The 109672-nt window shown below is 42.6% G+C and overlaps 7 protein-coding genes across 7 annotated transcripts; 6 read left to right on the top strand and 1 right to left on the bottom strand.

Moving 5' to 3' along the window:
* Window positions 1-17118: 17118 nt before the first annotated feature.
* Window positions 17119-21731, top strand: LOC139549805 (extracellular calcium-sensing receptor-like). Its single transcript, XM_071360555.1, has 7 exons — window positions 17119-17336; window positions 17692-17986; window positions 18493-18782; window positions 19023-19318; window positions 19503-19723; window positions 19971-20316; window positions 20584-21731. The coding sequence occupies exons 1-7, from the start codon at window positions 17119-17121 to the stop codon at window positions 21498-21500; spliced, it is 2583 nt and encodes an 860-aa protein (XP_071216656.1). The 3' UTR covers window positions 21501-21731.
* Window positions 21732-28328: 6597 nt separating this feature from the next.
* LOC139549803 (extracellular calcium-sensing receptor-like) lies at window positions 28329-33581 on the top strand. Its single transcript, XM_071360554.1, has 7 exons — window positions 28329-28612; window positions 29062-29356; window positions 29894-30183; window positions 30433-30713; window positions 31183-31391; window positions 31753-32098; window positions 32366-33581. The coding sequence occupies exons 1-7, from the start codon at window positions 28329-28331 to the stop codon at window positions 33280-33282; spliced, it is 2622 nt and encodes an 873-aa protein (XP_071216655.1). The 3' UTR covers window positions 33283-33581.
* A 20627-nt stretch (window positions 33582-54208) lies between these two features.
* Window positions 54209-59013, top strand: LOC139549802 (extracellular calcium-sensing receptor-like). The gene is made up of 7 exons (XM_071360553.1): window positions 54209-54420; window positions 54770-55064; window positions 55571-55860; window positions 56106-56401; window positions 57012-57232; window positions 57482-57827; window positions 58097-59013. The coding sequence occupies exons 1-7, from the start codon at window positions 54209-54211 to the stop codon at window positions 59011-59013; spliced, it is 2577 nt and encodes an 858-aa protein (XP_071216654.1).
* Window positions 59014-63751: 4738 nt separating this feature from the next.
* Window positions 63752-71584, top strand: LOC139549482 (extracellular calcium-sensing receptor-like). The gene is made up of 8 exons (XM_071360035.1): window positions 63752-63832; window positions 65173-65276; window positions 65796-66090; window positions 66672-66961; window positions 67192-67487; window positions 67874-68082; window positions 68450-68795; window positions 69063-71584. Exons 1-8 carry the CDS (start codon window positions 63752-63754, stop codon window positions 69977-69979), a joined length of 2538 nt encoding a protein of 845 aa, XP_071216136.1. The 3' UTR covers window positions 69980-71584.
* A 2242-nt stretch (window positions 71585-73826) lies between these two features.
* On the top strand, window positions 73827-80099 carry LOC139549481 (extracellular calcium-sensing receptor-like). Its single transcript, XM_071360034.1, has 7 exons — window positions 73827-74110; window positions 74647-74941; window positions 75387-75676; window positions 75917-76212; window positions 76561-76781; window positions 77098-77443; window positions 77710-80099. Exons 1-7 carry the CDS (start codon window positions 73827-73829, stop codon window positions 78624-78626), a joined length of 2649 nt encoding a protein of 882 aa, XP_071216135.1. The 3' UTR covers window positions 78627-80099.
* Window positions 80100-83898: 3799 nt separating this feature from the next.
* LOC139549478 (extracellular calcium-sensing receptor-like) lies at window positions 83899-91349 on the top strand. The gene is made up of 7 exons (XM_071360032.1): window positions 83899-84218; window positions 84572-84866; window positions 85346-85635; window positions 85858-86138; window positions 86488-86696; window positions 89527-89872; window positions 90138-91349. Exons 1-7 carry the CDS (start codon window positions 83899-83901, stop codon window positions 91052-91054), a joined length of 2658 nt encoding a protein of 885 aa, XP_071216133.1. The 3' UTR covers window positions 91055-91349.
* A 1683-nt stretch (window positions 91350-93032) lies between these two features.
* olfcu1 (olfactory receptor C family, u1) lies at window positions 93033-96483 on the bottom strand. Its single transcript, XM_071360033.1, has 8 exons — window positions 96193-96483; window positions 96042-96128; window positions 95480-95746; window positions 94850-95227; window positions 94478-94705; window positions 94151-94274; window positions 93566-94041; window positions 93033-93461 (listed from the first exon to the last, which is right to left on the bottom strand). The coding sequence occupies exons 1-8, from the start codon at window positions 96481-96483 to the stop codon at window positions 93033-93035; spliced, it is 2280 nt and encodes a 759-aa protein (XP_071216134.1).
* Between the last annotated feature and the right edge of the window lie 13189 nt (window positions 96484-109672).

Below are 109672 nucleotides of genomic sequence, written 5' to 3'. Positions count from 1 at the left end.
CAGTCAATTTTGCATTCCTGCAGTTTTTTTGAGCATGTCAAATTCGTGATGGTAAATGCCCATTGAAACATATTGCAAATGGACAGCCGTGCGCCTGGTGATTGGAACGGGTTACCAGGATAACATTTTCAAAATGGTTTTAAATACATTTATGGGTGTGCAAGGGGTCCACGGTTGGGTAGGGAGCACCCCCCATCCGTGCCCATCCAATAGGGTGTGCCCCTAGTCATTTTGGAAATTTTTCAAAAACTGTAAAAAAACGACAGAGTCCCACTTCTCTCATGTCACCATCGAGCGATGGAGAGGAACCACTAGCACTGCCCGGCCATCCCGAGTTCATCAGGCCAGTCAATTTTGCATTTCTGCAGTATTTTTGAGCATGTCAAATTCGTGATGGTAAATGCCCATTGAAACATATTGCAAATGCACAGTACATTTGCATTATGATTCAACAGTGAAAAACGTCACCAAATGGAAATGATGTAATCAACACAACGAGCGATGGAGAGGAACCACTATCACTGTCCGGCCATCCTGAGTTCATCAGGCCAGGATGAGCGATTATCTGAAGATGGTGCTGGCTAAAGCTAAAACTGGTGAGTGTAGAGAGTATAGAGATATTTTTATCCACGTCGGCACCAACAATGTTAGGATTAAACAGTCAGAGGTCACCAAGCGCAACATAGCTTCAGCATGTAAATCAGCTAGAAAGATGTGTCGGCATCAAGTAATTGTCTCTGGCCCCCTCCCAGTTAGGGGGAGTGATGAGCTCTACAGCAGAGTCTCACAACTCAATCGCTGGTTGAAAACTGTTTTCTGCCCATCCCAAAAGATAGAATTTGTAGATAATTGGCCCTCTCTCTGGGACTCACCCACAAACAGGACCAAGCCCGGCCTGCTGAGGAGTGACGGACTCCATCCTAGCTGGAGGGGTGCTCTCATCTTATCTACCAACATAGACAGGGCTCTAACTCCTCTAGCTCCACAATGAAATAGGGTGCAGGCCAGGCAGCAGGCTGTTAGCCAGCATGCCAGCTTAGTGGAGTCTGCCACTAGCATAGTCAGTGTAGTCAGCTCAGCTATCCCCATTGAGACTGTGTCTGTGCCTCGACCTAGGTTGGGCAAAACTCAACATGGCGGTGTTCGCCTTAGCAATCTCACTAGGATAAAGACCTCCTTCATTCCTGCCATTTTTGAAAGAGATCGTGATACCTCACATCTCAAAATAGGGCTACTTAATGTTAGATCCCTCACTTCAAAGGCAGTTATAGTCAATGAACTAATCACTGATCATAATCTTGATGTGATTGGCCTGACTGAAACATGGCTTAAGCCTGAGGAATTTACTTTGTTAAATGAGTCCTCCCCTCCTGGTTACATTAGTGACCATATCCCCCGTGCATCCCGCAAAGGCGGAGGTGTTGCTCACATTTACGATAGCAAATTTCAATTCATAACCCACATAGTCTTCAGGTTGAATTTAGGGGAGCAGGCAATGTATTCCTATGGGGAGAGATGTCATTGTAATCTGTGAGATGAAAAAAAACTGTTTTTACTTACTTCTTGACGCTAGGGGTCAGATTATTATTTATTTTTTTAAATAACGTTCCCAAGGTAAACAGACTATTTCTCAGATCCAGATCGTAGAATATGCATATAATTTACAGATTAGGATAGAAAACACTCCAAAGTTTCCAAAGTATTGTCTGTGAGTATAACAAAACTGATTCTACAGGCGAAAACCTGGGAAAATATAACCCGGAAGTGATATATATATATTTTTTTATCTGTGTTTCCTGGCCAGTCTATGCAGCCGACTCAATCACTTTGTATAGCTACAGCGTTCCTCACTGAGTTCCCTGAATTCCTATCGGACCTTGTAGTCATAGCAGATAATATTCTAATTTTTGGTGATTTTAATATTCACATGGAAAAGTCCAAAGACCCACTCAAAAAGGCTTTCGGAGCCATCATCGACTCAGTGGGTTTTGTCCAACATGTCTCTGGACCTACTCACTGCCACAGTCATACTCTGGACCTAGGTTTGTCCCATGGAATAAATGTTGTAGATCTTAATGTTTTTCCTCATAATCCTGGACTATAGGACCACCATTTTACTACGTTTGCAATCGCAACAAATAATCTGCTCAGACCCCAACCAAGGAGCATCAAAAGTCATGCTATAAATTCTCAGACAACACAAAGATTCCTTGATGCCCTTCCAGACTCCTTCTGCCTACCCAAGGACGTCAGAGGACAAAAATAAGTTAACCACCTAACTGAGGAACTCAATTTAACCTTGCGCAATACCCTAGATGCAGTTGCACCCCTAAAAACGAAAAACATTTGTCATAAGAAACTAGCTCCCTGGTATACAGAAAATACCCGAGCTCTGAAGCAAGCTTCCAGAAAATTGGAACGGAAATGGCGCCACGCCAAACTGGAAGTCTTCCGACTAGCTTGGAAAGACAGTACCGTGCAGTATCGAAGAGCCCTTACTGCTGCTCGATCATCTTATTTTTCCAACTTATTTGAGGAAAATAAGAACATTCCAAAATGTATTTTTGATACTGTCGCAAAGCTAACTAAAAAACAGCATTCCTCAAGTGAGGATGGCTTTCACTTCAGCAGTAATAAATTCATGAACTTCTTTGAGGAAAAGATCATGATCATTAGAAAGCAAATTACGGACTCCTCTTTAAATCTGCGTATTCCTCCAAAGCTCAGCTGTCCTGAGTCTGCACAACTCTGCCAGGACCTAGGATCAAGAGAGACACTTCAAATCAAATCAAATCAAATGTTATTTGTCACATACACATGGTTAGCAGATGTTAATGCGAGTGTAGCGAAATGCTTGTGCTTCTAGTTCCGACAATGCAGTAATAACCAACAACTAATCTAACCTAACAATTCCACAACTACTACCTTATACACACAAGTGTAAAGGGATAAAGAATATGTACATAAAGATATATGAATGAGTGATGGTACAGAACGGCATAGGCAAGATGCAGTAGATAGTATAGTGTACAGTCTATACATATGAGATGAGTAATGTAGGGTATGTAAAAATAAAGTGGCATAGTTTAAAGTGGCTAGTGATACATGTATTACATAAAGATGGCAAGATGCAGTGGATGATATACAGTACAGTATATACATATATGAGATGAGTAATGTAGGGTATGTAAACATTATATTAAGTGGCATTGTTTAAAGTGGCTAGTGATACATTTTTACATAATTTCCATCAATCCCATTATTAAAGTGGCTGGAGTTGAGTCAGTATGTTGGCAGCGGCCACTAAATGTTAGTGGTGGCTGTTTAAAACTTCTTCAGGCTGCAAGCCCGACACCGGTACACTTATGACAACATCCAGCTCAAGTGCAGGGCGCGAAATTCAAAATGTATTTTTTAGAAATATTTAACTTTCACACATTAACAAGTCCAATACAGCATTTGAAAGATAAACATCTTGTGAATCCAGCCAACATGTCCGATTTTTAAAATGTTTTACAGCGAAAACACCACGTATATTTATGTTAGCTCACCACCAAATACAAAAAAGGACAGACATTTTTCACAGCACAGGTAGCATGCACAAAGCCAACCTAACTAACCAAGATCCAACCAAACTAACCTAGAAACAACTTCATCAGATGACAGTCCTATAACATGTTACACAATAAATCTATGTTTTGTTCGAAAAATGTGCATATTTGAGCTATAAATCAGTTTTACATTACTACTACCATCATAGCTACAGTCAGAAATAGCACGGGAGTAGCCAGAGTAAATACAGACACCAACGTCAACTACCTAATTACACATCATAAAACATTTCAGAAAAATATATGGTGGATAGCAAATGAAAGACAAAGATCTTGTGAATATAGCCAATATTTCAGATTTTTAAAATGTTTTACAGCGAAAACACCACGTATATTTATGTTAGCTCACCACCAAATACAAAAGACAGACAGACATTTTTCACAGCACCGGTAGCATGCAGGTAGCATGCACAAAGCCAACCTAACTAACCTAGAACCAACCTAACTAACCTAGAAACAACTCCCTCAGATGACAGTCCTAAAACATGTTATACAATAAATCTATGTTTTGTTCGAAAAATTTGCATATTTGAGCTATAAATCAGTTTTACATTACTGCTACCATCATAGCAACCATCATAGCTACAGTCAGAAATAGCACGGGAGTAGCCAGAGTAAATACAGACACCAACGTCAACTACCTAATTACTCATCATAAAACATTTCAGAGAAATATATGGTGGATAGCAAATGAAAGACAAAGATCTTGTGAATACAGCCAATATTTCCGATTTTTGAAGTGTTTTACAGCGAAAACACAATATATCGTTATATTAGCTTACTACAATAGCTAACACACAGCAGCATTGATTCAAGACAAACGGTAGCGATAGCACAGTTCAACAGATATATGAAATAGCATCCCAAATTGGGTCCTTATCTTTGTTGATCTTCCATCAGAATGTTGTACAATGGGTCCTTTGTTCAGAACCGTCTTTGTTTGGATCCAGAACGAACTATTTCCCTAATGAATTAGCAAGCACACTGGCCGTGCGGCGCTAACCTCTCCTTCTTGAACAAATTCCTCCAACGCATCACGTCTAAAGTCCCGAATAAATTTCAATAATATAATTAAACTATATTGAAAAAACATACTTTAGGATGATATTGTGACATGTATCAAATAAAATCGAAGCCGGAGATCATATTCACCTATAACGACGGTTTTCCAGGAGGCGATTCCAGGTCCAACTTCGCGTCTTCCAAAAAAAAATAATGGCGGACCTCTCACTCCAAGAGGTTGTATTCAATCCCAGAACGAGATAATCAAGTCATTTCTGCTCTCACTTCCGCATGACACCCAGGGGAAGGTGTATGACGTGTTTCTACAGTCATAAGTGACATGCCCTTTTATAGACAAGCTCTTGAAGAGAGACCTCGCTTTTGGAAATCTCACTTCCGGATAGGAAATGGGCTGTAAAAAGAGTTCTGTTTCACTTAGAGAAATAATTCAAACGGTTTTAGAAACTAGAGAGTGTTTTCTATCCAATAGTAATAATAATATGCATATTGTACGAGCAAGAATTGAGTACGAGGCCGTTTAAATTGGATACGATTTTCCCCCAAAGTGAAAACAGCACCCCCTGTCCTTAAGAAGTTAAACACACCAGCCAGCTGGTCTGCGCATGCTCTGAGGACGGGGCTGGGAATGCCGTCTGGGCCTGCAGCCTTGTGAGGGTTAACACGTTTAAATGTTTTACTCACCTCGGCTGCAGTGAAGGAGAGCCCGCAGGTTTTGGTAGCGGGCCGTGTCAGTGGCACTGTATTGTCCTCAAAGCGAGCAAAAAAGTTATTTAGTCTGTCTGGGAGCAAGACATCCTGGTCCGCGACGGGCCTGGTTTTCTTTTTGTAACCCGTGATTGACTGTAGACCCTGCCACATACCTCTTGTGTCTGAGCTGTTGAATTGCGACTCTACTTTGTCTCTATACTGGGACATAGCTTGTTTGATTGCCTTGCGGAGGGAATAGCTACACTGTTTGTATTCGGTCATGTTTCCGGTCACCTTGCCCTGGTTAAAAGCAGTGGTTCGCGCTTTCAGTTTCACGCGAATGCTGCCATCAATCCACGGTTTCTGGTTTGGGAATGTTTTAATCGTTGCTGTGGGTACGACATCGTCAATGCACTTTCTAATGAACTCGCTCACCGAATCAGCATATTCGTCAATGTTGTTGTTGGACGCAATGCGGAACATATCCCAATCCACGTGATCGGAGCAGTCTTGAAGCGTGGAATCAGATTGGTCGGACCAGCGTTGAACAGACCTGAGCGCGGGAGCTTGCTGTTTTAGTTTCTGTTTGTAGGCTGGAAGCAACAAAATGGAGTCGTGGTCAGCTTTTCTGAAAGGAGGGCGGGGGAGGGCCTTATATGCGTCGCGGAAGTTAGTATAACAATGATCCAAGGTTTTACCAGCCCTGGTAGCACAATCGATATGCTGATAGAATTTAGGGAGTTTTGTTTTCAGATTAGCCTTGTTAATATCCCCAGCTACGATGCATGCAGCCTCAGGGTGTATGGTTTCCAGTTTACAAAGAGTCAGATAAAGTTCGTTCAGGGCCATCGATGTGTCTGCTTGGGGGGGAATATATACGGCTGTGATTATAATCGAAGAGAATTCCCTAGGTAGATAATGCGGTCGACATTTGATTGTGAGGAATTCTAAATCTGGTGAACAGAATGACTTGAGTTCCTGTATGTTGTTATGATCACACCACGTCTCGTTGATCATAAGGCATACACCCCCGCCCCTCTTCTTACCAGAAAGATGTTTGTTTCTGTCGGCGCCATGCGTGAAGAAACCAGCTGGCTGCACCGACTCCGTTAGCGTCTCTCGAGTGAGCCATGTTTCCGTGAAGCAAAGAACGTTACAATCCCTGATGTCTCTCTGGAATGTTACCCGTGCTCGGATTTCATCAACCTTATTGTCAAGAGACTGGACATTGGCGAGTAGTATGCTAGGGAGTGGAGCACGATGTGCCCGTCTCCGAAGCCTGACCAGGAGACCGCCTCGTTTGCCCCTTTTTCGCGTCGTTGTTTAGGGTCACCGGCTGGGATCAGATCCATTGTATTGGGTGGAAGGCAAAACACCAGATCCGCTTCGGGAGAGTCATATTCCTGGTTGTAACGATGGTGAGTTGACGTTGCTCTTATATTCAGTAGTTCATCCCGACTGTATGTAATGAAACCTAAGATTACCTGGGGTACCAATGTAAGGAATAACACATAAAACAACAAAATACTGCATAGTTTCCTAGGAACGCGAAGCGAGGCGGCCATCTCGGTCGGCGCCGGAAGTAACAATCTTAACTTCTTATGGCTGAAGGGGCAGTATTGAGTAGCTTGGATGAAAGGTGCCCATTGTAAACGGCCAGCTCCTCAGTCTGAGTTGCTAATATATGCATATTATTATTAGTATTGGATAGAAAACACTCTAAAGTTTCTAAAACTGTTTGAATTAACTTCTCACGAGTAACCATGCCGGATCCGGGAGCACCCTCATCAGTAAAAAAGCTGACTAGCATAGCCTAGCATAGCGCCACAAGTAAATACTAGCATCTAAATATCATGAAATCACAAGTCCAAGACACCAGATGAAAGATACACATCTTGTGAATCCAGCCATCATTTCCGATTTTTAAAATGTTTTACAGGGAAAACACAATATGTATTTCTATTAGCTAACCACGATAGCAAAAGACCCAACCGGATATTTCCACCATTTTTTTTACTGTATAGGTAGCTATCACAAATTCGACCAAATAAAGATATAAATAGTCACTAACCAAGAAACAACTTCATCAGATGACAGTCTGATAACATATTTATTGTATAGCATATGTTTGTTCGAAAAATGTGCATATTTCAGGTATAAATCATAGTTTTACATTGCAGTCACCATCACAAAATCTCACCAAAGCAGCTAGAATAACTACAGAGACCAACGTGAATTACCTAAATACTCATCATAAAACATTTATGAAAAATACACAGTGTACAGCAAATGAAAGACAAACATCTTGTGAATCCAGCCAATATTTCAGATTTTTTAAGTGTTTTACAGCGAAAACACAATATAGCATTATATTAGCTTACTACAATAGCCTACCACACAGCCGCATTCAATCAAGGAGCGTTAGCAATAGCGAATAAACCAGCAAAATATATTAATTTTTTCACTAACCTTCTCAAACTTCATCAGATGACAGTGCTATAACAACATATTACACAATACATATATGGTTTGTTCGAAAATTTGCATATTTAGTGGTACAATTCGTGGTTGAACAATGTGAATACTAGCCAAACTGCCCAAAATAATCCGGACATATTTCTGACACTCACATCATCTAATCAAATAACTAATCATATACTTTACTAAAAAATACAGGTTGGACAGCAAATGAAAGATACACTAGTTCTTAATGCAACCGCTGTGTTAGATTTTTTTAAATAACCTTATTACGACATACAGCTTACGTTACAGCTAAACAGCGCCCGAAATCTGGGCAGAATATAGTCTAAACATTTTTCGACAGAAATACGAAATAATATCATAAATGGTTCCTACTATTTGATGAGCTTCCATCAGAATATTGTACAAGTTGTCCTTTGTCCAGAATAATCGTTGTTTGGTTGTAGAATGCCCTCTTCGTCTGTAGAATTAGCAGCCAAACCTAGCCATGTGGCGCAGCAGTGTCCAACGCACCATAACGCAAGACAAAGAAATTCCAGAAAATCGCAATCAACTGATATAAACTGCTATAAGTCGGTTTAATATAACTAGTTTATGATGTTTTTAACACATATATCGAATAAAATCAGAGCCAGATATATCTAAGGCCTATAACGACAGCTTTTCAGAAAGCAATCCTGAGGTCTGTCTCGCACCAAGACGAACGGTGAAAAGACTACACCCACGGTTCCAAGAGCTTTTGTTCGGCCTCAGATCTAACTAGACACCCCATTCCAATTCTCACTGCCTACTGACATCTAGGGGAAGGCGTGTGCAGTGCATGTAGACCCATAGATTCCATGCAAATTTATAAACTGACCCTGGAACAGAGCCCTCGATTTCAGATTTCTCACTTCCTGACAGGAAGTTTGCTGCAAAATGAGTTCTGTTTTAATCACAGATATAATTCAAACGGTTTTAGAAACTAGAGAGTGTTTTCTATCCAATAGTAATAATAATATGCATATTGTACGAGCAAGAATTTAGTACGAGGCAGTTTAATTTGGGAACGACATTTTACAAAGTGAAAACAGCGCCCCCATATTGACAAAAGGTTAAGTCTGTGAGATTAACAGAACTCATATGGCAGGCAAAAACCTGAGAAGTTCCACTTCCTGTTTGAATTTTTTCTGGGGTGCCATATTTTCAACCAAGCTCTTATTCAAAATACAGAGAGATATGGATGGGTTTTCACTTCCTACGGCTTCCACTAGATGTCAGCAGTCAACAGAACTAAGTCTGATGACTCTAATGTGAAGGGGGGTCGAAGGAGACAGAATTTAGTATGAGGTGCCATGAGGTGACCATGCATTCAACACGTGCGTTCACGTGAGAGGCAGCTCTGTTCCATCTCTCATTTGAAGTCGATTTAATTCTCCAGTTGGAACGTTATTCAAGATGTATGTTAAAACTTCTTGTCAATATGGGGCGCTGTTTCCACTTTGGAAAAAATCGTGCCCAAATTAAACTGCCTCATACTCTATTCTAGATCGTACAATATGCATATTATTATTACTATTGGATAGAAAACACTCTCAAGTTTCTAAAACTGTTTGAATTATATCTGTGAGTAAAACAGATCTAATTTTGCAGCAAACTTCCAGACAGGAAGTGAAAAATCTGAAACGATGCTCTGTTCCAGGGCCTGCCTATTGAATTGCCTTATATTTATGGATATGCATGCACTGCATACACCTTCCACTAGATGTCAACAGGCAGTGGAAGGTGGAATGGGGTGTCTAGCTTGATCTGAGGTCTAACAAGAGCTCTTGGAATGACGTGTCCAGAATTTCCTTTCTCTACCTAGGCGCGGGAAGCACCTCCATATTGTCTTATGATAAGCGTTCGGTATACACGGCTAATATCTCCGGCTTTGTTTTTATTTGATACATATTAGAAAAACATCATAAAGTAGGTTTTTTCAACCGAGTTTCATCAGTTTATTCAACGTTTAATGGGACTTTTGGAGTTTTCCGTTCTCTGCGTCGAGAGAATTTGGGAACGTCATCAACATTGGCTAGCCTTGTGGAGCGAATTCGACAGGAGAGAAGGACATTCTAAAACCAAACAACGATTTATTCTGGACCTAGGACTCCTTGTACAAGATTCTGATGGAAGCTCAGCAAAAGTAAGAACAATTTATGATGTTATTTCGTATTTCTGTGTAAAATGTTGAGTCCTATTATCCGCCGTTTTGGCGGGCGCTGTCTCGCTATAAGGTAAGCTGTTTGTTATGGTAAAGTTATTTTTAAAAATCTAACACGGCGGTTGCATTAACTTCTTGCGACTACAGGGGGTGCTGTTTTCTCATTAGCATAATTGCATTACAGATTAAACGGCTTCCTACTAAATTCTTGCTCATACAATATGCATATTATTACTATTATTGGATAGAAAACACTCTCCAGTTTCTATAGGCGTTGGAATTTTGTCTCTGAGTGGAACAGAACTAATTCTACATCAATTTCCCTGACATGGAGTCAGATTTCACACATTTTGGCCCCTGATCTGGAGTCAGTTTAAAGGCCACTGTTATTGCTATGAGGATACGGACACTGCTTACGTCTTCCGCTGGATGTCAGTACGTGATGACGATTTGAATGGAGTCGATTGCGCATTCAGAGGCTGCATAAAGGAGCAAATACCGGAAGCAGCATCCCTTTGCTGCCTGCGTCTTGCGCACGGAGGACGTCGGACTCGCCTCCTTCCAAGCGTTTGTTTAGCCAGTAATATTTCTCTGGTCATGTTTTTACTCGTTAGAGGTGTTAAAAACATCATAAGGTAGTTAATTTAAACCGTTTTATAGCAATTTATATCCGTTTAGTGCGATTTTGACCCATTTATTTCTGAGGCACTTTGAACAGCTGGGAACGTTTACAGTTCATGCCGAACGCAGTGTGCATTTCCACATGGCAAGAGGACAGCTTTCGACCAAAAGACGATTAGACCCAAGAAAGGATTCTTTGCCCAAGATTCTGATGGAAGAACAGCTCACAGTAAGAACAATTTATGATGATAAATCGTGTTTCTGTCGATAAATGTTAAACGTTTATGTCGCCATCTTGTTTGCTATAGCTTCGCTTGGCGCAACCTGTATTGAAAAGTAAGGATAATTTTTGAAATGTAAATCAGCGATTGCATTAAGAACTAATTTGTCTTTTGATTCCTGTCAACCCTGTATTTTTTAGTCAAGTATATGATTAGCTTTCAATTAAACTAGATCACTCTGAAAGATGACGTCAGACATTTTGAGGCTTGATTTCCTAGTATTTTCATTGTGTAACCACGGTTTTGTATGGCTAAATATGCACATTTTCGAACAAACTGTATATGTATGTTGTAAAATTATGTTACAGGAGTGTCATCGGAAGAATTCTGAGAAGGTTAGTGAAAAAATTAATATATTTTGGCGGTGATTACGTTATAGCTCTCTTTGGCTTGAATCGATGCTCTGGTAACGTTTTCACATGTGGTATGCTAACTTATCGATTTATTGTGTTTTCGCTGTAAAACGCTTAGAAAATCTGAAATATTGTCTGGAATCACAAGATCTGGGTCTTTCCATTGCTATGCTTTGTCTATTCTTATGAAATGTTTTATTAAGAGTAAATTGGTCATACACGTTGCTCTCTATAGTAATTCTAGTCGTCTTGTGATGGTCGGTGCAATTGTAAACTGTGATTTCTACCTGAAATATGCACTTTTTTCTAACAAAACCTATCCTATACCATAAATATGTTATCAGACTGTCATCTGATGAGTTTTTTTATTGGTTATTGGCTATCAATATCTTAGTTTAGCCGAATTGGTGATAGCTACTGGTGGAGAGAAAAAATGGTGGACAAAGAAATTGTGTATTTTGCTAACGTGTTTAGCTAATAGATTTACATATTTTGTCTTCCCTGTAAAACATTTAAAAAATCTGAAATGGTGGCTTTATTCACAAGATCTGTATCTTTCATCTGGTGTCTTGGACTTGTGATTTAATGATATTTAGATGCTACTATCTACTTGTGAAGCTATGCTAGCTATGCTAATCAGTGTGTGGGGGGGTGGGGGGTGATCCCGGACCCGGGGTAGAGGCTCGTTAGAGGTTAAGTGTTTTAGTACTATATCTCTTGACACAATGATGAAAATAATCATGGCCTCTAAACCTTCAAGCTGCATACTGGACCCTATTCCAACTAAACTACTTAAAGAGCTGCTTCGTGTGCTTGGCCCTCCTATGTTGAACATAATAAACGGCTCTCTATCCACCGGATGTGTACCAAACTCACTAAAAGTGGTAGTAATAAAGCCTCTCTTGAAAAAGCCAAACCTTGACCCAGAAAATATAAAAAACTATCGGCCTATATCGAATCTTCCATTCCTCTCAAAAAAAATTGAAAAAGCTGTTGCGCAGCAACTCACTACCTTCCTGAAGACAAACAATGTATACGAAATGCTTCAGTCTGGTTTTAGACCCCATCATAGCACTGAGACTGCACTTGTGACGGTGGTAAATGACCTTTTAATGGCGTCAGACCGAGGCTCTGCATCTGTCCTCGTGCTCCTAGACCTTAGTGCTGCCTTTGATACCATCGATCACCACATTCTTTTGGAGAGATTGGAAACCCAAATTGGTCTACACGGACAAGTTCTGGCCTGGTTTAGATCTTATCTGTCGGAAAGATATCAGTTTGTCTCTGTGAATGGTGTGTCCTCTGACAAATCAACTGTACATTTTGGTGTTCCTCAAGGTTCTGTTTTAGGACCACTATTGTTTTCACTATATATTTTTACCTCTTGGGGATGTCATTCGAAAACATAATGTTAACTTTCACTGCTATGCGGATGACACACAGCTGTACATTTCAGTGAAACATGGTGAAGCTCCAAAATTGCCCTCGCTAGAAGCCTGTGTTTCAGACATAAGTAAGTGGATGGCTGAAAACTTTCTACTTTTAAACTCGGACAAAACAGAGATGCTTGTTCTAGGTCCCAATAAACAAAGAGATCTTCTGTTGAATCTGACAATTAATCTTGATGGTTGTAAAGTCGTCTCAAATAAAACTGTGAAGGACCTCGGCGTTACTCTGGACCCTGATCTCTCTTTTGACGAACATATCAAGACTGTTTCAAGGACAGCTTTTTTCCATCTACGTAACATTGCAAAAATCAGATATTTTCTGTCCAAAAATTATGCAGAGAAATTGGTCCATGCTTTTGTTACTTCTAGGTTGGACTACTGCAATGCTCTACTTTCCGGCTACCCGGATAAAGCACTAAATAAACTTCAGTTAGTGATAAATACGGCTGCTAGAATCCTGACTAGAACCCAAAAATTTGATCATATTACTCAAGTGCTAGCCTCCCTACACTGGCTTTTTGTTAAGGCAAGGGCTGATTTCAAGGTTTTACTGTTAACCTACAAAGCGTTACATGGGCTTGCTCCTACCTATCTTTCCGAGTTGGTCCTGCCGTACATACCTACACGTACGCTACGGTCACAAGACGCAGGCCTCCGAAATGTCCCTAGAATTTTTAAGCAAACAGCTGGAGGCAGGGCTTTCTCCTATAGATCTCCATTTTTATGGAATGGTCTGCCTACCCATGTGAGAGACGCAGACTCGGTCTCAACTTTTAAGTCTTTACTGAAGACTCATCTCTTCAGTGGGTCATATGATTGAGTGTAGTCTGGCCCAGGAGTGTGAAGGTGAACGGAAAGGCTCTGGAGCAACGAACCGCCCTTGCTGTCTCTGCCTGACCGGTTCCCCTCTCTCCACTGCGATTCTTTGACTCTAACTCTATTACAGGGGCTGAGTCACTGGCTTACTGGTGCGCTTTCATGCCGTTCCTAGGAGGGGTGAGTTGAGTCACTGACGTGATCTTCCTGTCTGGGTTGGCGCCCCCCCTTGGGTTGTGCCGTGGCGGAGATCTTTGTGGGCTATACTCGGCCTTGTCTCAGGATGGTAAGTTGGTGGTTGAAGTTTTCCCTCTAGTGGTTTGGGGGCTGTGCTTTGGCAAAGTGGGTGGGGTTATATCCTTCCTGTTTGGCCCTGTCCGGGGGTATCATTGGATGGGTCCACAGTGTCTCCTGACACCTCCTGTCTCAGCCTCCAGTATTTATGCTGCAGTAGTTTATGTGTCGGGGGGCTAGGGTCAGTTTGTTATATCTGGAGTACTTCTCCTGTCTTATCCGGTGTCCTGTGTGAATTTAAGTATGCTCTCTCTAATTCTCTCTTTCTCCCTTTCTTTCTCTCTCTCGGAGGACCTAAGCCCTAGGACCATGCCTCAGGACGACCTGGCATGATGACTCCTTGCTGTCCCCAGTCCACCTGGCCGTACTGCTGCTCCAGTTTCAACTGTTCTGCCTGCGGCTATGGAACCCTGACCTGTTCACTGGATGTGCTACCTGTCCCAGACCTGCTGTTTTCAACTCTCTAGAGACGGCAGGAGCGGTCGAGATACTCTTAATGATCTGCTATGAAAAGCCAACTGACATTTACTGCTGAGGTGCTGACTTGCTGCACCCTCAACAACTACTGTGATTATTATTATTTGACCATGCTGGTCATTTATGAACATTTGAACATCTTGGCCATGTTTTGTTAGTTTGTTAGGTTTCTTCCTAGGTTTTGGCCTTTCTAGGGAGTTTTTACTAGCCACCGTGCTTCTACACCTGCATTGCTTGCTGTTTGGGGTTTCAGGCTGGGTTTCTGTACAGCACTTTGAGATATCAGCTGATGGGCGAAGGGCTATATAAATACATTTTATTTGTTATGATTTGGGTTCATCGGGCCAGTCATCCTGAGTTCATCGGGCCAGTCACTTTTGCATTCCTGCAGTATTTTTGAGCATGTCAAATTCGTGATGGTAAATGCCCATTAAAACATTTTACATTTACATTTTAGTCATTTAGCAGACGCTCTTATCCAGAGCGACTTACAGTAGAGTGCATACATTTTATTACATTTTTTTTTTTTTTTACATACTGAGACAAGGATCCCTACCCCTACCGGCCAAACCCTCCCTAACCCGGACGACGCTATGCCAATTGTGCGTCGCCCCACGGATCTCCCGGTTGCGGCCGGCTGCGACAGAGCCTGGGCGCGAACCCAGCCCAGCCTGGGCGCGAACCCAGAGACTCTGGTGGCGCAGCTAGCACTGCGATGCAGTGCCCTAGACCACTGCGCCACCCGGGAGGCATAAAACATATTGCAAATGGACAGCCGTGCACCTGGTGATTGGAATGTGTTAGCAGAAGCACATTTTTAAAAGGGTTTTTAATGCCTTTAGGGGGGAGCAAGTGGTCTATGGTTGGGTAGGGAGCACCCCCCACCTGTGCCCATCCAATAGGGGGAGCCCCTTGTCATTTTGGACATTTTTCAAAAAATCGTTATTTTCGACTTTTGACTTCCTATGAAATCATATGGAGAAAACATATGCCTTATGGACAAGTTAAAAAAAAATATATAATAATATGATAATCAAATATGACAAAAGTATGTTCATACAGTTTTTATACATGTGTAATTCACAAAAAATGAAAAATGGTCCAGAAAGCACGTTTTTAAGGGGGTGATACGTTTTTGAAAAAATATTCAAATTTTCGACTTTTGACTTCCTATGAAATCATATTGCAAATGGGCAAGACATATGCCTAATGGACAAGTAAAAAAAAATAATAATATGATAATAAAATATGACAAAAGTATGTTCATACAGTTCTTATACATGTGTAATTGACTAAAAATGTCAAAAGAATTTCGAAAAACGGTCCAGAAAGCACTTTTTAAGAGGGTAATACGTTTTTGATTTTTTTTTCACATTTTCTAAAATTATACTCTTGGGTCTAGACTTGTGTTACGTTTTCAATATGAACATTTACGGTGGAGCGCGCTCCCCATCTATTGGATTTTTGCAGTGTTACACTTGGCATTTGCCATATGGCATTTGCAATGAGTTTTGAATGAAACAACGTCCAATTGAGTGGTATTGTACATTGTGTATATGTTTCGTACGGTGCCAATATGATCCAATTAATGTTTGTCCATTTCAGGGGGGTGTTCCCTTACATACTAAAAATGAACAAAAGATCCTTGTTCTAATTTTGACTAAAACTACACACATCATTAGATTATACATTTATGATTCTAACAAATTTCATACAATTATATGGTTTCAGGGTGGAATATTTTAATCATTAACATTAAGCATATAATTCCCTTATCAGCTACCAAATACTAATTGAGTGTATGTAAACTTCTGACCCACTGGGAACGTGAAGAAAGAAATAAAAGCTGAAATAAATAATTTGCTCTGCTATTTTTCTGACTTTGCACATTCTTAAAATAAAGTGGTGACCCTACTTGACCTAAAACAGGGAATTTTTTGTTGGATTAAATGTCAGGAAATTTGAAAAACTGAGTTTAAATGTATTTGGCTAAGGTGAATGTAAACTTCCGACTTCAACTGGTAGTGGGGCAACGTGCCAAGAGGACTATACTGAAGGGGAAATATTAGAGAGAAAGCGTACGAAGAGGACTAGACTTTGAATAAATACTCTGTAGAACCAGCGTGTCAAGAAGACTAGACAGTAGAGGAAAAATAAGTGCGGCAACATGCCAAGAGGACTAGGCTGTAGGGGAAACACTGTGAATAGTCAGCGTGCCAAGAGGAATAGACTGTAGGTGAAATATAATGAGGCAAAGTGCCAAATGGACTAGACTGTAGGGCAAATGCTGTGTAGAGCCAGCGTGCGTAGAGGACTAGACTGTTGGGTAAATACTGTGTAGAGCCAGCTTGCCAAGAGGACTAGACTGTAGAGAAAATATAAGTGAGGCAAAGTGTCAATTGGACTAGACAGAAGGGGAAATACTGTGTATAGCCAGCGTGCCAAGAGGACTAGACAGCCAGGGAAATATAAGAGAGGCTTATGGTTATTGTGTGTCTAATGTATGTTTATGTCTATCTAAATCATTACAGTCAACGTAGTTCTGATGCTGGTGCATACACTCTCTATAGCTGAAAGAAGCAGGACATGACTGGGTGAGCAGAGCAGCCTCTAACCCCTCCCTCCTTGGCATGGCCAAACCCACAGTGTTGTCTCCAGAGGAATCCCCACAGAGGTACGGTGGGTATTTAAACCAGAGTACAGAGGTATCCTGACCTATATGGGTCTGTGTGGCACTGTATTACGCCATACCTTCTACACATCAGGGGAATGAGGCTCTCTCCGGCTCTTGCTCTGGATCCAAGTCTGGCTGGTAGTCTGGTTCTACTACATCTAGCTGTGATGGCTGGTGGGCTTGCCTTGCTCTCGTCTGCCTCTGCCTCTGCCTCTGCCTCTGGGCTGGAGTCTGTCAGATGCAGGCTCCAAGGCACCCCTCGTCCTCCGGTGTTCTCCCAGGACGGGGACTTTGTCATCGGGGGTGTGTTCTCCATCCACAACTACATGTACACTTTGGAACACAGCTACACCAGCATGCCTGAGCCCCTGCAGTGCACAGGGAGGTCAGTGAGCGCAAGAGGGAGTGGGGGACAGGGACTGTGGCTGTGTGGGGAGACAGATAAATTGTGTTTTAAAGATACAGAGACAGTGTGTTTAAAGACAGATAAACAGTGTTTTAAGTAAAAAGTGTGTTTGTGTCTGAGAGAGTAGGTAAAGCCTACTGTTACAAAGTGTCACATTTTCAAATGCAGAATATACTACAATGTCCTCAATTACCGATATCAAAAGTGTAGGCATGTAGACAGTGTGGAAAATAAGGCTAGATATTAAGATGTTTGCCCTCGTATAACCATGTATTCTATATGCTAGTTTACCATTTAGTCAAGTGGTGTTCACTCACCTATCTTCTATTTACAGTTTGGATTCCCGTGAGTTGCGCTTCTCGCGCGCCATGGTCTTCGCAGTTGAGGAGATAAACAACAGTTCGGACCTTCTACCGGGTGTCACACTTGGTTATCAAGTGCACGACTCGTGCACCTCGGTCCCCATGGCCATGAATGTGGCCTTCCAGCTGGCTAACGGCCTGGACCCAATGTTTGATACCGGAGAACAGTGCTCGGGGTCGCCTACAGTGACAGCTATCGTGGGCGAGTCTGACTCCACGCCTACCATCAGCATGTTGCGCATCATCGGCCCTTTCGGCATTCCTCAGGTAAACTCCTGTGGAAAGAAATCATATATTCTCCTCTCTTTCAGGATGTCCTCTTTTAACTTCCTGTAGTCCAACTGTATTCTCCTCTCTTTCAGGAATATACATTTCTGTGTGAAATTATGTGGAGAAAGGCATTTGAACATAGACTGAGGACTATGAGTCTGGATGCATTTAAACATGATCTGAGGGCTATCTTTCATAGGCTAGGTTGTTATGGGATACCAGGGATTGTTGTCATACCTGTAACTTTTTTTTTTCACAGCAGCAGTTTGTCTTATAAAACTATTTTCAATATGAATAGAATGACCAAGTTAGAAATATGTAGAAATATGTATCCTTTTCAATCTTGCCAAATGAAAAACAATAAATTGGCTTATTATTTTTAATGTCTCCCTAATATCATACCACACAGCTAAAGAAAAAAAGCAGGAAGTAGCCAATAACTGAGACTTGTTTGGCCGACATTATGTTCTTTCTCATGTTTTCGACTGTCTGTTTTTACCTAGGTGAGCCACTTTTCCACCTGTGCGTGTCTGAGTGATAAGAAACAGTATCCAACCTTCTTCAGAACCATCCCCAGTGATCAGTTCCAGGCTGCCGCTCTGGCCCACCTCATCAGGCACTTCGGCTGGACCTGGATTGGGGCGGTCCGTTCCGACTCTGACTACGGTAATAACGGGATGGCGGCTTTCCTACAGGCAGCACAAGAGGAAGGTATCTGTGTGGAGTATTCTGAAGCCTTCTCCCGTACCAACCCACCCAGCAGAGTGCAACGGGTGGCCGACGTGATCCGCAGGTGATCCATGATTACATTTGAACTTTTCATTCACACAAATGCAAGACCATATTTATAAAAAAACTATTGATATTAATTTCTCTCTTTTCCCAAAGCTGATCTGTGAGAACAACATGATTTGCTTATGTTAAACATGTCAAAAGTGTTGATTAATACTAATGTTCATGTTCACTTCACTGAGACATTCCAATGAATGATAAACATGACAAGGATGTGTTATGATATAATCATGTTCCCCAGCTCCACAGCCAGGGTGGTGGTTGCATTCACATCTGTTGTGGAAATGAGGATCCTGCTGGAGGAGATGGACCGCCTGCCCTCTCCTCCCCGCCAGTGGATCGGGAGTGAGTCCTGGGTCACTGACCGAGACATGCTGCGCTTCGGCCTGTGTGCCGGGGCCATCGGCTTTGGCATCCAACGCTCTGTCATCCCCGGCTTCAGGGACTTCCTCCTGGACCTCTCCCCACAGAAGGTGTCCAACTCTCCCCTGCTCACTGAGTTCTGGGAGGGAGCCTTTGGCTGTCGGCTGGTGATAGGTATCTATCTATCGATCTATCGATCTATCTATCTATCTATCTATCTATCTATCTATCTATCTGTCTGTCTGTCTGTCTGTCTGTCTGTTTCTGTCTGTCTGTCTGTCTGTCTGTCTGTCTGTCTGTCTGTCTGTCTGTCTGTCTGTCTGTCTGTCTGTCTGTCTGTCTGTCTGTCTGTCTGTAGGGACCTCTACAGGTGTTGGGGTTGAGGAGAAGGTGTGTGACGGAAGTGAGGATATACAGCAGCTACAGACACCCTTCACAGATACATCCCAGCTGCGTGTCACTAACATGGTGTATAAAGCTGTTTACGCCATAGCACACGCCATCCACAGCATTGTTTGTGAAGAGAGAGAAAACTCCACTGTGAACTGTGACAAAAATCTCAATGTGAAGCCAACAAAGGTGAATGACAAGACGATAGGATAATGTCCTGATAAATATGTTTATTGAGACTACATGTATGAAGGCCTATGAGTTCTCATTATACTTGACAACTTGTTCTGAAGTAACGCATCTGACAAATTTATGAGTTGAATTAATGTTCTGTTTCTCTCTCTCACTCCATCTATCTTTCCTTCTCTCCATCTCTCTTCACCTCTCTCCTTCTCTCTTGTCCCCTCTCTCTCTACCTTGACCTTCCAACCCCCAGGTCCTGGAGAGATTGAGGAGGGTGAACTTCTCTCGTAACGGGTACCAGGTGTCTTTCGATGCCAACGGGGACCCAGTGGCAACCTATGAGCTGGTCAACTGGCAGAGACGGGAGAGTGGGAATATAGATTTTGTGACAGTGGGTCTCTATGATGGGTCCATGCCTCCTGACCAGAGGCTTCACATCGAGAGGGAAATCACCTGGGTAAAGAACAGTACACAAGTACCTGTGTCAGTGTGCAGTGAGAGCTGTCCCCCAGGCACTCGTAAGGCTGTACAGAAAGGAAAGCCTGTATGCTGTTATGACTGTATCCAATGTGCAGAGGGAGAAATAAGTAATAACACAGGTAGGACTATAGGAACAGTTGGCAAAAATGTGTTGTAATTTCTATCACGGTTCACTAAGTAGTGGTTTATTCATATTACCAGCACTACAAAGGTAGTGTCTGTCAATCATGTTCCTGTTCTTATTATCTCATGTAAGCTGCACATTAATTCAACATTCTTTATTGTAAACTGACAAAGTGCAGCATTGTGGGACATGTATTTGTAAATAAATAAAATCTGAATCTATTATTATTAACATTTGATGTCTGTTGTTTTGTCCTGGTCAGATTCTTCAGACTGTCTGATCTGTCCCGAGGAGTACTGGCCCAACGCTGAGAGAGACCGCTGTATCCTTAAGCCTGTGGAGTTCCTGTCCTTCCACGAGGTCCTCGGAATCATCCTGACCGCCTGCTCTGTGGGCGGGGCTTGTCTGGCCATCGCCACGGCAACTGTCTTCTACCGCCACCGAACTTCGGCCATCGTCAGGGCCAACAACTCTGAGCTGAGCTTCCTGCTTCTCTTCTCCTTGACACTGTGTTTTCTGTGTTCTCTTACTTTCATTGGCCGGCCCTCTGAGTGGTCCTGTATGCTGCGCCACACAGCGTTTGGGATCACCTTCGTCCTCTGCATCTCTTGTGTTCTGGGGAAAACAATAGTGGTGTTGATGGCCTTCAGGGCTACACTTCCAGGCAGTAATGTCATGAAATGGTTTGGTCCTCCACAGCAGAGATTGACTGTAGTGTCCTTCACGTTTGTCCAGGCTTTGATATGCACTCTGTGGTTGGTCCTGTCCCCTCCCTTCCCCATTAAAAACCTCACTACCTACAAGGAAAAGATCATTCTAGAGTGTGATGTGGGTTCAGCTATTGGTTTCTGGTCTGTGTTGGGCTATATAGGACTCCTGTCTCTTTTGTGCTTTGTGCTGGCTTTTCTGGCTCGGAAGCTGCCTGATAACTTTAATGAGGCCAAATTCATCACCTTCAGCATGCTCATATTCTGTGCAGTCTGGATCACCTTTATCCCAGCTTATGTCAGCTCTCCTGGGAAGTTCACTGTAGCTGTGGAGATCTTTGCCATCATCACCTCTAGCTTTGGGTTGTTCTTTCTGTTATTTGTTCCTAAATGCTTCATTATTCTGTTCAGGCCGGAGAAGAACACCAAGAAACACCTTATGGAGAAGACATCGAATGATATACGTTATTAAGAAATGATTGAGGGGAAAAAACATTGTAACGTTCAGTTATATGGTTTATCATACAGTTAGGTAGGACTACTCTGACAGAGATGACCAACAATTTAGCAGCTAATCATTCGTAACATTGTAACTAGTAACATGTAACAGGTTCACTTTAGATATTCCAATGTTATGAGAGATTGTTCAAAGCTAGAGTGTTAAAATGTAATTTGACCTGCTAAATGATGTGATTAGCAGTAGCCTACAGAGTGGAACCACTTCCATGTTGTTGGAAAAAAGCTTTATTCTTATATAAATTGATATAACATTGAAGTGCATGTGTTCAATTGCTATTGTAATCCATCATATTATGTATTATAATAATATAATAAACATTTGCACATACAGTTGAAGTCGGAAGGTTACATACACTTAGGTTGGAGTCATTAAAACTCATTTTTCAAATACTCCACACGTTTCTTGTTAACAAATTATAGTTTTGGCAAGTCTGTTAGGACATCTACAAGTCAATTTTCCAACAATTGTTTACAGACAGATTATTTCACTTACAACTCACTGTTTCACACTTCCAGTGGGTGAGACTTTTACATACACTAAGTTCACTGTGCCTATAAATAGTGTCATGACGTTGCCCTCTTTGGATACAGCGAGCACCATCCCCCTACCTCTCTCTCTCTCTCTCCTACACCCAGGCTGCTGTGGTCAGAGAGGTTGTAAATTCCTAGAGGAGATTCTTCCTCATGGCCAGACAGTATAGAGAGAGAGTGAGTTTCATAGAGAGAACCAAGGAATTTCTTCCAGCTCACAGAACTGGAGAACCCGAACAACATTCATGTTCTGGAGAATTTATAAAAGATCGGTGAAGTAACTAGCTACAAACTGGTCCATTTGGTACAATTTTGTGAAACTCATGAGAGACAATACAGCCACATTACCATAACCCTGTTTATATAAGAGTCTCAGTTATGAGGCTTACATCTAATTGTTGTATAAAATGAATGAGTAAAGATGAAACTATTGGTGAAATTATGTAATGTGATTTTAGACTGTTTAACTTCTTTGGGGTAGGGGGCAGTATTTTCACGTCCGGATGAAAAGCATGCCCAGAGTAAACTGCCTGCTACTCAGAACCAGATACTAGGATATGTATATTATTAGTAGATTTGGATAGAAAACACTCTGAAGTTTCTCAAACTGTTTGAAGGATGTCTGTGAGTATAACATAACTCATATGGCAGGCAAAAACCTGAGAAAAAATCCAACCAGGAAGTGGAAAATCTGAGGTTTTTAGTTTTTCAACTCTTTGCTTATCCAAGATACAGTGGAAATGGGGTCATGTTGCACTTCCTAAGGCTTCCACTAGATGTCATCAGTCTTTAGAACCTTGTTTGATGCTTCTACTGTGAAGTGGGGGCGAATGAGAGGGGATTGAGTAAGGTCTGCCATGAGCTGACCATGCGCTGAACATGCGCTTTCATGTGAGAGTTAGCTTGAGTTCCATTGCATTTCTGAAGACAAATGAATTCTCCGGTTGGAACATTATTGAAGATTTATGTTAAAAACATCCTAAAGATTGATTCTATACTTCGTTTGACATGTTTCTACGGACTGTAATATGACTTTTCGTCTGAACTTTTGCCTGGACATGCCCGCGCATCGTAAGTTTAGATTGTGTACTGAAAGCACGAACAACAAGGAGGAATTTGGACATAAATTATGGACATTATCGAACAAAGCAAATATTTATTGTGGAACTGGGATTCCTGGGAGTGCATTCTCATGAAGATCATCAAAGGTAAGTGAATATTTATAATGCTCTTTCTGACTTCTGTTGACTCCAACATGGCGGATATCTCTTTGGGTGGATTTGTCGTCTGAGTGCTGTACTCAGATTATTGCATGGTTTGCTTTTTCCGTAAAGTTCTTTTGAAATCTGACACAGTGGTTGCATTAAGGAGAAGTGTCACAAAAAGCAGAAATATAGATAAAATGAATCACTAACCTTTGACGATCTTCATCAGATGACACTCCCAGGACTCAATGTTACACAATACATGTATGTTTTGTTCGATAAAGTTCATATTTATATCTAAAAACATCCGGAGAAATTGCAGAGAGCCACATCAAATAACAGAAACACTCATCATAAACTTTGATGAGAGATACATGTTTTACATAGAATTAAAGATAAACTTGTTCTTAACCTTTCACGAGTCACAAACCCGGATCCGGGATCCCCCCCATCAAAAAAGCTGACTAGCATTTATTTTATAATAAATCTTCAATAATATTCCAACCGGACAATAGCGTATTCATTACAGAGGAAAAAGAAGAAACGGCGCGCCTGCGTGACCACGCAGTAAACAACTCATTGGCCTCAGCCTAGTCCACTTGTTGAAACAGCTCTTATTCGACCCCCTTCCTCAATAGAAGCCTCAAACAACTTTCTAAAACTGTTGACATCTGCTAGAAGCCTTGGGAAGTGCAATCTGGCCCCATAGACACAGCATATTGGATAGGCAATCACTTAAATTAATCTACAAACCTCAGATATCCCACTTCCTGGTTGGATTTGTCTCAGCTTTTTTGCCTGCCATATGAGTTCTGTTATACTCACAGACATTATTTTAACAGTTTTGGAAACTTTAGAGTATTTTCCATCCAAATCTACTACTTATATGCATATCATAGCTTCTGGCCCTGGGTAACAAGCAGTTTACTCTGGGCACCTTATTCATCCAAGTTACTCAATACTGCCCCACTTTCCCAAAGATGTTAACCAGACCACGTGGTTAAACTCTTAGACTATCGATACCGACAGAATAAGAACAAATCTTTGATACTAATTACTAGTCTGCAGCTAGGAATTCGGTATCATTGAACGCGAAGACCGACAACCGCCGAAACATCTATTCTATAACGACATTGCTGAACCTTACTCTGAACTATCAATTCCAAACACGGCAGAGAGAGAGACAGGGCGGACAAACTCTCCAACAGAAACAAACATTTCAACAGAGATCCCGACGACACACTGAGCGTAAATATATGTATTGATTGAAATTATTCGTTCATGTGCAAAGGATTAGCATTTCAATTGTTATAATTATCAACGTTTATCTCAGTCGACCCCCACTTCCCTTTTGTCCACCAAGCCGCACTACTGGTTTATCTCACTAGGGAAACTCCGCTATCATTTCCTTGTAAGTATCTACTGTTTGTTTATGTATTTCTGTGAGTACTTAGTAAATAAATGATTTTAAGACAATTGATGTATGGATGACTCATACTGAAGACTGGGTTCGTGCAGATAACCAACAATTTACGACGTTTGGAATGAGACTAAAGTGAGGTAAAGAATAATTCATTAATTTGAAGACTAATGGATCAGATATTAAAATATCTGAAAGTTATATTAGGAAAATAATAATCAAATCAAATCAAAATCTAATTAAATGTATTTATATAGCCCTTCTTACATCAGCTGATATCTCAAAGTACTGTACAGAAACCCAGCCTAAAACCCCAAACAGCAAGCAATGCAGGTGTAGAAGTATGGTGGCTAGGAAAAACTCCCTAGAAAGGCCAAAACCTAGGAAGAAACCTAGAGAGGAACCAGGCTATGAGGGGTGGCCAGTCCTCTTCTGGCTGTGCCGGGTGGAGATTTTAACAGAACATGGCCAAGATGTTCAAATGTTCATAAATGACCAGCATGGTCAAATAATAATAATCACAGTAGTTGTTGAGGGTGCAGCAAGTCAGCACCTCAGGATTAAATGTCAGTTGGCTTTTCATAGCCGATCATTAAGAGTATCTCTACCGCTCCTGCGGTCTCTAGAGAGTTGAAAACAGCAGGTCTGGGACAGGTAGCACGTCCAGTGAACAGGTCAGGGTTCCATAGCCGCAGGCAGAACAGTTGAAACTGGAGCAGCAGCACGGCCAGGTGGACTGGGGACAGCAAGGAGTCATCATGCCAGGTAATCCTGAAGCATGGTCCTAGGGCTCAGGTCATCCAAGAGAGAGAAAGAAAGAGAGAAAGGGAGAATTAGAGAGAGCATACTTAAATTCACACAGGACACCGGATAAGACAGGAGAAGTACTCCAGATATAACAAACTGACCCTAGCCCCCCGACACATAAACTACTGCAGCATAAATACTGGAGGCTGAGACAGGAGGGGCCAGGAGACACTGTGGCCCCATCCGATGATACCCCCGGACAGGGCCAAATAGGAAGGATATAACCCCACCCACTTGGCCAAAGCACAGCCCCCACAACACTAGAGCGATATCTTCAACCACCAACTTACCATCCTGAGACAAGGCCGAGCATAGCCCACAAAGATCTCCGCCACGGCACCACCCAAGGGGGGGGGGGGGCAACCCAGACAGGAAGATCACGTATAATAACTTTGTAATCTGATGTTTTCCTTGGTGCACCGACTTCCTAGTTAATTACAGATACATGATTAATTTGTTTAACTGTGTAATTAATTAATTCATTAATTCGAAGACTAATTGATCAGATATTAAAATATCTGAAAGTTATATTAGGAAAATTATAACTTTGTAATCTGAATATTTTCCTTGGTGCCCCGACTTCCTAGTTAATTACAGTTACATGATTGATTTGTTTAATTGTGTAATAATAAGTACCGAGATTTATTTGATAAAAATTAATCTTCAGTATTAATGATGCAAAAGACACGACAATAGCTTGGAAAATTCCAGAAAAATATGTCATGGCTTTAGAAGCTTCTGATAGGCTGATTGACATCATTTGACTCAATTGGAGGTGTACCTATGGATGTATTTCAAGGCCTACCTTCAAACTCAGTGCCTCTTTGCTTGACATAATGGGAAAATCAAATGAAATCGGCCAAGACCTCAGAAAAAAACTTGTAGACCTCCACAAGTCTGGTTCATCCTTGGGAGCTATTTCCAAACACCTGAAGGTATCACATTCATCTGTACAAACAATAGTACGCAAGTATTAACACCATGGGACCACGCAGGCATCATAGCGCTCAGGAAGAAGACACGTTCTGTCTCCTAGAGATTAGCGTGTTTTGGTGCGAAAAGTGCAAATCAATCCCAGAACAACAGCAAAGGACCTTCTGAAGATGCTGGAGGAAACAGATACGAAAGTGTCTGTATCCACAGTAAAACGAGTCCTAGATCGACATAACCTGAAAGGCCGCTCAGCAAGGAAGAAGCCACTGCTCCAAAACCGCCATAAAAATGTCAGACTACGGTTTGCAACTGCACATGGGGACAAAGATCGTGACCATCGTTATGTTTGGAGGAAAAAGGAGGAGGCTTGCAAGCCAAAGAACACCATTCCAACCGTGAAGCACGGGGGTGGCAGCATCATGTTATGGGGTTGCTTTGCTGCAGGAGGGACTGGTGCACTTCACAAAATAGATTGCATCATGAGCGGAGAAAATGATGTGGATATATTGAGGCAACATCTCAAGACCAGTCAGGAAAATAAAGCATGGTCGCAAATGGGTCTTCCAAATGGAAAGTGACACCAAGCATACTTCCAAAGTTGTGGCTAAATTTTCATTAAGGACAACAAAGTCAAGGGATTGGAGTGGCCATCACAAAGCCCTGACCTCAATGCAATAGAAAATTTGTGGGCAGAACTGAAAAAGCGTGTGCGAGCGAGGAGGCCAACAAACCTGACCTATTTACACCAGCTCTGTCAGGAGGAATGGGCCAAAATTCACCCAACTTATTGTGGGAAGCTTGTGGAAGGCTACCCAAAACGTTTGACCCAAGTTAAACAATTTAAAGGCAATGCTAACAAATTTGAATTGAGTGTATGTAAACTTCTTACCCACTGGGAATGTGATGAAAGAAATAAAAGCTGAAATAAATAATTTCCCCTACTATTATTCTGATTTTTCACATTCTTAAAATAAAGTGGTGATCCTAACTGATCTAAGACAGGATATTTTTACTTGGATTAAATGTCAGGAATTTTGAAAAACTGAGTTTAAATGTATTTGGCTAAGGTGAATGTAAACGTCCGACTTCAACTGTGAGGCAACGTGCCAAGAGGACTATACTGTAGGGGAAAAATAAGAGAGGAAGCGTACCAAGAGGACTAGACTTTAGAATAAATATAAGTGAGACAAAGTGCCAAATGGACTAGACTGTAGGGGAAATACTGTGTAGAGCCAGCGTGGTAAAAGGACTGGACTGCATTGGAAATATAAGTGAGGCAAAGTGCCAAATGGCCTAGACTGTTGGGTAAATACTGTGTAGAGCCAGCTTGCCAAGAGGACTAGACTGTAAGGTAAATACTGTGTAGAGCCAGCTTGCCAAGAGGACTAACTGTAGAGGAAATATAAGAGAGGCAGTGTGTCAAATGGACTAGACTGTAGGGGAAATACCGTATAGAGCAGGCTTGCCAAGAGGACTAGGCTGTAGAGGAATTACTGTATAGAGCCAGCATACCAAGAAGACAAGACTGTTGGGTAAATACTGTGCAGAGCCAGCGTGCCAAGAGGACTAGACAGTAAGGGAAATATAAGAGAGGCTCATGGTTATTGTGTGTCTAATGTATGTTTATGTCTATCTAAACCATTACAGTCAAAGTAGTTCTGATGCTGGTGCATACACTCTCTATATCTGAAAGAATCAGGACCTGACTGGGTGAGCAGAGCAGCCTCTAGCCCCTCCCTCCTTGGCATGGCCAAACCCACAGTGTGGCCCCCAGAGGAATCTCCACAGAGGTACGGTGGGTATTTAAGCCAGAGTAGAGAGGTAACCTGACCTATGTGGGTCTGTGTGGCGCTGTATTACGCCATACCTTCTACACATCAGGGGAATGAGGCTCTCTCCGGCTCCTGCTCTGGATCCAAGTCTGGCTGGTAGTCTGGTTCTACTACATCTAGCTGTGGTGGCTGGTGGGCTTGCCTTGCTTGCGTCTGCCTCTGCCTCTGCCTCGGGGCTGGAGTCTGTCAGATGCAGGCTCCAAGGCACCCCTCGTCCTCCGGTGTTCTCCCAGGACGGGGACTTTGTCATCGGGGGTGTTTTCTCCATTCATTACTATATGCACACTGTGGATCACAGCTACACCAGCATGCCTGAGCCCCTGCAGTGCACAGGGAGGTCAGTGAGCGCAAGAGGGAGTGGGGGACAGGGACTGTGGCTGTGTGGGGAGACAGATAAATTGTGTTTTAAAGACAGAGAGACAGTGTGTTTAAAGACAGATGAACAGTGTGTTAATGAGACAAACAGTGTTTTAAGGACAGACAAACAGTGTTTTAAGAAAGACAGGTAAACAGTGTTTTAAAGACAGATAAACAGTTCGTTGAAAGACAGATAAAAAGCGTGTTTGTGTCTGAGAGAGAAGGTAATTGTTACTGTTACTGTTACAAAGGATCACATTTTCAATTCCAGGCTGTCCTACAATGTCCTCAATTCCAGGCAACAAAAGTGTAGGCATATAGACAGTATGGAAAATAATACTAGATATTAGGCTGTTTGCCATGGTAACATTCTATAGGCTAGTTTATGATTCGTCAGGAGGTGCTCACTGACCTATCTCCTATTTACAGCATGGATTCCCGTGAGTTGCGCTTCTCGCGCGCCATGGTCTTCGCAGTTGAGGAGATTAACAACAGTACGGACCTTCTACCGGGTGTCACGCTTGGTTATCAAGTGCATGACTCCTGCAACTCGGTCCCTATGGCCGTGAAAGTGGCCTTCCAGCTGGCTAACGGCCTGGACCCCATGTTTGATACCGGAGAACAGTGCTCGGGGTCGGCTACAGTGACAGCTATCATTGGCGAGTCTGCCTCCACGCCTACCATCAGCATGTTGCGCATCATCGGCCCTTTCGGCATTCCTCAGGTAAACTCCAGTGGAAAGAAATCATTCAGCTTCTTCTAATTTACTGTATTCCTACTGTATATTCTCCTCTCTTTCAGGAATGAGTTCTACTTTTAATTTACTGTATTCCTACTGTATATTCTCCTGTCTTTCAGGAATGAGTTCTACTTTTAATTTACTGTATTCCTACTGTATATTCTACTCTCTTTCAGGAATGAGTAAAACTTTTAATCCATTGTATTCCAACTGTATTCTCCTCCCTTTCAGGAATATACATTTCTGTGTGAAATGATGTGGAGAAAGGCATTTGAACATAGACTGAGGACTATCTTTCATAGGCTAGGTTGTTATGGGAGACCAGGGATTGGTGTCACACTTGTTGTGTATCCTTTTCAATCTGGCCTAATGAAAAACAATGAGTTGGCTTATTATTATTAATGTCTCCCTAACATCAAACTACATAGCTAAATAAAAAAAGCAGGACGTAGCCAATACATTAGAGTTGTTAGACCGACATGATGTACTTTCTCATGTTTTCGACTGTCTTATTTTACCTAGGTGAGCCACTCTTCCACCTGTGCGTGTCTGAGTGATAAGAAACAGTATCCAACCTTCTTCAGAACCATCCCCAGTGATCAGTTCCAGGCTGCCGCTCTGGCCCACCTCATCAGGCACTTCGGCTGGACCTGGATTGGGGCGGTCCGTTCCGACTCTGACTACGGTAATAACGGGATGGCGGCTTTCCTACAGGCAGCACAAGAGGAAGGCATCTGTGTGGAGTATTCTGAAGCCTTCTCCCTTACAAACCCACTCAGCAGAGTGCAACGGGTAGCCGACGTGATCCGCAGGTGATCCGTGACTACTTGTGAACTTTTCATTCATACAAATGCAAGACCATATTTATAAAAAATACTATTGTTGTTCATTTCTCTCTTTTCCCAAAGCTGATCTGTGAGACCAACATGATTTGCATATCTGTCAAAAACATGTCAAAAGTGTTGATTAATACTAATGTTCATGTTCACTTCACTGAGACATTCCAATGAATGACAAACATGACAAGCATATTAAGCATATGATATAATCATGTTCCCCAGTTCCACAGCCCGGGTGGTGGTTGCATTCGTATCCTCTTGGGACATGAGAATCCTGCTTAGCGAGATGGAACGCCTGCCCTCTCCTCCCCGCCAGTGGATCGGGAGTGAGTCCTGGGTCTCTGAACCATATATGCTGCGCTTCGGCCTGTGTGCCGGGACCATTGGATTTGGCATCCAACGCTCTGTCATCCCCGGCCTCAGGGACTTCCTCCTGGACCTCTCCCCACAGAAGGTGTCCAACTCTCCCACGCTCACTGAGTTCTGGGAGGGAGCCTTTGGCTGTAGGCTGGGGATAGGTATCTATTTATCTATCTATCTATCCATCCATCCATTTGTCTGTCTATCTATCTATCCATCCATCCATTTGTCTGTCTATCTATCTATCCATCCATCCATTTGTCTGTCTATCTATCTATCTATCTATCTATTTACAAGTCTGTTTGTCTGTCTGTCTGTCTGTCTCTGTCTGTCTGTCTGTCTGTCTGTCTGTCTGTCTGTCTGTCTGTCTGTCTGTCTGTCTGTCTGTCTGTCTGTCTGTCTGTCTGTCTGTCTGTCTGTCTGTCTGTCTGTCTGTCTGCCTGTCGTTGACGTCGTCGTCGTCGTCGTCGTCGTCCGTCGTCTGTCGTCGTCGTCCTGCTGTCTGCCTTGCCGTGCGGGCCGCCCGTCGTCGTGCTGGCTGTCTGTCTGTCTGTCTGTCTGTCTGTCTGTCTGTCTGTCTGTCTGTCTGTCGGTCTGTAGGGACCTCTACAGGTGTTGGGGTTGAAGAGAAGGTGTGTGACGGCAGTGAGGATATACAGCAGCTACAGACCCCCTACACAGATACATCCCAGCTGCGTGTCACTAACATGGTGTATAAAGCTGTTTACGCCATAGCACACGCCATCCACAGCATCGTTTGTGAAGAGAGAGAAAACTCCACTGTGAACTGTGACAAAAACCTTAATGTGAAGTCAACACAGGTGAATGACAAGTCTGTAGTATAATTTCCTGATAAATATGTTTATTTAGACTACATGTATGAGGGCCTATGGGTTCTCATTATACTTTACAACTTCTTCTGAAGTAACACATCTGATAAATATGAGTTGAATTAATGTTATGTTTCTCTCTCTCCATCTCTCCATCTATCTTCCCCTCTCTCCATTTCTCTCTTTCCATCTTTCTTCCCCTTTCTCCATCTCTTATCTCTCTCTTCACCTCTCTCCATCTATCTCTCCATCTCTCATCCCCTCACTCATCTCTCTACCCTTATCTCCATCTCTCTTCACCTCTCTCCTTCTCTCTTGTCCCCTCTCTCTACCTTGCCCATTCAACCCCCAGGTCCTGGAGAGATTGAGGAGGGTGAACTTCTCTCGTAACGGGTACCAGGTGTCTTTCGATGCCAACGGGGACCCAGTGGCCACCTATGAGCTGGTCAACTGGCAGATACGGGAGAGTGGGAAGATGGAGTTTGTGACAGTGGGGCGCTATGATGCGTCCATGCCTCCTGACCAGAGGCTTAACATCGAGAGGGAAATCACCTGGGTAAAGAACACTACACAAGTACCTGTGTCAGTGTGCAGTGAGAGCTGTCCCCCAGGCACTCGTAAGGCTATACAGAAAGGAAAGCCTGTATGCTGTTATGACTGTATCCAATGTGCAGAGGGAGAAATAAGTGATAACACAGGTAGGACTATAGGAACAGTTGGCAAAAATGTGTTGTAATTTCTATCACGGTTCACTAAGTAGTGGTTTATTCATATTACTAGCACAACAAAGGTAGTGTCTATCAATCATGTTCCTGTTCTTATTATCTCATGTAAGCTGCACATTAATTCAACATTCTTTATTGTAAACTGACAAAGTGCAGCATTGTGGGATATGTATTTGTAAATAAATAAAACCTGAATCTATTATTATTAACATTTGATGTCTGTTGTTTTGTCCTGGTCAGATTCTTCAGACTGTCTGATCTGTCCCAAGGAGTACTGGCCCAACGCTGAGAGAGACCGCTGTATCCTTAAGCCTGTGGAGTTCCTGTCCTTCCACGAGGTCCTCGGAATCATCCTGACCGCCTGCTCTGTGGGCGGGGCTTGTCTGGCCATTGCCACGGCAACCATATTCTACCACCACCGAACGTCGGCCATCGTCAGGGCCAACAACTCTGAGCTGAGCTTCCTGCTTCTCTTCTCCTTGGCTCTGTGTTTTCTGTGTTCTCTTACCTTCATTGGCCGGCCCTCTGAGTGGTCCTGTATGCTGCGTCACACAGCGTTTGGGATCACCTTCGTCCTCTGCATCTCTTGTGTTCTGGGGAAAACAATAGTGGTGTTGATGGCCTTCAGGGCTACGCTTCCAGCCAGTAATATCATGAAATGGTTTGGTCCTCCACAGCAGAGGTTGACTGTAGTGTCCTTCACGTTTGTCCAGGCTTTGATATGCACTCTGTGGTTGGTCCTGTCCCCTCCCTTCCCCATTAAAAACTTCACTACCTACAAGGAAAAGATCATTCTAGAGTGTGATGTGGGTTCAGCTATTGGTTTCTGGGCTGTGTTGGGCTATATAGGACTCCTGTCTCTCTTGTGCTTTGTGCTGGCTTTTCTGGCTCGGAAGCTGCCTGATAACTTCAATGAGGCCAAATTCATCACCTTCAGCATGCTCATATTCTGTGCAGTCTGGATCACCTTTATCCCAGCTTATGTCAGCTCTCCTGGGAAGTTGACTGTAGCTGTGGAGATCTTTGCCATCATCACCTCTAGCTTTGGGTTGTTCTTTCTGTTATTTGTTCCTAAATGCTTCATTATTCTGTTCAGGCCGGAGAAGAACACCAAGAAACACCTTATGGAGAAGACATCCAATGATATACGTTATTAAGAAATGATTGAGGGGAAAAAACATTGTAACGTTCAGTTATATGGTTTTTCATACAGTTAGGTAAGACTACTCTGACAGAGATGACCAACAATTTTAGCAGGTAATCATTGGTAACATTGTAACTAGTAACATGTAACAGGTTCAGTTTAGATATTCCAATGTTATGAGAGATTGTTCAAATCTAGAGTGTTAAAATCTAATTTGACCTGCTAAGTGATGTGATTAGCAGTAGCCTACAGAGTGGAACCACTTCCATGTTGTTGGATAAAAGCTTTATTCTTATATGAATTGATATAACATTGAAGTGCATGTGTTCAATTGATATTGTAATTCATCATATTATGTATTATAATAATATAATAAACATTTTCATACACAGTTGAAGTCGGAAGTTTACATACACTTAGGTTGGAGTCATTAAAACTAGTTTTTCAACCACTCCACACATTTCTTGTTAACAAACTATAGTTTTGGCAAGTCTGTTAGGACATCTACTTTGTGCATGACAAAAGTCATTTTTTCCAACAATTGTTTACAGACAGATTATTTCACTTATAATTCACTGTTTCACAATTCCAGTGGGTGAGACTTTACATACACTAAGTTGACTGTGCCTATAAATAGCTTGGAAAATTCCAGAAATATATATCATGGCTTTAGAAGCTTCTGATAGGCTGATTGACATCATTTGAGTCAGTTGGAGGTGTACCTGTGGATGTATTTCAAGGCCTACCTTCAAACTCAGTGCCTCTTTGCATGACATCATGGTAAAATCAAATTAAATCAGCCAAGACCTCATAAAAAGAATTGTAGACCTCCACAGTCTAGTTCATCCATGGGAGCAATTTCCAAACGCCTGAAGGTACCACGTTCATCTGTACAAACAATAGTACGCAAGTATAAACACCATGGGACCACACAGGCATCATTTCACTCAGGAAGAAGATGCGTTCTGTCTCCTAGAGATTAACGTACTTTGGTGTGCGAAAAGTGCAAATCAATCCCAGAACAACAGCAAAGGACCTTGTGAAGATGCAGGAAGGAAACAGGTACGAAAGTATTTATATCCACAGTAAAATGAGTCCTATATCGACATACCCTGAAAGGCCTCTCAGCAAGGAAGAAGCCACTGCTCCAAAACCGCCATAAAATTGCCAGACTACGGTCTGCAACTGCACATGGGGACAAAGTGAACATCGTTAGGTTTGGAGGAAAAAGGAGGAGGCTTGCAAGTGAAAAGAACACCATCCCAACCGTGCAGCACGGGGGTGGCAGCATCATGTTGAGGGGTTGCTTTGCTGCAGGAGGGACTGGTGCACTTCACAAAATAGAATACATCATGAGGGGAGAAAATTATGTGGATATATTGAGGCAACATCTCAAGAAATCAGTCAGGAAGCTAAAGCTTGGTCGCAAATGTGTCTTCCAAATTGACAGTGACCCCAAGCATACTTCCAAAGTTGTGGCAAAAATGGCCTAAGGACAACAAAGTCAAGTTATTGGAGTGGCCATCACAAAGCCTTGACCTCAATGGAATAGAAATTTTGTGGGCAGAACTGAAAAAGCGCGTGCGAGCGAGGAGGCTGACAAACCTGACTCAGTTACACCAGCTCTGTCAGGAGGAATGGGCCAAAATTCACCCAACTTATTGTGGGAAGATTGTGGAAGGCTACCCAAAACGTTTTACCCAAGGTAAACAATTTAACTTCTTGAGGGCAGGGGGCAGCATTTTCACTTTCGGATAAATAGCATGCCAAAATTCAACTGCCTGCTACTCATCCCCAGAATATAAGATATGCATATTATTAGTAGATTTGGATAGAAAACACTCTGAAGTTTCTAAAACTGTTTGAATCATGTCTCTGAGAATAACAGAACTTATGTAGCAGGCAAAACGCTGAGGACAAACCATTCAGAATTTTTATTTTTTTGATGTCACTGTGTTTTCAATTATATTTCTTAGAGACACCAGATTTCTAATGGACTTGCTTGCAGCTCCTACCGCTTCCACTGGATGTCACCAGTCCTTGGGAATCGGTTGAGGTTATTTCTTTGTGTAATGAAGAAATAGGGCTATCGTAAATGAGGGTCACATGAAGTACATTTTTTGAGAGAGGCACGTTACGAAAAAAGTTGCGTCAGTTTGTTTTCTTTTTGTATTGAACACAGATCATCCCGTCTTCAAATTGATCGATTATTAACATTTAAAAATACCTAACGTTGTATTACAAAAGTAGTTTGAAATGTTTTGGTAAAGTTTACATGTAACTTTTGATATATTTTGTAGTGACGTGACAAAAGTTGGAAGCTGTGTTTTTCTGGATGAAACGATCCAAATAAATTGACATTTTGGATATATATTGACGGAATTAATCGAACAAAAGGACCATTGTGATGTTTATGGGACATATTGGAGTGCCAACAAAAGAATTTCGTCAAAGGTAAGGCATGATTTATATTTTATTTCTGCGTTTTGTGTCGTGCTTGCAGTGTTGAAATATGCTAGTCTCTTTGTTTACTGTTGTGCTATCGTCAGATAATAGCATCTTATGCTTTCGCCGAAAAGCCTTTTTGAAATCTGACATGTTGGCTGGATTCACAACGAGTGTAGCTTTAATTTGGTATCTCACATGTGTGATTTAATGAAAGTTTGATTTTTATATCATTTTATTTGAATATGGCGCTCTGTATTTTCCCTGGCTATTGGCCGGTGGGACGATTGCATCCCACCTGCCCCAGAGAGGTTAAAGGCAATGCTACTGTCATGAGAATTTTCAATCACAATGATAATAACTAACAATCAATAGCTTTGACCAATCCCCGAGGTTTGTTAGACCATGGGTTTAATAATAATTAGGCAAAGACTCAGTTTATGCAAAAGGTTAGTACAGTTTATTCACGAGAACTTTCTAAAGTCAAGAATGAAAAAACAGTCTTTATAACACACACAAACAAGTTCAAATCTTAAGCTACGCCTTGCTCAGACAGTCTGTGTTTTTCCACAACACAAATACATTGTTTCTTTAATCTGAAACATGTTTAATAATTTTCTGCAAGCCTAACAGTTTCTTCCCTCCACGGGTGGAGACAGAATGTCCTGTGAGGAACACAGTAGTACAACTTGTCTGTCGATAGCTCCTCTTATCATTTATTTCACACTTGCACCCTGCTTACATACATGAAGGGAACATTTTGACAGTTGCTGTATGGTTGATGAGTAACTCCATATTGCAAATGTACGGTCCCTTACTAGACGTCCGCGAATGTTTGTAAAACTCGGCGGCGGGCCGTGCACGGGGGCCAGATCTTCCGGGAAGTCATCGAACGAAGTCTCTCGGACATTCGGTTTCGGTTTTTATTTTTATTTTTTTTTCATTTTTCCGCTGTCCCGGTAAGTCCCACCAGAGGGCGAATGGAATCATATTGCATATGTACAAAACATCACCAATCACGACGTGGCCTTTTCTCCTAAACGGAAAAGACTTCGAAGACGAAACTTGGTGAGCATAGGTTTGGCATAATGGGCAGTTGGCCCTGAACAATATGGCGTCCAGGCCTCAACGTCTTTTTGAGTTATGGCCATTTTTCTGGGATTAAAGGTCAAAACAAAATAAGAGTGCTAATTTGACCGCTTCACGTCAAAGTACATGAACCTATGGTGTCAGGAAAAAAAGAAACAGCCTACAATATCTATCGTAATTTAACTTCTTGTCACTACAGGGGGTGCTGTTTCAACTTCGACATTTAGCGTTCCCAAATTAAACTGCCTCGTACTCAATTCTTGCTCGTACAATATGCATATTATTATTACTGTTGGATAGAAAACAATCTCTAGTTTCTAAAACCGTTTGAATTACGTCTGTGGGTGGTACTGAACTCATTCTGCAGCGAGATTCATGACAGGAACTGCGAAGGTCTGAAAACTAGGCTCTGTTCTCAGATCAGTTTAAAGCTCTGTATGTATCCTATGGGTCGGCATGAACTGCACCCGCCTTCCCCTGGATGTCAGTAACCAATGAGAAGTGGAATGGGGTCTCTACGTAGATCTCAGAGCTTATAAAACGCCATGGCATGCAGTGTCCGCTCTTTTCGACTTTCGTCAAGACGCAGAGGAGGACATCAGGATGGCATGCTCAAACGCTCTCGTTTTAGGCATTATATATATCCGTCTGTGATTTAATTCGATATAGGTGTTAGAAACATCATAACGAAGTTATTTTAAACCGAGTTATATCAGTTTATGCGAGTATATTGCTATTTTCGGTATTTCCTTAGTATTGCACTTTGACCATTTGGGCATGTCTGTGCGACATAGCTATTGTTAGCTGCTAATTCCAAAGGTGAAGAGGATGTTTTACAACCGTGCAACGATTATTTTGGACAAAGGACAACTTGCCCAAGATTCTGATGGAAGCTCGTCCAAAAGTAAGAGCTATTTATGATGTTATTCCGTATTTATGTGGAAAAATGTAAAAGTGTTTGGTCGCCATTATTGCGGCACTGGTCTGGCTGTAACATCCTCTTCATCCTCTTCCTCTGGTTGTAAAACATCCTCTTCACCTTTGGAATTAGCAGCTAACAATAGCTATGTCGCACAGACATGCCCAATATACGTTAATTTTAAAAATCTAACACAGCGATTGCATTAAGAACTAATTTATCTTTCATTAGCTGTCCAACTTGTATTTTTTAGTCAAGTTTATGAATAGTTAGATTGCTCTAAGTTTTGGCCACTATTCTCATTGTATAACCACGATTTGTGCCGCTAAATATGCACATTTTCGAACAAACTCTATATGCATTGTGTAATATGATGTTATAGGACTGTCATGTGAAGAATTCTGAGAAGGTTAGTGAAAAAATGTATATCTTTTGGTGACTTATACGTATCGCTATGTTTTCGCTTGAATCAATGCTGTTGTGATGTTTGCTATTGTGGTAAGCTAATATAACGTTATATTGTGTTTTCGCTGTAAAACACTTAGAAAATCTGAAATATTGTCTGGATTCACAAGATCTGTGTCTTTCAATTGCTGTACGCTGTGTATTTTTAAGAAATGTTTTATGATGAGTAATTAGGTAATACACGTTGCTCTCTGTAGTTATTCTAGTCGCTTCGGTGAGAGTTGTGATGGTGGCTGCAATGGTAAACTATGATTTATACCTGAAATATGCACATTTTTCTAACAAAACATATGCTATACAATAAATATGTTATCAGACTGTCATCTGATGAAGTTTTTTCTTGGTTAGTGGCTATTTATATCTTTATTTGGTCGAATTAGTGATGGCTACCTATGCAGAGAAAAATGGTGGACAAAAAAAAGTTGTGTCTTTTGCTATGGTGGTTAGCTAATAGAAATACATATTTTGTCTTCCCTGTAAAACATTTAAAAAATCGGAAATGATGGCTGGATTCACAAGATCTGTATCTTTCATTTGGTGTCTTGGACTTGTGATTTCATGAACATTTTATTATATGATATCCCTGTAGCTTTAGGCTAGGCTATGCTAGTCTGCTTTTTTGATGGGGGGATCCCGGATCCGGGTTTGTGACTCGTTAGAGGTTAAGAGAAATCGTACAATGTACAAAAAAGTTACAGATCCAGTTGCAGCGTGTTCAGACAAATATTTTTTAAGTTGGTTTCGGAGCTCTGCGAGATTTCTGTGATTTTCTGAAATAACACACACTCATTCAACCCTATGTAAATAAGTCAGTTCTTAACATAGGATATGTGTTCACTTTCAGCTTCCTGTGTCAACCAGAAGTACCTTAAAATGGTGTCAAGTGGCGGTTTTGAAGGGTTAAAAAGGTCAGATCTTTTCAAAACTTCATGTGTCATTAGGCAACCCTCATGAACTGTAAATCAGTCATTTCTCCCAACAGATGTAAAAGAAAAGCTCTCTCACACACACACACACACACACACACACACACACACACACACACACACACACACACACACACACACACACACACACACACACACACATACACACACACACACAGAGCAAGGATGGAGTGACACAGTGCGGGGCATAAAGACACACGGAGCCTGCAATGGCGTTACCATAATCTCTAGGCTGTGCCGAGTTCAACGAGATGCCCCGCTTGACCGTAGCTTGCTCTGAGCTTAGCGACCATGAAAAAAGTAGGCCCAAAATGAAGCCTGGCCCTGAATTGCAGATGCTTTTGGGTGACAGTGGGAGAACAGTTAGGGTTAGAAGCACAATTCGACCTCAGGAACATTCCTGAGGTCCTCCCGATCTGTGCAAGCCTAATCTTGACCATGTGGCATTAACCCTTAACAGTGAAAAGAAGGTGTTTACATCAAACAGTTTTCAATTACTTCTCTCCCCATAGGAATACATTGCCTGCTCCCCTAAATTCAACCATGTGTTGATTCTAAGCTTCCTGGAGCAACCGGAAGTGGTTAAAATCACCCTAAAAGTGTTTTTCCATACCCAACCAGCAGTTTGTGAAGAATAGTGCATTCAACCCTGTGTAAAGTAGTCAGTTCTTAACGTAAAGACTTAAAACTCAGGATTCTGTAAAAGCATACCCCAATCAGGATATGTGTTTACTTATAGCTTCCTGTGCCAACCGGAAGTGCCTTAAAATGGTGTCATAGGGGCTGTTTCGAAGGGTTAAAAAGGTCAGATCTTTTCAAAACTTCAAATGTGTGAATAGGCAACCCTCATGAACTGTAAATCAGTCATTTCTCCCAACAGATATCAAAGAAAAGCACAATTCGACCTCAGGAACGTTCCTGGACAGGTGTCTTTTATACTGATAACAAGTTCAAACAGGTGCCATTAATACAGGTAACGAGTGGAGGACAGAGGAGCCTCTTAAAGAAGGCCTGTGAAGTTACAGGTCTGTGAGAGCCAGAAATCTTGCTTGTTTGTAGGTGACCAAATACTTATTTTCCACCATAATTTGCAAATAAATTCATAAAAAATTCTACAATGTGATTTTCAAGATTTCTTTTTCCCATTTTGTCTGTCATAGTTGAAGTGTACCTATGATGAAAATTACAAGCCTCTCTCATATTTTTAAGTGGGAGAACCTGCACAATTGGTGGCTGACTAAATACTTTTTTGCCCCACTGTATATACTGTATATTTTTTTTCCGGTAAAGTTCATATTTATATCCAAAAATCTGAGTTTAGGCAAGGCGCTACTGTCTCACTTGGCCAAAAGCCAGAGAAAATGCAGAGACCCAAATTATAATTAATTACTATGAAAATTGCTATAAAATCAAACTTTCGTTAAATCACACATGAAAGACACCAAATTAAAGCTACACTGGCTGTGAATCCAGCCAACATGTCAGAGTTCAAATAGGCTTTTCAGCGAAAGCATACGATGCTATTATCTGAGCATAGCACCATAGTAAACAAAAGAGAGAAAACATTTCAACCCTGCAGGCGCGACACAAAACGCAGAAATAAAAATATAATTCATGAATTACCTTTGACGAGTTTCTGTTGTTGGCACTCCAATATGTCCCATAAACATCAAAAATTGTCCTTTTGTTCGATTAATTCCGTCGATATATATCCAAAATGTCCATTTATATGGTGCGTTTGATCCAGAAAAACACAGGTTCCAACTTGCTCAAACGTGACGACAAAATATCTCAAAGGTTACCTGTAAACTTTGCCAAAAAATGTCAAACTACTTTTGTAATACAACCCTAGGTATTTTTTTACGTTAACTTCTCTAGGGTAGGGGGCAGCATTCGGAATTTTGGATGAAATGCATGCCCAAATTAAACGGCATGTTTCTTGGGCCCAGAAGATATGATATGCATATAACTGGTAGATTTGGATAGAAAAAAAGTTTCCAAAACTGTTAAAATAGTGTCTGTGAGTTTAACAGAACTGATTTGGCAGGCAAAAACCTGAGAAAAATCCATTCAGGAAGTAGTTTGTTTTTTGGTTTGTAGTTTTCTATTCAATGCCATTACAGTATCCCTTGATTTAGGACTCAACTTGCAGTTTCTATGCCTTCCACTAGATGTCAACAGTCTTTAGAATGTGTTTCAGTCTTGTATTCCGAAAGATGAGGAAGTAAGAGCAGTCTGAATGAGTGGACCCTAAAGTTTCACGGAGCTTTTTCCTGCGCAAGACCGAGAGAGTGCGTTTCTTGTTTACATTTTATATTGACAACGTTATTGTCTGGTTGAAATAGTATTGATTATTTAGGCTAAAAACAACCTGAGGTTTGAATATAAACATAATTTGACATGTTTCTATGAACTTTACGGATACAATTTGGATTTTTTTGTCTTCCTGTTTTGACTGCGTTTCAGCCTGTGGATTACTGAAGAAAACGCGCAAACAAAACTGAGGTTTTTGGGTATAAAGAGACTTTATCGAACAAGAGGAACATTTATTGAGTAAATTAATGTCTGCTGTTAATGTCTGCTGAGTGCAACCATATGAATATCATCAAAGGTAAGGGATTCATTTTATCTCTATTTCTAAATTGTGTAACTGTTCTATCTGGCTGGCTACTGTTTGTAATGATTTGTCTTGTGGGCTATGTTCTCATAATCGTAATGTATGCTTTTGCCGTAAAGCATTTTTTAAATCTGACACCGTGGTTGGATTCACAAGAAGTTAATCTTTAAACCTATGTAAAATATGTTTTGTTTTCTGAATTGTTATAATGAGTATTTCTGTATTTGAATTTGGCGCCCAGCAGTTTCACTGGCTGTTGAAGTGGTGGGACGCTACCGTCTCACGTGCCCAAGAGAGGTTAATAATCGATAAAATTGAAGACGGGTGTGTGTGTTCAATACAGGATTAAAACGAAATGTAGCATGCCTTCTGTTTGATTGAAGCGCATGTCCAGGACACCTGGAGTGACTCAACTTCAAGATGGCCGTATTTCTTCATTACACAAAGGAATAACCTCAACCTATTTCTCAGGACTGTTGACATTCAGTGGAAGCCGTAGAAACTGCAAGCAATTCGCTTACAAATCTGGTTTCCCAATGAAATTTCATTGAAAAGACAGTGACCTCAAAAAACAAAAATTCTGAATGGTTTTTCCTCTGGGTTTCGCCTGATAAATAAGTTATGTTATACTCACAGACATGATTCAAACAGTTTTAGAAACTTCAGAGTGTTTTCTATCCAACTCTACTAATAATATGCATATCTTATCTCCTGGGGATGAGTAGCTGGCAGTTGAATTTGGGTATGCTTTTCATCCAAACGTGAAAATGCTGCCCCCTACCCTAGAGAAGTTAACCTTTCAGCGCACAGATCCTGATTACGGGATCATTTCCCTAAACAACCTCTAGAATTGCAGGGCGCCAAATTCAAAAATATTACAAAAAATATTTATAATCATGCAATCACAAGTGAAATATACCAAAACACAGCTTAGCTTGTTGTTAATCCATCTATCGTGTCAGATTTTGAAAATATGCTTTACAGAGAAAGAAATCCAAGCTTTTGTGAGTGTATCTTTCCAAAACATCAAATGTGTGATTAGGCAACCCTCATGGACTGTAAATCAGTCATTTCTCCCAACAGATGTCAAAGAAAAAACTCTCACACACAAACATAAAGGATGGAGTGTCACAGACACAGACACTCAGAGCCTGCAATGGCATTACCATAATCTCAACGCCGTGCCGAGTTCAACGAGATTCCACGCTTGACCGTAGCTCGCTCGGTCTGAGCGCAGCGACAGTGAAAAGAAGAAGGCCCAAAATGAAGCCTGGCCCTAAATTGCAGGTTCTTTTGGGGGACAGCGGCGGAAACGTTAGGGTTAGAAGGACAATTCAAACACAGGAATGTTCCTGACGTCCTCCCGATCTGTGCAAGCCTAACATTGACCGTGTGGAATTAACCCTAACAGTAAAAACTGGGGTTTTTCATCTCACAGATTACAATGACATCTCTCCCCATAGGAATACATTGCCTTCTCCTCTAAATTCAACCTGAAGCCTATGTAGGTTAGGCTATAGTAGTGGCCTGACAATCCATCAGGCCACTATGAGGTCTACCTGTGTCGATTCTAAGCTTCCTGAAGCAACCGGAAGTGGTTAAAATCACCCTAAAAGTGTTTTGCCATACCCAACCTGCAGTTTGAGAGAAACACTGCATTCTGTGTAAATTAGTCAGTTCTTAACGTAAAGACTTAATAGTCAGGATTCTGTAAAAGCCTACCCTAATGAGGATTTGTGTTTACTTTTAGTTTCCTGTGCCAATCGGAAGTGCCATAATCGGGGTCAAATGGGCTGTTTTGAAGGGTTAAAAAAGTCAGATCTTTCCAAAACTTCAAATGTGTGATTAGGCAACCCTCATGAACTGTAAATCAGTCATTCATCCCATTCATCAGATTTCCAAGAAAAACTCAAACACACACATACCAAGGATGGAGTGACTCAGTGTGGGGCTTAGAGACAGACAGCGCCTGCAATAATTACCTTTGTTCGAACTATCAAAGAACTGTTTGACCTAGAGCTCTGAAACTTTAGAAACCTGCTATAGAGCTCAAGTCGACAGTGCACGGTGAGTTATGTGGCTCTAGAAGGTTCTCAGCCCGAGAAACAGCCTTGTACATTTGCAATAACTTCAATTAATTTTGACCATTACGAAAATGACGACATTTAGAAAAGTCCCAGAGTTACAAGACTAGGTGCATTGAAACCGCCTCGGCCCGTAGAGACAGACCCCAACGTTTTTGTTTGATAGCTCATTCAAGGACCCCGTAGCAATGCCCAGAAAAAGTGGATTTTCAGCACCATTTAACTTCTTTGGGATAGGAGGGGCTATTTTCACTTTGGGATAAAATCGTGCCCAATTTAAACGGCCTCGTACTCTATTCTAGATTGTACAATATGCATATTATTATTACTATTGGATATAAAACACTCTCAAGTTTCTAAAACCGTTTGAATTATATCTGTGAGTAAAACAGAACTCATTTTGCAGCAAACTCCCTGTCAGGAAGTGAAAAATCTAAAATCGAGGCTCTGTTCCAGGGCCTTCCTATTCATTTGCTTGAAATCTATGGATATATATGCACTTCATACGCCTTCCACTAGATGTCAACAGGCAGTGAGAGGTGAAATGGGGTGTATAGCTTGATCTGAGGTCAAACGAGAGCTCTTGGAATGACATGACCCCAAATTTCCTTTGTTCAGCAAGGCGCGGGAAGGGCATCAGCATTGGCTTCTAAAAAGCTTTCGTTATAGACGGCTAATATCTCCGGCTTTGATTTTATTTGATAAATGTGATAATATCATCGTAAAGTATGTTTTTTCAATATAGTTTTATCAGATTATTGAAAGTTTATCGGGAGTTTTGGCTTTTTCCGTTCTCTGCGTTTGGTGACGATGGACAGCTTCGCGCCATTTGGCTAGCTTTGATTGCTAATTCGACAGGATAAGAGGATATTCTAAAACCAAACAACGATTGTTCTGGACAAAGGACCCCTTGTACAAGATTCTGATGGAAGCTCAGCAAAAGTAGGAACCATTTATGATGTTATTTCGTATTTCTGTGGAAAATGTTTAGTATTATTTTCCGCCCTCATTGCAAGCGCTGTCTCGCTATAACGTAAGCTGTATGTCGTACTAAAGTTATTTTTAGAATTCTAACACGGCGATTGCATTAAGAACTAGTGTATCTTTCATTTGCTATCCAACATGTATTTTTTAGTAAAGTTTATGATGAGTTATTTGGTCAGATTAGGAGAGTGTCAGAAATATATCCGGAGATTCTGGGAAAAAGTTGCTACGTTTTCACAATGTATAACCACGGATTTCCGCTCTAAATATGCACATTTTCGAACAAAACATAAGTGTATTGTATAACCTGATGTTATAGGACTGTCATCTGATGAGGTTTGTCAAGGGTAGTGAAAAATTATATATCTTTTGCTGTATTTTTGCGATCGCTACCTTTTGCTGCTGATAAATGGGTTGTGTTTTTGGCTATTGTGGTAAGCTAATATAATGCTATATTGTGTTTTCGCTGTAAAACACTTAAAAAATCGGAAATATTGGCTGGATTCACAAGATGTTTATCTTTCATTTGCTGTACACCATGTATTTTTCATAAATGTTTTATGATGAGTATTTAGGTATTGCACGTTGGTCTCTGTAATTGTTCTAGCTGCTTCGGTTCTATTTGTGATTGTAACTGCAATGTAAAACTATGATTTATACCTGAAATATGCAAATTTTTCGAACAAAACATAGATTTATTGTATAACATGTTATAAGACTGTACTCTGATGAAGTTGTTTCTTGGTTAGTGACTAATTATATCTCTATTTGGGGGTTTTGTGCAAGCTACCTGTGCTGTGAAAGAAATGTCTGTGCTTTTTTGTATTTGGTGGTCAGCTAACATAAATATACGTGGTGTTTTCGCTGTAAAACATTTAAAAAATTGGACATGTTGGCTGGATTCACAAGATGTTCATCTTTCATTTGCTGTATTGGACTTGTTAATGTGTGAAAGTTAAATATTTCAAAAAAATATTTTTTGAAATTCTCGCGCTGCCTTTTCAGTGGAATGTGTGGGGGGGTTCCGCTAGCGGGGCTAGACAGGTTAAGGTCGCTGCTCGGGCTCTAAATGACCTATCGAGCCGAAACTTGGGATTCGAGGTCACCTCAGCTAGGCCTAAACATAATGTCAGAACTGGACCCGCAGCTAGAACGTAACTACGTGATTTATGTTTTTATTATGGTTTGAACAGAAGGCGCTGTGAATTTTGGGCCTGCTCTGAAATATGTGATAGTTGGCTTCTAAATGAGTTGGAAAAAGTGGGTGTGGTGTCAGTTTGTATCAGTTTGGTGTCAGAATGATATCTAATTGACTGATGGACGGTGAGTTGCTGGCTGACTTTTGTCCATTTCCAATATGTTTAAACAGTGAGGTACCATCACCAAAATGACATTCTGAAATCAACACCAACGAGCGATGGAGAGGAACCAGAATCACTACCTGGCCTTCCCGAGTTCATCGGGCCAGTCAATTTTGCATTCCTGCAGTTTTTTTAGCATGTCAAATTCGTGATGGTAAATGCCCATTGAAACATATTGCAAATGGACAGCCGTGCGCCTGGAGTTTGGAATAGTTTATAACATTTTCAAAATGGTTTTAAATACCTTTAGGGGTGTGCAAGGGGTCCACGGTTGGGTAGGGAGCACCCCCCCCCCCATCCGTGCCCATCCAATAGGGTGTGCCCCTAGTCATTTTGGACATTTTTCAAAAACTGTAAAAAAACGACAGAGTCCCACTTCTCTCATGACACCATCGAGCGATGGAGAGGAACCACTAGCACTGCCCGGCCATCCCGAGTTCATCGGGCCAGTCAATTTTGCATTTCTGCAGTATTTTTGAGCATGTCAAATTCGTGATGGTAAATGCCCATTGAAACATATTGCAAATGCACAGTACATTTGCAATATGATTCAACAGTGAAAAACATCACCAAATGGACATGATGTAATCAACACAACGAGCGATGGACAGGAACCACTATCACTGCCCGACCATCCTGAGTTCATCGGGCCAGGATGAGCAATAATCTGAAGATGGTGCTAGCTAAAGCTAAAACTGGCGAGTGTAGAGAGTATAGAGATATTGTTATCCACGTCGGCACCAACGATCTTAGGATGAAACAGTCAGAGGTCACCAAGCGCAACATAGCTTCAGCATGTAAATCAGCTAGAAAGATGTGTTGGCATCGAGTAATTGTCTCTGGCCCCCTCCCAGTTAGGGGGAGTGGTGAGCTCTACAGCAGAGTCTCACAACAGCAGAATCTCACAGTACCAATCCTGGCCTGCTGAGGAGTGATGGACTCCATCCTAGCTGGAGGGGTTCTCTCATCTTATCTACCAACATAGACAGGGCTCTAACTCCTCTAGCTCCACAATGAAATAGGGTGCAGGCCAGGCAGCAGGCTGTTAGCCAGCCTGCCAGCTTAGTGGAGTCTGCCACTAGCATAGTCAGTGTAGTCAGCTCAGCTATCCCCATTGAGACTGTGTCTGTGCCTCGACCTAGGTTGGGCAAAACTCAACATGGCGGTGTTCGCCTTAGCAATCTCACTAGGATAAAGACCTCCTCCATTCCTGCCATTATTGAAAGAGATCGTGATACCTCACATCTCAAAGTAGGGCTAATTAATGTTAGATCCCTCACTTCAAAGGCATTTATAGTCAATGAACTAATCACTGATCATAATCTTGATGTGATTGACTTGACTGAAACATGGCTTAAGCCTGAGGAATTTACTGTGTTAAATGAGGCCTCCCCTCCTGGTTACACTAGTGACCATATCCCCCTACATTCCACTGAAAAGAGAGCGCGGGAATTTCAATTTTTATATTTTTTTATATTTAACTTTCACACATTAACAAGTCCATTACAGCAAATGAAAGATAAACATCTTGTGAATCCAGCCAACATGTCCGATTTTTTAAATGTTTTACAGCAAAAACACCACACATATTTATGTTAGCTCACCACCAAATCCAAAAAAGCACAGACATTTCTTTCACAGCAAAGGTAACTTTCACAAAACCCACAAATAGAGATAAAATTAATCACTAACTTTTGAACATCTTCATCAGATGAGTCATATAACATCATGTTACACAATACATTTATGTTTTGTTCGATAATGTGCATATATATATATAAAAAGAATCTCAGTTTACATTGGCGCGTTACGTGCAGTAATGTTTTGATTCCAAAACATCCGGTGATTTTGCAGAAATACTCATAATAAACATTGATAAAAGATGCAAGTGTTATTCACATAATTAAAGATAAACTTATCCTCTATGCAACCGCTGTGTCAGATTTCAAAATAAACTTTACGGAAAAAGATGAATCTGAGAACGGCGCTCAGAGCACAATCCAGCCAAAGAAATAGTCGCCATTTTGGCGTCAACAAAAGCTACAAAAACACTATAAATATGCACTTACCTTCGAATAACTTCATCAGAAGGCACTCCCAGGATTCCCAGATCAACAATAAATGACTGAAAAGTTCAATAAAGCCCATCATTTAGCCACTTGTTGTTAGCATGGAATCTATTTTCATGGCGCACGAGCAATCCCTCCAGACAAAAACTTAAAAAGTTCCGTTACAGGTCGTAGAAACAGGTCAAATGATGTTTGCAATCCATATTTAGTATGTGTTTTACATTAATCATCAATAAGGATCCAACCGGAGAATTTCATTGTCTGAAGAAAGAGCATTGGAACGAGAGCACTCTCTCTCGTGAGCGCGCCAAAAGAGACTGAAAGTTTCTGATGACCACTCAGTAAAATAGCTCCTATGAGCCCCTCCTTTATAGTAGAATCATATAACTAAAATCTAAAGACGGTGACATCTAGTGGAAGCCCTAGGAAGTGTTTGCTTATCCATAACTAGAAGGGGTTTCATTTGACACTGTTTTGAAAATCGAGTTCTCATTTCCTGTTTTGACCTCTTCCTAGGTTTTTATCTGCCAAATGAGTTCTGCTATACTTACAGAAATAATCCAAACAGTTTTAGAAACTTCAGAGTGTTTTCTATACAATAGTAATAATAATATGCATGTATTACCTTCTGGGACAGAGTAGGAGGAAATTCCGTTTGGGCACGCAATTTGTTCAAAGTCGAAATGCTGCCCCCTATCCCGATGAAGTTAACAGTAAAACCTTGAAATCAGCCCTTGCCTTAACAGGAAGCCAGTGTAGGGAGGCTAGCACTTGAGTAAGATGATCACATTTTTGGGTTCTAGTCAGGATTCTAGCAGCCGTATTTAGCACTAACTGAAGTTAATTTAGTGTTTTATCCGGGTAGCCGGAAGTAGAGCATTGCAGTAGTCCAACCTAGAAGTAACAAAAGCCTGGACCAAATTCTCTGCATCATTTTTGGACAGAAAATATCAGATTTTTGCAATGTTACGTAGATGGAAAAAAGCTGTCCTTGAAACAGTCTTGATATGTTCGTCAAAAGAGAGATCAGGGTCCAGAATAACGCCGAGGTCCTTCAAAGTTTTATTTGAGACGACTTTACAACCATCAAGATTAATTGTCAGATTCAACAGAAGATCTCTTTGTTTATTGGGACCTAGAACAAGCATCTCTGTTTTGTCCGAGTTTAAAAGTAGAACGTTTTCAGCCATCCACTTCCTTATGTCTGACACACAGGCTTCTAGCGAGGGCAATTTTGGAGCTTCACCATGTTTCATTGAAATGTATAGCTGTGTGTCATCCTCATAGCAGTGAAAGTTAACATTATGTTTTCGAATGACATCCCCAAGAGGTAAAAATATATAGTGAAAACAATAGTGGTCCTAAAACAGAACCTAGAGGAACATCAAAATGTACAGTTGATTTGTCAGAGGACAAACCATTCACAGAGACAAACTGATATCTTTCCGACAAATAAGATCTAAACCAGGCCAGAACTTGTCAGTGTAGACCAATTTGGGTTTCCAATCTCTCCAAAAGAATGTGGTGATTGATGGTATCAAAGGCAGCACTAAGGTCTAGGAGCACGAGGACAGATGCAGAGCCTCGGTCTGACACCATTATCTTCTCTAGGATAGGGGGCAGCATTTTCACTTTTGGATAAATAGCGTGTCCAATTTCAACTTCCTTCTACTCATCCCCAGAATAGAATATATGCATATTATTAGTAGATTTGGATAGAAAACACTCTGAAGTTTCTAAAACTGTTTGAATCATGTCTGTAAGTATAACAGAACTTATGTAGCAGGCAAAACCCCGAGGACTAACCATTCTTTTTTCTTTTTTTTTTAGGTCACTGTCTGTTCAATGAGGTTTCTTAGGGGTACTGGATTTCTAATCACCCTGTTTTCAGTTCCTACCGCTTCCACTGGATGTCACCAGTCTTTGGAAGCTGGAAGCTGTTTTTTTCTGGATCAAACGCGCAAAATAAATGGACAATTTGGATATATATGGACGGAATTAATCGAACAAAAGGACCATTTGTGATGTTTATGGTACATATTGGAGTGCCAACAAAATAATCTTGTCAAAGGTAAGACATGATTTATATTTTATTTGTGCGTTTTGTGCCGTGCCTGCAGTGTTGAAATATGCTACACTCTCTTTGTTTACTGTTGTGCTATCATCAGATAGTAGCATCTTATGCTTTCGCCGAAAAGCCTTTTTGAAATCTGACATGGTGGCTGGATTCACAACGAGTTTAGCTTTAATTTGGTATCTTACATGTGTGATTTAATGAAAGTTAGATTTTATATAATTTTTTTGAATTTGGAGCTCAACATTTTCCCTGGCTATTGGCCATGTGGGACGCTACCGTCCCACATATCCCAGAGAGGTTAACCTACAAAGCGTTACATGGGCTTGCTCCTACCTATCTTTCCGAGTTGGTCCTGCCGTACATACCTACACGTACGCTACGGTCACAAGACGCAGGCCTCCTAATTGTCCCTAGAATTTCTAAGCAAACAGTTGGAGGCAGGGCTTTCTCCTATAGATCTCCATTTTTATCAAATGGTCTGCCTACCCATGTGAGAGACGCAGACTCGGTCTCAACTTTTAAGTCTTTACTGAAGACTCATCTCTTCAGTTGGTCATATGATTGAGTGTAGTCTGGCCCAGGAGTGTGAAGGTGAACGGAAAGGCTCTGGAGCAACGAACCGCCCTTGCTGTCTCTGCCTGGCCGGTTCCCCTCTCTCCACTGGGATTCTCTGCCTCTAACCCTATTACAGGGGCTGAGTCACTGGCTTACTGGTGCTCTTTCATGCCGTCCCGAGGAGGGGTGCGTCACTTGAATGGGTTAAGTCACTGACATGATCTTCTTGTCTGGGTTGGCGCCCTCCCTTGGGTTGTGCCGTGGCGGAGATCTTTGTGGGCTATACTCGGCCTTGTCTCAGGATGGTAAGTTGGTGGTTGAAAAAATCCCTCTAGTGGTGTGGGGGCTGTGCTTTGGCAAAGTGGGTGGGGTTATATCCTTCCTGTTTGGCCCTGTCCGGGGGTATCATCGGATGGGGCCACAGTGTCTCCTGACCCCTCCTGTCTCAGCCTCCAGTATTTATGCTGCAGCAGTTTATGTGTCGGGGGGCTAGGGTCAGTTTGTTATATCTGGAGGACTTCTCCTGTCTTATCCGGTGTCCTGTGTGAATTTAATTATGCTCTCTCTCTTTCTCTCTTTCTCCCTTTCTTTCTCTCTCTCGGAGGACCTGAGCCCTAGGACCATGCCTCAGGACGACCTGGCATGATGACTCCTTGCTGTCCCCAGTCCACCTGGCCGTGCTGCTGCTCCAGTTTCAACTGTTCTGCCTGCAGCTATGGAACCCTGACCTGTTCACCGGACGTGCTACCTGTCCCAGACCTGCTGTTTTCAACTCTCTAGAGACCGCAGGAGCGGTAGAGATACTTTTAATGATCGGCTATGTAAAGACAACTGACATTTACTCCTGAGGTGCTGACTTGCTGCACCCTCAACAACTACTGTGATTATTATTATTTGACCATGCTGGTCATTTATGAACATTTGAACATCTTGGCCATGTTCTGTTATAATCTCCACCCGGCACAGCCAGAAGAGGACTGGCCACCCCTCATAGCCTGGTTCCTCTCTAGGTTTCTTCCTAGGTTTTGGCCTTTCTAGGGAGTTTTTCCTAGCCACCGTGCTTCTACACCTGCATTGCTTGCTGTTTGGGGTTTTAGGCTGGGTTTCTGTACAGCACTTTGAGATATCAGCTGATGTACGAAGGGCTATATAAATACATTTGACTTGATTTGATTTGGAGAGGAACCACTATCACTGCCCAGCCATCCTGAGTTCATCGGGCCAGTCACTTTTGCGTTTCTGCAGTATTTTTGAGTATATCAAATTCGTGATGGTAAATGCCCATTAAAACATATTGCAAATGGACAGCTGTGCACCTGGTGATTGGAATGTGTTAGCAGAAGCACATTTTTTAAAGGGTTTTTAATGCCTTTAGGGGGGAGCAAGGGGTCTACGGTTAGGTAGGGAGCACCCCCCCACCCGTGCCCATCCAATAGGGGGAGCCCCTTGTCATTTTGGACGTTTTTTTTTTTTATCGTTATTTTCGACATTTGACTTCCTATGAAATCAAATGGACAAAACATATGCCTTATGGACAAGTAAAAAAATTAATAATAATAATATGATAATCAAATATAACAAAAGTATGTTCGTACAGTTCTTATAAATGTGTAATTGACAAAAAAAATCTAAAGAATTTCAAAAAATGGTCCAGAAAGCACGTTTTTAAGCGAGTGATAAGTATTTATTTCTTTTTCAAATTTTCGACTTTTGACTTCCTATGAAATCATATTGCAAATGGGCAAGACATATGCCTTATGGACAAGTAAAAAAAAAATGATGATGATAATAAATTATGACAAAAGTATGTTCATACAGTTCTTATACATGTGTAATTGACAAAAAAAATGAAAACATTTCGAAAAACGGTCCAGAAAGCACTTTTTTTTTATTTTTTTTGATTATTTTTTTACATTTTCAAAAATGTTACTCTTGGGTCTAGACTTGTGTTACGTTTGCAATATGAAAATTTACGGTGGAGCGCGCTCCCCATCTATTGTATTTTTGCAGTGTTACACTTGGCATTTGCCATATGGCATTTGCAATCAGTTTTGAATGAAACAACGTCCAATTGAGTGGTATTGTACATCATGTATATGTTTCGTACGGTGCCAATATGATCCAATTCAATTTTATCCATTTCAGGGGGGTGTTCCCTTACATACTAAAAAGGAACAAAAGATCCTTGTTCTAATTTTGACTAAAACTACACACATCATTAGATTATACATTTATGATTCTAACAAATTTCATACAATTATATGGTTTCAGGGTGGAATATTTTAATCATTAACATTAAGCATATAATTCCCTTATCAGCTACCAAATACTAATTGAGTGTATGTAAACTTCTGACCCACTGGGAACGTGATGAAAGAATTAAAAGCTGAAATAAATAATTTGCTCTACTATTTTAATGACTTTGCACATTCTTAAAATAAAGTGGTGATCCTAACTGACCTAAAACAGGGAATCTTTTGTTGGATTAAATGTCAGCAAATTTGAAAAACTGAGTTTAAATGTATTTGGCTAAGGTGAATGTAAACTTCCGACTTCAACTGGTAGTGGGGCAACGTGCCAAGAGGACTAGACTTGGAATAAATACTCTGTAGTCAAGAGGACTAGACAGTAGAGGAAAAATAAGTGCGGCAACATGCCAAGAGGACTAGGCTGTAGGGGAAACACTGTGAATAGCCAGCGTGCAAAGAGGAATAGACTGTAGGTGAAATATAATGAGGCAAAGTGCCAAATGGACTAGACTGTAGGGCAAATATTGTGTAGAACCAGCGTGCCTAGAGGACTAGACTGCTGGGTAAATACTGTGTAGAGCCAGCTTGCCAAGAGGACTAGACTGTAGAGGAAATATAAGTGAGTCAAAGTGTCAATTGGACTAGACAGAAGGGGAAATACTGTGTAGAGCCAGCGTGCCAAAAGGACTAGACAGTCAGGGAAATATAAGAGAGGATTATGGTTATCATGTGTCTAATGTATGTTTATGTCTATCTAAATCATTACAGTCAACGTAGTTCTGATGCTGGTGCATACACTCTCTATAGCTGAAAGAAGCAGGACATGACTGGGTGAGCAGAGCAGCCTCTAACCCCTCCCTCCTTGGCATTGCCAATCCCACAGTGTGGCCCCCAGAGGAATCCCCACAGAGGTACGGTGGGTATTTAAACCAGAGTAGAGAGGTAACCTGACCTATGTGGGTCTGTGTGGCACTGTATTACGCCATACCTTCTAGACATCAGGGGAATGAGGCCGTCTCCGGCTCCTGCTCTGGATCCAAGTCTGGCTGGTAGTCTGGTTCTACTACATCTAGCTGTGATGGCTGGTGGGCTTGCCTTGCTCTCATCTGCCTCTGCATCTGCCTCTGGGCTGGAGTCTGTCAGATGCAGGCTCCAAGGCACCCCTCGTCCTCCGGCGTTCTCCCAGGACGGGGACTTTGTCATCGGGGGTGTGTTCTCCATCCACAACTACATGCACACTGTGGATCACAGCTACACCAGCATGCCTGAGCCCCTGCAGTGCACAGGGAGGTCAGTGAGCGCAAGAGGGAACAGGGGACAGGACTGTGACTGTGTGGGGAGACAGATCCATTGTGTTTTAAAGATACAGAGACAGTGTGTTTATAGACAGATAAACAGTGTTTTAAGTAAAACGTGTGTTTGTGTCTGAGAGAGTAGGTACTGTTACAAAGGGTCACATTTTCATGTCCTCAATTCATGTCCTCAATTTTCATGTCCCCGATATCAAAAGTGTAGGCATGTAGACAGTGTGGAAAATAAGGCTAGATATTAAGATGTTTGCCCTCGTATAACCATTTATTCTATATGCTAGTTTACCATTTAGTCAAGTGGTGCTCACTCACCTATCTTCTATTTACAGTTTTGATTCCCGTGAGTTGCGCTTCTCGCGCGCCATGGTCTTCGCAGTTGAGGAGATTAACAACAGTACGGACCTTCTACCGGGTGTCACACTTGGTTATCAAGTGCACGACTCGTGCACCTCGGTCCCCATGGCCATGAATGTGGCCTTCCAGCTGGCTAATGGCCTGGACCCAATGTTTGATACCGGAGAACAGTGCTCGGGGTCGGCTACAGTGACAGCTATCGTGGGCGAGTCTGGCTCCACGCCTACCATCAGCATGTTGCGCATCATTGGCCCTTTCGGTATTCCTCAGGTAAACTCCTGTGGAAAGAAATCATATATTCTCCTCTCTTTCAGGAAATCCTCTTTTAACTTCCTGTAGTCCAACTGTATTCTCCTGTCTTTCAGGAATATACATTTCTGTGTGAAATTATGTGGAGAAAGGCATTTGAACATAGACTGAGGACTATGAGTCTGGATGCATTTAAACATGATCTGAGGGCTATCTTTCATAGGCTAGGTTGTTATGGGATACCAGGGATTGTTGTCATACCTGTAACTTTTTTTTTTCACAGCAGCAGTTTGTCTTATAAAACTATTTTCAATATGAATAGAATGACCAAGTTAGAAATATGTAGAAATATGTATCCTTTTCAATCTGGCCTAATGAAAAACAATAGTTTGGCTTATTATTATTAATGTCTCCCTAATATCATACCACACAGCTAAAGAAAAAAAGCAGGAAGTAGCCGATAACTGAGACTCGTTTGGCCGACATTATGTTCTTTCTCATGTTTTCGACTGTCTGTTTCTACCTAGGTGAGCCACTTTTCCACCTGTGCGTGTCTGAGTGATAAGAAACAGTATCCAACCTTCTTCAGAACCATCCCCAGTGATCAGTTCCAGGCTGCCGCTCTGGCCCACCTCATCAAGCACTTCGGCTGGACCTGGATTGGGGCGGTCCGTTCCGACTCTGACTACGGTAATAACGGGATGGCGGCTTTCCTACAGGCAGCACAAGAGGAAGGCATCTGTGTGGAGTATTCTGAAGCCTTCTCCCGTACCAACGCACCCAGCAGAGTGCAACGGGTGGCCGACGTGATCCGCAGGTGATCCGTGATTACATTTGAACTTTTCATTCACACAAATGCAAGACCATATTTATAAAAAAAACTATTGATATTAATTTCTCTCTTTTCCCAAAGCTGATCTGTGAGACCAACATGATTTGCATATCTTAAACATGTCAAAAGTGTTGATTAATACTAATGTTCATGTTCACTTCACTGAGACATTCCAATGAATGATAAACATGACAAGCATATTAAGCATATGATATAATCATGTTCCCCAGCTCCACAGCCCGGGTGGTGGTTGCATTCACATCTATTGTGGAAATGAGGATCCTGCTGGAGGAGATGGAACGCCTGCCCTCTCCTCCCCGCCAGTGGATCGGGAGTGAGTCCTGGGTCACTGACCCAGATATGCTGCGCTTCGGCCTGTGTGCCGGGGCCATCGGATTTGGGATCCAACGCTCTGTCATCCCCGGCCTCAGGGACTTCCTCCTGGACCTCTCCCCACAGAAGGTGTCCAACTCTCCCCTGCTCACTGAGTTCTGGGAGGGAGCCTTTGGCTGTCGGCTGGGGATAGGTATCTATCTATCTATCTATCTTTCTGTGTGTGTCTGTCTGTGTGTCTGTCTCTCTGTCTATCTATTTATCTATCTTTCTATCTTTCTATCTATTTATATACAGTATGTATCAATCTATTTGTATCTCTTTCTTTCTATCTTTCTATCTTTCTTTCTTTCTTTCTGTCTGTCTGTCTGTCTGTCTGTCTGTCTGTCTGTCTGTCTGTCTGTCTGTCTGTCTGTCTGTCTGTCTGTCTGTCTGTCTGTCTGTCTGTCTGTCTGTCTGTCTGTCTGTCTGTCTGTCTGTCTGTCTGTCTGTCTGTCTGTCTGTCTGTCTGTCTGTCTGTCTGTCTGTCTGTCTGTCTGTCTGTCTCTCTGTCTGTCTGTCTATCTATTTATCTATTTATCTATCTTTCTATCTATTTATAAACAGTATATATCAATCTATTTGTATCTCTATCTTCCTGTCTGTCCGTCCGTCTCCCACTCTCTCTCTCTCTCTCTCTCTCTCTCTCTCTCTCTCTCTCTCTCTCTCTCTCTCTCTCTCTCTCTCTCTCTGTCTGTCTGTCTGTCTGTCTGTCTGTCTGTCTGTCTGTCTGTCTGTCTGTCTGTCTGTCTGTCTGTCTGTAGGGACTACTACAGGTGTTGGGGTTGAAGAGAAGGTGTGTGATGGCAGTGAGGATATACAGCAGCTACAGACCCCCTACACAGATACATCCCAGCTGCGTGTCACTAACATGGTGTATAAAGCTGTTTACGCCATAGCACACGCCATCCACAGCATCGTTTGTGAAGAGAGAGAAAACTCCACTGTGAACTGTGACAAAAATCTCAATGTGAAGCCAACACAGGTGAATGACAAGTCTGTAGGATAATGTCCTGATTGATATGTTTATTGAGACTACATGTATGAAGGCCTTGGAGTTCCCATTATACTTTACAACTTGTTCTGAAGTAACGCATCTGACAAATATATGAGTTGAATTAATGTTCTGTTTCTCTCTCACTCACTCCATCTATCTTTCCTTCTCTCCATCTCTCTTCACCTCTCTCCTTCTCTCTTGTCCCCTCTCTCTCTCCCTTGACCTTCCAACCCCCAGGTCCTGGAGAGATTGAGGAGGGTGAACTTCTCTCGTAACGGGTACCAGGTGTCTTTCGATGCCAACGGGGATCCAGTGGCAACCTATGAGCTGGTCAACTGGCAGAGACGGGAGAGTGGGAAGATGGAGTTTGTGACAGTGGGGCTCTATGATGGGTCCCTGCCTCCTGACCAGAGGCTTGACATCGAGAGGGAAATCACCTGGGTAAAGAACAGTACACAAGTACCTGTGTCAGTGTGCAGTGAGAGCTGTCCCCCAGGCACTCGTAAGGCTATACAGAAAGGAAAGCCTGTATGCTGTTATGACTGTATCCAATGTGCAGAGGGAGAAATAAGTAATAACACAGGTAGGACTATAGCAACAGTTGGCAAAAATGTGTTGTAATTTCTATCACGGTTTACTAAGTAGTGGTTAATTCATATTACCAGCACTACAAAGGTAGTGTCTATCAATTATATTCCTGTTCTTATTATCTCATGTAAGCTGCACATTAATTCAACATTCGTTATTGTAAACTGACAAAGTGCAGCATTGTGGGACATGTATTTGTAAATAAATAAAACCTGAATCTATTATTGCTAACATTCTAACAGTCTGTTGCATTGTCCTGGTCAGATTCTTCAGACTGTCTGATCTGTCCCGAGGAGTACTGGCCCAACGCTGAGAGAGACCGCTGTATCGTTAAGCCTGTGGAGTTCCTGTCCTTCCACGAGGTCCTCGGAATCATCCTGACTGCCTGCTCTGTGGGCGGGGCTTGTCTGGCCATCGCCACGGCAACTATCTTCTACCGCCACAGAACTTCGGCCATCGTCAGGGCCAACAACTCTGAGCTGAGCTTCCTGCTGCTCTTCTCCTTGACACTGTGTTTTCTGTGCTCTCTTACTTTCATTGGCCGGCCCTCTGAGTGGTCCTGTATGCTGCGCCACACAGCGTTTGGGATCACCTTCGTCCTCTGCATCTCTTGTGTTCTGGGGAAAACAATAGTGGTGTTGATGGCCTTCAGGGCTACACTTCCAGGCAGTAATGTCATGAAATGGTTTGGTCCTCCACAGCAGAGATTGACTGTAGTGTCCTTCACGTTTGTCCAGGCTTTGATATGCACTCTGTGGTTGGTCCTGTACCCTCCCTTCCCCATTAAAAACCTCACTACCTACAAGGAAAAGATCATTCTAGAGTGTGATGTGGGTTCAGCTATTGGTTTCTGGGCTGTGTTGGGCTATATAGGACTCCTTTCTCTCTTGTGCTTTGTGCTGGCTTTTCTGGCTCGGAAGCTGCCTGATAACTTCAATGAGGCCAAATTCATCACCTTCAGCATGCTCATATTCTGTGCAGTCTGGATCACCTTTATCCCAGCTTATGTCAGCTCTCCTGGGAAGTTCACTGTAGCTGTGGAGATCTTTGCCATCATCACCTCTAGCTTTGGGTTGTTCTTTCTGTTATTTGTTCCTAAATGCTTCATTATTCTGTTCAGGCCGGAGAAGAACACCAAGAAACACCTTATGGAGAAGACGTCCAATGATATACGTTATTAAGATATGATTAAGGGGGAAAAACATTGTAACGTTCAGTTATATGGTTTATCATACAGTTAGGTAGGACTACTCTGACAGAGATGACCAACAATTTAGCAGGTAATCATTGGTATCATTGTAACTATTAACATGACAAAGGTTCACTTTAGATATTCCAATGTTATGAGAGATTGTTCAAATCTAGAGTGTTAAAATCTAATTTGACCTGCTAAGTGATGTGATTAGCAGTAGCCTACAGAGTGGAACCACTTCCATGTTGTTGGAGAAAAGCTTTATTCTTATATGAATTGATATAACATTGAAGTGCATGTGTTCAATTGATATTGTAATTCATCATAGCACGTATTATAATAATATAATAAACATTTTCATACACAGTTGAAGTCGGAAGTTTACAAACACTTAGGTTGAGTCATTAAAAATAGTTTTTTAACAACTCCACACATTTCTTGTTAACAAATTATAGTTTTGGCAAGTCTGTTAGGACATCTACAAGTCAATTTTCCAACAATTGTTTACAGACAGATTATTTCACTTACAACTCACTGTTTCACACTTCCAGTGGGTGAGACTTTTACATACACTAAGTTCACTGTGCCTATAAATAGTGTCATGACGTTGCCCTCTTTGGATACAGCGAGCACCATCCCCCTACCTCTCTCGCTCTCTCTCCTACACCCAGGCTGCTGTGGTCAGAGAGGTTGTAAATTCCTAGAGGAGATTCTTCCTCATGGCCAGACAGTATAGAGAGAGAGTGAGTTTCATAGAGAGAACTAAGGAATTTCTTCCAGCTCACAGAACTGGAGAACCGAACAACATTCATGTTCTGGAGAATTTATAAAAGATCGGTGAAGTAACTAGCTACAAACTGGTCCATTTGGTACAATTTTGTAAAACTCATGAGAGACAATACAGCCACATTACCATAACCCTGTTTATACAAGAGTCTCAGTTATGAGGCTTACATCTAATTGTTGTATAAAATGAATGAGTAAAGATGAAACTATTGGTGAAATTATGTAATGTGATTTTAGACTGTTTAACTTCTTTGGGGTAGGGGGCAGTATTTTCACGTCCGGATGAAAAGCATGCCCAGAGTAAACTGCCTGCTACTCAGACCCAGATACTAGGATATGCATATTATGTGTAGATTTGGATAGAAAACACTCTGAAGTTTCTCAAACTGTTTGAAGGATGTCTGTGAGTATAACATAACTCAGGCAGGCAAAAACCTGAGAGAAAATCCAACCAGGAAGTGGAAAATCTGAGGTTTTTAGATTATTATCCAAGATTCAGTGGAAATGGGGTCATGTTGCACTTCCTAAGGCTTCCAGTAGATGTCAACAGTCTTTGGAACCTTGTTTGATGCTTCTACTGTGAAGTGGGGGCGAATGAGAGGGGATTGAGTAAGGTCTGCCATGAGCTGATCATGCGCTGAACATGCGCTTTCATGTGAGAGTTAGCTTGAGTTCCATTGCATTTCTGAAGACAAATGAATTCTCCGGTTGGAACATTATTGAAGATTTATGTTAAAAACATCCTAAAGATTGATTATATACTTCGTTTGACATGTTTCTGCGGACTGTAATATGACTTTTCGTCTGAACTTTTGCCTGGACCTGCCCGCGCGTCGTAAATTTAGATTGTGTACTGAAAGCACGAACAACAAGGAGGAATTTGGACATAAATGATGGACATTATCAAACAAAACAAACATTTATTGTGGAACTGGGATTCCTGGGAGTGCATTTTCATGAAGATCATCAAAGGTAAGTGAATATTTATAATGCTCTTTCTGACTTCTGTTGACTCCAACATGGCGGATATCTCTTTGGGTGGATTTGTCATCTGAGCACTGTACTCAGATTATTGCATGGTTTGCTTTTTTCGTAAAGTTATTTTGAAATCTGACACAGCGGTTACATTAAGGAGAAGTGGATCTAAAATTCCATGTATAACACTTGTAACATTTATGATTACTATTTCTGTAAATTGATGTGGCTCTCTGCAAAATCACCGGATGTTTTGGAACTACTGAACATAACGCGCCAATGTAAACTCAGGTTTTCGCCCGCAGAATCAGTTTTGTTATACTCACAGACAATATTTTGATAGTTTTGGAAACTTTGGAGTGTTTTCTATCCTAATCTGTAATCTTATATGCATATTCTACGATCTGGGCCTGAGAAATAGTCCGTTTACGTTGGGAACGTTATAAAAAAATAATAATAATTCTGGCCCCTAGCGTCAAGAAGTTAAAGATACACGTGTTGTAAATCCAGCCACAGTGTCCGATTTCAAAAAGGCTTTAAGACGAAAGCAAACCAAACGATTATGTTAGGTCAGAGCCAAGTCACAGAAAAACACAGCCATTTTCCAACCAAAGAGAGGTGTCACAAAAAGCAGAAATATAGATAAAATGAATCACTAACCTTTGACGATCTTCATCAGATGACACTCCCAGGACTCAATGTTACACAATACATGTATGTTTTGTTCGATAAAGTTCATATTTATATCCAAAAACATCCGGAGAAATTGCAGAGAGCCACATCAAATAACATAAACACTCATCATAAACTTTGATGAAAGATACATGTTTTACATAGAATTAAAGATAAACTTGTTCTTAATGCAACCGCTGTGTCAGATTTCAAAAAAGCTTTATGGCAAAAGCACAAAATTCAATAATCTGAGTACAGCGTTCAGCCACTAAAGCAAGCCATACAGTTACCCGACAAATTGTGGAGTCAACAAAAGTCAGAAATAGCATTATAAATCTTCCCTTACTTTTGCTGATCTTCATCAGAATGCACACCCAGGACTCCAACTTCCACAAGAAATGTTCATTTTGTTCGATTACGTCCATATTTATGTCCACATACCTCTGTTTTGTTTGCGCGTTTAGTTCACTATTCCAAAGGCACAATGCGCGAGAGCAAAATCCAGACGAAAAGTCAAAAGAGTTCCATTACAGTTTGTAGAAACATGTCAAACGATGTTTTCAATCAATATTTAGGGTCTTTTTATAATAAACCTTCAATAATATTCCAACCGGACAATAGCGTATTCATTACAGAGGAAAAAGAAGAAACGGCGCGCCTGCGTGACCGCGGTGTAAACAACTCATTGGCCTCAGCCTAGTCCACTTGTTGAAACAGCTCTTATTCGACCCCCTTCCTCAATAGAAGCCTCAAACAACTTTCTAAAAACTGTTGACATCTGCTAGAAGCCTTGGGAAGTGCAATCTGGCCCCATAGACACAGCATATTGGATAGGCAATCACTTAAATGAATCTACAAACCTCAGATTTCCCACTTCCTGGTTGGATTTGTCTCAGGTTTTCGCCTGCCATATGAGTTCTGTTATACTCACTCATATATCCAAATCTACTAATTATATGCATATCATAGCTTCTGGCCCTGGGTAACAAGCAGTTTACTCTGGGCACCTTATTCATCCAAGTTACTCAATACTGCCCCACTTTCCCAAAGAAGTTAACCAGACCACGTGGTTAAACTCTTAGACTATCGATACCGACAGAATAAGAACAAATCTTTGATACTAATTACTAGTCTGCAGCTAGGAATTCGGTATCATTGAACACAAAAACCGACAACCGCCGAAACATCTATTCTGTAACGACATTGCTGAACGTTACTCTGAACTATCAATTCCAAACATGGCAGAGAGAGAGAGAGGGCGGACAAACTCTCCAACAGAAACAAACTTTTCAACAGAGATCCCGACGACACACTGAGCGTAAATATATGTATTGATTGAAATTATTCCCGAATGAGTGAGCATTCATGTGCAAAGGATTAGCATTTCAATTGTTATAATTATCAACTTGGTAGTGTCTTATCGCAATCGACCCTCGCCTTCCCTTTTGTTCACCAAGCCGCGATACCGGTTTCTCCCACTAGGGAAACTCCGCTATCATTTCCTTGTAACTATCTACTGTTTGTTTATGCATTTCTGTCAATTACTTAGTTAGTAAATAAAGGATTTAATACAATTGATGTATGGATGACTCGTAGTGAAGACTGGGTTCGTGCAGATAACCAACAATTTACGACGTTTGGAATGAGACTAACGTGAGGTAAAGAATAATTCATTAATTTGAAGACTAATTGATCAGATATTAAAATATCTAAAGGTTATGTTAGGAAAATAATAACTTTGTAATCTGAATATTTTCCTTGGTGCACCGACTTCCTAGTTAATTACAGTTACATGATTAATTTGTTTAATTGTGTAATAATAAGTACAGAGAGTTATTTGATAAAAATTAGTCTTCAGTATTAATGATGCCAAAGACACGACAATAGTTTGGAAAATTCCAGAAAAATATGTCATGACTTTAGAAGCTTCTGATAGGCTGATTGACATCATTTGAGTCAATTGGAGGTGTACCTGTGGATGTATTTCAAGGCCTACCTTCAAACTCAGTGCCTCTTTGTTTGACATCATGGGAAAATCAAATGAAATCGGCCATGACCTCAGAAAAAAACTTGTAGACCTCCACAAGTCTGGTTCATCTTTGGGAGCAATTTCCAAACGCCTGAAGGTACCACGTTCATCTGTACAAACAATAGTACGAAAGTAGAAACACCATGGGACCACGCAGGCGTAATACTTCTGAGGAAGAAGACGAGTTCTGTCTCCTAGAGATTAACGTACTTTGGTGTGAAAAGTGCAAATCAATCCCAGAACAACAGCAAAGAACCTTGTGAAGATGCTGGAGGAAACAAGTACGAAAGTATCTGTATCCACGGTAAAAGGAGTCCTATATCGACATAACCTGAAAGGCCGCTCAGCAAGGAAGAAGCCACTGCTCCAAAACCGCCATAACAATGTCAGACTACGGTTTGCAACTGCACATGGGGACAAAGATCGTGACCATCGTTATGTTTGGAGGGAAAAGGAGGAGGCTTGCAAGCCGAAGAACACCATCCCAACCGTGATGCACGGGGGTGGCAGCATCATGTTATGGGGTTGCTTTGCTGCAGGAAGGACTGGTGATTCTAACTGACCTAAAACAGGGAATTTTTTGTTGGATTAAATGTCAGGAATTTTGAAAAACTGAGTTTAAATGTATTTGGCTAAGGTCAATGTAATCTTCCGACTTCAACTGTGAGGCAACTGTGAGGCAACGCGCCAAGAGGACTATACTGTAGGGGAAAAATAAGAGAGGAAGCCTACCAAGAGGACAAGACTTTAGAATAAATAAAGTGCCAAAAGGACTAGACAGTAGGGGAAATACTCTGTAGAGCCAGCGTGCCAAGAGGACTAGGCTGTAGGGGAAATACCGTGAAGAGCCAGCATGCCTAGAGGACTAGACTGTTGGGTAAATACTGTGTAGAGCCAGCTTTCCAAGAGGACTAGACTGTAGAGGAAATATAAGTGAGGTAAAGGGCCAAATGGACTAGACTGTAGGGGAAATACTGTGTACAGCCAGCGTGTCAAGAGGACTGGACTGCATTGGAAACATATGTGAGGCAATGGGCCAAATGGACTACACTGTAGGGGAAATACTGTGTAGAGCCAGGGTGTCAAGAGGACTAGACTGTAGAGGACATGTAAGTGAGGCAAAGTGCCAAATGGACTAGACAGAAGGGGAAATACCGTATAGAGCCAGCGTACCAAGATGACTAGACAGTCAGGGAAATTTAAGAGAGGCTCATGGTTATTGTCTGTCTAATGTATGTTTATGTCTATCTAAACCATTACAGTCAACGTAGTTCTGATGCTGGTGTATATTCTCTCTATAGCTGAAAGAATCAGGACCTGACTGGGTGAGCAGAGCAGCCTCTAGCCCCTCCCTTCCTGGCATGGCCATACCCACAGTGTGGCCCCCAGAGGAATCCCCACAGAGGTACGGTGGGTATTTAAACCAGAGTAGAGAGGTAACCTGACCTATGTGGGTCTGTGTGGCGCTGTATTACGCCATACCTTCTACACATCAGGGGAATGAGGCTCTCTCCGGCTCCTGCTTTGGATTCAAGTCTGGCTGGTAGTCTGGGTCTGCTACATCTAGCTGTGGTGGCTGGTGGGCTTGCCTTGCTCTCGTCTGCCTCTGCCTCTGCCTCTGCCTCTGGGCTGGAGTCTGTCAGATGCAGGCTCCAAGGCACCCCTCGTCCTCCGGCATTCTCTCAGGACGGGGACTTTGTCATCGGGGGTGTGTTCTCCATCCACAACTACATGCACACTGTGGAACACAGCTACACCAGCATGCCTGAGCCTCTGCAGTGCACAGGGAGGTCAGTGAACGCAAGAGGGAGCAGGGGACAGGGACTGTGGCTGTGTGGGGAGACAGATAAATTGTGTTTTAAAAACACGGAGACAGTGTGTTTAAAGAAAGAATAACAGTGTGTTTATTGACAGAGAAACAGTGTGTTTAAAGACAGATAAATAGTGTTTTAGAGACAGATGAACAGTGTGTTAAAGACAGAGAAACAGTGTGTTTAAAGACAGGTAAACAGTGTTTTAAAGACAGATAACCAGTGTTTTGAAGACAGACAAACAGTGTTTTTAAGACAGATAAAAAGTGTGTTTGTATCTGAGTGAGTAGGTAAAGCCTACTGTTACAAAGGGTGACATTTTCAAACAGCAGGCTATCCTACAATGTCCTCAACTACCGATATCAAAAGTGTAGGCATGTAGACAGTGTGGAAAATAAGGCTAGATATTAAAATGTTTGGCCTCGTATAACCATGTATTCTATATGCTAGTTTACCATTTAGTCAAGTGGTGCTCACTCACCTATCTTCTATTTACAGTTTGGATTCCCGTGAGTTGCGCTTCTCACGCGCCATGGTCTTCGCAGTTGAGGAGATTAACAACAGTACGGACCTTCTACCGGGTGTCACACTTGGTTATCAAGTGCATGACTCATGCACCTCGGTCCCTATGGCCGTGAAAGTGGCCTTCCATCTGGCTAACGGCCTGGACCCAATGTTTGATACCGGAGAACAGTGCTCGGGGTCTCCTACAGTGACAGCTATCGTGGGCGAGTCTGGCTCCACGCCTACCATCAGCATGTTGCGCATCATCGGCCCTTTCGGCATTCCTCAGGTAAACTCCTGTGGAAGAAATCTTCAGCTTCTTTTTAATTTACCGTATTCCTACTGTATATTCTCCTCTCTTTCAGGAATGAGTTCTACTTTTAATTTACTGTATTCCTGCTGTATATTCTCCTCTCTTTCAGGAATGATTTCAACTTTTAATTTCCTGTATTTCAACTGTATTCTCCTCTCTTTCTGGAATATACATTTCTGTGTGAAATTATGTGGAGAAAGTTTGGAGAACTTCTATAGGCATTTCAACATAGACTGAGGACTATCTTTCATAGGCTAGGTTGTTATGGGAGACTAGGGATTGTTGTCATACCTTTAACTCGTGTTTTTCACGGCACCAGTTTGTCTTATAAAACTATTTTCAATATGAATAGAACGACCAAGATAGAAATGGGTAGAAATATGTATCCTTTTCAATCTGGCCTAATGAAAAACAATAAATTGGCTTATTATTATTAATGTCTCCCTAACATCATACCACACAGCTAAAGAAAAAAAGCAGGAAGTAGCCAATAACTGAGACTCGTTTGGCCGACATTATGTTCTTTCTCATGTTTTCGACTGTCTGTTTCTACCTAGGTGAGCCACTTTTCCACCTGTGCGTGTCTGAGTGATAAGAAACAGTATCCAACCTTCTTCAGAACCATCCCCAGTGATCAGTTCCAGGCTGCCGCTCTGGCCCACCTCATCAGGCACTTCGGCTGGACCTGGATTGGGGCGGTCCGTTCCGACTCTGACTACGGTAATAACGGGATGGCGGCTTTCCTACAGGCAGCACAAGAGGAAGGCATCTGTGTGGAGTATTCTGAAGCCTTCTCCCGTACCAACCCACTCAGCAGAGTGCAACGGGTGGCCGACGTGATCCGCAGGTGATCCATGATTACATTTGAACTTTTCATTCATACAAATGCAAGTCCATATTTATTTAAAAAACTATTGATATTAATTTCTCTCTTTTCCCAAAGCTGATCTGTGAGACCAACATGATTTGCATATCGTAAGCTTGTCAAAAGTGTTGAATAATACTAATGTTCATTTTCAATTCACTAAGACAAACATGACCAGCATATTAAGCATATAATATAATCATGTTCCCCAGCTCCACAGCCCGGGTGGTGGTTGCATTCGTATCCTCTTGGGACATGAAAATCCTGCTGAGGGAGATGGAACGCTTGCCCTCTCCTCCCCGCCAGTGGATCGGGACTGAGTCCTGGGTCACTGACCCAGATACGCTGCGCTTCGGTCTGTGTGCCGGGGCCATCGGATTTGGCATCCAACGCTCTGTCATCCCCGGCCTCAGGGACTTCCTCCTGGACCTCTCCCCACAGAAGGTGTCCAACTCTCCCCTGCTCACTGAGTTCTGGGAGGGAGCCTTTGGCTGTAGGCTGGAGATAGGTATCTATCTATCTATCTATCTATCTATCTATCTGTCTATCTGTCTGTCCGTCTGTCCGTCTGTCAGTCTGTCCGTCTGTCCTTCTGTCCGTCTGTCCGTCTGTCCGTCTGTCTGTCTGTCTGTCTGTCTGTCTGTCTGTCTGTCTGTCTGTCTGTCTGTCTGTCTGTCTGTCTGTCTGTCTGTCTGTCTGCCTGCCTGCCTGCCTGCCAGCCTGCCTGCCTGCCTGTCTGTCTGTCTGTCTGTCTGTCTGTCTGTCTGTCTGTCTGTCTGTCTGTCTGTCTGTCTGTCTGTCTGTCTGTCTGTCTGTCTGTCTGTCTGTCTGTCTGTCTGTCTGTCTGTCTGTCTGTCTGTCTGTCTGTCTCTCTGTCTGTAGGGACCTCTACAGGTGTTGGGGTTGAAGAGAAGGTGTGTGACGGCAGTGAGGATATACAGCAGCTACAGACCCCCTACACAGATACATCCCAGCTGCGTGTCACTAACATGGTGTATAAAGCTGTTTACGCCATAGCACACGCCATCCACAGCATCGTTTGTGAAGAGAGAGAAAACTCCACTGTGAACTGTGACAAAAATCTCAATGTGAAGCCAACACAGGTGAATGACAAGTCTGTAGGATAATGTCCTGATTGATATGTTTATTGAGACTACATGTATGAAGGCCTTGGAGTTCCCATTATACTTTACAACGTCTTCTGAAGTAACGCATCTGACAAATATATGAGTTGAATTAATGTTCTGTTTCTCTCTCTCCCTCTCTCCATCTATCTTCCCTTCTCTCTATTTCTCTCTTTCCATCTTTCTTCCCCTTTCTCCATCTCTCCTCTCTCTCTTCCCCTCTCTCCATCTATCTCTCCATTTCTCTTCCCCTCACTCATCTCTCTCTTCCCTTATCTCCATCTCTCTACACCTCTCTCCTTCTCTCTTGTCCCCTCTCTCTCTCCCTTGACCTTCCAACCCCCAGGTCCTGGAGAGTTTGAGGACGGTGAACTTCTCTCGTAACGGGTACCAGGTGTCTTTCGATGCCAACGGGGACCCAGTGGCAACCTATGAGCTGGTCAACTGGAAGAGACGGGAGAGTGGGACGATGGAGTTTGTGACAGTGGGGCTCTATGATGGGTCCCTGCCTCCTGACCAGAGGCTTCACATCGAGAGGGAAATCACCTGGGTAAAGAACAGTACACAAGTACCTGTGTCAGTGTGCAGTGAGAGCTGTCCCCCAGGCACTCGTAAGGCTGTACAGAAAGGAAAGCCTGTATGCTGTTATGACTGTATCCAATGTGCAGAGGGAGAAATAAGTAATAACACAGGTAGGACTATAGGAATAGTTGGGAAAAATGTGTAGTAATTTCTATCACGGTTTACTAAGTAGTGGTTTATTCATATTACCAGCACTACAAAGGTAGTGTCTGTCAATCATGTTCCTGTTCTTATTATCTCATGTAAGCTGCACATTAATTCAACATTCTGTATTGTAAACTGACAAAGTGCAGGATTGTGGGACATGTATTTGTAAATAAATAAAATCTGAATCTATTATTATTAACATTTGATGTCTGTTGCATTGTTCTGGTCAGATTCTTCAGACTGTCTGATCTGTCCCGAGGAGTACTGGCCCAACGCTGAGAGAGACCGCTGTATCCTTAAGCCTGTGGAGTTCCTGTCCTTCCACGAGGTCCTCGGAATCATCCTGACCGCCTGCTCTGTGGGCGGGGCTTGTCTGGCCATCGCCACGGCAACTGTCTTCTACCGCCACCGAACTTCGGCCATCGTCAGGGCCAACAACTCTGAGCTGAGCTTCCTGCTGCTCTTCTCCTTAGCTATGTGTTTTCTGTGTTCTCTTACTTTCATTGGCCGGCCCTCTGAGTGGTCCTGTATGCTGCGTCACACAGCGTTTGGGATCACCTTCGTCCTCTGCATCTCTTGTGTTCTGGCGAAAACAATAGTGGTGTTGATGGCCTTCAGGGCTACACTTCCAGCCAGTAATATCATGAAATGGTTTGGTCCTCCACAGCAGAGATTGACTGTAGTGTCATTCACGTTTGTCCAGGCTTTGATATGCACTCTGTGGTTGGTCCTGTCCCCTCCCTTCCCCATTAAAAACCTCACTACCTACAAGGAAAAGATCATTCTAGAGTGTGATGTGGGGTCAGCTATTGGTTTCTGGGCTGTGTTGGGCTATATAGGACTGCTCTCTCTCTTGTGCTTTGTGCTGGCTTTTCTGGCTCGGAAGCTGCCTGATAACTTCAATGAGGCCAAATTCATCACCTTCAGCATGCTCATATTCTGTGCAGTCTGGATCACCTTTATCCCAGCTTATGTCAGCTCTCCTGGGAAGTTCACTGTAGCTGTGGAGATCTTTGCCATCATCACCTCTAGCTTTGGGTTGTTCTTTCTGTTATTTGTTCCTAAATGCTTCATTATTCTGTTCAGGCCGGAGAAGAACACCAAGAAACACCTTATGGAGAAGACATCCAATGATATACGTTATTAAGAAATGATTGAGGGGAAAAAACATTGTAACCTTCAGTTATATGGTTTATCATACAGTTAGGTAGGACTACTCTGACAGAGATTACCAACAATTTAGCAGCTAATCATTGGTAACATTGTAACTAGTAACATGTAACAGGTTCACTTTAGATATTCCAATGTTATGAGAGATTGTTCAAATCTAGAGTGTTAAAATGATATTACTAATGCCCTAGATAATAGAAAGTACTGTTCCGCCTTGTTCATAGATTTATCTAAAGCTTTTGACACTGTAGACCATGCGATACTTTTGGGTAAGCTGTCGTTAACAGGACTGGGATTGGATGCCTGTCGTTGGTTTCATGACTATCTAAAGGATAGAAGTCAGGCTGTTAGAGACGGCATCCAGTCGGAGCCATTGGAGTTGGTTAAAGGCGTCCCACAAGGTTCTATACTTGGTCCATTACTGTTCACTCTCTACATAAACAATATCGTGATGAGATAAGAAAGTGTCAAATTCATTTATATGCTGATGACACTGTCATGTACTCTATCGCTTCAACGGCTGACCAGGCATTATCACTATTGGAGACAGATTTTAAGATATTACAAGTGTATTTTATAGAGCTGAAACTTGTTTTAAATACAAAGAAAACACATTTTATGATTTTAATAGGTTCAAAAAGTTGGTTGAAAATACACTTGCACTTACGAGCTTAGATGGTTCTCAAATTAATCAGGTCTCTGCATATAAATACTTAGGGATATGGTTGGATGATAAACTGTCTTTTAAAAGGCATATTAACAAACTTTGTAAACGGCTAAAAATCAAGCTAGGCTTCCTCTATAGAAACAGGACATGCTTGTCCTCTACAAATAGAAGACAAATTATGCAAACTACTTTTATGTCTGTTATAGATTATGGGGAGATTATTTACATGCATGCTACGGCATCAACACTTAAATTGCTGGATGCTACTTATCATTGCGCACTTAGGTTTATTACGGGTGCTAGCTACAGAACTCTTTACTGTGTTTTATATCAAAATGTGGGTTGGACTTTGCTGTCCGTGAGACGAGAACAACATGCTCTCGTGTTTGTCTATAAATCACTTCTGAATAAACTACCTTCTTATTTATCATCACTCATCAATATTATAATTATAATTCCTTAAACCAGGTCTCAACATGGATTACACTTGAGGCCCATGCGATTTCCACAGAGTTGGGTATGGCTGCCTTTTCCTGTTACGCTCCTTGCCTATGGAATAGCCTGCAGACTAAACTTAAACTTGAGACTCTTGTCCCCCTTGCCCATTTTAAATATTTATTGGAGCATTTACATTTTTGTATTGGTTGTAACTGTTTCTTGAAATGCAAGTTATTGTGCTGTTAGGGGAATAACCTGTGTGTAAATTAAATCTGTTGCTGTATTTTTTGTTTTGTTTGTCTTGTTTAGTTTTTTAATCATTGTACATAAACTGTATGTGTAAACATGTATATGCAAGGCCCAGCTGTAACAGAGAACTTGGTCTCAGTCTGTGTTCCTTGTTGAAATAAAGGTATAACATTTTTTAAAGAAAATCTCATTTGACCTGCTAAATGATGTGATTAGCAGTAGCCTACAGAGTGGAACCACTTCCATGTTGTTGGAGAAAAGCTTTATTCTTATATGAATTGATATAACATTGAAGTGCATGTGTTCAATTGATATTGTAATTAATCATATTATGTATTATAATAATATAATAAACATTTTCATACACAGTTGAAGTCGGAAGTTTACAAACACTTAGGTTGGAGTCATTAAAACTTGTTTTTCAACAACTCCACACATTTCTTGTTAACAAATTATAATCTACTTTGTGCATGACACAAGACATTTTTCCAACAATTGTTTACAGACAGATTATTTCACTTATAATTCACTGTTTCACACATCCAGTGGGTGAGACGTTTACATACACTAAGTGGACTGTGCCTTTAAACAGCTTGGAAAATTCCAGAAAAATATGTCATGGCTTTAGAAGATTCTGATAGGCTGATTGACATAATTTGAGTCAAATGGGGGTGTTCCTGTGGATGTATTTCAAGGCCTACCTTCAAACTCAGTGCCTCATTGCTTGACATCAAAGAACTTGTAGACCTCCACAAGTCTGGTTCATCCTTAGGAGCAATTTCCAAACGCCTGAAGGTATCTCGTTCATCTGTCCCGTGTGGCTCAGTTGGTAGAGCATGGCGCTTGCAACGCCAGGGTTGTGGGTTCATTCCCCACGGGGGGACCAGGATGAATATGTATGAACTTTCCAATTTGTAAGTCGCTCTGGATAAGAGCGTCAGCTAAATGACTTAAATGTAAATGTAAATCTGTACAGTATAAGTATATAAGTTTATATAAGTATAAACACCATGGGAATACGCAGGCATCATACCGCTCAGGAAGAAGACGCATTCTGTCTCCTAGAGATTAACGTACTTTGGTGCGAAAAGTGCAAATCAATCCCAGAACAAAAGCAAAGGACCTTGTGAAGATGCTGGAGGAAACAAGTACGAAAGTGTCTGTATCCACAGTAAAACGAGTCCTATATCGACATAACCTGAAAGGCCGCTCAGCAAGGAAGAAGCCACTGCTCTAAAACCGCCATAAAAATGCCAGACTACGGTTTGCAACTGCACATGGGGACAAAGATCGTGACCATCGTTATGTTTGGAGGAAAAAGGGGGAGGCTTGCAAGCCGAAGAACACCATCCCAACCGTGAAGCATGGGGGTGGCAATATCATGATGTGGGATTGCTTTGCTGCAGGAGGGACTGGTGCACTTCACAAAATAGATCGCATCATGAGGAGAGAAAATTATGTGGATATATTGAAGCAACATCTCAAGACATCAGTCAGGAAGTTAAAGCTTGGGCACAAATGGGTCTTCCAAGTGAACAGTGACTACAAGCATACTTCCAAAGTTGTGGCAAAAATGCCATAAGGACAACAAAGTCATGGTATTCGAGTGGCCATCACAAAGCCCGGACCTCAATGCACTAGAAAATTTGTGGACAGAACTTAAAAAGCGTGTGCGAGCGAGGAGGCCTACTAACCTGACTCAGTTACACCAGCTCTGTCAGGAGGAATGGGCCTAAATTCATCCAACTAATTGTTGGAAAATTGTGGAAGGCTACAAAAAACTTTGACCCAAGTTAAACAATATAAAGGCAATGCTACCAAATATTAATTGCGTGTTTGTAAACTTCTGACACACTGGGAATGTGATGAAATAAATAAAAGCTGAAATAAATAATTTTCTCTACTATTAATCTGACATTGCACATTCTTAAAATAAAGTGATGATCCTAACTGACCTAAGACAGGGACATTTTACTAGGATTAAATGTCTGGAATTTAGAAAAACTGAGTTTAAATGTATTTGGCTAAGGTGAATGTAAACAAGGCAACGTGCCAGGAGGACTAGACTGTAGGGGAAATATAAGAGAGGAAGCGTACCAAGAGGACTGGACTTTTGAATAAATACTGTGTACTGCCAGCGTGCCAAGAGGACTAGACTGTAGGGGACATATAAGAGAGCCAGATGGTTATTGTGTGTCTAATGTATGTTTATGTCTATCTATACCATTACAGTCAACGTAGTTCTGATGCTGGTGCATATTCTCTCTATAGCTGAAAGAATCAGGACCTGACTGGGTGAGCAGAGCAGCCTCTAGCCCCTCCCTCCTTGGCATTGCCAAACCCACAGTGTGGTCCCCAGAGGAATCCCCACAGAGGTATGGTGGGTATTTAAGCCAGAGTAGAGTGGTAACCTGACCTATGTGGGTCTGTATGGCGCTGTATTAGGCCATACCTTCTACACATCAGGGGAATGAGGCTCTCTCCGGCTCCTGCTCTGGATCCAAGTCTGGCTGGTAGTCTGGTTCTACTACATCTAGCTGTCGTGGCTGGTGGGCTTGCCTTGCTCACGTCTGCCTCTACCGCTGCCTCTGGGCTGGAGTCTGTCAGATGCAGGCTCCAAGGCACCCCTCGTCCTCCGGTGTTCTCCCAGGACGGGGACTTTGTCATCGGGGGTGTTTTCTCCATTCATTACTATATGCACACTGTGGATCACAGCTACACCAGCATGCCTGAGCCTCTGCAGTGCACAGGGAGGTCAGTGAACGCAAGAGGGAACAGGGGACAGGACTGTGGCTTTGTGGGTATACAGATCAATTGTGTTTTACAGACAGAGAGACAGTGTGTTTAAAGACAGAGAGACAGTGTGTTTAAAGACATATAAAGAATGTGTTTAAAGACAGATAAAGAATGCGTTTTAAGACAGATTAACAGTGTGTTTAAAGACAGATAAAGAATGCGTTTTAAGACAGATTAACAGTGTTTTAAAGAAAGATAAAGAATGTGTTTTAAGACAGATAAACAGTGTTTTTAAAGAAAGATTAACAGTGTGTTTAAAGACAGATAAAACGTGTGTTTGTGTCTGAGAGAGTAGGTAAAGACTACTGTTACAAAGGATCACATTTTCAATTGCAGGCTATCCTACAATGTCCTCAATTACAGACAACAGAAGTGTAAGCATATAGACTGTATGGAACATAATACTAGATATTAGGCTGTTTGCCATGGTAACATTCTATAGGCTAGTTTATGATTCGTCAGGAGGTGCTCACTGACCTATCTTCTATTTACAGAATGGATTCCCGTGAGTTGCGCTTCTCGCGCGCCATGGTCTTCGCAGTTGAGGAGATAAACAACAGTTCGTACCTTCTACCGGGTGTCAGGCTTGGTTATCAAGTGCACGACTCCTGTGCCTCGGTCCCTATGGCCGTGAAAGTGGCCTTCCAGCTGGCTAATGGCCTGGACCCAAAGTTTGATACCGGAGAACAGTGCTCGGGATCGGCTACAGTGACAGCTATCGTGGGCGAGTCTGGCTCCACGCCTACCATCAGCATGTTGCGCATCACCGGCCCTTTCGGCATTGCTCAGGTAAACTCCTGTGGAAAGAAATCATTCAGCTTATTTAAACTTACTGTATTCCTACTGTATATTCTCCTCTCTTTCAGGAATGAGTTCAACGTTTTACCGTATTCCAACTGTATATTCTCCTCTCTTTCAGGAATGAGTTCAACTTTTAATTTATCGTATTCCAACTGTATTCTCCTCTCTTTCTGTAATATACATTCCTGTGTGAAATTATGTGGAGAAAGGCATTTGAACATCTGTAGGCATTAAAACATGATCTGAGGACTATCTTTCATAGGCTAAGTCATTCTGGCCTAATGAAAAACAATGAGTTGGCTTATTATTATTAATGTCTCCCTAACATCAAACTACATAGCTAAATAAAAAAGCAGGAAGTAGCCAATACATTAGAGTTGTTAGGCCGACATGGTGTTCTTTCTCATGTTTTCGACTGTCTGTTTCTACCTAGGTGAGCCACTCTTCCACCTGTGCGTGTCTGAGTGATAAGAAACAGTATCCAACCTTCTTCAGAACCATCCCCAGTGATCAGTTCCAGGCTGCCGCTCTGGCCCACCTCATCAGGCACTTCGGCTGGACCTGGATTGGGGCGGTCCGTTCCGACTCTGACTACGGTAATAACGGGATGGCGGCTTTCCTACAGGCAGCACAAGAGGAAGGCATCTGTGTGGAGTATTCTGAAGCCTTCTACCGTACCAACCCAATCAGCAGAGTGCAACGGGTAGCCGACGTGATCCGCAGGTGATCCATGATTACATTTGAACTTTTCATTCACACAAATGCAAGACCATATTTGTATAAATTCTGTTGTTATTAATTTCTCTCTTTTCCCAAAGCTGATCTGTGAGACCAACATCATTTGCATATCTTAAGCATTCCAAAAGTGTTGATTAATACTAATGTTCATGTTCAGTTCACTGAGACATTCCAATGAATGACAAACATGACAAGCATGTGTTATGATATAATCATGTTCCCCAGCTCCACAGCCCAGGTGGTGGTTGCATTCGTAGCCTCTGGGGACATGAGAATCTTGCTGGAGGAGATGGACCGCCTGCCCTCTCCTCCCCGCCAGTGGATCGGGAGTGAGTCCTGGGTCACTGACCCAGATATGCTGCGCTTCGGCCTGTGTGCCGGGGCCATCGGATTTGGCATCCAACGCTCTGTCATCCCCGGCCTCAGGGACTTCCTCCTGGACCTCTCCCCACAGAAGGTGTCCAACTCTCCCCTGCTCACTGAGTTCTGGGAGGGAGCCTTTGGCTGTCGGCTGGGGATAGGTATCTATCTAGCTATCTGTCTATATATATATATCTATCTATCTATCTATCTATCCATCCATCTGTCTATCGATCTATCTATTTACATGTCTGTCTGTCTGTCTGTCTGTCTGTCTGTCTGTCTGTCTGTCTGTCTGTCTGTCTATCTGTCTGTCTGTCTGTCTGTCTGTCTGTCTGTCTGTCTGTCTGTCTGTCTGTCTGTCTGTCTGTCTGTCTGTCTGTCTGTCTGTCTGTCTGTCTGTCTGTCTGTCTGTCTGTCTGTCTGTCTGTCTGTCTGTCTGTCTGTCTGTCTGTCTGTCTGTCTGTCTGTCTGTCTGTCTGTCTGTCTGTCTGTCTGTCTGTCTGTAGGGACCTCTACAGGTGTTGGGGTTGAAGAGAAGGTGTGTGATGACAGTGAGGATATACAGCATCTACAGGCCCCCTACACAGATACATCCCAGCTGCGTGTCACTAACATGGTGTATAAAGCTGTTTACGCCATAGCACACGCCATCCACAGCATTGTTTGCGAAGAGAGAGAAAACTCCAGTGTGAAATGTGACAAAAACCTCAATGTGAAGCCAACACAGGTGAATGACAAGTCTGTAGTATAATTTCCTGATAAATATGTTTATTTAGACTACATGTACTTTACAACTTCTTCTGAAGTAACACATCTGATAAATATGAGTTGAATTCATGTTCTATTTCTCTACATCCCTCTCTACATCTCTCTTCCCTTCTCTCCATTTCTCTCTTTCCATCTTTCCTCCCCTTTCTCAATCTCTCATCTCTCTCCTCCCCTCACTCATCTCTCTCTTCCCTTATCTCCATCTCTCTTCACCTCTCTCCTTCTCTCTCGTCCCCTCTCTCTCTCTCTCTCTCCCTTGCCCTTCCAACCCCCAGGTCCTGGAGAGATTGAGGACGATGAACTTCTCTCGTAACGGGTACCAGGTGTCTTTCGATGCCAACGGGGACCCAGTGGCCACCTATGAGCTGGTCAACTGGCAGATACGGGAGAGTGGGAAGATGGAGTTTGTGACAGTGGGGCGCTATGATGCATCCATGCCTCCTGACCAGAGGTTTCACATGGAGAGGGAAATCACCTGGGTAAAGAACAGTACACAAGTACCTGTGTCAGTGTGCAGTGACAGCTGTCCCCCAGGCACTCGTAAGGCTGTACAGAAAGGAAAGCCTGTATGCTGTTATGACTGTATCCAATGTGCAGAGGGAGAAATAAGTAATAACACAGGTAGGACTATTGGAACAGTTGGCAAAAATGTGTAGTAATTTCTATCACGGTTTACTAAGTAGTGGTTTATTCATATTACCAGCACTACAAAGGTAGTGTCTGTCAATCATGTTCCTGTTCATATTATCTCATATAAGCTGCACATTAATTCAACATTTGTTATTGTAAACTGACAAAGTGCAGCATTGTGGGACATGTATTTGTAAATAAATAAAACCTGAATCTATTATTAGCAACATTTGTTGTCTGTTGTTTTGTCCTGTCAGATTCTTCAGACTGTCTGATCTGTCCCAAGGAGTACTGGCCCAATGCTGAGAGAGACCGCTGTATCCTTAAGCCTGTGGAGTTCCTGTCCTTCCACGAGGTCCTGGGAATCATCCTGACCGCCTGCTCTGTGGGCGGTGCTTGTCTGGCCATCGCCACGGCAACTGTCTTCTACCGCCACCGAACTTCGGCCATCGTCAGGGCCAACAACTCTGAGCTGAGCTTCCTGCTGCTCTTCTCCTTGGCTCTGTGTTTTCTGTGTTCTCTTACTTTCATTGGCCGGCCCTCTGAGTGGTCCTGTATGCTGCGTCACACAGCGTTTGGGATCACCTTCGTCCTCTGCATCTCTTGTGTTCTGGGGAAAACAATAGTGGTGTTGATGGCCTTCAGGGCTACACTTCCAGCCAGTAATGTCATGAAATGGTTTGGTCCTCCACAGCAGAGATTGACTGTAGTGTCCTTCACGTTTGTCCAGGCTTTGATATGCACTCTATGGTTGGTCCTGTCCCCTCCCTTCCCCATTAAAAACCTCACTACCTACAAGGAAAAGATCATTCTAGAGTGTGATGTGGGGTCAGCTATTGGTTTCTGGGCTGTGTTGGGCTATATAGGACTCCTTTCTCTCTTGTGCTTTGTGCTGGCTTTTCTGGCTCGGAAGCTGCCTGATAACTTCAATGAGGCCAAATTCATCACCTTCAGCATGCTCATATTCTGTGCAGTCTGGATCACCTTTATCCCAGCTTATGTCAGCTCTCCTGGGAAGTTCACTGTAGCTGTGGAGATCTTTGCCATCATCACGTCTAGCTTTGGGTTGTTCTTTCTGTTATTTGTTCCTAAATGCTTCATTATTCTGTTCAGGCCGGAGAAGAACACCAAGAAACACCTTATGGAGAAGACATCCAATGATATACGTTATTAAGAAATGATTGAGGGGAAAAAACATTGTAACCTTCAGTTATATGGTTTATCATACAGTTAGGTAGGACTACTCTGACAGAGATTACCAACAATTTAGCAGCTAATCATTGGTAACATTGTAACTAGTAACATGTAACAGGTTCACTTTAGATATTCCAATGTTATGAGAGATTGTTCAAATCTAGAGTGTTAAAATTATATTACTAATGCCCTAGATAATAGAAAGTACTGTGCCGCCTTGTTCATAGATTTATCTAAAGCTTTTGACACTGTAGACCATGCGATACTTTTGGGTAAGCTGTCGTTAACAGGACTGGGATTGGATGCATGTCGTTGGTTTCATGACTATCTAAAGGATTGAAGTCAGGCTGTTAGAGTCGACGGCATCCAGTCGGAGCCATTGGAGTTGGTTAAAGGCGTCCCACAAGGTTCTGTACTTGGTCCATTACTGTTCACTCTCTACATAAACAATATCGTGATGAGATAAGAAAGTGTCAAATTCATTTATATGCTGATGACACTGTCATGTACTCTATCGCTTCAACGGCTGACCAGGCATTATCACTATTGGAGACAGATTTTAAGATATTACAAGTGTATTTTATAGAGCTGAAACTTGTTTTAAATACAAAGAAAACACATTTTATGATTTTAATAGGTTCAAAAAGTTGGTTGAAAATACACTTGCACTTACGAGCTTAGATGGTTCTCAAATTAATCAGGTCTCTGCATATAAATACTTAGGGATATGGTTGGATGATAAACTGTCTTTTAAAATGCATATTGATGAACTTTGTAAACGGCTAAAAATCAAGCTAGGCTTCCTCTATAGAAACAGGACATGCTTGTCCTCTACAAATAGAAGACAAATTATGCAAACTACTTTTATGTCTGTTATAGATTATGGGGAGATTATTTACATGCATGCTACGGCATCAACACTTAAATTGCTGGATGCTACTTATCATTGCGCACTTAGGTTTATTACGGGTGCTAGCTACAGAACTCTTTACTGTGTTTTATATCAAAATGTGGGTTGGACTTCGCTGTCCGTGAGACGAGAACAACATGCTCTCGTGTTTGTCTATAAAGCACTTCTGAATAAACTACCTTCTTATTTATCATCACTCATCAATATTATAATTATAATTCCTTAAACCAGGTCTCAAGCATGGATTACACTTGAGGCCCCTGCGATTTCCACAGAGTTGGGTATGGCTGCCTTTTCCTGTTACGCTAAACTTAAACTTGAGACTCTTGTCCCCCTTGCCCATTTTAAATATTTATTGGAGCGTTTACATTTTTGTATTGGTTGTAACTGTTTCTGGTAATGCAAGTTCTTGTGCTGTTAGGGGAATAACCTGTGTGTAAATTAAATCCGTTGCTGTATTTTTTGTTTTGTTTGTCTTGTTTAGTTTTTTAATCATTGTACATAAACTGTATGTGTAAACATGTATACGCAGGGCCCAGCTGTAACAAAGACCTTGGTCTCAGTCTGTGTTCCTTGTTGAAATAAAGGTATAAAAGATGTAAAAGAAAATCTCATTTGACCTACAGAGTGCAACCACTTCCATGTTGTTGGAGAAAAGCTTTATTCTTATATGAATTGATATAACATTGAAGTGCATGTGTTCAATTGATATTGTAATTCATCATATTATGTATTATAATAATATAATAAACATTTTCATACACAGTTGAAGTCGGAAGTTTACAAACACTTAGGTTGGAGTCATTAAAACTAGTTTTTCAACAACTCCACACATTTCTTGTTAACAAATTATAGTTTTGGCAAGTCTGTTAGGACATCTACTTTGTGCGTGACGCAAGTCATTTTTCCAACAATTGTTTACAGACAGATTATTTCACTTTTAACCTTTCTCGCCCCCACATTCCACTGAAAAGGCAGGGCGCGAAATTCAAAAAATATTTTTGGGAAATATTTAACTTTCACACATTAACAAGTCCAATACAGCAAATGAAAGATAAACATCTTGTGAATCCAGCCAACATGTCCGATTTTTTAAATGTTTTACAGCGAAAACACCACGTATATTTATGTTAGCTCACCACCAAATACAAAAAAGCACAGACATTTCTTTCACAGCACAGGTAGCTTGCACAAAACCCCCAAATAGAGATAGAATTAGTCACTAACCAAGAAACAACTTCATCAGATGACAGTCTTATAACATGTTATACTTTTGTTCGAAGAATTTGCATATTTCAGGTATAAATCATAGTTTTACATTGCAGCTACAATCACAAATATCACCAAAGCAGCTAGAACAATTACAGAGAGCAACGTGAAATACCTAAATACTCATCATAAAACATTTATGAAAAATACATGGTGTACAGCAAATGAAAGATAAACATCTTGTGAATCCAGCCAATATTTCAGATTTTTTAAGTGTTTTACAGCGAAAACACAATATTATTATTATTATTCACTAACCTTGACAAACTTCATCAGATGACAGTCCTATAACATCATGTTACACAATACATATATGTTTTGTACAAAAATGTGCATATTTAGCGGTACAAATCGTGGTTTTACAATGTGAATACGTAGCCAAACTGCACAAAATTGTCAGGAGATATTTTGGACAGTCACCTAATCTAATCAAATAACTCATCATAAACTTTACTAAAAAATACATGTTGTACAGCAAATGAAAGATACACTAGTTCTTAATGCAACCGCTGTGTTAGATTTTTTTAAATAACTTTAGTACGACATACAGCTTACGTTATAGCGAGACAGCGCCCGCAATGAGGGCGGAAAATAGGAATAAACATTTTCCACAGAAATACGAAATAACGTCATAAATGGTTCCTACTTTTGCTGAGCTTCCATCAGAATCTTGTACAAGGAGTCCTTTGTCCAGAATAATTGTTGTTTGGTTTTAGAATGTCCTCTTCTCCTGTCGAATTAGCAACCAAAGCTAGCCAAGTGGCGCGAAGTTGTCCATCTTCACCAAACGCAGAGAACGGAAAACGCCAAAACTCCCGATAAACGTTCAATAATCTGATAAAACTATATTGAAAAAACATACTTTACAATGATATTATCACATGTATCAAATAAAATCAAAGCCGGAGATATTAGCCGTCTATACCGAAAGCTTTTCAGAAGGCAATCCAGGGTTCCTTCCCGCGCCTTGCTGGACAAAGGAAATTGGGGTCACGTCATTCCAAGAGCTCTCGTTTGACCTCAGATCAAGCTAGACACCCCATTCCACCTCCCACTGCCTGTTGACATCAAGTGGAAGGTGTATGAAGTGCATGTATATCCATAGATTTCAAGCAAATGAATAGGAAGGCCCTGGAACAGAGCCTCGATTTCAGATTTTTCACTTCCTGACAGGAAGTTTGCTGCAAAATGAGTTCTGTTTTACTCACAGATATAATTCAAAACAGTTTTAGAATCTTGAGAGTGTTTTCTATCCAATAGTAATAATAATATGCATATTGTACGATCTAGAATAGAGTACGAGGCCGTTTAAATTGGGCACGATTTTTTCCCAAAGTGAAAATAGCGCCCCCTACACACTAACAGGTTAATGCATTGTTTCACACTTCCAGTGGGTGAGACGTTTACATACACTAAGTTGACTGTGCCTTTAAATAGCTTGGAAAATTCCAGAAAAATGTGTCATGGCTTTAGAAGCTTCTGATGGGCTGATTGACATAATTTGAGTCAAATGGCGGTGTACCTGTGGATGTATTTCAAGGCCTACCTTCAAACTCAGTGCCTCTTTGCTTTACATCATGGGAAAATCCAATGAAATCAACCAAGACCTCAGAAAAAAAATTGTAGACCTCCACAAGTCTGGTTTATCCTTGGGAGCAATTTCCAAACGCGTGAAGGTACCATGTTCATCTGTACAAACAATAGTACGCAAGTATAAACACCATGGGACCACGCAGCCGTCATACCGCTCAGGAAGAAGACGCGTTCTGTCTCATGGAGACGTAACGTACTTTGGTGTGAAAAGTGCAAATCAATCCCAGAACAACAGCAAAGGACCTTGTGAAGATGCTGGAGGAAACAGGTACGAAAGTATCTGTATCCACAGTAAAACGAGTACTATATCAACATAACTTGAAAAGCCGCTCAGCAAGGAAGAAGCCACTGCTCCAAAACCGCCATAAAAATGCCAGACTACGGTTTGCAACTACACATGGGGACAAAGATCGTGAGCACCGTTATGTTTGGAGGAAAAAGGAGAATGCTTGCAAGCAGAAGAACACCATCCCAACCCATGAAGCACGGGGGTGGCAGCATCATGTTGTGGGGGTGCTTTGCTGCAGGAGGGACTGGTGCACTTCACAAAATAGATGGCATCATGAGGAGAGAAAATGATGTGGATATATTGAAGCAACATCTCATGACATCAGTCAGGAAGTTAAAGCTTGGTCGCAAGTGGGTCTTCCAAATGGACAGTGACACCAAGCATACTTCCAAAGTTGTGGCAATATTGGCCTAAGGACAATGAAGTCAAGGTATTGGAGTGGCTATCTCAAAGCCCTGATATAAATGCAATTGAAAATTTGTGAGCAGAACTGAAAAAGTGTGTGCGAGCGAGGCCTACAAAACCTGACTCAGTTACATCAGCTCTGTCAGCAGGAATGGACCAAAATTCACCCAACTAATTGTGGGAAGCTTGTGGAAGACTACCCAATACGTTTGACGCAAGTTAAACAATTTAAAGACAATGCTACCAAATACTAATTGAGTGTATGTAAACGTCTAACCCACTGGGAATGTGATGAAAGAAATAAAAGCTAAAATAAATAATTTTTCACATTTTTCACATTTTAAAATAAAGTGGTGATCCTAACTGACCTAAGACAGGGAACTTTTACTTTGATTAAATGTCAGGGATTTTTTTAAACTGAGTTTAAATGTATTTGGCAAAGGTGAATGTTAACTTCCGACTTCAACTGTGAGTCAACGTGCCAAGAGGACTAGACAGTAAGGGAATTACTGTTATTGTATGTCTAATGTATGTTTATGTCTATCTAAACCATTACAGTCAACGTAGTTCTGATACTGGTGCATACACTCTCTATAGCTGAAAGAATCAGGACCTGACTGGGTGAGCAGAGCAACCTCTAACCCCTCCCTCCTTGACATGGCCAAACCCACCCAGAGGAATCCCCACAGAGGTACGGTGGGTATTTAAGCCAGAGTAGAGAGGTAACCTGACGTATGTGGGTCTGTGTGGCACTGTATTACGCCATACCTTCTACACATCAGGGGAATGAGGCTCTCTCCGGCTCCTGCTCTGGATCCAAGTCTGGCTGGTAGTCTGGTTCTACTACATCTAGCTGTCGTGGTTGGTGGGCTTGTCTTGCTCTCATCTGCCTCTGCCTCTGCCTCTGCCTCTGCCTCTGCCTCTGCCTCTGCCTCTGCCTCTGGGCTGGAGTCTGTCAGATGCAGGCTCCAAGGCACCCCTCCTCCTCCGGTGTTCTCCCAGGACGGGGACTTTGTCATCGGGGGTGTTTTCTCCATTCATTACTATATGAACACGTTGGATCACAGCTACACCAGCATGCCTGAGCCTCTGCAGTGCACAGGGAGGTCAGTGAACGCAAGAGGGAGCAGGGGACAGGACTGTGGCTGTGTGGGGAGACAGATACATTGTGTTTTAAAGACAGAGAGACAGTGTATTTAAAGACAGATAAACAGTGTTTTTAAAGACAGATAAAACATGTGTTTGTGTCTGAGAGAGTAGGTAAAGACTACTGTTACAAAGGATCACATTTTCAATTGCAGGCTATCCTATAATGTCCTCAATTACAGACAACAAAAGTGTAGGCATATAGACTATATGGAAAATAATACTAGATATTAGGCTGTTTGCCATGGTAACATTCTATAGGCTAGTTTATGATTCGTCAGGAGGTGCTCACTGACCCATTTTCTATTTACAGAATGGATTCCCGTGAGTTGCGCTTCTCGCGCGCCATGGTCTTCGCAGTTGAGGAGATAAACAATAGTTCGGACCTTCTACCGAGTGTCACGCTTGGTTATCAAGTGCACGACTCCTGCTCCTCGGTCCCTATGGCCGTGAAAGTGGCCTTCCAGCTGGCTAACGGCCTGGACCCAATGTTTGATACCGGAGAACAGTGCTCTGGGTCGGCTACAGTGACAGCTATCGTTGGTGAGTCTGCCTCCACGCCTACCATCAGCATGTTGCGCATCATCGGCCCTTTCGGCATTCCTCAGGTAAACTCCTGTGGAAGAAATCATTCAGCTTCTTTTAAACTTCCTGTATCCCTGCTGTATATTCTCCTCTCTTTCAGGAATCAGTTCTACTTTTAATTTACTGTATTCCTACTGTATATTCTCCTCTCTTTCAGGAATGAGTTAAACTTTTAATTTACCGTATTCCAACTGTATTCTCCTCTCTTTCAGGAATATACATTTCTGTGTGAAGTTATGTGGAGAAAGGCATTTGAACAAAGACTGATGGCTATCTGTCATAGGCTAGGTTGTTATGGGAGACCAGGGATTGGTGTCACACTTTTGTGTATCCTTTTCAATCTGGCCTAATGAAAAACAATAATTTGGCTTATTATTATTAATGTCTCCCTAACATCATACCACACAGCTAAAGAAAAAAAGCAGGAAGTAGCCAATAACTGAGACTCGTTTGGCCGTTATTATGTTCTTTCTCATATTTTCGACTGTCTGTTTCTACCTAGGTGAGCCACTTTTCCACCTGTGCGTGTCTGAGTGATAAGAAACAGTATCCAACCTTCTTCAGAACCATCCCCAGTGATCAGTTCCAGGCTGCCGCTCTGGCCCACCTCATCAGGCACTTCGGCTGGACCTGGATTGGGGCGGTCCGTTCCGACTCTGACTACGGTAATAACGGGATGGCGGCTTTCCTACAGGCAGCACAAGAGGAAGGCATCTGTGTGGAATATTCTGAAGCCTTCTCCCGTACCAACCCACCCAGCAGAGTGCAACGGGTGGCCGACGTGATCCGCAGGTGATCCGTGATTACTTGTGAACTTTTCATTCATGCAAATGCAAATGTTATTAATTTCGCTCTTTTCCCAAAGCTGATCTGTGAGACCAACATGATTTGCATATCTTAAGCATGTCAAAAGTGTTGATTAATACCAGTGTTCATGTTCACTTCACTGAGACATTCCAATGAACGACAAACATGACCAGCATATTAAGCATATGATATAATCATGTTCCCCAGCTCCACAGCCCGGGTGGTGGTTGCATTCGTATCCTCTGGGGACATGAGAAGCCTGCTGGAGGAGATGGACCGCCTGCCCTCTCCGCCCCGCCAGTGGATCGGGAGCGAGACCTGGGTCACTGACCCAGATATGCTGCGCTTCAGCCTGTGTGCCGGGGCCATCGGATTTGGCATCCAACGCTCTGTCATCCCCGGCTTCAGGGACTTCCTCCTGGACCTCTCCCCACAGAAGGTGTCCAACTCTCCCCTGCTCACTGAGTTCTGGGAGGGAGCCTTTGGCTGTAGGCTGGGGATAGGTATCTATTTATCAATCGATCTATCAACTATATATCTATCCATCCATCATCCATCCATCCATCTGTCTATCCATCCATGCATCTGTCTGTCGATCTATCTATTTACATGTCTGTCTGTCTGTCTGAAATGAAATAACACATATGCTGTCTGTCTGTCTGTCTGTCTGTCTGTCTGTCTGTCTGTCTGTCTGTCTGTCTGTCTGTCTGTCTGTCTGTCTGTCTGTCTGTCTGTCTGTCTGTCTGTCTGTCTGTCTGTCTGTCTGTCTGTCTGTCTGTCTGTCTGTCTGTCTGTCTGTCTGTCTGTATGTCTGTCTGTCTGTAGGGACCTCTACAGGTGTTGGGGTTGAAGAGAAGGTGTGTGACGGCAGTGAGGATATACAGCAGCTACAGACCCCCTACACAGATACATCCCAGCTGCGTGTCACTAACATGGTGTATAAAGCTGTTTACGCCATAGCACACGCCATCCACAGCATCGTTTGTGAAGAGAGAGAAAACTCCAGTGTGAACTGTGACAAAAACCTCAATGTGAAGCCAACACAGGTGAATGACAAGTCTGTAGTATAATTTTCTGATAAATATGTTTATTTAGACTACATGTATGAAGGCCTACGATTTCTCATTATACTTTACAACTTTTTCTGAAGTAACACATCTGATAAATATGAGTTGAATTAATGTTCTATTTCACTCTCTCCCTCTCTCCATCTCTCTTCCCTTCTCTCCATTCCTCTCTTTCAATCTTTCTTCCCCTTTCTCCATCTCTCCTCTCTCTCTTAACTTCTCTGCGCTACGGATCCCTTTTACGGGATCACTTTCCTAAACAACCGCTAGAATTGCAGGGCGCCAAATGCATAAATATTACAAAAAATATTCATAATCATGCAATCACAAGTGAAATATACCAAAACACAGTTTACCTTGTTGTTAATCCACCTATCGTGTCAGATTTTGAAAATATATTTTACAGCAAAAGAAATCCAAGCTTTTGTGAGTGTAGCTTTCAATGCTACAACAGCTAGCCTCAAATTAGCATGGTCACTAAAGTCAGAAAAGCAGTAAAGTTAATCGCTTACCTTAGATAATCTTCAGATGTTTCCACTCACGAGACTCCCAGTTACACAATAAATGTTATTTTTGTTCGATAAATATTAGTTTTATCACAAAAAAACGCCATTTGGGTTGCGCGTTATGTTGAGGAAACTACAGCCTCGTTCCGGTCCTGAAAGAAAGATGAAAATTTCCATAGGTATCAGATTAAAAAATATTACAAAAAATATTTATAATCATGCAATCACAAGTGAAATATACCAAAACACAGCTTAGCTTGTTGTTAATCCACCTATCGTGTCAGATTTTGAAAAATTATTTTACAGCGAAAGAAATCCAAGCTTTTGTGAGTGTAGCTTTCAATGCTACAACAGCTAGCCTTATATTAGCTTGGTTAGCTTGGTCAAGAAAGTCAGAAAAGCAATAAAACTAATCGCTTAACATTGATAATCTTTGGATGTTTCCACTCACGAGACTCCCAGTTACACAACAAATGTTATTTTTGTTCGATAAATATTACTTTTATTACAAAAAAATGCAATTTGGGTTGCGCATTATGTTGAGAAAACAAAAGCCGTGTTCCGTTCGACAAATTCCAAAAAGTATCCGTAATGGTCGTAGAAACATGTCAAATGTTTTTTATAATCAATCCTCAGGTTGTTTGTAACCTCTCCGGGGTAGGTGGGACGCAATCGTCCCACCTGGCCAATAGCCAGGGAAAATACAGAGCGCCATATTCAAATAAAATGATATAAAAATCAAACTTTCATTAAATCACACATGTAAGATACCAAATTAAAGCTACACTCGTTGTGAATCCAGCCAACATGTCAGATTTCAAAAAGGCTTTTCGGCAAAAGCATAAGATGCTATTATCTGATGATAGCACAACAGTAAACAAAGAGAGTAGCATATTTCAACACTGCAGGCAAGACACAAAATGCAGAAATAAAAATATAATTCATGCCTTACGTCCCATAAATATAATTCATGCCAATATGTCCCATAAACATCACAAATGGTCCTTTTGTTCGGTTAATTCCGTCGATATATATCCGAAATGTCAATTTATTTGGCGCGTTTCATCCAGAAAAACACAGCTTTCAACTTGCGCAACGTGACTACAAAATATATCAAAAGTTACATGTAAACTTTACCAAAACATTTCAAACTACTTTTGTAATACAACATTAGGTATTTAAACGTTAATAATCGATCAATTTGAAGACGGGATGATCTGTGTTCAATACAAAAAGAAAACAAACTGACGCAACTTTTTGGGTAATGTGCCTCTCTCAAACAATTTACTTCAAGTGACCCGCATTTACGATGGCCGTACTTCTTCATTACACATAGGAATAACCTCAACCAATTTCCAAGGACTGGTGACATCCAGTGGAAGCAGTAGGAACTGCAAACAAGTCCCTTAGAAATCTGGTGTCCCAATGAATGTTCATTGAAAAGACAGTGACCTCAAAACAATAAATATTCTGAATGGTTTGTCCTCGGGGTTTTGCCTGCTATATAGGTTCTGTAATGCTCACAGACATGATTCAAACAGTTTTAGAAACTTCAGAGTGTTTTCTATCCACATCTACTAATAATATGCATATCTTATATTCTGGGGATGAGTAGAAGGAAGTTGAAATTGGGCACGCTATTTATCCAAAAGTGAAAATAATGCCCCCTACCCCGAAGAAGTTAATTAACAAACATAATCGATAATATTTCAAACGGACCATAACCTATTCTTTAAGAGAGAGACGGAAAATGGGGAGCCCCTCTGTCGCGCGCAGGAAATATTTAGAGGACACTTGACTACTTTTGAAAAATGTCGCTCATTTTTTCAAATTAAAAGCCTGAAACTATGTCTAACGCCTGGTCACAGCCTGAGGAAGCCATTGGGAAATTAATCTGGTTGATACCCCTTTAAATGGAGGTTAGACGGGCCAGGAAAAACAGATTTCTTTAAAAAAATATCACTTCCGGGTTACATTTTCTCAGGTTTTCCCTTGCAGAATAAGTATTGTTATACTCACAGACAATATTTTGACAGTTTTGGAAACTTTGGAGTGTTTTCTATCCCAATCCGTAAAGTATATGCATATTCTACGATCTGGGCCAGAGAAACTTTCCGTTTACGTTGGGCACGTTATTTAAAAGATATATATAATTCTGACGCCTAGCGCTATTAACCTCTCTCCATATATCTTTCCATCTCTCTTCCCCTCTCATCTCTCTCTTCCCTTATCTCCATTTCTCTTCACCTCTCTCCTTCTCTCTCGTCCCCTCTCTCTCTCTCCCTTGCCCTTCCAACCCCCAGGTCCTGGAGAGATTGAGGAGGGTGAACTTCTCTCGTAACGGGTACCAGGTGTCTTTCGATGCCAACGGGGACCCAGTGGCCACCTATGAGCTGGTCAACTGGCAGATACGGGAGAGTGGGAAGATGGAGTTTGTGACAGTGGGGCGCTATGATGCGTCCATGCCTCCTGACCAGAGGCTTAACATCGAGAGGGAAATCACCTGGGTAAAGAACAGTACACAAGTACCTGTGTCAGTGTGCAGTGAGAGCTGTCCCCCAGGCACTCGTAAGGCTGTACAGAAAGGAAAGCCTGTATGCTGTTATGACTGTATCCCATGTTCAGAGGGAGAAATAAGTAATAACACAGGTAGGACTATAGGAACAGTTGGCAAAAATGTGTTGTAATTTCTATCACGGTTTACTAAGTAGTGGTTTATTCATATTACCAGCACTACAAAGGTAGTGTCTGTCAATCATGTTCCTGTTCTTATTATCTCATGTAAGCTGCACATTAATTCAACATTCTTTATTGTAAACTGACAAAGTGTAGCATTGTGGGACATGTATTTTGTAAATAAATAAAACCTGAATCTATTATTATTAACATTTGTCTGTTGCATTGTTCTGGTCAGATTCTTCAGACTGTCTGATCTGTCCCGAGGAGTACTGGCCCAACGCTGAGAGAAACCGCTGTATCCTTAAGCCTGTGGAGTTCCTGTCCTTCCACGAGGTCCTCGGAATCATCCTGACCGCCTGCTCTGTGGGCGGGGCTTGTCTGGCCATCGCCACGGCAGCTGTCTTCTACCGCCACCGAACTTCGGCCATCGTCAGGGCCAACAACTCTGAGCTGAGCTTCCTGCTGCTCTTCTCCTTAGCTATGTGTTTTCTGTGTTCTCTTACCTTCATTGGCCGGCCCTCTGAGTGGTCCTGTATGCTGCGTCACACAGCGTTTGGGATCACCTCCGTCCTCTGCATCTCTTGTGTTCTGGGGAAAACAATAGTGGTGTTGATGGCCTTCAGGGCTACACTTCCAGCCAGTAATGTCATGAAATGGTTTGGTCCTCCACAGCAGAGATTGACTGTAGTGTCCTTCACGTTTGTCCAGGCTTTGATATGCACTCTGTGGTTGGTCCTGTCCCCTCCCTTCCCCATTAAAAACCTCACTACCTACAAGGAAAAGATCATTGTAGAGTGTGATGTGGGGTCAGCTATTGGTTTCTGGGCTGTTTTGGGGTATATAGGACTCCTTTCTCTCTTGTGCTTTGTGCTGGCTTTTCTGGCTCGGAAGCTGCCTGATAACTTCAATGAGGCCAAATTCATAACCTTCAGCATGCTCATATTCTGTGCAGTCTGGATCACCTTTATCCCAGCTTATGTCAGCTCTCCTGGGAAGTTCACTGTAGCTGTGGAGATCTTTGCCATCATCACCTCTAGCTTTGGGTTGTTCTTTCTGTTATTTGTTCCTAAATGCTTCATTATTCTGTTCAGGCCGGAGAAGAACACCAAGAAACACCTTATGGAGAAGACATCCAATGATATACGTTATTAAGAAATGATTGAGGGGAAAAAACATTGTAACCTTCAGTTATATGGTTTATCATACAGTTAGGTAGGACTACTCTGACAGAGATTACCAACAATTTAGCAGCTAATCATTGGTAACATTGTAACTAGTAACATGTAACAGGTTCACTTTAGATATTCCAATGTTATGAGAGATTGTTCAAAGCTAGAGTGTTAAAATCTAATTTGACCTGCTAAGTGATGTGATTAGCAGTAGCCTACAGAGTGGAACCACTTCCATGTTGTTGGAGAAAAGCTTTATTCTTATATGAATTGATATAACATTGAAGTGCATGTGCTCAATTCATATTCTAATTCATCATAATATGTATAATAGTAGTATAATATAATAAACATTTTCAGATATATTGGTGTCATGTCAATGATTGCTTGGCCTGTCAATCCACATTTGTTCGATACCTTGTTTTTTAATATTTATTGCATGTTATTAATTACAGATCACAAACAAACCAACCTTTTCACATTAACACTTCAACCCAGTGTCCAGTGATGGTCAGTCTTCTCATGCTTACATCACTTACTAGAGCAGTTAATTAAGACACACACTGTTCAAGAAGCCAAATAGTTTCTAGTGCAATGTATAGTACTTCAATTTCTATTTATTTAACAAGACATTTAAGACCAAATTCTTATTTACAATTACAGACTACCCCAGCCAAACCCTAACACGGACGACGCTGGGCCAATTGTGCGTCGCCCTACGGGCCTCCCAATCACGTACGGTTGTCATGCAGCCCGGAATCAAACCAGGGTCTGTAGTGACACCTCTAGCACTGATATGCATTTCCTTAGACCGCTGCACCACTCTGGAGCACAAGTACTGTAGTGGGCAGCAACCATTATGAGCTGTGGTTATGATTAACACTAAGTTGTTCTTTACTTGCAGTACCAGTCAAAAGTTTGGATACACCTACTCATTCAAGGGATTTTCTTTATTTTTATTGTTTTCTACACTGTAGAATAATAATAACGTAAAATCTATGAAATAACACATATGGATTCATGTAGTAATCGAAAAAGTGTTAAACAAATCCAAAAATAATTTATATTTTAGATTCTTCAAAGTAGCTTGCCTTGATGACAGCTTTGCACACTCTTGGCATTCTCTCATCTAGCTTCACCTGGAATGCTTTTCCAACACTCTTGAAGTAGTTCCCACATATGCTGAGCACTTGTTGGCTGCTGGAGGTGTGTTGGGTCATTGTCCTGTTGAAAAACTAATGATAGTCCCACTAAGCGCAAACCAGATGGGATGGTGTATCGCTGCAGATGCTGTGGTAGTCATGCTGGTTAAGTGTGCCTTGAATTCAAAATAAATCACAGACAGTGTCACCAGCAAAGCACCACCACATCATCACACCTCCTCCTCCATGCTTCACGGTGGTAACCACAGAGATCATCCGTTCACCTACTCTGCATCTCACAAAGACACGGCGGTTGGAACCAAAAATCTCACATTTGGACTCATCAGACCAAAGGACATATTTCCACCGGTCTAATGTCCATTGCTCGTATTTCTTGGCCAAAGCAAGTCTCTTCTTATTATTGGTGTCCTTAAGTAGTGGTTCCTTTGCTGAAAATTAATTCCACAAATGAACTTTTAACAAGGCACAACTGTTAATTGAAATGCATTCCAGGTGACTACCTCATGAAGCTGGTTGAGAGAATGCCAGAGTGTGCCACGCTGTCATCAAGGCAAAGGGTGGCTACTTTGAAGAATCTCAAATGTAAAAAAAAAAATTGATTTGTTTAACACGTTTTTGGTTACTACTTAATTCCATATGTGTTATTTCATAGTTTAGATTTTTTCACTATTATTCTACAGTACAAAAATAAAGAAAAATCCTTGAATGAGAAGGTGTGTCCAAACTTCTGACTGGTACTGTATGTAATAACTTTAAATCTCAACTTTGATCATTTCTGGTTTCCCTGTTGCTTCCCTGTCATCCCTTTCTTAGTGTTTTCTTAGTGTTCCTCTCTGGTCTCAGTAAGATGATGTAACATTTAGGGGCAAAGATGCACAGCAGCAGTCCAAAACTAGAGGCTAAGATGGCGAATATCTCCACAGCTACAGTGTACTTCCCAGGAGAGCTGACGTAGGCAGGGACGAAGGAGATCCATACGGCACAGAAGATCAGCATGCTGAAGGTGATGAGCTTGGCCTCGTTGAAGGTGTCAGGAAGTTTGCGTCCCAGGAAGGCTAAGAGGAGACAGAGAGAGGCCAGCAAGCCGATGTAGCCCAGCACCAAATAGAACCCTGGGGGCCAGGGCTCCTTACACTCCAGCACTACCATGCCAGTCAGACCCTGGTACGAAGAGTTCCTGAACGGGATGGAAGGAGCCATGGAGAGCCAGCCAGTACAGAGACACACCTAGAGGAAGGAGTGGAACAACAAGCATCATGTGGCCGGCCAACATGACAAACATCAAAATATTATTTAGTAGGACTACTGTTTAATGAGTTCAACGGTACTACCTGAGGTGCGGTGGAGCAGAGAATCAGTGTCCTCTGCTGGGAAGGTCCGAACAGTTTCATCAGGGCACTGGAGCCTGGTACAGTGGCCCTGAAGGCCAGCAGCACTACGATGGTCTTGACCAGGAGGCAGGAGAGGCAGAGCACGAAGCTAACCCCAAACGCTGCCTGGCGGAACCCACACGACCACGCAGAGGGACGTCCAATGAACAGCAGCGAGCACAAGAAGCAAAGCTTGAGTGACAGGAGAAGCAGGAAGCTCAGCTCTGAGTTGTTGGCCTTGACAACGGGCGTGGCCCGGAAACGGTGGAAGATGGCTGTGATGGTGGTTGTCGAGACAACACCCAGCAGGGAGAGTGACACCAGGATGATGCCCATGGTGTCATAGAAGGACAGGAAGTCTTCTATCCCAGCGACGCACTTCACCTTGTCTCTGTCTGACCAGTAGAACTCAGGACATCTAGTACAGTCTATGGAACCTGCATGGGAGGACACAATGCGCACACACATTGGTCTATATGAAACGATATAGAAATAAGAGCAGTACTTTCAAATCGTGGTGGGTTGTGTCACCGTGTGTGTGTGTACCTGTCTGGTTGCTGATCTCCCCAGCTGCACAGGGCAGGCAGTCGAAGCAGCAGGGAGGCTCTCCTGGACGACGGGCCTGTCTGCTGCCAGGAGGGCAGGGGGCACTGCACAGAGACACTGGCACCTGGGGAGAGATACAGGGCACAGTCACACACATAGGCCTTCCACTGTGCCTGTTAAATACTGAATAGGGGAGAACACTCTGAACCCACACAAAGGCCCCTCATTTACTTTAGTTCTAGTTAAGTCTTATTTGTGGAAAGTTGCATTTTTGTTGCTTAAATGGAAACTACTCCATTCCACACCTCAGCTTCCAGTACAACCCACCTGTGATTGCCCTCCTATCCACACGATGGCGCTCTCGTCAATCTGCAATTGTTGGCTGAGGGGTGCAGAGCCGTCATAGCTTCCCACCTTCTGGAACTTGATATCTCCACTGCTGACCTTCTGCCAGTTAATAATGTCATAGAGGGGAACTGGCTCCCCGTTGGCATCAAAATGCACCTTCTCCCCAAACTGATTGGTGAAATTCACCCTCTTCAGGTGGTGTAAGAGCTGGAGGAAACCAGAGGGTGAGGGGAGGAGATAATGTCCTAAAAACATGTCACGTAGAAGGATTATTAAATATTACTGGAAATATATTAATAAATAATCATACTTACTTACTCTCACACACACACACACACACATACATCATACCTGTCTGGGTGTAAAATATGTGCTGGTGTTGCACTTGTCCTGAGCTTGTCCGTGTCCAGTAGAGTCACACTGTAGCAGCTGGTGTAGTGCGTGGGCTATAGCATACACTGCCTTATACACGTTATAGGAGATCCTGACCCGAGACACGTCAGAGTAGCTGCTCTCTGTGTCCCTCAGGTCTTCTGAACCAGTACATATAGCAGTCAGCCCGGAACCCTTGGAGCCGCTGCCCGCCCCAAAATCCAACTTGCAGCCAAACAGTTCTTCCCAGAACATATTGATGAACTCAGACCCCGGTGTGGGCGAGGGCCTGACCTTCAGCAGGAAGTCCCCCAGGCCAGGGATACTGACTCCTGGGAAGGAGAAGCCCAGGGTGCCCTGTAGCAGTGGGTGGAACTGAGGGGAGGTGAGCAGGCTGGCCGTAACCCAGGCCTCACTGGCCACCCACTGAAACCCTGTAACGTTCCTCAATGCCAGCTGAGGATGAGGAATTAAACAGTTGGTATTGTATGTTACTTATCCACGTTCTCAGAGAGTTTCTACATAGTTTTATTTAGCACAATAAAACTAGATCAAATAAATCAAAATTAAGTAAATACCTGACAGAACATTTTAAAGAGGAGAACTCACCTCAGAGAGAAACTCCAGCAGCTGGCCCTCTGTAGCGAAGGCTACCACCACGCGAGCCCTGGAGCTCTGCAGGGTGTCGGCCATGGCACGTAGCCCAGCTGGGGAGGGCGAATTGGGGATGGTGAGGTGGAACGCCAGGCAGCCTCCCTGGTCATTCAGCTGCTGGGTAAAGGCCTGGATGCCATAGCGACTGTAGTCGTCCGAGGTGCCCAGGATGCCAACCCAGCGCCAGCCGAAGTGGCTCACCAACTGGACTAAACCCCGAACCTAGGATGAGATAAAGAAGTGAAGGATTAGACAGAGAGCATGTCATAAGAGAAATTATGGGGCACATTTTCATAGCAGCAAAAGCAATGTTTTGAGAGAAACATTTACCGTAAACCTCATTGTAATCTGGCACCATGATTAAATTTGATATTTTTTCTTTAGCAATTTGCATTATAAGGAGGTGATTATTTAATTGGAGTTTAGTAAACTGAGCAATACATGAAGACATAAAAGTGTACTTAACACATTGCTTTTGCACTACTAATGTCTAAAACGTTCTCATCTTCCTTCACACCTGGAACAGGTCACTGGGCACAGTCCGCAGGAACGAGGGGTAGGAGAGTTTATCTGTCAGACAGGTACAGGTCGCAAAGTAGCTCACCTGTGGAGAGAACAATATATTATACATGTTAAACTATCTATCTCTGTCTCTGTCTCTCTCTCACCAATGGGATGTTGAAGGGGCCCAGGGTGTGAGCCACAGCCCCTGTAGGGGTGGAGGAGGCTAGACCGACAACAGCAGGTACAGGGGCTCCAGCCAGGCACCCAGGCATCCTCTCCTCCACCCCCTCCTCTATGTGCTCCTCAGTCCTCTTCCCAGTGACCACGGAGAGCGCCCCTCTCAGGCTGGTGTGGACGTGGTCACAGCTGTCCAGGATTCTGTAGCCGAGCGTCACACCTGGCAGTAAGGTTGAGTTACGGTTAATCTCATCCACCGCAAACACCATGGTCATCATCCAACGAAAGGCTCTGTGGTCAAAACTACACAGAGAGACAGGCAGAGAGACAGACATGGAAAGGGAGACAGAGAGAGAGATAGGCAGAGAGAGACAGACAGGGAGAGGGAGACAGAGAGGGAGACAAAGAGGGAGGCAGAGAGAGACAGACAGGGAGAGGGAGACAGGGAGAGGGAGACAGAGAGAGAGAGAGAGAGAGATACAGAGAGGGAGACAGAGAGGGAGACAGAGAGAGGCAGAAAGGGAGACAGAGAGGGAGAGAGAGAGGGAGACAGAGAGAGAGAGAGAGAGGGAGAGAGGTAAAGAACAGCAGGAAGACTGTATGAAAATATATTAATTCCGTGCTCTCGGCTAGATAAAAAAAAATAATCTTAACAGGAGAAAAGAACATCCCGCTGTAATAATCCTCTACTGTTTCAAACAGTACCATTGTTTCACTCACCCGTTGCACTGTGTGTGTTGAGGCTTTGTCCTGTAGCTGTGCTCTGGCTCTAGGGCCAGGTAGTGGAGAGGGAACAGACCACCTATCACTACGTCCCCCTCAGACTGCAGCACAGTCAGCTCACTGTCACCCAGACTCACACACCCTAGCCCCAGACCAGCCCCAACCCTGGACCCAGACCCAGCCCCAACCCTGGATCCGGACCCACCAGCTGTAGCCAGAGAGGTGGGGTAGAGCACCAGGAGGCTGAGCAGAACCCACAGATGTGTTCTGTTGGCTGTCTGACGCAGTGTCAGGACCCAGAAGATACATATCCTGCTAGGTGTCTGTGGAGATGCCTGCCGCAGTGTCCGTTGTTGCTCCATGCAGATGGGAGATGGAACAGATGATGCAAAGGGGGATATCCCAAAGACTGTTACCGCAATGTGGACAAAGCCAAGGACAACTTACCTGGCTGGCATGTAGACTGAGAGTGGGTGAGAGAGTGACAATATATATAGTTTATGCTAGAGAGGAGGGCTCCCTGTGATGTGTGTCAGATAGGTAGACGACCCGCCTTATGAAGGTAATCACATCTGCTTCACTAGTTAAATCAGATGATTGAAAGCAGGCGAGGCCAATCAGTGGGACACACACAGAACCAAAGAGCAGTGCTTGATGACTATCACACTCCAATAGAAGCACTCATTGTCATGACACAAAATGCTGAACTGCAGGAAAGTACCTAGTCAAGTAATATCAGACTGCATGAATATGGAGACCACTAAACAGGTAAGAGGTGAGAAGATACCGATTCACATTAATATAATTTAACACTCTGCTGTTATTACTATTTCTACATTCTGTAAATGTACATTGTACAATGAAATGACAGTAATCTCTCTGTTGTGAGATAGAGAGGGAGAGTTGATAGAGAGTCCGTGTTGTGAAAGGCAGACAGCGTAGACAGACTGAGTGCTGTCAGGGGAAAGGGATTCAGCAGCATTGCTTCCACTAGATATCAGAGAGACTGGAGAATCAGTGGAAAACACACACATGGGGGTGAGCACACACACCCGTGTGTTTCTGTGTGTGTATCCACAGAGAAGCTCAGTTGAGATGAGTGAGGCTTTGTGCCCAGATATGTTCCCTGCGGGTGCAGATATAGGATGGAGAGTGAGAGGGAGAGGGACAGTGAGAGGAAGAGGAAGAGATAGAGGGAGAGGGACAGTAAGAGGAACAGGGAGAGGGAGAGGGACAGGGAGAGGGCCAGGGAGAGGAACAGGGGGAGGGAGAGGGACAGGAAGAGATAGAGGGAGAGGGACAGTAAGAGGAACAGGGAGAGGGAGAGGGAAAGGGAGAGGGAGAGTAAGAGGAACAGGGACAGGGACAGGGACAGGGACAGTAAGAGGGACATAAAGAGGGAAAGGGAGAGGTAGAAAAACAACTGTGACTGACACCTACAGTACACACGGTGAAATAGCTTGGAGGTCTTCAATATTTATGTCTCTGACACTCATGTCTCATCACCAACCTGCAACCTCTGACCCCTTGCCATCCCTCCCCTACCACACCTTGCCACCCCTGCCACATGTCAAACATTTACGTTAACCTACAGTTTCACAGAGGTTGACATACCACTATAAAACAAACAGAGAGAGAGAGAGAGAGAGAGAGAGAGAGAGAGAGAGAGAGAGAGAGAGAGAGAGAGAGAGAGAGAGAGAGAGAGAGAGAGAGAGAGAGAGAGAGAGAGAGAGAGAGAGAGAGAGAGAGAGAGAGAGAGAGAGAGAGAGAGAGAGAGAGAGAGAGAGAGAGAGAGAGAGAGAGAGAGAGAGAGAGAGAGAGAGAGAGAGAGAGAGAGAGAGAGAGAGAGAGAGAGAGAGAGAGAGAGAGAGAGAGGCCCCAGAACAGCAACACAATTAGACCCAACCAAATCATGACAAAACTTAAAGATAATCACTTGACACATTGGAAGGAATTAACAAAAAAGCTGAGCAAACTAGAAAGCTGTTTGGTCCTAAACAGAGAGTACACAGTGGCAGAATACCTGACCACTGTGACTGACCCAAACTTAAGGAAAGCTTTGACTATGTACAGACTCCGTGAGCATTGCTTTGCTATTGAGAAAGGCCGCCGTAGGCAGACCTGGCATTAAAGAGAAGACAGACTAATCTCCTGCCAAATGTATGACCATGTTAGAGACACATATTTCCCTCAGATTACACAGACCCACATATAATTTGAAAACAAATCACATATTGATAAACTCCCATATCTATTGGGTGAAATACCAAATACTGTGTGCCATCATAGCAGCAAGATTTGTGACCTGTTGCCACAAGAAAAGGGCAACCAGTGAAGAACAAACACCATTGTAAATACAACCCAGATTTATGTTTATTTATTTTCCCTTTTGTACTTTAACTATTTACATATGGTTAAAACACTGTATATAGAAATAATATGACATTTGAAATGTCTCTATTCCTTTGAAACTTTTGTGAGTGCAATGTTTACTGTTAATTTTCTGATTTTATTTCACTTTTGTTTCTTGTATATTCATCTTGCTTTGGCAATGTAAACATATGTTTCCCATGCCAATAAAGCCCTTTGAATTTAATTGAATTGAGAGAGGTAGAGACGAAGGACAGCCATAAGGATCTAGATATATATATTTAAAGGCCCATTCACAACCACTCCACAGAGCTGCATAGGATTGTGGGTTGAGATCAAGCAGTCCTCTCCTCTGGTGATGGTGGGGGTGGTTGCCCAATGAGGCCTACCTGCTCCCTCTGGTGGACAGAATGAGGCAGTGAAATAAATCATTAGAATGGGGTGGTTCTCCAACGAGGCCTTCCTGCTCCCTCTGGTGGACTGAATGAAGTGGTGAAATAAATCATTAGAATGGGGTGGTTGTACAACGAGGCCTACCTGCTCCCTCTGGTGGACAGAATGAGGCAGTGAAATAAATCATTAGAATGGGGTGGTTGTACAACGAGGCCTACCTGCTCCCTCTGGTGGACAGAATGAGGCAGTGAAATAAATCATTAGAATGGGGTGGTTGTACAACGAGGTCTACCTGCTCCCTCTGGTGGACAGAATGAGGCAGTGAAATAAATCGTTAGAATGGGGTGGTTGTACAACGAGGCCTACCTGCTCCCTCTGGTGGACAGAATGAGGCAGTGAAATAAATCGTTAGAATGGGGTGGTTGTACAACGAGGCCTACCTGCTCCCTCTGGTGGACAGAATGAAGCGGTGAAATAAATCATTAGAATGGGGTGGTTGTACAACGAGGCCTACCTGCTCCCTCTGGTGGACAGAGTGAGGCAGTGAAATAAATCATTAGAATGGGGTGGTTGTACAACGAGGCCTACCTGCTCCCTCTGGTGGACAGAATGAGGCAGTGAAATAAATCATTAGAATGGGTTGGTTGTAAAACGAGGCCTACCTGCTCCCTCTGGTGGACAGAATGAAGCGGTGAAATAAATCATTAGAATGGGGTGGTTGTACAATGAGACCTGCCTGCTCCCTCTGGTGGACAGAATGAAGCGGTGAAATAAATCATTAGAATGGGGTGGTTGTCCAATGAGGCCTACCTGCTCCCTCTGGTGGACGGGGTTCAGAGATGCATTAGATTGGCATTAGCTGATGATCTTAAAGAATAAGTTTTAGTTTCAGACTCTCTAATCAAGAGTGATTTTACAGCTAATAGTAATTTTAATAATATATGACATTTAGCAGACGCTTTTATCCAAAATGTCTTGTAGTCATGTGTGCATACATTTTCAATGGGTGACCCCGGGCAGACAAGCAGTCAACCACATATCTCAGTTATACTAAGTACATTTATCCTCCATAAAGATTTTTTTATTTATAGCCTGGACCTCCTCCAGATTGTGACCGGTCTCCAGTGGATCGCCAGTGAAGCCTGGACCTCCATCAGAATGTGACGGGTCTCCAGTGGACAACCACTGAAGCCTGGACCTCCTCCATATGAAGCATGGACCTCCTCCAGAATGGGATGGTTCACCAGCGGATCGCCAGTGCAGCCTGGACCTCCTCCAGAATGTGACGGGTCTCCAGTGGATCGCCAGTGCAGCCTGGCCCTCCTCCAGAATGTGACGGGTCTCCAGTGGATCGCCAGTGCAGCCTGGCCCTCCTCCAGAATGTGACGGGTCTCCAAAGGATCGCCAGCGAAGCCTGGCCCTCCTCCAGAATGTGACGGGTCTCCAGTGGACAACCACTGAAGCCTGGACCTCCTCCATATGAAGCATGGACCTCCTCCAGAATGGGATGGTTCACCAGCGGATCGCCAGTGCAGCCTGGACCTCCTCCAGAATGTGACGGGTCTCCAGTGGATCGCCAGTGCAGCCTGGCCCTCCTCCAGAATGTGACGGGTCTCCAGTGGATCGCCAGTGCAGCCTGGCCCTCCTCCAGAATGTGACGGGTCTCCAAAGGATCGCCAGCGAAGCCTGGCCCTCCTCCAGAATGTGACGGGTCTCCAGAGGATCGCCAGCGAAGCCTGGCCCTCCTCCAGAATGTGACGGGTCTCCAGTGGATCGCCACGGAAGCCTGGACCTCCTCCAGATGAAGCATGGACCTCCTCCAGAATGGGATGGTTCACCAGCGGATCGCCAGTGAAGCCTGGGCGTCCTCCTCTGTGTTTCACAACCCCTGTCTCATGCCCTCCATAGGGGGGTACCCTGGGTATCGCTATCCGTTGTGGAGAGAGACCCGGCCACAGTGACTATCTGCTTAGCATCCGTCCCAACAACCAACCTGCCAATATCCCAGTAAACAGCATGGTGAGGTAGTTTTTTGTCTTTTACCCCATTCTAACTATTTATTTCACTGCTTCATTACTTGAAATACCTACTTTGCCTATTATAAATCCCTCCCCAAAAAACGTTATTCCTCTATGACACGTTTCTCTCTGTTCTGGTAAGGTGAGACAGCTCTTGGAGGCGCTGTGTTTGGGAACAGGTTGGGTCCCCGGCGGGGTGGGTGGAGGCTGGGGGTGGTGTGTGTACAGGAGAACCTGAGGGATGTGGAGGCCCTCTATGTGCACGTTTCTGAGCTCAGGCCAGAGTATGAGGCAGTGTCGCACTGGACCATGCCCTACATGGCCTACTGCAGAGAGGGTACCTTTCAGTGGTGGGATATATTCACACACACACACACACACACACACACACACACACACACACACACACACACACACACACACACACACACACACACACACACACACACACACACACACACACACACACACACACACACACACACACACACACACACACACACACACACACACACACACACACACACACACACAAACAGGCTTGCGAAAGTGTTCATCCCCCTTGGCATTTTTCCTATTTTGTTGACTTATAACCTGGAATTAAAATAGATTTTGGGGGGTTTTGTATGATTTTACACAATATGCCTACCACTTTGAAGATGCAAAATATGTTTTATTGTGAAACAAACAATAAATAAGACTAAAAAACTGAAAACTTGAGGGTGCATTACTATTCACCCCCCAAAAGTCAAACTTTGTAGTGCCACCTTTTGCTGCAGTTACAGCTGCAAGTCTCTTGGGGTATGTCTCTATAAGCTTGGCACATCCAGCCACTGGGATTTTTGTCCATTCTTCAATGCAATACTGCTCCAGCTCCTTCAAATTGGATGGGGTCCACTGGAGTACAGCAATCTTTAAGTCATTGCACAGATTCTCAATTGGATTGAGGTCTGGGCTTTGACTAGGCCATTCCTGTTATGTGGAGCGACACAGGGGAACCCAAGAGCAGACTCAGATGAGGAAACAGGGGTGAATGCTCCAAAATATTTATTGTTACACAGGGAGATATGTAGTGCAGATCCGGGGAAGCTCGGATGAGTTGCAGAAAAACCAGAAGTGGAGACTGAGGTTTGAGTTAGCTGAGTAGAACAGGGTAAACAGGTCCTGAGGGGAATCCAAGGTGGTAGTGGTGAGTAAAATCCAGAGCAAGGTAGTTGGGTGGTGAGATGTGGAACAGGAGACAGGAGCCAGAGACAGAGCGGTAATGAGCAGAGATTATGATCTGGCAGAGTGGAAGTGGCAGGACTGAGGATTTGTAGAGGTCTTGATTACGGAACGAGTTGCAGCTGGTAGGGATCTGCCCTGACTCCAGCACACCTGTCTCCAACCACACAATCACACAGAGAGGGAGAGGGAGAGAGAATGTACAGGGGGAGTAACTGCAGGTCAAGAAGACACCAGATGAACACCAGAGGGCGTAGCAGGAGCAGATGTGACAATTCAAAGACATTTAAATGTTTCCCTTAAACCACTCGAGTGATGCTTTAGCAGTATGCTTCGGGTCATTGTCCTGCTGGAAGGTGAACCTCCATCCCAGTCTCACATCTCCGGAAGACTGAAACAGGTTTCCCTCAAGAATTTCCCTGTATTTACTGTAGCTCCTTCCCTCATTCCTTCAATTCTGACCCGTTTCCCAGTCCCTGCCGATGAAAAACATCCCAACAGCATGATGCTGCCACCACCATGCTTCACTGTGGGGATGGTGTTCTCGGGGTGATGAGAGGTGTTGGGTTGCGCCAGACATAGCGTTTTCCTTGATGGCCAAAAAGCAAAATTTTTGTCTCATCTGACCAGTGTACCTTCTTCTATATGTTTGGGGAGTTTCCCACATGCCTTTTGGCGAACACAAAACGTGTTTGCTATTTTTGTTGTCTTTAAGCAATGGCTTTTTCTGGCCACTCTTCCATAAAGCCCAGCTCTGTGGTGTACGGCTTAAAGTGGTCCTATGGACAGATACTCCAATCTCTGCTGTGGAGCTTTGCAGCTCCTTCAGGGTTATGTTTGGTCTCTTTGTTGCCTCTGATTAATGCCCTCCTTGCCTGGTCCGTGAGTTTTGGTGGGCGGCCCTCTCTTGGCAGGATTGTTGTGGTGTCATATTCTTTAAATGTTTTAATAATGGATTCAATGGTGCTCCGTGGGATGTTCAAAGTTTTGGATATTTTATTTTAACCCAACCCTGAGCTGTACTCCACAACTTTGTCCCTGACCTGTTTGGAGAGCTCCTTGGTCTTCATAGTGCCGCTTTCTTGATGGTGCCCCTTGCTTAGGGGTGTTGCAGACTCTTTGGCCTTTCAGAACAGGTGTATATATACTGAGATCATGTGACAGATCATGTGACACTTAGATTGCACACAGGTGGACTTCATTTAACTTTTTAGGGATAGGGGGCAGCATTTTCACTTTGGATGAATAGCGTGCCCAGAGTGAACTGCCTCCTACTCTGTCCCAGATGCTAATATATGCATATTATTATTACGATTGGATAGAAAACACTCTGAAGTTTCTAAAACAACTGTTTGAATTTGTCTGTGAGTATAACAGAACTCATATGGCAGGCAAACTTCCAAACAGGAAGTGGAAATTCTGAGGCTGGTCGATTTTCAACTCATCGCCTATTCAAATCCCAGTAAGATATGAATCTGTTTGCACTTCCTACGCCTTCCACTAGATGTCAACAGTCTGTAGAACGTTGAATGAAGCCTCTACTGTGATGTGGGGCCGGATGGGAGGTGTTTCAGTCAGTGGTCTGGCAGATTGCCAGTTCCTGGTCCTGGGCATTCCAAATGATATCGTTTTGCTTTCCATAACTTCTAGAGACAGAAAGGAATTCTCCGGTTGGAACGTTATTGAATATTTAGGATAACAACATCCTGAAGATTGATTCTCTACTTAATTTGACCAGTTTATCCGACCTGTAATATAACTTTTTGAAGTTTTCGTTCGAATTCGCCTGGATCTGCGCGAGCGTTTGGACATGTGTACTAAACGTGCTAGCAAAAGTAGCTACATGGACATAAATAATTGACATTATCGAACAAAACAACAATTTATTGTGGACCTAGGATTCCTGGGAGTGCATTCTGATGAAGATCCTCAAAGGTAAGGGAATATTTATGATGTAATTTCGTATTTCTGTTGACTCCAACATGGCGGAGAAATGTTTTTTATATCTGAGCGCCGTCTCAGATTATTGCATGGTTTGCTTTTTACGTAAAGTTTTTTTTTTAATCTGACACAGCGGTTGCATTAAGAACAGGTGTATCTTTAATTTTATGTAAAACATGTATCTTTCATCAAAGTTTATGATGAGTATTTCTGTTATTAGATGTGGCTCTCTGCAATTTCTCCTGATATTTTGGAGGCATTTCTGAACATGGCGCCAATGTAAACTAAGATCTTTGTATATAAATATGCACAATATCGAACAAAACATACATGTATTGTGTAACATGATGTCCTATGAGTGTCATCTGATGAGGATCATCAAAGGTTAGTGATTCATTTTATCTCTATTTCTGCTTTTTGTGAACCCTATCTTTGGCTGGGAAAATGGCTGTGTTTTTTGGACTTGGCGGTGATCTAACGTAATCATATGTTGTGTTTTCGCTGTAAAGCATTTTTTAAATCGGACACGATGGGTAGATTAACAAGATGTTTATTTTTCATTTGCTGTCTTGGACATTCAAAAACGTATAAAAATATGTTTTAATTTCCCGCGCTGCCTTTTCGGTGGAATGTTGTGGTGGGATTCCGCTAGCGGAACGTGTGTCCTAGAAAGGTAATTGGTTGCACCAGATCTTATTTAGGGGCTTCATAGCAAAGGGGGTGAATACATATGCACTCACCACTTTTCCGTTTATTTATTTTTTGAATTCTTTGAAACAAGTCATTTTTTCCATTTCACTTCACCAATTTGGACTATTTTGTGTATGTCCAATACAGGAAATGTAAATAAAAATCAATTTAAATTACAGGTTGTAATGCAACAAAATAGGGAAAACACCAAGGGGGATGTATACTTTTGCAAGGCACTGTACACACACAGGTGCAGACGGAAATTTTGCTAACTGTTTACTTATGTTTACTGTTTTCTTTGTCAAGGTCCCCTGACTATATACTATCTTTCTCAAAATCCACTCCCTTTCTTCCCTCCTTCCCTCCATCTCCCCATTTCTCCATCCTTCCTTCCTTCCCCATCCCTCCTTCCTTCCATCCCTCCTTCCCTCCATCCCGCCATCCCCCTCATCTGGTCAGCTGGGAGTGTTCAGGTGGAGAATCTGGCTGTGGTCGATGAATCAGCCCCCGCAGGAACAGAGCTCACACCGGACGAGAATAAAATATTCTGTAACTTTGAGTCACAAAAGGTAATTGAAAAGTGAAATAACATATTTCACTACTGCAAAAGCTGAACATAGGTGTATAGATGTGGATGTATAAATATGGGTGTGTACTGTAAATATGGGTGTATAAATATGGATGTACAGATATGGGTGTATAAATATGGGTGTATACTGTAAATATGGATGTATAAAAGTTTGCTATTTCCCCTCACCGTCGCCCTTATAGCCCCCCCCGCCCCCGATCAGTGTGCAGTGAGAGCTGTCTCCCAGGCACCCATGTAGCCCCCTCCCCCCCCCCACTCCCAATCAGTGTGCAGTGTTGTTAGCTGTCTCCCAGGCACCCATGTAGCCCCCCCCCCCCCCCGCCCCCAATCAGTGTGCAGTGAGAGCTGTCTCCCAGGCACTCATGTAGCCCCCCCCCCCCCCGCCCCCCCCCGCCCCCGATCAGTGTGCAGTGTTGTTAGCTGTCTCCCAGGCACCCATGTAGCCCCCCCCCCCCCCCGCCCCCAATCAGTGTGCAGTGAGAGCTGTCTCCCAGGCACCCATGTAGCCCCCTGCCCCCCCCCCCCCGCTCCCAATCAGTGTGCAGTGTTGTTAGCTGTCTCCCAGGCACCCATGTAGCCCCCCCCCCCCGCCCCCAATCAGTGTGCAGTGAGAGCTGTCTCCCAGGCACTCATGTAGCCCCCCCCCCCCCCCCCACCCCCAATCAGTGTGCAGTGTTAGCTCTCTCCCATGCACCCATGTAGCCAGGAGGCAGCCGGAGCCTGTCTGCTGCTTCGAATGCATCCTCTGTGCTGAGGGGGAGGTCAGCACCACCCCAGGTCAGTGAACAGAATATAATTTAAAGAATTTCAGGGTGGCTTTGGGGCTGTGGAAAAGGTTTTCCAAATGATCTTTGTCTGTCTTTCTGTCAAACTTGGCCGAGTGTTTCTGATCTTGTTGCTAGGAGCCCTCATCTGTACAGTGGTCCCCGGAATCTTCACCCGCTACCGGAACACACCTGTTGTCAAGGCCAATAACTGAGCCGAGCTTCCTGCTTCTGCTGTCACTCAAACTCTACAACTTGTGCTCGCTGTTCGTTGGTCTGCCCCGGGTATGGACGTGTCAGCTGAGGCACGCAGCGTTTGGTAACAACTTTGTTCTCTGTGTCTCCTGTATAATGGTGAAGACCACAGTGGCGCTGGCTGTGTTTAGGACCACTAACCCCGGGGCGAGTTCAGCTTGGCGCAGAGAAGAACAGTCCTGGTTCTCACAGCCTGGCTGGTCTTAGCCTCTCCAACTCCACACAAAAACACACGCTACCATAATGATAAGACTGTATATGAGTTTGTGGTGGGGACAATAGCAGGGTTAGGAGCGTTGCTAGGCTACATCGGCCAGGAAACTCCCTGACAACTTCAACGAGGCCAAGCTCATCACCTTCAGCATGCTGATCTTCTGTGCCGTATGGATATCCTTCGTCCCTGCCTACGTCAGGTCTCCTGGGAAGTACACTGACGCTGTGGAGATATTCGCCATCTTAGCTTCCAGCTTTGGCCTGGTGGCGCTGTTCGGCCTAAAGTGTTACATCATCCTGCTGAGGCCAGAGAGGAACACCAAGAAGGCTCTGATGGCCCGGGCCACAACTAATACATAGGGAGAATCTTCTTTCAATTCCTTTATTCTTTGAGCCCTCTCTCCTCGCCTTCCTCTCAAAACCCATTGGATGAGAAGGTCATTGGGCCGGGGCATCTGACCCTCTCATCCAATGGATTTGAGAAGGAGAGTGAGGAGAGAGGATGCGAGTAATCAAGGAAATTAAATTGAGATTCTCCCATAGGCTTAATACCATACAAATAGTCTACAGTGGAATCCTCTCCTTGTCTCCTTTAGCTGACAAGGTAAAAATATGTCGTTCTGCCCCTGAACAAGGCAGTTAACCCACTGTTCCTAGGCCGTCATTGTAAATAAGAATTTGTTCTTAACTGACTTGACAAGTTTAATAAAGGTAAAATAAAAAAATGTTTAAAAAAAGTTCCTCTCTCAACTGATCTGAAATATGAACACTAGGTGGAAGTATTATGCCTGCTAAGTATTTGCTTGTCACTCTATCAACACAAATAAAGGATAGTAGACGAGTATAGTAACAGAGTATGATGGTCTCAAATTGTTTTAAGTAGCTTTATTTCCTTCTCCAACATTCTATTTCTTTCACGCCAAGATAGTCTCCACTTCTGTCAGAAAAGGAAAGAACAACCTTGTATGTTTTGAGTTTGATGACTAGAAATATATTTTTGTATTTTGTCAGTACCCTAGTGATGTGTAGTGATCTACTATTGATTATAATTATGTTCTGTGATTAAATATCAATCAGATTAATACATGATTAAGTTATTTGGGCTGTTAAGTAGGCTTTTGCGCACATGTGTGTGTGTGGCTTTAATCTTCATTATCCCTGATGAGTGGATCCCTGATGAGTGGATCCCTGATGAGTGGATTTCTGAATATATATATTTTTTTAAATCAATCAATTAATTAAAGAATAAAACAGCATAATATTCCTGCTCCATCTAAAGGGTTCTGCTCCCATATTCATTCATCCATGAATTAATTATTCATCAAAGTCAATTTTTTATTTAATAAAACATTCTGACTTCAAAGGAGCTGCTTGAATGTGTTTTTACTGAACCTTGGCAAATGACAAAGATTTATGTAATTAAAAACAGTCTCATACGGGAAAAGAATTACACACTTCATAAAATGTGAAAGGAATTAACATTTTTATTAACGTACATAATTTAAATGGCTTGGTGTGTGTGTTTTCAGAACTGGCTTTCAGGTGAGAAATGGATGTCATTAAAGTCTACGGATGATGGTAAAGAAGAGTCATGTAGTGATTCAAATGAAGACGTACTAAGTCTTGACTCACTGTTGACTCATTAGAAACAGACACTACCAGCAGGGTAGGAAAGTTTGTGTCCATCAACTTGTTTTGGTATTGTCTGAAAAGTTGGTGCTTGTGGGTTTAATACAATGTCTTTATTTGTTCTGTTTTACAATACATGTGATTAACTAAACACATTGAAGACTATATTATATTATAAACTAGGGGGTTTCGATCCCTGAATGCTGATTGGATGAAAGCCGTGGTATATCAGACCGTATACAACGGGTATGACAAAACATGTATTTTTACTGCTCTAATTACGTTGGTAACCAGTTTATAATAGCAATAAGGCAGCTCGGGGGTTTGTGTCACATGGCTAATATATAAAGGCTAACGGCTGTGTCCTAGCACTCCACGTTGTGTTGTGCATAAGAACAGCCCTTAGCCGTGGTATATTGGCCATATACCACACCCACTCGGGCCTTATTGCTTAATTATATAATGTGTTACTTGGTGGTTTCTATTTGGACATCATGTGTTTGTTGGTGGTTTCTAATTGACCATCATGTGTTTGTTGGTGGTTTCTAATTGGACATCATGTGTTTGTTGGTGGTTTCTAATTGACCATCATGTGTTTGTTGGTGGTTTCTAATTGGACATCATGTGTTTGTTGGTGGTTTCTAATTGGACATCATGT

This window comes from Salvelinus alpinus, chromosome 22 (genome assembly GCF_045679555.1).
Source record: "Salvelinus alpinus chromosome 22, SLU_Salpinus.1, whole genome shotgun sequence".
Classification (NCBI taxonomy): Eukaryota; Metazoa; Chordata; class Actinopteri; order Salmoniformes; family Salmonidae; genus Salvelinus; species Salvelinus alpinus.
This window is presented reverse-complemented; position numbering and strand designations above follow the sequence as displayed.

Excerpts from the sequence above, each read along its gene's own strand:
- LOC139549802 (XM_071360553.1), top strand. The coding sequence starts at position 54,209 with ATGGCTGGTGGGCTTGCCTTGCTCTCATCTGCCTCTGCATCTGCCTCT. Across the intron at positions 54,421-54,769 it reads CCCCTGCAGTGCACAGGGAG|TTTTGATTCCCGTGAGTTGC; the intron begins GTCAGTGAGCGC and ends TTCTATTTACAG. Across the intron at positions 57,233-57,481 it reads TCAATGTGAAGCCAACACAG|GTCCTGGAGAGATTGAGGAG; the intron begins GTGAATGACAAG and ends TCCAACCCCCAG.
- olfcu1 (XM_071360033.1), bottom strand. The coding sequence starts at position 96,483 with ATGATGACCATGGTGTTTGCGGTGGATGAGATTAACCGTAACTCAACC. Across the intron at positions 95,747-96,041 it reads TGCCCAGTGACCTGTTCCAG|GTTCGGGGTTTAGTCCAGTT; the intron begins GTGTGAAGGAAG and ends ATCTCATCCTAG. Across the intron at positions 94,275-94,477 it reads GGATAGGAGGGCAATCACAG|GTGCCAGTGTCTCTGTGCAG; the intron begins GTGGGTTGTACT and ends ATCTCTCCCCAG.
- LOC139549481 (XM_071360034.1), top strand. The coding sequence starts at position 73,827 with ATGAGGCTCTCTCCGGCTCCTGCTCTGGATCCAAGTCTGGCTGGTAGT. Across the intron at positions 74,942-75,386 it reads GCCCTTTCGGCATTGCTCAG|GTGAGCCACTCTTCCACCTG; the intron begins GTAAACTCCTGT and ends GTTTCTACCTAG. Across the intron at positions 76,213-76,560 it reads TGGCTGTCGGCTGGGGATAG|GGACCTCTACAGGTGTTGGG; the intron begins GTATCTATCTAG and ends GTCTGTCTGTAG.
- LOC139549482 (XM_071360035.1), top strand. The coding sequence starts at position 63,752 with ATGCTGGAGGAAACAAGTACGAAAGTATCTGTATCCACGGTAAAAGGA. Across the intron at positions 68,083-68,449 it reads TCAATGTGAAGCCAACACAG|GTCCTGGAGAGTTTGAGGAC; the intron begins GTGAATGACAAG and ends TCCAACCCCCAG. Across the intron at positions 68,796-69,062 it reads AGAAATAAGTAATAACACAG|ATTCTTCAGACTGTCTGATC; the intron begins GTAGGACTATAG and ends TGTTCTGGTCAG.
- LOC139549805 (XM_071360555.1), top strand. The coding sequence starts at position 17,119 with ATGGCTGGTGGGCTTGCCTTGCTCTCGTCTGCCTCTGCCTCTGCCTCT. Across the intron at positions 17,337-17,691 it reads CCCCTGCAGTGCACAGGGAG|TTTGGATTCCCGTGAGTTGC; the intron begins GTCAGTGAGCGC and ends TTCTATTTACAG. Across the intron at positions 17,987-18,492 it reads GCCCTTTCGGCATTCCTCAG|GTGAGCCACTTTTCCACCTG; the intron begins GTAAACTCCTGT and ends GTTTTTACCTAG.
- LOC139549803 (XM_071360554.1), top strand. The coding sequence starts at position 28,329 with ATGAGGCTCTCTCCGGCTCCTGCTCTGGATCCAAGTCTGGCTGGTAGT. Across the intron at positions 29,357-29,893 it reads GCCCTTTCGGCATTCCTCAG|GTGAGCCACTCTTCCACCTG; the intron begins GTAAACTCCAGT and ends TATTTTACCTAG. Across the intron at positions 32,099-32,365 it reads AGAAATAAGTGATAACACAG|ATTCTTCAGACTGTCTGATC; the intron begins GTAGGACTATAG and ends TGTCCTGGTCAG.
- LOC139549478 (XM_071360032.1), top strand. The coding sequence starts at position 83,899 with ATGAGGCTCTCTCCGGCTCCTGCTCTGGATCCAAGTCTGGCTGGTAGT. Across the intron at positions 84,219-84,571 it reads CCTCTGCAGTGCACAGGGAG|AATGGATTCCCGTGAGTTGC; the intron begins GTCAGTGAACGC and ends TTCTATTTACAG. Across the intron at positions 86,139-86,487 it reads CTGGGAGGGAGCCTTTGGCT|GTGTTGGGGTTGAAGAGAAG; the intron begins GTAGGCTGGGGA and ends GGACCTCTACAG.